We start from the raw sequence: 144,179 nt of genomic DNA, 5'->3' as shown, positions 1-144,179 counted from the left end.
CAAAGGAGAAGAAAAATCCCAAGATGTGTAAGCTGTTGACTCTGAAGAATTTTGCTTGCTTCCAACTCTGTGAGAAGGTGTGGAAACCATCTGGGAAGTGCTCTGGGCTGTGCCTCCAAGGGTTGTGGCTGAATCCTTGCTGTTCCATACCGCCTACGGGACCATGGGCAGTTGACTTTGCTTCAATGGGCCTGGGTTTTCTCACCTGCCAGGAACATTGGACCTCGTGTTCCCCAAAGTCCCTTCCGTCTCCATGCTGATGGTGGCACGCAGACAAAATGAATTCCAGTGGGTTGGCCAACCACGAGAAGTCGATAGGAGGGAGACTCAGCTGGCCTTCCTTGGCACTTCCTTTTCTCCCCATGCGATGCTTCTTCTCTTGCTTTCCAGTTCAGCCCTAACGTGTGAGACACAGAATCCCAAGGCTGGAGTTGTGGGAGAAAGACTGTGAGGAAATCTCAAGGGGAAACCAGATGGGGAGCCTGGACCAGGCTTTCTTCCCGGGGGCCCGTGACATCACTCACAATTCTGTGGAGTTTGGGGAACAGAGTGCCCTATCCACTTTATCTGAAGACAGAAGGGCAAAGTGGGAGGCCACAGGATCCCCATGGATAAAGGACACAGGCTGGCCCCCCACTCTCAGCACTGGGAATGGGGGATGAAGGGCCAGGACATGGGTGTGAGGTAGAAATGGATGTGGGGGAACTACACACTTCTTCAAGTTCACACTCTAGATCTTTCAGCCAGTGCTCCACGTGGCTGAATGGGAAAGCTGAACACCTGACTATCGCCGGAGGAGGCGGAGCTAGTATACAGGTCTGGGCAAAAGCAAAATTGGGACAGAGAATGGACTTCTGTTCAGGCAGGACTTTCAAAGGGTTTGGTGCCCACACTGATGGTTTCTGTTGGCAAAGACAGCGTCTGTTCAGTTGAAACTGAACTTCTCCATAAACCCTGTTTCCTCCTACCCGCTTTCCCCATCTCTTTCCTCACCCTTTCCTGAACAATATTAAGAAATAGTATGTTTTTTAATACAATTTCCAGTGAAAATACATTATGCCCTTGACAGTGGTGTCCTTAAGCCAGCTTATGAGCCGATTGTTAAATTTTCAGAAATTGTGCGAGCTGATTGTTCAACATAGCCATTATTTAAAAATTAAACTATAAAACTTAATTAAATAAGTTATGATGAAAACAACAGTAATAAATGCTCGAAGTCATCACTTCCTAATTATTGGACTGTCTCTTACCATTTTCTGTGCTCTTGAGTTTACTTACATCCATCACATCTGTATGATGAAAAATACTGTATAATGGGGGTCACATATCTTTGTAATTCCATGTTCAGCAAAATTATCTTGGTAACTCTAAAGTAGTCATGGTTGGGAGCATTTATACCACGGAAATCAGCAAACGTCACAAATCAAGCCTCGATTTATTAATTTGTTGATTGCCTAGACATAAAAGAGTGGTGGATAAAATGTTAATAATGCAAGTCAAACTTAAAAAATGTGCCATGTCTATAGCTGTTACATTGTGAATAACCCACAAAAACACAGAGGAATGTTATTTTCATTTTCAAAAACTGATCTGAGTCAGCAAAGAAGCTGCTCACGTCATTGATAAACAAGCAAGATGTCAACACACATCTCCATCCTTTCACTTCCATCTTACTTGTTAACTAAAATGAAAATATCAGGGCACCTGGGTGGCTCAGATGGTCGAGCATCTGGCTCTGTTTTGACTCAGGTCATGTTCCCAGGGTTGTGGGATCAAACTCCTTGTCGAGCTCCAAACTCAGTGCGGATTTTCTCTCCTCTGCCCCTCCCCTGTGTGCTCTCTCTCTCTCTCTCTTTCTCTCTCTAAAATAAAAAAAATGAAAATATCAACTAACATTCATATCTAAACTGTTGTTCATCAATAGCTATCATAGGTTGGTAACGGATACAGTAATTTGGCAAACGTCAATGAAAGCATTCTGTGAGAACGACTTGGCTGTGTGAAATGTACAATAAGGAACATTATATATTTTCTTATTATTTGTAAATTGTGTACTATAATATTTTACATTGGCAAAATTTATAATCAACTTACGTACGAATGCATATATTCATATATAGGCAACTTGTGTGTGTATGTGTGTGTATATATACACACACATATATTTTATATACATATATTTTTTCCCTAGAGAACTTATTGGCAGATATTTATCAGCATACCACTGATTCTTGGAGTCATCACCTGACTGATTGGAAAATGGACACTCATACACAATGTCACAACGTTTGTAACATTGGGCCCAGATAGCACTGAGCCCAGAGTAGATACTCTAGTTACGTGTCTTGGAGACTATATCAAGATTCCATAATGTTACTAGATTATATGAAAGTGCTCTATTCTTTTCATTTCCAATGCTTTCTGTTGACTTCCTAACATAGCCTTGCATTCCTTATCTCCAAATAAAACTTTATGACAGTAGTCTTGGACACGGAGGACTTCTAGCAGGGTAGAACATGGCATGCAGGAGGACCCAGGGAGTACAGCCCGGGAAGGAGGGAGCAGGCTGGGAGCTTTCTCCTTTGAAAACTTGGGTGCCCAGGGAGGGAGAGTCCATGCCAGAACAAGCAGGCAGATGGTTTAAAAGATTAGATGCCTGGAAGTTCAGTCACACCCACCCGTTTACCTCTAGCTGAGTACACACTAAGCACTCCATAAATGCAGAGTTCGCAAGAAGTCAACGCAAAGTCAATCAACCCAAAGTAGCTACTATTTATGAAGAGTGTGCACTGTTTATTCAGTGCTTGATGTTTCGTATCCGTTATCTTTCACTTTCGCTAGCCCCCTGCGGCCATTGGTATCATCTGATTCCATTTTATAGATAAGTAACCTGAGGAGCAAGGATGTTAAGTAATTTATTTTTAATTTTTTTTTTCAACGTTTATTTATTTTTGGGACAGAGAGAGACAGAGCATGAACGGGGGAGGGGCAGAGAGAGAGGGCGACACAGAATCGGAAACAGGCTCCAGGCTCTGAGCCATCAGCCCAGAGCCTGACGCGGGGCTCGAACTCACGGACCGCGAGATCGTGACCTGGCTGAAGTCGGACGCTTAACCGACTGCGCCACCCAGGCGCTCCTGTTAAATAATTTTTAACAACCAACTTTTGGCAGATCTGATTGCCTTCCTTTGCGGGGCTCTCCAATCCCAATACCTATCTTCTTGCCCTGTACCAGGGTGAGGGAGGTAGGGAGGTAGTACGTGAGAGCTGGTGCGTGGCAAGGAAAGAGGAGCACACACACCCCGTGGTCTGTACTTGAGTATAAAAATGAAGTACAGAGTCCACACTACCGGAGGCTCTTCTCAATGCGTCAGAATGACGTAAAGATCTTCCGGAAGGACTGTTTTCCGGGAAGCTTCCCTGGCAGCACAGAAACAAGAGCTATCGGAGAAGCGTATGGGGCCACGAGGTGCCTGAGGTTGCCGGGCTGTAAAACGGGGAAGCGTCCAGAAGCCTCCTAAGTAATCCACTGCAGTGTTGGCTGGAAAGTCTAGGCGGGCTTCCCGGTTTGTATCTTTAATGAATTCTCTGAAGGACAAGAATGAGAATAAGAGTAAAAACGGCAAACATTTATGTAGTATTGATCAGGTGCCTGGCACTCAGGATTCACAAATATTAAACTAACTTCATCCTCAAGACACCCTACAACGAAGGTCATACATAGCGACAAGATTGCTGGATGGTTCTGTGACCCGTTCCCTTCTTCCTGGCGCACAGCTGGGACCGTATCTCTAGTTTTCCCTGGATTAGGTGTCTCACACCGCTCGGCACTGGCCAATGGAAAGCGAATGGCCGGGACGTGTGCCTGTTCCAGATCAGGCCACGGGGCTCCCGTGTTCCTCTTCCTCATGGGGTCTTCGGAAACCAAATGTTGCAAACAGCAGAACAACTGTCAGACTGAGGCTTCTGAATGACTGGGACAGAATTCCCTGCGCATCTGAAACTACCCTATTTTGTGAATGAGAAACTTTTCTGTTGAGCTAATGCGTGTTTGAGTTTGTTACCATTGCCTGGTCTACTCTAACGAGGTTGTATACTGTCCTCCTCCTCATCAGTATCCCCATTTTACAGATGAGGAAATTGAGGCACAGGTAGCTTGCCCAAGATCGCACATCTAGACGGTGGTACAGCTGGAATGTAAACCCAGGCAGTCAGCTCCAGAGTTCACGCCCTTGGTCATCACATTAGTACGCCTCCTTCTGGACTGAAAGAAAGTGGTCTCTGAGAAATAGACTGAGTTGGGGGGCGGGGGGAGGCACTGGTCACCAGGTGGGCTCATGCCCCTTCTTTCAGCTTGCCTGGATGGGTAAATTGAATTCTTAGGAGAAGAGGCTTCCCCAAGACCCCCCACAAGGTAGTCAAATAGGTAGGATTAAGGTTCACGTCTCCAGATCCCCCAATCTGTCGGCCGCATCACTCAGCCTGCCTACGACACGTAGTCTAACAATATGCATCCCTGCAAAGCTGCCCAGACTCCAGCAACATAGCTTAGCAAAACCTCCACATTTATAGATGGGGAATGGAGTCTTGGGAAGATGAACTGACCAGGTATTAATGGGGTAGGGCTGGGGTTCAAACTCAGTGAGACTTGGGGCTGTTTATTTAAGGAGTACCCCATGGGCCTAGTGGCACCAGGTGGCAGGGAGTGAGAGGCTGGGAATCGCCACCCTATCACTGAAAGTGAGATAATGGGAGTCGTGAATGGGGCTTTGAAAGCAAGTGTACTCACCCTCATTTATCGGTAATAACAATGTTCACAGCCTCCCCACGGTTTTCTGGCATGTCCACAAGCTTTACCCGACCTGCAGTCAGTCCCTCCTCTCACCGTCCTCTCTCAGGACACGTGTCTTTGGAGGTCTGTGGGTTTGGCATATCCAGGGCAGGCCGGTGTCACAGGCAGCAGGGAGCTGCCCGCCGGCAGGAGCAGGAGCACGGGAAAGGTCTGCTGAACGTGGAAGTGAGCACGACGGGGTAGACGCCTGCACACCCATTTTGCAGGTGGGCAGCATGAAGGTCACAGGGGTGACCTGCCAAAGCCCCTGGGCTGGCATGGCTTCTTAGCAGTTACCGGTCGTGTCCCTTGCAGCCCAGAATCTGGGGCAATGATCTGCGAATGAGTGACAGCGGAACCTGACCTGGCAAGTGGAACCACCGACGGGGCCTTGCCTGAAGGAGGTCCCCAGAGACGCCCTGGAGCTCTCAGCCCACCTGCTTCCCTGCAGGGGTGGGTGGTAGCGCAGGTGGGCCGGCGCGGCTCAGACTCCCGCACCCCCAGGCTCAACCGCTCCCGCTGAACGCGAGCGCGCAGGGCAGCGGCTCCCCCTTCGGGGAAGCGAGAAGTCCCCCTTGTAGGGGTCCCCGCGAGCGGCCCGCTCGACGCGCCGCCGCCCCCGCCGGTCCTTCCTTTGTCCCGGCCCGCCGTCTGCGGCAGCCGCGAGCTGGCTGCAGGCGGGGCGCGCCAAGGCGCTGCCTGGTGCACCAGCACCATCTAGGGGTGGTCCGGGTCGCTGGGGTGGCACCCAGAAAGGGGGAAGAGCGCTCTCTGAGCATCCCGGGGTCGGGGGGTGGGGGGGGGGTCACCTCCAGGGCTTGGGCAAGTCGCCTCTCCGGCCCTGTCCTTGGTTTACCGCATTCCCGTAGAGGGGACACTCCTACCGACCCCGTCAGCTGTCACGTACTCTCATGCCATTGTACTCCCAGATCCTGTTGGATCATTTCAACAGCCACTGGCACGTAAGGAGAGACGCCGAGGCTCTGAGAGGTTAAGTAACATGTCCCAAAGGGCACGGCAGGGTGAGGGAGCACCTAGAATCCAAGCCAGGTGCTTTTGTGCCCCACACCCGTGCTGTCGTACCGCCGGGCTGCGGGCAGTTTCTGTAGATATAAAAGTCCACGGGAAAGCTTATCTTGTGCCTTGTCCTCCACGGGCTACCTCCTGTGTGATCTTGGCCAAGCCACCTAACCCCTCTGAGACTCAACTGTGTTGTTGACCCTCAGGGACCATCCGCAGCCCTTCCTTTGCCCCTGCTCACAGGGGCGCATCTTCCTGCCACGGGAAGGTTCCTAAGTCAAAATGCACTCCGAACGGGAAAATCAGATGTTGTGAGTCATGTGAGGATCAAGAAGGAAGTCTCGCTGGAAAAAAAAAAAAAGCTAGCTCCATAAATACATGAATTACATTCCCACACACACAGGGCTCCAGAGCCGTCCAGCCGGAGGCAAACCTTTAGACCCTGGCTTGGAGGTCTGCAGCCTGTGTCATTATCTCCATTTTACAGCTGAGAAAATCGAGGCGCAAAGACCTACAGACGTTTTCTCAGAGCTGCTGTCAGAGGTGAGCCAAGACTGAGGTCATTGCCTGCTGCCCGCTCAGGTCCCGTCTCCCGGGAGGGGGGGGGCGCCCCTCCGAGGATTCTCAGAAGGGCTGAAAGCACAGGCTCCCCTGAGGGCCCCGCTGGAGGGTGGAACCCAGAGGACACTCTGCGTCAGGAAGGAGGACGTGGGAGGGTCTGGTCTGGAAGAGAGAAGACCAAGAGGAACACGAAGGCTGGCTCTAAATAGCGGGAGGATTGACACATGGATGAGTAAGCAGAGGAGCGAGGCCGAGAAGGGATACACGGGGCGGGGGAGGGCGGGGGATGGGTGAAGGTTGTAGCAAAAGGAGGCGCCGAAGCAGAGACCAGCCACCGAGCGATTTGTGCGGTAACCTTCTTCCCAGAGCTGTCTGGAGCCCAGGCCATCTCCCTGAGGCCACAGCCCGGCTGTTCCTGAGCTCCTGGGGCATTCTCACCTTATTCTCAAAGGTAACCTGACAATAAGCCTGCGATTGTCAAGAGCAGGTGCACGACTTCAGAAAGCATCTTTGTCCTCTGTCCTGAGAGGGCAGGTGTGCGGTGACGTGCAACATAGCCCAAGCCACCCTGGGAACTGCTGGGCCTGTCATTTGTGTAGGTTCCCCCGACTCTCGTCGGCTCCGTGTAGGATCGCCATCACGTCAGGGAAGCAGTGAGTTTCCGTCTTATCACCCAAGGGCCTAACTGATGCAGGTACCGCCATCCGTCCTTTCATGGAGCCACGGCCTGAGAGTGACTCTTGTTCCCTGGGACCGGGATCTCCAGACTATTTCCGTCATTCTCTGCCCCACACCCCCCACTCCCACCCCAGCACGGTGCCAGTTAAGAGAGAATTTTCTGGAAGCACTGTTGAAGTGATAGCACTTGAACCCCTCCCTGGCATCTGTTGTCACTCCAGCGGCTTCCTGCCACTGACACAGCCTGAGGATTTGCCAGACCTGGGTGGTGCACTGGCAGATTCCTCCGCCACCCCCGTACAGGCGTGTTGCACTAACCCCACCACCCATGTGGCTGATAGGAACTAGCTTGCCAGCTTGGGAATGGGCACGGTCAAGTCTTTCTAATTTTCCTGGTCAATGTCCAAGCCCCATTTGCCCAGCTTAGCAGGAAGGTTTTCAACCCCTTTGAAGGCCAACCCCTACCCCATCTCCAGTTATCTACCAGCCTATGAAGGATCTTTAGGGCTTAGACTGAAGGGATAGGTCCTGCTAACACATGTGATGAAGAGAACACATGAGATGAAGAGACAGCTGGAGTAGGGTAGGTTCAGAGTTCACTGCGGTGGAAACTGGTTCTGGACACGCTGATGAGTCCCTGGCCACTGTTTCTATGGTGCCCTTATTGGCCTCTGTCCTGCTCTGGCCCCCACACTCCCAAGGTTATAGCTCATGGAGTTTCTATTCACATACTCAGCCATTGTAAAGAAATGCCATCATCTCCTGGGCCACCAAAGCTGGGTCTGCAGGGACTTCCATCCATCCTCAGCTAAGATGTCACCTTTCCATCATAAGGCACCTAGCTTTGAGCCTGGCCCACCCAGACCCTTCTGCCTTCCTGCCAGTGGGCTGCATAGGTGCTCTCTCATTCTTCCAGAGAAGATCCAATAGCAGAACATCTCAAAAGAGGAGTTAAGACCCAGCTCCTTTCCAGAAGGTTCCTTGCCCCTCCTGCTTTCCTTGTAATCAACTCTCCTAACCAAGACATGTTATCATATATCAGAAGACAGTCGCTTTGTTGCACAAGGCCAGGGAAAACCTTATTACTCCTTTCTATCTGGGGTACAGACTAATGTTGCTAATTTGTAAACAAGGGGCTGGGGTCCAGATGGTTGAGATGTCTTGCTCAGGATCACTTGCTTGACGGTGGAGCCAGAACTAGGATCTAGATCTTGTTAACAGGGAGGTGTTTATTCCAGTTGCCTCTCCTGGCCAGGAGTGAAGTGCTAAGAAGGTTGTCCACCTTACAGACGGAAGCTGCTTTTCGACTCTTTCTGTGGAGGAATCGGTGACATTTTAGTACGACTTCAAAGAAGTTGAGACCTCTGGGCACTGGCTCAGCAAGAACCCAGCTTGCCTCCCACCCAACACCCCCTTGCCTTTTGACCACAGATTACAGCAAGGGGAAGTGGACTCAGGTGTCAGAAAAACTTAAATTAAATCCTGACCGTTTATCTTACCACTCATGTGATCTTAGCCATGATTCTTCAAACCGGAGTGCCATCTCCAGTTTCCAGAAGCTAATAAATGTCTCTGCTTCTTAGCCCTTGCTCCCTGATGCTAGCTGCATCGTCCGATGCAATTTTAGTGTCTATATTTAGGCCTGGGATTTGGATCGAACACTCAAGGTGCCTTCCTCTAGGTATGAAACTCGGGTTGGCATTGTTCCTGTCTGATTTTCACTGGGAACAGAGGTCTCTTAGTCCTGGCTGCCAGTACATGGACCAGGCCTTCATTAATTTCCAGTTCCAAAGAGGCATATTAGAGTTTCCCTGTGGAATAACGCCTTTGGTCCACACTTAGGATGATTGCTCAGCCAAAAATGACCGCCCATGGCTGCAGTAGCTGCTGCTGATCTTTGGGGCCTTCTAGACTGTGATTTCCCTGGAGACTCTGCCCGGGTGGGGCTGAAGGCAGCTCCAGGATGCTTGCTCAGTGCTAGCTCATCTACCAGTCACAAAACATGTTATTGTGCACACTTGCATCAGAACAGGGATTGAGCCTATGCACAAGGGAGACAATAAAGAGATCGAAGGCAAATTAAAAGGCAGAACTGCACTTGGACTTGAAGAAGGAAAGCAGAGTGGAGGAAAGAAGTGAATGGAAACCAGTGATTATTCATAACTGAGCGACATTGTAACTTATTTTTTTAACTTTGCCCTGCAAGGTATCTGCATAAATAAGAGGCTTTTAAAAACGTTATAGTTAGCTAATCAAAAATATTCCACTTTTTAAAAGGACAGACAAGTAATCAGTTCTTTCGTTCTGATCGGAATCTCAGCTTGAAGCGTGAACCTTGACGTCTATAAGCATAGCAGCCAATCAAGGTTGGTGGACCCTTCTGGACGTTGCACTAGCAACGATAAGCCCCTAAGTTCATTGCGTAACTGTTGCTAGCTTGTTTATTAAAGATCTTCTAATATGATTTTTTAATGGGGATGGAAGGCCGACTGCACTGTATATGCAATACCCTGGGCAGGGCCCGTCCCACTCTGGGGTATGAGGAATCAAAGATTAATTAGCAAAACCACTTACTGAGCCAATGTTCATGTTCCTTTGGGGAAGGGTCATCTTTCCTTAATTCAAGTAGAACATTTGATGTCTTGATCCTAAGTGTCAGTATCAGAAAGTCTTGGCTGAGCCTTGGTCCCTCTTGAGCAAGGCAGGATGTGTGAACTTCAAATACACATGTGCCCTGTCATCTTAGTCCCTCTATTGATTGTCCAGAAATGAGTTTAATGAAGACAGAATGTCTCCTGTAAACAAATCATTATCCCTGATCAAGGAAGTGTAAACAGAACCGGGCCTGGGAAGCAGGCTCTTTGTCTCTCCCTACCACAGACATGTGAAACGCCTGGGCTCTGGGGATTTACCGGAGTCTGGAGTCAATAATGGAACTTCCTGGAGCATAGGGGGAAGACCCAAAAGACAGACACACAGAGCTCCAACAGTGTCTTCAACATCAAATCTTATTCTAAAAAATTGAAAAGATGGAATTAAAGCAAGAATAGGTGAACTTTATTTAAAAAAAATTCAAATGACCTTCAGTGTTTAAAAAGCTGATATAAAGGGGATGGAAATATATCACAAAGCATTTTTTACAAGACTACTTTGAATGATAGAACCTAGAGTGAGATCGAATATACTTAATCTCACTAAAATCAACATTTGCTTTCTCCAAGCTCCTGGATAAATCATTAGAGCCTCTTGATTCTTCATTTATAATACATACTTCATCTTCTTTGTATTTTAATATGTACTCTAGGAACTTTGTTTCGTTTGTTTTGTTTTGTGATGAAGATAAAGCTGCTTCGATAATTGTGAAGGACGGGGTAAATATGAGGGGTTATATTTACACAATGCCCAGCACACTGGTCCTTAATAAGTGGTTGCTCTTGTAATTTTTATCCTAATTATCGTGATCACCGTCCTTCTTACCATTTAATTACCTCTGTGCAAAGTGAAGGATATAAGCATGTTCAAATTAATAATGTAATAATGGATACCTCTTGTTGATTGTAAAACTATATGCCAAGTCCGTATACAAACAAATTTTGCATGCAAATTAACGTTTTAGCGATCCCCAGAACACGGAGAGAACAGCATTGTGATCATCACTTTACTGAGGCTCAGAGAAGTCAGGCATCTTTTTTTTTTTTTTTTTTTTCCAAGTTGCCCAAGTGATTCTCATTGTGTAGCCAAGGTTAGGAGCCGTCGTTCCAGAAGTCCCGTGGTCATCAAAATGGCTTGTTAAAATGGATCTAGCTCGTGTTCTTCAGAAAAGGAAGCAGGAGAAAAAAACCCACCACCTGCTTTCTACAGGGCTGCTGTGGCAAGGAATAACTCTAAGACACTGGTACCCCAATGGGTGAGGGGTTCTGCACTTGGATCTTTTCATTACATCGCACTCACACCCAACCACTCAAGTCCCCTGATTACCCCTGCTCAAGATGAGTCTGCTGGCCATGCTGGGAGGTCTAGATACTTTTGAAAAGAGGAGGCTCGGATGTGACAGGCAGGTTATATTTCTTTCACTCACTGCCCGGTCCCGTCTGTGTCACTTCCAAACTCTGGGCCTCTGTGTCTTTTGTAAAATGCAGATCCTAGCTCCTGTCTCACTAGGGTGCTGTGAGGTTCAAAGCAGACCATGTGGATGGAGCCCCTCTGTGGTCTGTAATGGATAAAGTGCCTATCCCCACGAAGGCGGTGGCTGAGTGAGGGAGGAGGGAGACTGCTTTGCAATGCATCAGAGGGAGGGAGGCAGAGGGGACAGACTGAGGAGCCCAGGAGAAGCTGAGCTAACCTGGGTGGGCTTTCCTGAGATTCGCCCCTAATCCCCCTACCTGTGAGAACCCCATGCTTTCCCAGTTCCTCCAGATGGAGTCTGACCACATCAGAGCCTCCCTCTAGTGGTTTCGGTGCTAGGCAGCCAGACTTCCCGATCCCACACTGCCATCCGAATTCCTTACAGGTATTGGCCTCGCTTATAATTCCATCCAGGGGATCAGAATCCCCACTTTATCCCCTCTGCTGATTCCCTTTCTGTGAACTGGAAAAAGCACCAACATAAGAAATCTACCAGCTCTCTATTTTCTTCTTCTCCTCCCCCCCACCCCCTCCAATCCCCTTCCTCCTCCTCCCCCCCCCCCCCCTTTTCAAAAACAGGTCTTCTTGTCCCACACCACAGCTAGGGGCATAACTCACAGTTTCTGTTCTTTCAGCTTCTATATCCCTCAAAATGGCAAGTTAAGGTCAAAGTGAGATGCCTGCGGGTATGTCTTTCAGAACCAGCATCTAGATCCCCCAGATCTGGTGCATCTGTTCATTGATTCCTTCCTTCCTTCATTCATTGAATTTGTTGAATGAACATGCAGTTCCAGGAATATGGCAGCATTTGTTGAATGGGCACTTGCCTGGAGTCAAAGGACAGACAATTGGGAAGCCGAAGGGATCCTATCATACCTCAGCCTTCCCACCATTCCCATCCTGTTCCACTTCCTAAATCCTCTTAGTGTCCTTCTTTTCTCTTGCTCGCCTCCCAGGCTGGTCTCAACAAAGAAGTCAGTGTGTCCTTTTTAAAATGCAATTTATAATAAGTCACTCCTCGTTCAAAACTCAACAATGACTCACCATTTCACTCAAAGTGGAAACCCAGATCCTTACTATGACCTATAAAACTGCCAGATCTTCCTCTGCCCGACTCACTCCTACTTAGCTTTCTGGCTTCTGTCTTCACATTCCCCTACTCTGGCCACCAGGCTTCTCACCCTCCTCCAACACAACAGGCACTCCTGTGCATGGGCTGTGAGGCTTCCCTGCTCTTCTCTCTCCTCTTTGCTCATTTCTTGCATCCTAATCCAGGGTTCTTGGCTGCCCAGCCCATTTAAGAATGCTGAATTCCCAGCAGCCCCAGCACAGGAGACAATGGAGCGGTCTGGAGGTTCAACATGTTAAGAAACACTAGTCTGTTCATTAAGGATTTCCTAGTCTGCTTCTACCTGAAGCCAAACATCTGGATGGAATATGCAAAAGCCAGACCACATAGTTGGGTGTTCTTCACATGTGAGTATTTGCCAGCAAAACGCAGACCATCTGGTGACTGCCGCTGTTTCATTCTGTATCCTTAAGTTCAGGTTCAGTGACTTTAAATTCAACAAACGTTTGTTTACACCAACCCTTTGCTGGACCCTGTGCCGGTGGCGGGGGATCTAGAGAGGAATGATTCCCACCGTGGACGAACTGGCAGGCCAGGAATGGGTGGCAAGGTCACAGTTGATTTTCTCCAAGGCAAAAAGTGCCACATGAAGGTTCCAGATCTGAATCAAGGGGCTGGTTAAGGGGGTGGGGGGTGGGGTTCATAGACAACCAGTGAATTGGAACTTTGGAAGCTGCAGCCTGTCAAGGCAATGAGAGAACCTCGCAGAGCTCAGTTGTTTAATCTGTAGAATGGGGGAGACATCCTTGGGTTGCCCAAGGCTAGAGTGGACAGTGAGGAAAAGAATATGAGGTCCGTGGTGTAGGGGCCCTGCCATCTTTACTTGCAAATGGGGAGTGTGAGCATGTAATGTAATGTAATAAAAATTCTTCCCCATGTTTGAAAGTATAGGTTAAACTGTGGACCAACCAAATATAGGAGTTTTACCTCTTTTGAAAGTAGCTCCTCCTCCTCTCTTTACTGCGTCAACATTTACTCACTTAAGACACAGACGCTTGCTCCACCCTCCTGGAGAAGTCTTCTCTGACTGCGAGTACGCGAGCCACTTTTAACTGTCCACGGCCACCCCTCGCCTGGCTAAGCTCTGCCACCGTTCCTATCCCCCCCGTGTTCTCATCGTCTGAGTCCGGGACTCCTACAGACCAGATGGAAGGGAATACACGCCCTCCTCCGTGGACACTTCAGAGCTCACTGACTTTCACACTCCAGTGTGGTGCCTCCTCCAGACACTCTACAGGGAGCAAGTCCTGAAGGGACCATGAGGAGCGGACATAAGGACCCTGGATGGCTGGGGTGGGGGATGATGGAGAAAATGGACGTTGCCCAGAGGCAAATAGTGCCCAGCCCTTTGCCTTTTTTTTTCAGCTGGGGACACAGGAGACATTTCCTGACATGCACAATTCTGCCATAAGTGGCTATGTCATGAGGCTGGTGTCAGGATGCTTGGGAGGACTCCCTCTCCCTTCTTGCTCCCCTCCTATTCATCCCACATGGCTTTATGTTTTTCCTTTCTCTTGTGTCCTTTTTCCTTATTCCTCATTTACCTTTACCCTGCCTTTCTTTTCCTTTTCCTTTCCACCTACCCATCTTAATTCCCATGACTTAGGAAGGTTGGGGATCCCGTAACTGAGGAGGGACTAGGTAGGCAGAAGGGGAAGCCCTACTGAGTTGACTGTGGGCTCAGCCTACCTCGCCCGATTTCATGCTCATCATCACTCTGTCGGCAGATTTTTCTTGTTCCTCCTTTGCAGATGAGAAATCTGGGGCTGGAGAGATCAAAGGGTGTTTCCAAAATCACACATCTAGGAAGACGTCACTAGGCCACTCTTGGAGCGCCAACTACACACTAGGTCCTGCGCAAGCCCTGGAGGGTGAAGATAAACACGGCGTTTTCTGTCAAGCTCTCCTACTCCGGCAGCGGCCGAGCGCCTGTGATTCTGCTGTGATTCTTCGTAACACGCTGCTTGGCATGATCGAATCACAGGTTGGGCAGAAACATACAAAATAAAAGTGGGTGGCAGTTACAGATGAAGCAAGAACGGGAAAATGTTGGTGCCTGTTGAAGTTGAGTGATGGGTATCTCGAGATTTATTGTACTGCTTTGTTATGCCTGGTTAATGTTTGAAAATGCCATGTTGAGTGGCTCCTAATCATGTCTTCTCAAAACAGACAACCACCCCACCCCCAGCCCCAGAGAATCCCTTCTGAGAAATTAAGACTCCTAAGGACAGACACCTTCCCAAAACAGATTTGTCCCTGTACGCCCTTGTTCTCGCATAGGGTTGTCTGGGTAAAAATGGCCCTAGTTTGGAAAGGAGGAGCCAAATCACAGGAACAACATATACCCCAGCTGTCTGTGGGCACAGGCAGGACAATCACATGGACTGAGAAGCCTCTGTCCAACTGGGACATCATGGAGTGCATTATCCTCTGTTTTATAAGCCTTCTGTGATACACGCACTATTTATCACGATCGGTTAGAAGACACTAGAAAAAATTATGATCCTCCCAGACCCATGAACCTTTGTTCTTTTGTCTTACAGGAAACCATTCTCTTCAACATCAGAGTCTCCATTTCTGAGAAGGCAATAGAATAATCAATTTCCTACAGTGTTGCTTTGCACAGGAAAGAGCTTGATTGAAAACCAAAGCCACTGATTGTATCTCCCATCTACTCTGAGCCTCGGAGGAGGCTTTTCGTCCTGGTTCTTTGAGATCTTGGCCATGATGGCTTGTTGGCAGATGGGTCCATCTCTATATTGGGCGTGGTAAAAGGCAGGGTCCTGAGTTAATGGCACATCTCTTCCCACCCCAGAAGTGACTATGTGACAATCTCAGATAGCCACTCCTCTGGTTCTTTCTGGATTTAGAAACTTGTGTGAGCTGCGGACGTGCTGCTTCTCCTGCATGTATAATCGGGATCCCGAGTGTGACCAAAACCCGGCTCTGCTGGTGGGTGAAATCTGTTAGGCTGCGGGGAACGTGGGGTGATTGTACCAATCTGTCAGTTCCGTGTTTTTCCCTGAGTACATTCTACATGCTGAGGCTTGTGCGAGGAGCCTGGGAGAAACAGAGGGGAACGTGATTGTGTCCTTTCCTGTGGGAGCCGGGGAGACAAACAACGTAATTTAAACTGAACGTATTCCAAAGCAAGATTCTCTCATTTTACCCAAAAGCTCACACCTATTTCTGTGAATGATCCCATTCACCCCACCCCCTGCCCCCATCACTCTTACCAGAGACATGGGATTCATCCTAGATTGTTTCCTCCTTCCCACCCTCCCACACCCCATATAACATCCTAAATCTTCTAGATTATTCTTCTGCTCCTCCTTTCCCATCTCATGAGCTCTACCCCATTGGCTGTCTTACATGACCTCCCTCCCGAGTTTCCCGGGCCACCCCTTCCCAGATGACAGATCATTGACAGGTTTACTTTTGAAAACCTGTCAATGGCTTTCCATCTCCTTTCAGGTCAAGCCTGTCAATCATCTGAAAACCAGGTGCTTCCCAAGATGCTCACGAGACATTTCCCATCCAGTTTCCCACCGTTTTCCTTTGGGAGTCGCCCAGCCAGTTTTGTTTTTTTTTTTCTCCTTCTGGGATTCCATTCCATTTTCCTTCTCCCTGACTTATATTCTGTCCGACACGTATCTCCCCTATTTAAATGCTACCCATGCTTCCCGCTTACTCAAATGCCACCTCCTACATGAAGCCTTGCCTGATCTCCCAGTCTGAAGTCACTTTTCATCTCCAAATCTCTCAGAGAAGCATTGTGGCTAGACCAATGCTTGAGATACAACAGGCTTGGACTTGAAATTTGATTACGCCACTAAATAACCAGGTGCTATTAGGGAGTCAAACTCTCCAAGCCCCAGTCTTTCTGCCAATGAAATGGGGACCAATCATTCCTCATATTTTTGTTGTGAGGATGAGAAACTACGGTCTTAGCACAATGCCCATAGCACGTGTTTGCTAAAGGGGGGGTATCCTTAACATCATTCATGGCCATTATTATGCTCTGTCTTTAAGTTGTGTGGGCATTGGCCAAAACTCCCACACTCTGAAGCGAAGTGGGTGAGGGTGATGGGTGAGGGCTGCATTTACCGTACAGTGGGGGTCTGCTCTGGCTGCCGAGGGCACAGAGCGGTCAGGTCACAGAATGCAGCAGGCTCGGGGCCGACACTACCAAAGCCCCTAGGCCCCGCAAGGACCGGCTTGTTTCATTAAAACAAAGGGAAGGGTTTCCTTGGAAATCCTATTTTTCCCCAGATTTCCCTCTTGGCTGCTTCTGTGGCCACACATGTTTCCGATGAGTCCACATTCAAATGAATTTCAGCCGACAAATAACTCGATACAGCTCTTTGGTGGGAGAGAATTCCTTCGGGATGAGGTCGTGGTTTGGCTACAGTAAAATTAAAAATAACCCAGAACCCCCCGCCGCCCAGGCTGGCATCAAACCAGGACAGTGCATTTGGGAACCATTATCGGGTTTATCGGGGTAACATATCGCAGAAAACCTGCTTCTGTTTATAGACCATTTTATTATTCCGTTTTGACATTTCCCTTTTTTCTTCAACCTTTTTCCCCCTTAAGCAAATATCTATTAGACTGAATTGAAATGTGATCCAACCAAATATACTGTTTTTCAACTTCAGGCTAAAGCAGGTCTGACTAGAAGCAGAAACGCTTAAGTGAAAAGTTATGATTTACTTTCTTTCTAAAGGGAAACAGTGTCAGAAGGAGAATTTTATGTGACAAGGGAGCTTGTGGAGCACGGAGCAGGGGGCTGGCGGCTGACGGGGGGCCTGGGAAAGCCCTGGAGCTTAGAAGGCCAGGAACGACCCTGCCCGAGCACCCCCGGGGGGAACACTGGGAAGGGTGCACAGGCAGAACCTGCTTTTTCCAAATCGGCAAAATCCCCAGATTGGATTGTACGTATGTGAATGGTCAGATCAGGAAGAAAACCTAGAGATAGTTGACCTCCGTCTACCCATGTTATCTTACTATTGGGTAAACTGAGGCCCACAAGACTGCAATGACTCGCCCAAGATAACTATACTGAGCTCTGGAGCTCAGCACATGTGAGTTTGAGGACCAGCTCTACCACAAGACCCTGGGCAAGAGACTCAACTTTCTTGTGTCTCAAGTCCATTGTCTATGAAATGGGGTGATGACTGTGCCCTGCCTATGTCAGACAGTGATGGAAAGATCCAATGGAGAAACAGCCAATAGAGCAATTACTTCCTGAATGCTTTTTCTGTCCGGTGCGCTGTCCCAACCCTTCACACACCCACCGGCTACTCACAGCAATTGTACCAGTTAGATTCCAGGATGGTCCCAATCCTGAAGATAAGAGAGCTGCGTGAGGCTCAGATAAGTTCAGTGACACGACCACAGTCAGGTCGTTGGCGGACAGTAGATGCTTGATTTGAACCTGGAGCATCGGATACGAGAGTCTGTGCTCTTGACCTTGACGTGAGCGGGTCTCTGTGACCACTTAAAGCAGAACCCCGATTCAAGGGTGAAATGTGAAGTCCATGCTCAGCCGGGACAGAAGCCCAGGTCTTCTGAGTCTTGACCCTTTCTCCTGTGTCCTTTGCCAGGGCCCGAACTGTCCAGCTTCCATCTCCAACTGGGGAGAGGGCCAGGCTGCTTTCCTGCCCTTGTTGTCAGGCCTGGAGCAACAGATGCAATGATGGAATGGAAAGGTGATTTGGACTCTCCGCGAACGCAGCAAAGTACAGACCCGGAAGGAATGTGTGCTGGCGAGTGCTGGGGGCTCCAGAGGTGGGCCTGCCCTGAAGGCTGACACGCGTAACAGCATTTCCTGGGTAAGGCTGTGAGGTTGTGAGGTCCCCGTGGTTGCTGAATCGCGCTCTGCCTTTGCGTCTGCTCTCCTCCCTCTTCCTCCTTCCCTTTGACTTCCGATTGTTCCCAGGCACGACTGCCTCCTGGCTCCCCTCTGCATAAGTGCCTGAAGGTCTGATGCCCTAACTTCCTCTATCATGTCCATGTTCCTGTCCTGTTTGCTGTCTGTGTTCCAGCTCCACTGCTGTGTGTGTGTGCTTGTGTGTGTGTGTGTGTGTGTGTGTGTGTGTGTATTTTGTTCTGACTTCTTGGATGCACCAGGCTCTCCCTTTCCCCAGGGGCTGTTGCCTTGGCCCAGAATGCTCTGCCCTCCACTCTGCCCAGCTAACAACTCACCCTTCAGGCCGAGGTCCCAGTGTCCTTCCTCAGATACAACCTCCCTGATCCTCTGTCTTAATCTCTCCCTACATCTCCTTGTTTTTCTCTCTCATAGAACCATTCCTTTTCCTTTGTGCCTTTCTGACGCTGCACTCATTTAGTTTTTTACCTATCTCTTTATCGAGACCGGAGCTCAACAAACTATCTATCACTGTAATAAACTATTTATTGCAGCCTGTACAGCCTGAGTAGAAATGATTTTTACATTGTAAATGGCTATAGAAGCACCAATATAATATCCTTGATTTTGCTTCTTTGCCCTGCAAAGCCTAAAATATTATTACTTGTATTTATCTTTTAAGATAAAGTTAGCTTACCCCGCTCTAGACTGTAAGCTCCATGAGGGCATAGACCATGTCTCTTTAATCTACTCCGTGTACCGATTACCTGATTCAGTGCCTGGCATATAGTGGATGTTCAGTTAAAATTGGTTTACTGAAATGGTCAATGAATTCTCCCCTCCTTCCAGCTCCCCCAGTGGAAGGCCGTGGGTTTGGTAGGAAGAATTCATGTGGCATCTAAAAATCTCATTTGAACTCCAGCTCTACTGTTTGTTAGCTGTGGGGGCTCTGGATCGGTCAACATCTTTGAACCCAATTTCTTCATCCTTTGAATGAAGTTAATAATGGGAGGGGTGAAATAAGGTTATAAACATAAAGGTGACTTGACAAAATGTAAAGACCATATAAAATGTTAACTATTGTCATACTAATTGATGCTATTGTGCCAAATATCAATTTATTGCCTGTTAGCTCCAAATTCACCTTTTACTGCTTGCTCTGTGATGATGAAGGACCCTGGAAATATTTTCCCTTTGTCAGCTCATGCAATGTTTAGCTTTTCCAGTAGAGGGCGCAGAAGGGACAGGTCAAGAAGAAGGGACTTCACTCTGGTGGGCAGCTTCCTCCTCCTACCATTCTGCTGCCACAGTCACATTTAGGGACGTCTAATGGGGCTCCCCCTATCAAGTTGTGGTGGCCACCCTACGGACAATTTCCCTTTGACTTTCAGTGCCACCTCTAAGGGCTCACAGGCTCTCCAGCGGCCAGCTCCCAGATTTGCCTGCATCACGGTAGGTTTCCAGCTTGTCAGTCATGCCTGTGGTTTCTTGCCTCCCATCTTTGGCCCGCAAGCACCACGGAGGAGCCTTTCTTTCTTACCAATTCCAGCTGTGGGCCCCTGCCCATCTGTCTCAGCCTCCTTATACCTGGGAGGGGTATTTCAGCTGTAGTTCCCTGTCCACCACCCTCGTCCTGGTGTCTGGGCATCAGCTTTGACCTGGGACAAGCCACTGAGCTTCTCTGCTGTCCACAGAGTACAACCTACACCTTCTCCAATGAGGGGAGTCCCATCCTTGGAGAAAGCCTTCTGCCTTCCCAGTTTGTTTCTCCCACAGATGCCCTCCATCAACCTTAGGGAATTCTTAGGTGACTCATCACTCCTTTATAGATGAACTGTGGCTATTGTTCTAGTTAGTCATTATTTATGTTACATTTTCTCTGTTCAAATAACTGTATGCATTCTGTCTCCTGATTGTGCCCTGGCTGATGGAGAATTGTTGTGGCAAGTAGTCTCAGGAGATAGACCCACAAAGATGAGATTTAAGGATTGGTTTGGTTGTGTCTTTAAACTTGAATGTAGTGCTGGGTTTTTTGTTTTTGTTTACTAATGGGAAATGAGAAGCTAGTTGTCCATGGCATGCGGTGGCCTGCTGGTTAGTCAAGCTGTCACCTGTGGTTGAATGTGGTGAGGTGCCAACTGAAGACATGCCTTGGGAGCCCAAGTGGCTCCTGCACATGACCATTTGGTAGTAATGATGACCACGCGAGCTGTGGTGTGGGAGGACTCTTCTGAGTACAAGCGAGCAATTACAGAACAAAAAATGACAAACTCTAGTCCTTTAACTATCAACTCAAGTCCTATGTTAAGGATCAGAAAGACCCTAAAATATGCTGTTTTTTTCTTATAACCACAGGGCTACTGTTAGGAAAATCAACAAAAAAATGTATTGGGCAGGTTGCTGAATTAAAATGGCAGTTGCATTCAAAGTCTTGTCAAGTTTATCACGTGAAAGTCAGGACATTTATTGGGAATTACGAAGATATGAAAATCTGGCACGAGAACAACTGGTTGGATGCAGATGATACGGACAATCTTGAGCCTCCAAGTTGCTCCGAGTCCATTTGCCACTGAAATTGACTTCTTGGAGACTAGCCTTCCTTTACCTGAAAACCTTCTCATAACTTGACCTGGGGTCGGTTATTCCTGTCCCATGCCTTAATAGAGGCTGATTATTTTCTTGAAAATCTACCACAACCACGTCTGTTGCCCCTGGATCCATAGCCAAGGTCACATCTGTACTGGCTCCAGCAATAAAAATACCTACCAAAGCCCAGGTGGAAATAGTTTAAACCAAAAAGGATTTAAATTTCTGCTAATATATAAGTAGAAAGCAGGGCACATGAGTGGAAGCTGATTTGATAGATGTTAGACCAAAGAAGGTAGAATATAACAATATAGTGGGCCAAATTCATTTGATATTACTAAATATTCCAGATCGTGTGCTAACTCCTACATCTAGTGGTGGCTCTCCTAGCTTACTTGGGAACTATGAACCCGCTGGAGAGGTGCAGTTTGTAGAGTGAGGAAATGCAGAGGATTTCAAGCCTCCTCTCTACCCTCCAAAAGACCAACTTTGCTGGGGAGAAAACCATATAGATCCATGTGAAAAGTGAGTCAGAAACAATCTCTTAGGAAGGCAGCCACCTGGGAACAGTGGGAAAACAAGCAGCATAAATAGCCACAACTGTGGTGTTCGGAAGGGTGGGCTGGAGGAGTCAGAAACCATTCGTTGGAAGGGAAGGGCTTTTGTTGGAGGTGGAGGGATGCCTAGGTGTGGGGCGGTCATGACAATGGAGTGGGGTAGCTGAAAGAGAGAGGCAGGCTTTTAGATCAAGAGTGAAATCATGGCCACAGAGCAGGGTCTTCAGATCTGTGGAGTCTGACAAATGTCCCACAGATGCTTAGGGAAACTCAAGGTCCCAACAACAGACTGACTCCCATGTGTAAGTATGACCTATGACCTCAGCATCTTTGGCCTGTGTCTGGGGCTGCAGTGCTTCCTTTCTAGATCCAAATGGCTCATAACCACAGTAATAGCACTTTGATAAGATGCAATAGTATTGCGACTGGGATTTTGGTAAAAAAAAAAAAATATGGCTCAGTCCTTGGGCAAGTGGCTTCCATTTGGTGAATTTGCCTTCCTGCCTAAACGATGAGAAACTTGCACTAGGCCATCCCTCAAGCTTTGAGAATTTAGGATTCTTGTCTTTATGTTTTTTAAAGTTAAGTCCATACAAAGTGTCCTATTTGAAGGTCTAGAAACCAGTAAGATAGGAACAGAGGTACCAGTTTCTCTGAGAAGAGACTATCCACATCAGCGTGGAAAGAAAAATCAATGGGCTCTACTTGTTCTGTCTTCCAGACTCTGATGTTCATAACGTTGCTTCACTTTAGGCTTCTGAGCATTTGTAGTAGTTGGTTAACCAAAAGGGCCATTAAAGGAACTACAATCCTATACTTTAGCTGAATATAAAGAATATATTAAAAATCAATGTTAAATGGTTAATTGACCAGTGTTTCTTTAGAGGTATAAGCTCCCCAGCCCTGGGGTGTGCAGATATCAGCAGAACGACTCTCTTCTAGGAGTGTCACAAAAGGGCGTTTCTGAATGACATAGAACCCAGAGAACACGTGCCAAGCTGTCACTGTCTGGATTTATGCTGATTAAGCTATGAGATAAATATGTGTGCTGGCCACTTGGAGTTGGCTTACTCCACCTATCACAGCGGAGAAAGAAACACTTCCTTTGTTCATGGGTCTATTTCTGAATTGCATGGATATTACAACCCTGATATATCAGTACCTTATGCTTTTTTCTTAACTAAGGAAGAGACTTGTGAAAAGAAATAAGAGAAGACGCAGAAAGCTGGGTGACTGCCACAAGGCGAAATTGGATATGTCATGAATAATAAAATAAAGATGAAATATGCCTTATTATTTGCAAATTTAACTAAATCTATGAGAAATATTTAATTATAGCTATAAAAGTTGTCATCAAAATGACCTACCCTAATATGAACATAAAAAGAGTAGACAATGAAATCTTCATTAGTTAATTAAAATTTCTTAATTTAATGAAGTGTCATTCAGATAGATGAAGTTAAACAAATATGGTATGCCCTGTGGTTTACAAATGAAACCCTGAAAATAAAAATGGTTAGAAAAGTAAAATTCTGTCTTTGTTTTGTGAACTTGTTCATTCAGTGCCCTCACTATAGTCTAATATAACATGCATGTTATCAAACATCAGAGCTGGAAGGATCCAGGACAAAATGGATGGGACTCAGTAAACATTTCTGCATGCGTGGATAATCATCTGCTCCAGCACGCACAGGGCATTTAGAGGAAGAAACACCTGGTGCCAGAAGCACTCACATTGGACTAAGGATAAACTACCTCTTCCAGAAGGATATAGCAGCAATGGTGGCTTTATAGACACTATCTGACATCTTCGGATCAATTGCTCAGTGTAGATGCCAGTGACGGTGTTAGGTTGAGCTAGGGGTGAAAGAATGAGGACGATCGGATGTCTGTCTCTCCCACTACTGCGTGGCAATCCTCCTTTGTAGATCGCGAAGTGAGTTTAAAAACTTCATTAACCGATCAAAGTTCCAGACCAGGACTTGTTGAGAGGAATGTATCAACGTTGGCTTCTGCAGGAAAAGCAGGCCAAGCTCGGGAACCCAACAGGAGACAATATTCTGGCACTGGGATGTGTGCTATGTTAACCAGCCAGTGTCTCCAGACCCGCTTGATAAAGGATTCCCTTGTCCCTTCTATGCAAATCTGTACTTTGAGGTGATAGTTGCACATACCTCCTAAGCTATCCTAGATCTAGTCTTTGAAAGATCAGAGATTGATTGAAGTCTCCATTCCCCGATGCTTCATTCATGTATTGTTACCTCTTCCTGAAGGTATCATTTCCTTTACTCCGTGACATATCAGTGCCTAGGCTGTGGAGTCCCCAAGTCCCGAGATTAAGCTTTGAAGTTTCTTAGGGCCAAAACAGTTGCCCCAAACCAGCATGTTGTGGAGAACCCCGGGAGAGGTGTGATGGGAGCCATGTAGCACTGGTGGCTTGGAGAGCAGTGGTATGACCCAAACCATCCCTTCCCATTGACAACAGGTGATTTGTCACTGATCTTGGCTTACTGGGGAACACTGTGACCTTTAAACCTTTGTACATATTAGCTGTGCAAACACCCGTATTCAAAATATTACCTATGTTTCCAGCCTCAGTTTATGCACCACAGCCCCTAGAGAGATAACACTCATAATTAGATGTTCACATCATCTACCTTCTCGTTCTTCCTCCTGGTAAGTGCTATTTATAAGCATTTATACTTACTTGTATCCTCACTACTAATTGCCGGTTCCCTCTCCAGTTCCCTCCCTTCAGTCCATGTTTTCCAAATCATCTTCCCATAGAGCCATCAAAATAATCTCTGGAAGGCATAAATTCAGCCATGTCGCTTCTCAGTTTAAAATCTTTCCCTCTCTTCCTATCACCCTCATATATTTTTTCCTTCTTGTCCAGCCTCACCTTCTACTGGTCTCCCATCTTTTATACCCCCAGGGAAAAAACCCATGTGCACCAGTTATATGAAGCCCTTGATGGTGCCATGCTCTCCTGCCACATGCTGTCACTTCTGTCTGATGTAGTCACCCTCTTCTTCCTGCCCCTATGTCTGTCTCCCTCTGGTCCTCAGAGCTCAGCTCAGCCACCATCACCAAGATGACTTTCATAATTATGTTCTTAGCAAGTAGCGCATGGTCTTACACTCAGTATAAGTCATTGGATAACTGAAAAATGGAATGAAAAAGGAGTTCAGAGAAGAGATGAAAAATGTTTTCATTTAGAATTTCCTCCCTTTACCCCTGGGCCAATGCTCTTCCCTTATCACCTTAGGAATTCAGAGATGCTAACTTGAAAACTCTCTGAAAAAATCGTGCATGGGCAACTACAGTTCTATAGGTCCAGTCTAGCTCTCTTGAGGGCACAAAATGAGTTAATGACAGGTAGTTCAAGTCAACATGCCGTGCATGGCTGCTTCTCAAACAACCCAACTCACTCTAAGTCTAGAATGGGACATTTATTAAAAACACTGGCAAAATCTGTCAGAGTGAGACCTTTCATATCCGTAATTCTTACCATCTGTAACATCTTACGTTACATAAGATCCCCAATTACCAGTAGCCGTGTTAATCCATCATCTGTCCTAAATATTTTTAGCTGCTCTTTCTGTTTTTGTAAGTGTATGTTTTTTAGTCGCCACAATTAATTTTATGCTGACTTTATCAGATTATGGGACCATCCAAAATCTTTTGGGAATGATTTTTCAGAAGGATTATAAAGTGCAATAACATCTTATATTGAAACCAAAGAAAAAAGGACAAGTCTCCTAATTAAGGAGAGGCAATCAAGATTTCCTCTCCTTTCATAGAATATTAAAAAATATAATTTCTTACAGAGCTGTTATTTTTATCTAATAAGAAGGCACTCCATAAGGTCTGTGTTACTATTTTGTGAGAGTAATAAAAATGCATCTTCAGGTAATTATTCATGCTAATGAATCTAGAATGCATCTTTTATCTATTCTTCACGAGTACTAGAGTTATTTACTCTTCAAGTTCCAGTTGGACATAAAGAAAATCTTCCTCAAATAAATATGAGCAATGGTTTACCATTGGTTGATTAAGAGGACGATGTAGAGCTGTATCTCTATTTCTTTTGGAACGGTAGTACTCTTGTATGTCCCTAAATAGTATTGTCTGCTTTGTGAAGTATTGGGCTTCTTCTTTATACAAATATAGAAGCCAAGACTGGAAATCACACCTCAAAGAGGCTTAAAAATGTAACCTTATCGTTGGTGCACTTTGCAAATAGAGATCATTTTATGAGCACTAGACAATATGGGTCCCCACACCTGACCCCACGGGCCTACCCGTGATGTCAGAGGCAGCTCTGGGCGAACAGTTCTGCTGCTCATTGTCAATGGTCTGCTCAGGGGCTGAACTCTCCCTCTCCCCATGTTTTTGTTTCCTGCTTTCTCTGATGTCAAGGAAGCTTGCTCAACCCGTGCACAGGTGCAGCCCAGGGATAAAGCTCAACTAATTGAGGGGTAGGGGGGAACTGTGGGTGAATGCTCTAGCATCCAGCCCTTCAGTGAGAGGCAACTGAGGAGTTTCCCCCACAGTTCTGTAGAGGGTTTTGAGAGGACTGTGCCTCAGTTGCTCACATAAAGTAACCTGTTGAACAAGGGATCAATTGTCAGGTGCTCCTCTTTCCCTGTTTCCTTCTCCCTCTTTGCTTGCTCCTCCTGTCTGGTTTCATCTCCTCAGTAAACTAGCTGTGCCTAAGTGATGGGATCGAGCTCTGTTTTGGGGGGGAATTCAAACTAAGATTAGGCTATAAAGAAAAACTTGATGAATTCCAAAATGGTAGTGGTAGTATAATTTTTTAAATTAAAAAAAAATTTTATGTTTATTTTTGAGAGAGAGAAAGTGGGGGGGGGCAGAGAGAGACGGAGACACAGAATCTGAAGCAAGCTCCAGGCTCTGAGTTGTCAGCACAGAGCCCGATGCGAGGCTTGAACTCATAGACCACGAGATCATGACTTGAGCCAAAGTCAGAAGCTTGACTGACTGAGTCACCCAGGGGCCCCAGTAGTGGTAGTATAGATCATACATTCTGGTCATGATACAATAATACCAATATCAATGACAAAATTAGAGCATGAAACCCAACAAAATCCTCAATTGCTTGGATATTTAAGATCGTTCTTAAATAACACTTAAATGTATTAAAAATTATACCCAGAGTATAAAACAGCATAGTAAAAATGGTAATGAGATGCAGCTAAAGGTGTTGCCACAGGAAAATGCATTTCCTGAGGTTTTCCATACACTAAGAAAAAAGCACTAAATATTCCACACGACGTTATTTAAAAAATCAATTAAAAAGTTAATAAATGAAAATAAGAAAGTTTAACCAAGAGAGTACGAAATAATGAAGTAGTTGTAACTAAAAATTAATGATCGGTTGCCATATACAAAGCCTTTTGTTATTTTTAGTAATTAACGTCATTTCACAGATGGCAAAACTGAGACACCAAATTGCCCAAGATCACGCATTTACTAGGTCATGAGAGCTGACTGAAAACCCAGGCTGGTGTCCGAATTTAGAGCTCTTCCTCCCTCTCTTAGGCCACGTGCTGCTACTCGGCAGCTAGGTCATACAGCACACACACATACATGTATGCGGACACACGTACAAACAGATAAAGCATGCATTTGTCTAATCGAGGAAAAGAAGGAAGAAACACAAACTCAAAAATATTCCACGGAAGTGTCTGTAACTACAGATAAAGAGAAAACAGTGAAACAATGTATAATTAACAAAAATTTTTGCAAAATGTTTTCAAATACAGACAAAACATATCACTTTCTACAAAAACGTAAACTAAAAATCAAAAGAAATGTACATAGTACGTGAACAAGGCTCACACATATGGAAGAAATCAGTAATACTGAGTGTGAATGCCTCCCTAAAAATGTCGGTTGAAATAGTTTCTTAAGTAATTTGTTTCAGGTCGTCAAACAACACGTAAGTCTTTCCTTTTTTTTTTTTTTCAGTTCTAGAATTCATAGCAAAAAATAAACAAATCTCTCTGATCTTTTTAAAGATCCTAGAAGAAACTCTATGTAAGGATTGTGTACCTGCCTATTTGTACACATACCCACGCATAACAGACCAGTATCACTATTAACATTGAGAAAAATGCTAAATAAAACTAAACCGAAGAGAAGACAGCTATAGACGATACTACACTCTAAAAAAGGATACAGTTTGACTATGTAGAGTTTAGCCCAGGATGTAAGGATGGTACAATATTAAGAAATTTGTCAATATTATTCCTGACACCATTTTATCTCACAGGAAAAAAATACAATCTTCTTACTAGATCCTTAATAGGGCATGTGTTTCAAAAATTAATGTACTTAACAAGGAAGTTGTTCAAGTCCACCATGAGCTACACAGTATTATTAGGCGAATGTGATAGAATTGTGAGCAAGCTGGAGAAAAACTCTGACTGCATGAAGCTTACATCTGGCCAAAAATTAATGGTAATAAACCAAGTATAAACATAATACATGCTATGGAAGAGTAAATATAGTGGATTATGCTACATATACCTAGGAAAGATGCAAAAATCTAAGGATTTAGATAGGGCTCTGAAAAGAAAGTGATCCTTAAGCTAATATAAGAAGACTGGGAAGGAATTAAGTAGGTCAAAGAGTTTAAGGAGGGGTGAATTCTGTCCAAATTCTTCCAAAAATTGCAGAGGATGGAAGACTTCCTGACACATTGTATGACGCCAGAATTATTCTGATATTAAAGTCAGGCAAAATCATTACAAGAAAAGTAAACTAAAAGCCAATATCCCTTATGACCATAGACGCACAAATTTTGAACAAGTTTTTTTTTCAAATTTTGTTAATGTTTCATTTATTTTTGGGAGAGAGAGAGAGAGAGAGAGAGAGCAAGCAGGTGAGGGGCAGAGAGAGAGGGAGACCCAGAATCCAAAGGAGGCTCCAGGCTCTGAGCTGTCAGCACAGAGCCTGACGCAGGGCTCCAACTCACAAACTGTGAGATCATGACCTGAGCCGAAGTCGAACACTTAACCCAGTAAGCCAACCAGGCACCCCTCAACAAGTTTTTAAAAAATCAAAAATAAAGATGTCTAAAAGGACAAAAAATCATGAATAAATGGAGTTTACCTCAGCAATGCAAAGTTGTTTACCATTCAAAAACCAATCAATATAATTCACCATATTAATAGACTAAAAAGAAAAGCAAAGATGTGATTTTCTCAATAGATTCAGAGAAAGCATTTTCCAAAATCCAATAGTACTCTTTTTTTTAACCCCTTAAACATATTATTAGTAGCTTTTAAAAAGTTTTTGTGTGCTAATTTTACCATCTTTCCATTTATGGATATGTTTCTATTGTACTGACAAATTTTCCTTGATTCTCTGCACATCAACTAAATTTACTAAATGTTGTACATTGTATATGCTATATTTTTGAGAAACTAGTGTGGTGAATTTGTGTGTGTGTGTGTGTGTGTGTGTGTTTTATTTCATTTTATTTATACATTATCTATTTATCTATCTTTTTAAATTTCAGTATAGTTAACGTATAGTGTTATATAAGTTTCAGGTGTACAATATAGTGATTGAACAGTTGCACACATCACCCAGTGCTCATCATGACAAGTGCATTCGTTTATCCTTATCTTCTATTTCACCCATCCCGCCCCCCACCCCCACCCCTCTGGTAACCATCAATTTGTTCATTCTAGTTAAGAGTGTGTTTCCTGGTTTGTCTCTCTTTCTCCTTTGCTTGCTTGCCTTATTTCTTAAATTCCACATATGAGAGAAACCATATGATATTTGTCTTTCTCGACTTATTTTGCTTAGCATAACACTCTCTAGTTCCATTCCATCCATGTCATTGCAAATGGTAAGATTTAATTCTTTTTTATGACTGAATATTATTTCATTGTATATATATACACATATATATATACATATATATACATATACATATATATATATATATATATATATATATATATATATATATATACACACACACACCACACCTTTATTCATTCATCAATAAGTAGATACCTGGGCTGTTTCCATAATTTGGATATTGTAAATGATGCTGCTATAAACATAGGGGTGCATGTATCCCTTTGAATTAGTGTCTTTGTCCAATATGTATTCTTAATAAAGTTTTTCAGCAATTAAAAGAGATTCTCAATCTGACTAAGGGCATGTACATATAACCTACAACTAACAGCACTCTTAATGTTGAAAGATTAGATGTTTCCTCTTAGGATCAGGAACTAGAGAGGAATATCCATTCTCACAGCTTTTATTCAACATTGTGCTAGAGGTTAATTAGTGTTATAGGGCAAGGAGAATATACAAAAAGGATTCATGTTGAGAAAGAAAAAGTAAAGCTATCTTTATTCACAGTTTATGTTAAACATCTTATGAAATCAAAGAAGACCTTATGGGGAAATTTACTATATTCACAGATCAGAAGACTCCCTATTTTAATATGTCCATTCTTCCAAATTGATGTGTAGATTCAAAGAAATCTCCATGAAATCCCAAAAAGTTATTTTGTGTGTGTAGAAATCAACAAGCTGATTCCTATGCAGAATATGCTGTACCCTCCTGTGGAGATTTACAATGAATAAAAAAATCTGGTAGTAAAAAATAGGTAAGTAAAATACGTTTAACCTTGTTTCATAAGTACTTGCAAATTGAAAACTTTTTTTGATGCAACATCAATTAACATCTCTGAGAACATATTTTAGAACACGTGCTAAAGGTAATAGTATTATATAAACATGGTCAGATGTATGTCACGGAAAGAGGAACGTTGGCTGTTTAGAGAATGGTTTAGAGGGAAAGTAAAGGCTGGATGATCTTCTAGGGAAAAGATGATGAACGTTGGAGGAAATAAAGAAAAATGAACTGGGGAGAAATTGATTTTGAGAGCTCTTTAGAAAGGATAATTGTTAGGACTTAATGATGAGCTGAAGGAATTAGGGTAAGGAATAAGGAAGGTCATTCCTATGAGTTTGGCTTGAATCTAAAAACACTATAAATATGAAAACTCAAGATGATACCTGGCCATTTCCAAAACTATTTTCTGCCCATCTTATGTGATACTCAGAAGTCCAAGGACAAATAAAAATGCTTTTCCAGCTACTTAGCAACGTAATTTTTTTAATGAACATATTATCTTTTATAACCAGAGTTCTAGACACAAAGATGAACCAAGTAATAGGACTTACAGGTTCCAGGATAAATGGCTATGGACTGACTGTTGGACATTCCTAGATTGCTATCCAAGGTGCTGAACTGATTTGTCTAGTTATTGGAAACTACTGCTGTTGCCCTTTTGCCTTTGCCTCAAGCTTAGTTCTCTGATGGAGTAACAGCCTTGTCTCAGACCAAGCTAGACTTCATCTGATAGCATGCCTGCCCTGAGCAGGACTAACTGACTCTGACTTTTGATTGAGACAACAGCTTGATTTCTCAGTTGGACTCCTGGCATATCAGCTGCAAGCTGCAAGCTATATGTCCACAGACATTAAAAATATCCTGGCAGGTAGGTAAATATTTTCTTCAGGAATAAAATTGACCAGCCAATGGAGCAAGCAATTTGTTAGTGTGGATGGCTGTGAGCTATAGAAATTCTCAGGGTTTCATTTCAGCACATTCAGGTGTCAGAATCCTGAAGTTTTCCCTTTACAGGCAGCTTCTGTTGGCTGCCTGCCTATCTTGAACTTGACCCTATAAGGGACACATTCTCCTCCTTTAGGCACTTAACATCTAGTATAAAAAACAAATATATAAAGTACTGTTCAGTGGCCTATATTTAGCATCAAATAAATCAAATGCATTAGAGATCAAGGCAGAGAGAATTAGCATGGATTGCAGTAGTTGGGGAAAGCTTCTGGAAGAGGAGGAGTAAAACACAGGCCTTGATGTACAGGTAAATTTTAGATAGGCAGTGAAGAAAAGGGGGTACAATATCACAGGTGTGGAAATGCCCATGGCACATGAAGGTAGTGAATACTCAACTGGTTCAACCTAGAGCTCCCTCTACTTTTATCCTCTCAACCCACATTCACGTATAACACTATCACCTTTCTTTGTATCTCTCCCCACAGTGATGGCATTATTTCTCTTACACAAAAGGAAGAAAAACCATATATACTGACATTTGGAAGAAAATAATTCTATAATTTCCTTCAAGTACTTTTGATATTTCCTAGTGGCATGCTTCTTCAATGTGTAAGGAACCTTTTAAAACTCCTGGTCCTCAAGTCACAAGATTGAAGACTCTAGCTCTTAGGAAGAGTAGGAATGGCTAATAAAATGTAGCCCCTGGTTTGAAACAAAGCTGTCATGGTGCCAACAAGGACAATTTAAAAATGAACTGTAAGTGCAGGCAGAGAAAAGGAAGAATCTAGGAATATGCAACTTGTAGGGAAAACTGGAAGAATTCATAGGGAAAAGACATTCTTAAGTGAGTTTACAAGATCTTCCAGCCTACATGAGTCTAAACAAAATTCTGAGTCTTACATAGAATCCTTCTTACCACGATTTCAAAAAGTACTTTGATAGAACTTGGAACCTGATGTGACCAGGACAGAAAAACTCCCTTCTTTGGAGTTTGACTTTGAGCTAAAGAGATAGAAGACTCAAGACCTCTATTTATAAGAGGAGTGTGTGGTTGTAATCAGCAAGTTTTTGTTTGTTTGTTTTACCACTACACCAAGATTTTGGCATTGGATGGAACAATGTACTTAATGAACATGAATACTTTAAGTAAATTGATCAATATTATTTAGCATTACTTAATCACTTAAATTGTGATAACTGCATATAGTATAGACATTTCCAACAGCAATGTCTGCCTGTAAAATCTATCTACTCAATGTTACCCCAAAGCAAGAAGTTAGTGTGAATACAGATTGCACTGTACTCACACGTCACCAGGTTTCATGAATGTGGCCAGCTAAACTCTTCATCTCCATTCTTCCAAGAGAACCCCAATTAACAACCAACTTCTTGACTATCATGAAGGGTATTCCTCACTAGCTATATTCCTCTGGACAATCACACACACTCATTTTTTCATTTCTCTTGACTCTCAACACTCATTTAATTAGGGTCTCTCTCTCTCTCACCTTTGGTCCCTTTCCTTCTTTCTCCTTCTGGCTTTTGTCCATTTATAATCTGTCAATGTTTCCATTTACAGAAAATTTCCCATTTCTACTCATTTCCCTTTGAGCTCCAAATCATCCTAATTATTGTGCCTTTGTCTTTTGTATAGGGCACCATGGAAGGTCTTTTTCTGACCTATTGATAGCACACACAATTAGGTCTCAGGTGAAAAGCTTCAAAGGTGCAGGGATGTCCTAAAAATTTCCATATTCAATTTTTAAAAGAATTGCATTAGGGCTTGAGTTGCCTGAAAATTGTACTTATATAGAATAAGTTAATGGCTGACTTTGCTGAATCCATAAAGTGTTACTGCACTAAAAAAATAGAATACATGGGTATTTATTAGGAATTCTTAGCATCCTTGAACAAATAGGTCTCATGCATCTCTAGATATCAATCATGTCTGTTTATTCTATGTCTTTTTTATAATGAATGATCTTTGCTAAAATGAATAAATATAGCTGGTACCAAGAGCAGAAAATTGTAAGTATTTTATGTTGTATACGGTGAAGGCGAAAGGCAGATGGTGTGATTTGCTGGTACCCAAAGCAGGTATTTAGCAAGTATAGATGTTCAGCAAATATCTATGATCATGTGCTTATTACCCACTCAAACTTGAACATCATAAAAATAGAGGTATATTTTTAAATATATGTACCAAACTTTAATTTTCATTTCACACTCAAAACTTCTGTACAAAAAGAGGCAAAGCAGGCAAAAAAAAAATCACAATGACTTTAGCAAACAACATATGACAATTTTAAAACAGCTTTGTGTATGCAACAGCCTTGATAGATGTAATGGGGAAATGGGGTTCCAAAATTTTTGTCTCTTTAGGATAAAATTCCACTCTTTATTGTTAATATTTTTTAAAAAAGTTTGTTGCTGTTTGGGTACAAGATTGAATAAGAATTCTCTGAATTCTGCTGCACAGTTGGATTCCAAGATTGGGTAGGCTTCTTTTTTCTTTTGAGGAAGCATGATTTTTTTTTAACCTAAATGTGATGATGTACAAAAACCTCAGTTTACCATTAATGTCTTGATATAATGATGATGAGTAGAAGCAAATGATGAAGCATGATATTAACTAACAGTTAAAAGATAGTATCCAAGACTTTCTTTCTGGTTGTTAATCAATACTGCAGCCCTAATGGGCTACCACAATTCAAAACACTCACTGCCACTTGCTTTCTATTAGTTGTTGTTAGTGATGGATGAAAAATTTCTGCGAACATAGTTATGATGCCAAAGCAGTAGTGCATCTGAGAAATGTAATTTTCACCTGTTGCCTGCCCAAAAATAAATATCTGAGTAATGGCAAACACTGTTTACTTGAAAACTATGAAACAGCAAATATGAAATAGAATTAACATTGACATGGATACTGTGGCTAGCACTTTCCCCTAAACCACCCCATGGATCTTGAACACATGTGCATGCAGCACACACAAAAAAATCATGATTGTTTAAGGACTCCTAATGCCTGGAGGACAGTCTGTTAAAAGAATTTGTCTCCCACAGTAGCTCTGGAGTGGACCAGAGATCCATCACCTCGTAGTGATCACAGACATTCAATTAACTTGTCCTCCTGATAATCACAGGCAATAGTTCAGGCCCTGGACTTTTGAGAATCCATGTACGGGTGAATCTTAGCTTTGAAACAAGGCAGCCTGGCTAAACTGGGGCAGGCCAGCAGCCCCTCCCGTATGTTTGGTCCCACTTGATAAAAAGTCTAATTAAAAATTATAAATATGCTCAACTATTTACTCTGCAAGTCCTTTCCTCTCTCCAAGACTTAAGCTCCTCACCCGATAAAGGAAAAAAAAAATGGACTCCATGATGATAAACATTGAGCGCCTCTATAATTCTTGACAGTTGTTGCCCAAAGATAACACGTGGCTGCCAAATAGAAGATTTCTTAAGCTGAATAATCAATGAATTTGTTCATCCATTGTTACCCCATTTTCTGGCTTCCTCTAAGGTATTAAAATCCCTAGGCTTGAAAAGGTCGTGAAGGCCATCTAAGTGCATTTCTGTTCTGATGAGAGAACCCCCCCCCATCTAGGCAGCTGTACTTGTTCAGCTTGAAAAACTCCAAGGAAAAAGGTCTTTTCTCTCTCTGTTGACTGACATGTAGATATAAACCAGAGAATCTTTTCTGCCACTTGACTGGGTTTGTTGTTATTGTTAAAAATAAAATAAAATTTAAAAAAAGTATGTTTCCCTTTTTTTTTTTTTTTTTTTGGAAGACTCAAGAGAATGCCATCTGGACACTAAAGTCTGGAAATCAATTGTGTCTACAAGTTATTCCTTGGAACATGGTGAATGAAACACTGATGTACCCAGGCCCAATTTCTGGGATTATCAATCACTGGGCAACTCTTTCCTTCTATCAGAAATAGGCAAATAATAATATAAACCAGACTTAAGGCTGATTTAAAAGTGTCCAGTCTCATCTTATAGTATGTATGCATAGGCCACATGGTGAACAGGGGAAGATTCAGGAGTGAGGTATCCTGGGCTCTAGTCCTACATGGAGTTGATCCTCTTTGACTTCAGCCTTGTCTCATTTCTGTACCGGAGGTTGAGACGGGAGATTTCTAAGATTCCATTCCAAGCTCTGATCTGCAGAAAGGATGACTCTAGGCCTTGCCATATATTCAAATGTATTCAATCATCAAGACAAGATGGGGTGATGCTTCCTGGCCTCTGTTTACTAAGGAAGCATGTAAGAGTCAACCATTTTATTGGCTCATTGCCTTGTAGGGCTCTTGGAGATTGTTTTAATTGCCCATTTCATAGATGAGGAAAGTGAGACACAGAGCTTAAGTGTATTTTCAAAGCTCACACCATGGATCAGTAAGGCTAGGACTCAACCCAGGTACTCAGACCAAAGGTTTAAAGATTCCAACCAGCCAGCAGTGTGGTCAGGGAGGAGCTGCCTTTTAAATATTAGGGAACTGGAAAATGCAGGGATTCCCCTCTCTGAATTCCCCAGTTTCCTGGTAATCAATGAAGTACCCTAGGCCTCTGTTGCCGTATGGATGGTCCCCAGAGGACAGGGCTCATTTTAGGAGGGACTGTGTACCCAGCACCCCACAGACAACTGGAATGTCATCAAAATACTACAGTTTCACAGCCAAAGGGTTGAAGCAGAGAGATGACTGTCCTGTTGCCTGTGTGTCCTTGCTCCCAACCCGTCCCCCACTTCCCAGACAACCTCTTTCACAGCTCAGCTATGACAGCACATCTGTCTATTCTCACTTCTCTCTCACAAACTGATTCAAGCACAGGTGATTTTCCTCTTGAAGAATCAAAAGGGAACGTTAGAGGAATATAAATCCAGAATAAATACGTGCAAACAAAAAAGCTGCACATGTGGTCTGCAGTCTGAGGAGAGAGAGGGGGCGTGCTGAATTCGAAACACTTGAATCTGTGTCTTCACATGCATTTTTCTTTTCTTGGATTCCTCTCTCCCTCTGTCAGGATAACAGTTGTGTTTCTTGTAGCCAAGCTGACACAGGAAATCAAATACTTCATGTTTCTACAAGTATACTTCCCAGAGAGATTACACATCTAGATTTAAAACACTACCACAAACTATTAGGAATTTCAGATTGTTACAGGTGTAGTTAAAGGACTCCAGGAGTAAAGATCGAAATCTCCAAATTTTGACTTTGGAGAAGGGGGTTTTGTTTTAGACATCAAAGGTAAGGCTCTCAAGTCAATTTATGCTCTGCTGGGTCGAGTCAGTCAGGATACAAATTAAGGTCCGTGTATTTCAGTGACAAGGAGGAAACGGTTATGTAAATACACAAGTATTAACATCAATCTGTATTAAATTATGTAAACATATACATCTTCTGAGGTCAGTACATAGATCCTCTTCTTTGAGCAGAGCTCTACTGAAGCATTGCTCGAATCTGTTTGGAAGTCGATTCATCATTCAAGTGCTTTGTAGTGAACCTGGATGGAGAGAAAACACTGGGGGTCAGTGTGTAAACAGCACCTGCCAGAGTGCCAGGGAAGACTCTCAGCCCATCTTGACCTTGAGAGACACAACTGATATTTATAAATCAACCCGGGGCTTGTGCCTTAGCCAACTAACCACACTTCAATGCCCAGAGTATTCTCAGACAGACTTAATATTTGATTCTTCTTGCCAAAGGAACTTTGTATTGTGGTTTATTCAACAAGGAGACTTTTGTCTAATCAAAGAATTACACGGGGGAGATATAAGCTATTCCATTTTCCGGGGAGGTAGACATCACGTGAATGAGTGCAGGATCTCAACCATCTAGGCTAACCCTGCTGAGTTACAAATTTCAGCATATGGATCGGCTAGCAACATTACCCAAAACTTCAACGTCTATGGTTTTCTACTTTCCTGGGGACTCCTATGCTCACTGCCACCACAAGAGGGCACAAACGCAGGTCAACAAACAAAACCAGGCAGCACATCTGCACCCTCACATTAAGCTGGTATAGGAATGGTTTATGAAAAGGGAAGAAAAGGGAATTAAATTGTAATCGAACCTTGACCACGTCCTAGACATTTCATGTCAGTTTTCATTTCACTCACTAACTTTGCAGGAGAGGTTACTGCCTCGACTTTACAGACGAGAAAACTGAGATTCAGAGAGGTTTAAATGATCCATTTCAGACCCCAGATCTGACAACATGTGATTTGTGAACCATGCGTGGTTTCTGATTTGGACCCAAATGAGTCTGCCCCAAAAGCCTGTGCTCCTTTCCTTCACTGCACTATCTACAGAAGCCACAAATGCCAACACTCAGGGGCGACTGCCCTGCTTTTCACAAAACCTTGCTTGATTCAATGAAGCTGGAAAGCTAAAAAAAAAAAAATAAGAAAACATCAGAGGCGCCTGGGTGGCTCAGACGGTCGAGTGTCTGACTTCGGCTCGGGTCATGATCTCGCGGTTCGTGGGTTTGAGCTCCACGTCGGGCTCTGTGCTGACGGCTCAGAGCCTGGAGCCTGCTTCTCATTCTGTGTCTCCCTCTCTCTCCGCCCCTCCCCCACTCATGCTCTGTCTCTCTGTGTCTCAAAAATAAATATAAACATCAAAAAAATTTTTTTAAAAATCAGACGTGAGAGTCTCACTGTGTATGGGAAGCCCTCCTGCTGTGAAGTGGGCACCAGTGGAGAAACGCTTGGTTCACGCACAGAATCTGGAAGGCTCCCATGTTAATGTTGCATCTGCTCTGAAGAATGATGACCTTGCAACTCCACAAAATAGCATCAACCTCAGTTTCATTCATTTCACGTGTGGCTGTTTCTTCATTTATTAAATGGGGATAATAGATCACCTTCCCTCTGAGTTGTGATGATGAACGTGCTCGGGAGCGGAGAATAAGATGTAAGTGTTGTATGTAGGTAGAAGATTATTGATCCATTCCACTTATACTTATTGAACATTTACTGCATGCACAACACTGAGTGGAACTCGGGAAAATCAAAGATGAATAAGGCAGCAAGGACCATAAACCTTCCAGATTGCAATCCGGCACAGGAATGATTTACACAGTAGTGTGATTCCACAGATTCCTGTAGATGTGTCATAGCTAAAAAAATAAGCATCCCTTCTCTAGAGTGTATTAAGCACACGTATCCTTGGGAGAGAGACTGCTTGGGCATTAGTGGATGGCAGGGAGAAGCTGAAAGGGGCCACCGCTGCCAAAAACTGGGTATTAAGATAGGGTAGAGCAGGGTTTTCATTCACAGCTGTGTATGCAAGACTCCTAGGGAGCTTTTAGAACAAACACAGAGTGGATGCCCGAGTCCCCACCCCGAAGACTCGAATTCATTCGGTCTGGGTTGGAAACTCTGCCTCAGTGTTTGCAAAAGTCCACCACAGTTCTCATGTGCAGTCAGGTGAAGGGGAGAGTGAGACTCGGGAAACTTCTTCCGGTGAGTCCCCACTTACCATAAAGCAGCGCGGCGGCCCACAGTTAGGCCCATGACCCGTGGGGTCACACAGACCCAGGGTTAGGTTCTAGCTTGGTGCTCGGCCGGGTGACTTTTGGCAAGTTATCTGATTTCCCTACATCTCAGTTTCTTCCCTCTGTAGAAAGGCTATGATAAAAACGATGCTGACTTCAGCTCGTTGTTGGAAAGATTAAACGTGTGAAGACATGCACGAGGTTCTGCCTGGTGCTCCAGTGCCGGGTCCCTAACAGCATCTAGATTCGCAGTCTCTCGGAAGGGGCGCAGGGTTGAGGCTCACCTGAGGGCATTCAGCAGCCCCTCCACACTGTCCGGGGCCTGTTCCTTCAAAACCTTTATGCAGCCTTTCATCTAGGAGGAGAAAGCACCGCATTTTGTTAATACTACAGCAATTGCGTCCATCATAGTATCTGTTCAAACAACCATGTGTGCATGATCAGATCACATTACTTCTGCCTGGAGAAATCACACACAGAAACGACCAGCAGACCTTCCTAATCCCTCACGTTAGCGAGAGGTCGCCTCTGGGCACTTCTAGAAGTTGTGTATCACTTCTCACACTCTACTGCCATTGAATGTTTCACGTGTGTGGCATTGAGGCTGTGACCCTGGCATTGAGGCTGTGATCTTGGTATTGAGGCCGTGATCCTGGCATCGAGGCCATGATCTTGGCATCGAGGCCGCGATCCTGGCTCGCACTCCAGAGCCACATGCAGGGCATTCCTCTCAGTGGTTGCTCGGTGCAGACTGACTGCCTGAAGGACAAACCTGATGATTTTTCTGCCATCCCACTTTCCAGGGTGCTTTTCCTCCTTTAGCTGATGGACTGGCAAACACTTAATTTTTTTTCTTTGCTTTCTTTTTCTCTTTTTTTGAAAGGACACAGCTAAAGACCAACACCAGGAGGCCTCATCTCACCTCACGACCTTCACCAGGTAGAAGTAACCACCACCTCTTTGTGTTCCTAACAGTAGGCTGGCATTTATCAGGGAGCCTTGGAGACTGAAGCACCCAGATCAATCTGTCTCCCTCACTAGATCAGGGGAGGACTGGTGAAGGCCACAGGTTAAGAATGTGCGTGCTTGGAGGCAGGCTCCTTGGGGTTCCTCCATTCTTGCGTTATTTAGTACCTGCGTGGACCTACACAAGTTTTTGGTCTTTTTGTGTGCCCTTGGAATATAATTTATTCATAATTTGGGAAGTATAAGAAAGATACATATATAGAGATCACATTCCATTATGCATAGCCTAAAATTTTTTTTGACAAAGGAAGTATCTCCCTGCAAAAAATACAATCACTCATCTTCAACTCAGATGTTCACAGTCTGTATTAAATTTGGGGAGACTAAGGAGCTCTTTTATAATGGTTTCTTATAAATATTTTCTGTGGGTATGCTTCTGGTATGTAGGAAGCTTTATCTTACAGCCTAATGGACCCTGATAGCTTGATGGACGTAGCCAGAAGCACAGGGTTGAGAATCATTTGGGAGTCACATAAAGGCTCATCAGGAAAGAAATGCCATGGTCAATCAGAGATGTCTGTCACGGGTGCAGGGTGGGGGTAGGCTACAAACATGCCAGGTATGTGTCACTTGCAAGGATGGAATCAAGCTCAGGGATGCACAGATTTGGTTCCTCTCCCAGTGGACTTCATGGTCTAGTGGAAGAAGGGAGAGAAATAGCTCATCAGCAGTGTGAAAAGTGTTCTTGTAAAACATGCCTGAAGAGCAATGATGACTTGAAAAGGGGAGAGGAGCAGTAGCTGCTCTTTGGGAATTTCTAGTTCTGTCTCAGCCTGATTATAAAGCCTTGGGTGTGAATACGACCCAACCAGGGATGTAGTCGGGCCCAGATCCAGTGAGAGTTTAATAGCATGTTAAGGGGTTGGCAGGCCTTTGCCTGTAGAAAACACCCCTGGCAGGTGTTAAACAATCTAGCAATGTCATCAATATAGGAAGGGATCAGAAGGATGCAAGTCTAAGGATGGAAGGGTCAGTGAGGGCCCCTGAGGCTGTCGAACGTGAGAGCAGCAGTGACATGGAGAATCATGGGGAGGCAGGAGTATGGATCCGAGGTCCGTCCAGTCCACGGGACCCGGTGACTGATAAGCTATGGGGGCAAAGGAGAGGAAGGAAAATAATTCCAGGCTCCAAGGGACAATTCCTGGTTTCCAGCTTAGATGTCGGGTCAGAAGATGATGAAACACCTGAGGCAGGAACCCAGGAGAAAAGCAGGTTTGTAAGGGAAAGGATTGTCTTTGGTTTGGTGCCGGCCATGCTTCACGTGTGCAGAGGAGGTTGGGTCTGGAATTCTTGTTGAGCTTTGGGCTGGAGACTGGGGTTAAGGAGTGATTCCTTACCAGATTATTACAGAAGTCTAAGGAAGTCAGCAGAAAACACCACCTCCCTTCAGCCTGGCTTCCTGGAACCCAAGGATAGCATCTGTTCTCTCAATGACCCAACCCCTCTGGGCCTCGGTGACTTTTCTCTGACGATTCATTCCTCCAGAAGTACTCTTCCTTCCCTCTTGCTACTTGGGAAAATTCTACCCCTTTCCCAAGACCCACCTCAAACATCACCCTCTGTCTCTCCTCTAAGCAGAATCAGCTTCTCCCTCGTCTGGGTTCCCAGGGCATTTTCTTCGTAAGTGTATATAACAATATGCGTCTCAGGGTTTCACAAATAAAGGCTTGTCTTTTCACAGTTGATGATATCCTAAGGATTTACACACCCAGTGCATGCAACTGCTGGCTTAGCAGCAGACTGGCATCTGAAGGAGCTCCTTTATGTCATCAAAGAAAATGGCCCATGTTGAACACATGTTGCGTTAGGTAAATCTGAAACTTTCTCGGAGAAACATGCAGACTTCAGCAGGAACAAAGCTTTCTTAGTGAGATCGAAGAACAAATACATTTCATGAAGACTGTGTGTGGTTAGATTTAACATTATATCATATTCACGACCTCACCAGACTCAGTAAATGACAAGCAAGGACAAGCTATTTAAAGGTTAGGGTTACAAGACATAATTGTACCTAGTATATTTTTATTTTTTGACTCTGTGACAAGTTACCAAATGGCACTGGTAAATGAGAATGTCCCGTGAGTTACCACGTAATAAACTCCATCCACATTCAAATGATATTCATGGAGTTATTAAGAGTTATTTATACTCAGTCCATAGTATAAAAAATGTTAAAGCCTCACAAAGAATACAGTAAAAATATTTATTGGTAGGAACAAAAAAATCCATGCTATACTGTTATGCAAATAAATGTTTTAAAAGAGCATTTATAGGGGCGCCTGGGTGGCGCAGTCGGTTAAGCGTCCGACTTCAGCCAGGTCACGATCTCGCGGTCCGTGAGTTCGAGCCCCGCGTCAGGCTCTGGGCGGATGGCTCAGAGCCTGGAGCCTGCTTCCGATTCTGTGTCTCCCTCTCTCTCTGCCCCTCCCCCGTTCATGCTCTGTCTCTCTCTGTCTCAAAAATAAATAAAAAACATTAAAAAAAAATTTAAAAGAGCATTTATAGCAGGGTGCTAATTTGTTAGGTACACACATGCATCTACACAAACATCCATATAAAAAGAAGGGACGAAGATATGTTGCCATATCGACAATGGTCATCTGGCTGTGGTAAGGTTACTACAGATACATTTAACATTCTGTATTTTGATTTCCTAGATTTTCCTAATTTTTTATACTAAACACTTTTTTTCTTGGCAAACACAAATCACTGCCCTAAAAATAATACTCTATGAAGACCCATGACTAGCTGTGCTAGGAGGCAAGAACCACAAAATGAGTAACCCAAGTTGCATTTCTAACTGATAAATTTCCTTACATCCTTCTGACTCGTGGTCCCTCTGGGCATGAAGACTTTCTGTTGGCACAGCACTAAAGCATCAGAGATGCCGCTCTGTGCAGTTGAGTAAAAACAGAGTGTGCTGCCCAAACTTAGCATTATCAGAATAAGTTAATACCAAGAGGTCCCATTCTGCCCTTAAAAGGCTTTATATGTATTTTTTTGGTTTATTTATTTGGTGGGGGGAGGGAAGTAAAGAGAGAGAGAGAGAGAGAGAGAGAGAGAGAGAGGGAGAGAGAATCCCAAGCAGACTCTGTGCTGTCAGCACAGAGCTCGATGTGGAGCTCAAACTCACGAACATGTGATCGTGACCTGAGCTGAAATCAAGAGTTGGATGCTTAACCGACGGAGCCTCCCAGGTGCCCCCGAAAGGCTTTACATTAACACATGAGATACACTATTGGGTTGATGCTGCAGACAGAAAATCCAGAATGCTAAGTGCTCTGGGGCCAGAGGAGAAGGGAGGTTCTGAGCATGCAGGGCACAAGAGATGTGCTCCTGGATGAGGTGACATTCGTGGAGTGTCTTAAAAGAATCCCCACATCAGAAAGGAGGGACGGCACTCTGGGCAGGGCAAAGGGCTCAAATATATCCCGATGACAAGAAAAGGCATGGCATTTGGGTGAAGCCACCAGTTGGGGGCGGCAGGACAGGAAGTTGGAATACTGTTTGAAATGTGACCATATCTTGCCATGTCTTGCAATCCAGTATCTCCCAATGCCGCAAACTTTAAGATGCCTATAACATATAAAAATATATTCATATGGCACGTCGGATACGTTGAAGGGGAAGTTTGCAGCTAAGTGACTATTCATCTGCTCAGCTCCTCTACCGGCTGAGGGGATTAGTGTCTCTGTGCTTCTGCTGTGCTTTTTGATCGGATGTCTGGCTGTAAGCACATGCAAAAGATTGGGCTTCTTGCTATGAGGATGGCTGCCACGAGGGGGCTTGCCCCTTGGGAGAGATCCCTCTCAACGGGGAACGGAGAGAGAGAGAGAAGCAAGGTCTGTTGTGCGACACTCACGAGCTCTTATTTAGAAAGCAGAGTTCATAACTATTCTTACATCGATCTTGGATGTCTTGCAGAAAGCTCCCACGGGATGGACGTGGTCATAGAGGATGATTACTCCCACCATCACCCTCATGCAGAACATCAGCGTTTCTTCGCTTGTAAACCTACTCCTGTACTCCCTGGAAGAGAGAAGAAATGGCAGCTGTGTTTCTTCTTGCCAGAGCACGTTCATTTCTGGCTACTTTAGACTCCTCCAATCATCTCTTGAGAGCAATCCCATACCTGCAACAACCAGGTTAATACGCTCTTAAAGAAACCCATGATGATCATTCTCCTTGAATCTATCCAATCAGCAATTCAGTGTGAAAATAAGGCAAATTAGAGGGCAGTAAATTCTCTTCTCTTCTGCCCTTCAGCGGGCCAGCTCATCACGTACATCACTCCCCCCCACCCATCAATCTTGAATATTTTATAGCAGGTCCCTCTGGCTGTCCAAGATTATAGAGAATAATGGCTTCATTATGGAGAGAAAGAATCAGGCTCATTGCTACAGAGCAGCGATCATGTCTCCAGTCAGAGTAACTTCCTTTGTTAAGACACAGGCTGCAGATTGAATTGGATTGGCAAAGATGCGTAAAAGAAATTATGTACCATTCACTGGGCCGGGAGTACTTGTGGAGTGTGAATTTTGTTCACTTACCTTGACAGGGTCCCTGACGATTCAGATAATTCAAGATAATTTTAGAGGCTTTCTTAACATCTCTCTCATTATGGATTAGGCCCACAATGAAGATGATTACTATTTCTGTCTTGGAACCAGTCTTAACTTTGGTATAAGTGAAATGTTTGAAATTAACACCATCTTACATCTGAACAGAGCATCACATTTTATAAGGTGCTTTTGATGTCTCTGGCCCTCCCAAGCCCTCTACAGCACAGATGACATTATGGGAACTTCATCAGAGAAGGAAACCGAGGCCCACACAGGCCATTTCGCTTGTCTGCCGGCACACAGAAGTAGCTAAAGAGAGAGCTGGAGCCCTGACTTGTGGGCGTGAATCTCCTCATTACTGTGCTGCCTCACCATTAACGACCTCAGCCATTGCTAAAATCTAGCAACTAGTTTAAGCACAAAGAAACTAAGAGAGACAGACAGACAGAGACAGAGAGGGAAGGGAAGGGACAGAATGAGGAGGACAGATGGAGAGAAGTCTCCATTATCACCCTTGCCACAGTCCTACTACCTCTACCCTTTGTTCTAAATCTTCTGTCAAATCTTTTCTCCCACATACTCATAATAACACCCAGTCATTTAGGCCAACCCTCCACGTGGCCCTTCCACATCTTCCACGGCATCTTTGATTTGAGTCACAGTCCTGCCATCTAACAAGCTATGCAGCCTTTGGGAAGTCAGTGAACCAATTTGGACCTCGGCTTCTTCAACTGCAAATTGGGGCGGCTTACACTTAGCATCCAGCGTTCTTTGTGAAATGGATTCAGATCATATACATGTCCATGTTAACGTGTTGACCCAAATGTTACCATTGTCGTCACCATCATAATCGTCAACACATTAACAGGCTCTCTCTAGGTGAACCCTGACCATGAATCCACCACCGATGGAACTTACGGTGTTTCCAGCATGACTTTACAAACACTTGTCATCGTACTGAGGCAGTCTGTGGTGTTCTCTATTGGCAGGGTTTTGTTCTAAGAGGGAGACACAGAAGGAGGTTAGTCCTGCTAGCAGCTTTTATGTGTAATTCAGAAAAAAGGACCTCGGTGCGTAGTTTCACTCACTTCGGAGACAAAGTGCATGGTGGCATTGCTGAGGGTTTTCAGCATTGGCGTGGCTTCTGCATAGAAGAGGGACATTCGATTGGCCATCTCATTATTGACTTCATTCTCAATGTCTAGCTGATGAAAGTAAGAAGAGAATATGCAATTGATAAACAGATGGTCAAAAATCCCGACACGATGTCTGCTGGAAAGGGAATCACAGAAGAGGGCTGGCTTCTCCCTGTGCCCTGCCTGAAGCAGAAATCAGAGGAAGACATGGGGAATGGGCACACACAGACCAGGGGACCCAGGGGCTCACATGCATGTTGTTGATGCGGTTGCGACTTATCGTCCTTCTGTAGTAGCTGAAGTCATTCTGAATGGCCGGGTTCCTCATCTGAAATTCAGAAGAGAGGAAAGAAGGTCGTCTCTCCACATCAGATGGGGGATGCGCATTAGGAGCCCAGACACCAGACTATATAAACATAATAGGACGTCTCTTGGTTGTAACAGTCAAAGCAGCTTCTGGTTAAAAATAAATACTCAGAGGGGTGCCTGGGTGGCTCAGTCAGTTGGGCGACCAACTTCAGCTCAGGTCACGATCTCCCAGCTCGTGGGTTTGAGCCCCGCATCAGGCTCTGTGCTGACAGCTCGGAGCCTGGAGCCTGCTTCGGATTCTGTGTCTCCCTCTCTGTCCCTCCCCTGCTCACACACTGTCTCTCACAAAAAACTATACATTTAAGACAATTTTTAAAAATCCTCAGAGCCTTATTATTTTATCGTATGGCTACAAGCTAGATTTCAGGGAAAGAATCCTTGTTCTCCATCAAGATGGAGTCCTTCTCCACTTGAAAAGGATTCCTCTTATTGAATTTGGCAGATTTTGAATTTCTGTTTACAAACCACCGACCTACATCACTTTTACTGTAAAGAAGGCAAATTCTCAGCTTACATGTCTCTGTAGGGAAGGAGACACCTCTTACTCACTGATTCCCCACCCCACGGCATTAGCAGAGTGCCTGTACACGGTAGGTACTCAGGACAAGTTTGTTAAATTGTCTGAGCGTGTGCGGTCTAACCTTGAGCTCATCAAATCGAAGGGTAAAATGAAGAATTTCCGCAAACTCCTTCGCCAGGGCCTGCTCCCTCTCCAGGTGTTGGGTCGGTGTGTAGGGCGGACAGGTCAGAGATTCTAATAAACTCTGAAGAGCTTTTTCTGAAAGTCAAAGTGAGTAATACACATTTGAGGTGGCCCACGGAGATTCTTCAAAAAGCATAGTTCTTAGGTCCTGCAGACATTCTCAGAGATAACCTTTCTTCTCCATGCCTTTTGCCATAACTGTGTGCAGGGTGATGTGTGTGGATAAGAAGAGGGAGCCCATCATGCCTGAGCAGACTGCCTCCCCTGCGACCCCCAGGGCCGCACAGATTCATCCGAGTCTCTCAAAGCTCGGCTGAACTCTCCAGTGTGCACAGTGCTAACTCCTGCCACTGTTCAGAAACCACAGGTACGTGTTTTTGGATCATGTGTAGGAGAGAGCCTTTCATGACAGGGGAGGAGATGAGGTGGCCCAGAAAACATGGCTAGATAACCTGCACTGCAGGGAAAGACTTTGGGTCCCTTTCCAGCTCGTCTCTGCCCCTATACTCCAACCTGATCCAGGGGAGCCTTCCTGCAAACCCATTGTGATACCGACCTCCATTATTGTCCCCAAAACAGTCTCATTAAATCCTCGTGTCCATTTCCAAACATTCCCTCCAGTTTTTCCTTCAACGTATATCTAACAATGCCAAGTCGTTTAACCAATCCTTGACAGCAAGGGTTGGAACCAAACTATGGCACACAGGCCAAATCTGGCCCACTGTCAACTTTTGCAAATAAAGTTTTATTAAAACACAGTCACACTTTGTTTCTGTTCCTTAATGTGTGGACCATGGCTACTAATGTCCTACAATGGCAGAGTTGAGCAGGTGCAACAAAGATAGGCGGGCCCAGGAGCCTAAAAGATTTACCATCCGCTCTTTACAGTAAAGTTGGCGGGCACCTGATCTACGGTTTTTAATGGTCTTTTACAGCATCTTTACAAGGACATCTCGTGCCATTTCCGTTTACGGAATGCCTGGCCTTCTGAGTCAGCCAGTTCTACCTTGGTGGTATCTTTTTCCTTCTGTTAAAAATCTGGCTCATTAAGATTTCAGTTCATGGGGTCCAGATACACACTTTGAAGAAACAGAAAAAGGAAACAGAAGAAGCTATCTGAGAGTCTTCAGAGGCTCTCTGTTCTTACAAAACTGTTTTAGCTCATTCAACCACTTCCTTTGGGTCTTAGCTTCAAGTTCTCTCGACACCATGGCTATTATTCTCCCCCAATTTTTTTATTTCTCTGTTTAACTCTTAAAATATGGCATTCACTTACAGAAAACGTAAAGTAGAACATGACTACCCCTTTCTTCTTTCTAGATATATTACATTAACTGATGGAACCTCAGAGAGCTGTATCCTGGGGGGAGTGGTTATATCACATAGGTGGACACATCAAGCTTCCTGTCAACCAGACTTGACTTTACTCTTGCTTCTGCAAAGCCATTCTGAACCTGTACAGGTTGCTTTTAAGGCTAAAGAGCGGAATGTTGTTTGTTTTTCCTGTGTTTTACTATATTGAATTTATCACATGACTCTAACCAATCAAGTTCTTTTTTGGATTAGCCGGTGATCTGTTTGTTTCAACTCCCCTGTCATTTAGAAATGTGGTCAGACCACAACAAAACTGTTACGAGTGAGACTTAGCTGAGAACAAGACTAGAGGGACACCCAGGAGCAGAGACACCCCCAATGTGCCGAGAACCTCAGAGGAAGGAACTCTGAGATGAATTTAAGGGAATGAAAACCACACGTGTTGTTGTCCATGAGTGGCCTCTCCTAAGACACTGCAGATGGATGTGGGACATCTCTCAGGTCACTGAGCTAGCTCTTCCTGCTTCTTTCTCAAACTCTGTAACGTAACATAACTCCATCACACACAGGATAAAACTACACGTACATACTCACCTAGCCTTATGGAAAATTCATAAAATCTCTTTAGCCTCACAACCAGAGGACACACTGCATTCCAAGCTTTTTCTTGAAGCTGGATGTCGTTGGGATTTTGAATCGCCTACAAAAACGCGACAGAATTGTCTGTTTAAAAAAGAAGCAATAGCCTCCACATCAAAATGCCTCAAGACTGAGAAAGTATGGTAGTTGAAGAAAAACACAAGTCCTGATCTATTTTGCTAGTGTGCTCTTAAATTGACATCGGTTCACGGGACTGTCCTCCAAGATGCTCAGTTAGAATGAGATTTTAGCACCTGACCATAATGCAAATGACCCTACAATCAGATCCTGTATCATCTTACTTTCTCTTACTTTAAATGCAAAAAAAAAAAAAAAAAAACAACAACAAACATGCAAATCTGATTGGAAGCAATTCAGCCTTCCTCCATCACGTTTTGATTCTACTAAAGTCAAGCCAGTGCTTATTAGGAAGTGCAGGTCCTGAAGATGTCTTTCTTTCTCTACGATACCTATTACGTTCCTTCCGTTCTGTGATGTTACCTAAATTACCTAAATTAATGGGGACCACGATGTAGAATAACCACCTTTGAGAAGCTGTCACTTTCTTAGAAATGCTGTTTTGTCTGGGTTGCAGCAGCTTAAGGACTAGAGCGTTAGTGGTGTTTTTTCCAGAAGGATGGCAGCAGTGGCCGTAAAGTGTGTGTGTTAAGTGAGCATGTGTGCACATTTGTGTATGTGTTGATGCTGCCACAAAGCTAATTATTTCACATAAAAGGAGTATCAAGTTTCTTGCCTTTAAGGCATTATGCAGCCTTAAAAGCCATGTTGGCAATTTTGTTTTGGTTGTTGTTTTTCAGGTATTTATTTATTTTTTTTAATCTCAAGTCATTGCAAGATGATAGACCTACAGGCTACTTAAAGCAAGGCAGCTCATGGCGGTTGTTTCTGATACTGTGGAACCTGCCAAAACTCTTACAAAATGCTGGAAGTCTGTGCAAACCCAGACCTCATGACTTATGCTTCAACTGTTGTCCATAGGCTTTGTATGGACGTTTCCCTTAAATGAAGTAATATACCGATCTATCGTTGTTTAAACGTCAGTCCTGTGATAACAAATGTATGACGGAGAAAAGAATGGCTAATATTTTACACGGTCTACCGCACCGTGTGTTCAGATTAATGTACTAGAATAAAAGGGGCCATTCATACTTTTTTAAAAAACACATTACCCTCCTTGTTCTTCCTAGTACACTAGGAAATACTAGGGCTATTACTTAATCTTGCTGGGTGTGTGTGCGTGTGTGGGTTTCCCTTCTCCTCCGAGGGTGCTGTCAGCTCAGTGTTATCATTGGCATACATCTCGGATCTCTGGCCCCGCGCCCTTGTAAGCTTGCAGGTCTGCGAGGATGCTCTCAGAATCCTGGAGGACGGCGCTGATCTGGTTCCATATTTCCCTCTCTCCTTCTGTGGGCTGGGCATCTGAGCAGAAGGGAAACCAAAAGACACAGAGGGCTTGTGTTTACAGACAGCTTGGGAAGATTAGCATTCAGTCTACCTGATAGACAGTCCCATTTGATTCCTACAGGTTTGGTCTTTACTTGTTGACATAATAAGCTGCTAGGAAAGGAAACTAACACGATTTCTGTATGTTACTTAGTTCGAAACAGTCATCGGTCTCTCTGCGCACGTCAAACCAAGCATGTTGGAATCACTGTGGGTACTGTATTTGTTTGTGTAGAACATGCTTTTTGCACACCGATTATCATGTGCCAAGCAGTTAACTGGGTGACAGAAGAAATAAATCTTGTTTTTTGGGGTCCACATTTAATAGGAGAAGCTACTGAATATTTCTGTTCTGACTAAAAGCCTGTGAATCTGAGTACAGACGGGAAAAGCAGTCCCCCTTACATTTCCACATAAAAAAATAAGCTTAAAATATTAGATAATCCTTCAGAGCCATGACGGAGATGTATCTTTCTGGAACACAATGACATGGAGAAAGCATTGAGACTTCCCGTTGAACATGAACTCAAGAAGTACAGGAGCTTTTTTTTAAAGAGACCTGTACTGTTCATCTTTGGTCTTGACTGTAAATGCTACTCACAAGAATAAGTGACACATTCAGGCTTACATAAATGAAGAGCATATTCTGATAACCACAGAAGCATTTCCCTTAGCTCTAAATTCCCACTTGATTACATTCCTGTAGGTAATACATGTTCTTGTCCCTTTGAGTATTTTGCGGGGGTTGGTGGGTGGATTTTGGTGGTAAATCTCACAATACCTATAAAATAGTTGCTTGCCTGGGCTAGTGAGGAAAGTAGCCTCCATCCCAAACAAAGGCATTGCTAATCGAAGGGGGATAGATGTCACCTCTTAAAAATTTGTTTTCAAAAATCCCAGTCCTAAGGTAGTGAATTCTCTCAGGAGACCCCACTCATGAAAGGGTAAGTTAGAGTTATGTTTGTTATAACATTCCCCAGATCAAATCCCAGTTTTGACAAGTCTCGGTGGGAGCACCAAGGGCTGATCCTGAGAAAGGTAATAATTCACAGGTGTTACTCTGGGAGTATAAGAGACAGAATTCCTGAGCTAGGTGACATTGAAGTAAGGTGCTGACCATGCCGACGGGGCTTACAGGAGGGCTGAGTATCAGAGTAAGGGTTGGGCCAGATGCGGCTGCTTCTGCTTCAGCCGCCACCTGCTGGACCTACACTAATCTGAGGCCAGAGCTTTGAGAAAAGATGCCCATTTTTAGATCATTTTCCTTACCATGTCTTGCTAAGACCTAAGAGATTGGTAGAGTTACCTGGGAAATGAAGGGTGAAACTCATCAGAGTGTGAGAGTTCTCTTTGGAAAGAAAAATCCCAGGTCCCTATAGACTATTCGGATATTTTGCAAACTCTGCCTTTTAGGAAGGAGATGGATTTCAATGAGAGAAGGGGTAAGGACTGAAGTGCACGTGCACCAGGATTCAGAGAAGGAAAAGACAAGTGTGGTGTGGGAGGAGAGACAATCACTCAATATAAAGGATGGGCTTGAGCTGGCTGGCTGGAAGGCCAAGGGGAGTGCGACCTGAAAAACATGACAGAGATCTGGCAGGTTATGGTACAGATGCTAGCCTGGGAGGCAGAGGGGCAAGAGGAAATGTGCTATTCCTTTAGCCTTTTCTGCCCTTCCACTGTTTCCAGAAAATTCTTTGGTGCGATGATATGCATGTTATTAATCACTTTGTAGGCTATCCCTTCCTGCTGCCCCAAACTTTTCTCAAAGGATGTCCTAAAGAGAAACCATTAAAACCTCATGAGCTAGGAAGCCTGTCACTGAAGACAGCATTTCAGTGAACAGAATTCCAGGGCAATATCTGAGTAAGAAGAAAGTCAGGGGAGAGAGCCATGTGACAAAAATGCAGCACAGAGGTCCCAGAAAACAAGGAAAAACAAAAGCTCATTCCCTCCAACCCTCTCCTCCTTTGGATGAATACACTGAAAAATCATCAGCCAAAAAAGGCAATTTCCTAGAAAGAGAGAGAGAGATTTGAAGAGGAAGAAAAGAAAAATAGGCTGTGGCCAAGATTCTGAGGGGTGAGTCTCTTTGAAGGTAATTAGAAAGCAGTGTGTAAAGAAGGCACTTGGGAGACCAGAAAAGGAAGCCTTCTGAACTTGGCTGTCACGGTGACTCCATCTCAGCAAATCACCCCTTGCTAAGTTTTAGACAAAACCGAACTAAAGGGAAGTGGCTGGAACAAGACAGCCGGACAAACACAAAAACCCATTCTTCTGGTGATTAACACAAAAGGAGAAAATTTTCAGTCAGTTTTTGAAAACAGAAGCCTTTCTTAAGCGCTTCAAAAAGACTATTTCTAATAGCGCAGCCCCAAAGGGGTCCTGGCTGCAGACGGGCAAGCTTCACTCTCGCTCCCAAGTGAAAGGAATCTTGCTGATCCAACTCAACACTGACCCTGATGTGACCATAAAGAGCTGGACGAACAACTTGGGGCGGTGTCACCTCTCTCTCAGAGGCGGCAGATTTAGGGCTGGGAACCGGAAGCAGGTTCCATCATACAGTAACCCTCTGCCGGCACCGCAGTGACCTATGAAACAGGACCCCCGGTCACAGCCTCTCTCTCTGGGGAGATGTTTCTTTTGGCAGATGTCCTGGTGTCTTCACAAAAAACGTTTCTCATATGGCCCCATTTAGCAGGGGTGGGGTGGGATGGGAGAAATCCAATCCATCAGCCCTTCTTCATCCTGACTTAGAAATGTGTCGGCTCATTTTCTTCCATAATTTGTTAGTCTTATCGGATGCCCTCTTTTTTTTCTCCTTCCCCTGTCATGGAACCGAAGTCCCCTCTTTCAGCTAACAATGAGGCCCTTGATGCTGGCAGCATGGTCCCTACCTTCTGGGGACTCAAATCACAAGTGGGGTCAACTTCCAGGGTGGAGAGTACAGACTGGGAGAAGCTCTAATCTGTCTATTTTGCTTTTTCAAATAGAAAGAGGACGGTGTAACCCTAAGTGACATTCGGCCTCGGCTCATATACCTACGGAAGTTCATGATTCGTTCTACTTTGATCCCCCAGCCAAGTGATTAGACAGCCAGGACTAATGAACGAGAATCTGATCCATTAGGCTGCGGGACTCTGGCCTCATTTGTTTCATTAAACCTCCAGGACCGAGTGCGATGCCTGGTACATAATGTCTGCTCAAGAAAGATTTGCTGATTCAAAGAACTGAATGAATGATTTATCACTCACACTATGTCTTATGACGACTTTTCTGCTTGTCTTTGTATTTGGCGATCTTTGGAGACAGAGTCTATATTCTTATTCTCGGTGCCTCCATATGTCCTACCCATTGGAGACATCAGTGCATATGTCATGACTCAATAAATAAATGAGGACGTTGACCAGGCGGTAGAGAATGTGAGTGTTGGGAAGCAGTAAAAGAAGTGAAGATCCTGTTACTTCTGGATCCTCTCTTCTGTCTCTTCTTCCCAAATGGCTTCTATACTGTTACCTCTCTCTCACTGTTATTGTTTATCTATCAATACCTATATCATCTATATCTATCTATATCTATATCTGTATCATCTATATCTATACGCATATCATCTATACCCATATATAACATATATATCTCTATCTGTATCTATATCTATATATATATCTCTATATACCTTTATCTCTATTTCTGTCTCTATATCCATCTACCTACAATCAAATTGGCTGTTCGTACTTTCATTAACACTTGTGTTTTTAAATCAGCCATCATTTAGCTACAGCCTCAATGTCTCTTCAGTGGTTAATACACTATTAGGATATTTGTTGAGTGAAAAACCGCACTGAAGTTGACCATCCCAAGTTTAAGGCTGTTATCACTTGTTTTCCAGAATATCCCTTTAAGAGGCTTTGGGGGTCTCCATATTCAGATTCAGTTGGTACCCATGTTTTAAAAATGTATGGTGTCTTCAGATGTCAAAGAGCAACATCTTGCAAAATTGGTGATTGAAAAGGTCTGCTGATATTCAACCTACCAGCCACCTCCTAAAGCACTTGCTGAGTGAACAGGAACTCCGAATTATGGGTTTTTTCTATTTTTAACACAAAGATTGACCTTTTGTCAAAGGTACACACACGTGCATATGCCCACCAATAACACTATTGATGGAAATGAGTCCTTATGGTCAGTGGTAGCCGGTGAATCTCTCGGTGATGTTTCTTCCGAGAATCACATTCTAAAATTCTAATCATTGTCAATTATTTCATTGCCATTGAGAAGAATAGTTACATCAGGCTGGGCTGCTCTAGTCTAACAATAAAGCTGTTAAAAAAAAAACCTGTGATTTACACAGGCAATTTCAGAAACCAATACTTTGAGGGGCCCTGGAACAAGCCTATCCAGGCCATTCCCCAAGGAATGATTTAAACCCCTGTTCTGGACTTGCTATTGTGGAAGGTATGAAAATGTATCATGTGCACTGTGACCCTGAATACATTGTCAAGAAATCACTGAATTCCAAGTGCCTAGAATTTTTAATGGAAAAATACCCTCTATCAATGAAGACAGTGAAGCAGTATTCATTTTGTTTACAGGGGATCTATTTATCCTCCTCGGGCTCAATTTGCTAGTAATTATGGATATTAACAGCCAGGATTCTGGTGTCACCGGGGTCAGGTGGAGGCTTTGCCATGGAGGACTGTGATGTTTACTGAGAGCAGAATGCCTAACATTCCACCCTGTGGATGGAGAGGAAGGTGGCTGAGTGCTATGCTTGTCAGGAAGGAACATCTTTGGTGAACATACCCCAGGGCACAAACCAGGCTGTCAAATCAAAGTGTTCTTATCTTTGTAAATCAGCCAACAACACACTCTGTCTTCACAAGCATCGGGAACACACATACCTTCTCTTAACAACCTATTCAGGACTGTATGGAAAATCTGATAGAGAATCAAACAAATCAACTGAAGATAATGTGAGTAGAAGACACAATTTATTTGGAGATGTCTTTGGCTTTGAAGGAAGCTCTGGCCTTTCATCAATAGGATATATTGCTATCTCTGCACCTCGCCAGCTGTTGTATAAACAGTGAAGAAAGGTGCAGCACAAAGATTTGCCAAAACCATAGATTAAATCCACAGCTCTTCTTTTCCACCACGTCCTTACTTCTTGCCCCTCGCCCCTTCAGGATAAACGAAGATACACAGCTATTTATCTATGATTAACATTTGGGGATATAAAGCAGTAATGATTTACAGCAGAATGCTAACTGCTTACAGAAACCCCATAAAATTGCAAAGATCCATTGGAAAATGTGTGTAACTGGGCTGACATATTTATTTGTAGAGGAACATTAGTCGTCCTGCACCAGAGCCCAGAGCCCTCTCCTACGGAATTTCCGATAAGGTCCTGTATAAAGCAGGAAGGGTTGAAGCTTGAAGGCTCATCTACTTCAGCTCCATGCAGTGCGACCCCTGTGATGTCACAGGAGGAGGGAACTCAGAGGACAGAGATTTTTGAGGCTTAGTTCCTACTGTCACTTTCGCCACTCACTGCATATGAGACCTCAGGGCCAATCAGTTCATCTTTCTGGTTCTCAGGTTACTTCTTGGTAAAAGGAAGGACATTGACAAGAGCCCTGTCCCCTCTCTAACTGGTCTTGTTGGGATTATGACCTGCAGACCCGCAGAAGGATGTTGACAAAGATATAAAGCATTTAAAAAGCAAAAGTGCTAGAGATTTCATGAATTTAATGACTGGATTTCTATGTTGGCATAAATAAATTGCTTTCCAGGTCTGCTCTGTTGGTTTTTGTTTGTTTGCTTCGCTTTTCAAGTGACCAGGAACATCTCCTATCTTCCCCCCTTTCCTCTCCCCAAATTATCTAGCCTCTTCTGAACAGCCTTAGCAGAAGTGAGGGTACCAGAGATGGAGATGTGAAACAAGAGCTCAGTAGTGGCAGGGGGTAGCCTGCATCAGCAAAATCATCACAGATGAGCAGCTAATCTGACATCCCTCCTCGTTTTGAAAAGTAGGAGACCATAGTCCCAATAGAGCAAAATATTCAGAGCCTTTCTGAGAGTATAATGGTTCGGAGGCTTTAGAATTGCCTTCCCAACTACCCCCACCCCCACCCCCACCCCATGACCACTGTTATTGTTCTTGGTATGCTCTTAAAGGTGGGTTTGTCTTCTAAGAAAATCATTTCTCAGTTACCGCCTGCCAAGAAACATTTCTTCAGCTCAGCCCTAGACTTCCTGTATTTTCTCTTTTGGCTGGCCCGTCACCTGCTCTCCATTCTTCCAGGTAGGTTTCTGTATGACCTGTCCTATTACTGTCTATCCAGTGCATCTGCATCTTCTCTCCTCAGGAAAATTATAATAGTTTTTGAAGAAGCGGGCATGTTCTCCCAATGTTCCTATATTTATATGCCCTATGTCATCCCTCCACGCCTCTCTGCCTCCTAAGATCTCATCCCCACTCCTCTTGTTCCTCCTGACGCAGGAGATGCTCCACATATAATTACTGAATTAGCATCAATAAAAAAAAAAAATCAAAGTTCCTAAGCTTAGACTTCAGGCCCAGCTCTCTGCTGGACACCGGATATGCAGTGATAGAAACATAAGATACCATCCAAATCTTCTCTGCAGGGAAGTTCTTCATGCTGAAGTGAAATGAAAGCAAAGACACCTAGTTATGTAAGAAGGAATTGGAGGGCGCCGGAACAAGTAAGTATGTCAGTCAATACAAAAGATCTATTTAAATTACGCACACACACGTGCGTGCACACATATATGTGCACGTGCGCGCGTGCACACACACACACACACACACACACACACAGACTATTGAGAGTTTAAAATATAAGGAAAAACACCACCACCACACATGGCAAATGGGGAGTGCATAGCAGATGTCATAAAAGGCACAAGGGTGGAGGGTGGGTGGGTGATCGGATATGCTGTGACAAGATTATTGAATTCTTTATGAAATGAAGAAGACATTTTGAAGACAGATTGCAGTAACTTAAAGATGTATATTATAATCTCTACAATAAGCCCTAAGAGGCAGAACTAAAAAGCCAACAGAAAAGATAAATGAGAGTACCGAAATTATTCTATTTCATCAATCATGTTTGAAAAGATTCCGAGAAAAACAAAGAGCAAATACAACAAATAGAAATCAACATCAAGACAGGCTCAAGTACAAACATTAATTAAATGTAAATGGGCTGCTGACCCCAGTGAAAAGGTAGATATTATCAGCATGGATGGACAGCTAGAGCCAACTAGCTTTTGTTGTTGACAAGAAGCACACTGTGAAGGTGAAGGCACAGATCAGATGGGGAAACATACGCCATACACACCATAAGCATAAAAAAGCTGTTACGGTCAAAATATAAAATGCTTGAAGATACACTTAACAAAAGATATGCAAGAGCTCTAGTAACTATAAAATACTGCTGAGTGAAATTAAAGAATATCTAAACAAATGGAAAGATATACCATACTCCTAGGTAAGAGAATCAATATCATCTAGATGTCAATTCACCTCAAATTGATCTATGGATTTAATACCATAATAGTCAGGGGCACCTGGGTAGCTCTGTCGGTTAAGCGTCCCATGCTGACCAAGCATCCCACATGGCTCGGGTCATTATCTCTTGGTTCGTGAGTTCGAGCCCCGTGTCCAGCTCTGTGCTGACAGCTCAGAGCCTGGAGCCTGCTTTGGATTCTGTGTCTCCCTCTCTCAATCTGCCCCTCCTCTGCTCATGCTCTGTCTCTGTCTCTGTCTCTGTCTCTGTCTCTCTCGCTCTCAAAAGTAAATAAACATTAAAAAAATTAATATCATTATAATCAGTATCTCAGCAAGATTATTTTGTAAGAATTGAAAACTTAATTTAAAATTTATTTAGAAAAGTAAGGGAGCTAGAGTAGTCAAGGCAATCTTGAAAAAGAACAACAAACCTGAAGGACTTACTCTTCTTGACTTTGAGACTTATTATTTGTTATATTTGGGTATTAATTAGTGAAAAAGATCAGTAAAGCAATAAGAAAGAAGAGAAGGCCCAAACATTACAGTTAACTGATTTCTGATAAGGGCATTCAAGCAATCTACTTGTGCTAGAAAAAGCTGATAACACATGAAAAAAAATAAACCTCTCTCACAAAATACACACAAATTAGTTCAAGACTGGCGACTGACCTAGTTTAAAGCTTAAGTTTCTAGAACTTCCAGAAGAAAGCAGTAGAATATCTTTACGCCCGTCGGGTAGGCCATGATTTCTTAAAAAGGATATAGCGTGTCCTTCATACAAAAGAAAACAATCTTCAATCACACTTCATCAAAATTTAAAACTTCTGTTCACACAAAGTCAAGAAAATAAAGAAACGAGGCCCTGAATGAGTGAAAACATTTGCAAGCGATTAACTCCCAGATGATAGGTATCCAGATGTAAGGAAATCCCACAGTTTATTGATACAAAAAAAAAGAAACTCATTAAAAATGGGAAGAAGACCTAAGTGGTCAATATGGTCTAAAAACGCTAAGCAAATATTCCATAAGCACGTGAAAAAGGTTCAACATTATCAGTTACCATGGAAATGCAAATTAGAACCACAAGCGAGAAAACATCCCACAACCACTAGACTAGCTAAAAGGAAAAGGTTGAGGATACTAAGTGTTGGGGAAGGTGTGGAACGTCTGAAGACTAAGAGGCTGGCAAGAATGGAAATGAGTACATCCCATTCGGAAAAATATCTGACACTGTCTTGAAAAGTTGCATAGAACTGACCCGGCAAATCTACTCTTAGGTATGGTAATACAAGATAAATGATGCCCACGAAGATTCTACAAGAACGTTCACAGCATGTTTAGTCATAGTAGCCCAAATCTGGAAGCAGTCTAGGTGTTCATCAACAGGGAATGAACACACAGACTCTCCTACAACAAGAGTATTTAGCAAAAAGGGGGAACAAATTAGCATCACGTAATAACATGGTTGGATAGCAAAAATATTATGTTGAAGGAGAAGAAGATACAAAAACGCATAGATTGTATAATTCCATTTATATGAAGTCCAAGACCTTATAGATTAGGTAAATTAATCTTCGAGATAGAAATCAGATCCGACCGGTAGTTGTTTCTGGGTGTTTGTCAGGGGCAGGGGATTGTCAGAGAAGAGGCATACTGGAACTCTCTGGAGTGAAACATCCTGTCTTGACAGAGTGTGGTATTTGTCAAAATTGACTGAAATATACACTTAAGACTTGTGCATTTCACTGCATATAAATTATGCCTCAATAAAAATAACTGTTAAAAAGTGGAACAGTCAGGCAAAGAAGAGAAGTTATCTATTCTGAGCAGATGGAATGGCTTCAGAATTAACCAGAAGCAAGAAATCAGATTTTCCAAAAGATGCTTATTATTATTATTATTATTATTGTAACAGCTTTATCGTGATATAATTTACTCATTCCAAGTATACATTTCAGTGATGTTTAGTATATTGCCATTGTTGTACGACCACCGACATCATTAATTTTAAAACATTTTCTTTATTTCTCAAGAAACTTTGAACCCATTAGCAATTTCCCATTTCTTCCCAACACCCCCAGGTCCAGACAACCACTAATGAACTTTTTATCTCTGTAGATTTGCCTAATCTAGACATCCCACATAAATGGAATTATAAATGGAATATGTGCTCTTTCGTAACTGTTTTTTCTAACTTAGCATAATTATTTCAATATATCCATCTATCAGTACTTTACTTTTTATTGCTTAAGAATATTTAAGTGAATGGACACATCACAGTTTATTCGCCCATTCATGATTTGATGAGTGCTTGGGTTGTTTCCACTTTTTGGCTATTATAAATAATGTTACTATGAATATTTATGTACAAATTTCTGTGTGGATACATTTCTCTTGGGTATATACCTAGGAGTGGAATCATTGGGTGATAGGGTAACGTTATGTTTAGTGTTTGAGGAAATGCTAAATTGTTTTCCAAGCCATCTGTACCATTTTCCATTCACACCAGCAGTGTATGAGGGTTCCAATTTTTTCACAGCCTCACCAACACTTTTATTTATTTTGAGAGAGACAGAGAGAGTGCAAGTGGGGAAGGTGCAGAGAGAGAGGGAGAATCTCAAACAAACTTCACAGCCCAATGCTGGGCTGTAATTCATGAAATTGTGAAATCGTGACCTGAGCTGAAATCTACAGTCAGAAGCTCAACCAACTGAGCCACCCAGGCACCCCACTCATCAACACTTTCTACTCTCTCTCTGGTGAAGTGCTATCTCGTGGTTTTGATTTGCGTTTCCCTCTTGGCTAGTGAATGTTTTTTTTCCTGGGCTTATCTGTCATTTGCTTATCTTTGGAGAAACATGGACTCAATCCCCATGGAATATTTTGATAGATCAAGTTGTTTACTGAAACAGAGTGTCTTTGAAGCCAGGTGACTTCGCATAGATTTTAGTCTACTTGAACTTTGACCTGTCTTAGAGACCTTCCACTCCAAGGCAGATACTGTATGAAGGACTGAAGAAGTGTGCCATTCTAGAGTCATAGGTGTGATTAACGGCTAACTCTCTACTGCCTATGTGGCAAGGGAAAAACAGGGCAACGAGAACTAAAAGGAGTTTTCTGTGACCAGTTCTGGAGACCTCAGCTCTGGATCTTGGAAAGGTTGCTTGGTTACATCCCCTGTCCCAAACCCGAGGGTGAGTTAATGCCTCATTTGGATGCATTAGTTAAATGTGGTTCCCAAACTGGTTAATCATCAGAACCACCTGGGAGATGTGGGCAAAAGCAGATCCCTGGAACTAGGCCACTGAATCAGAATTTTGGGAGACTTTCAGACAACTATGTAAAAACCATATCTACCAGATGTTTCTAATGATCATTTCAGTCCGGGAATCACTGGAACGATTTCACTGAAAGGCTAATGTCTGCTGCCCACTTTGGGTGCCATTAACGAGTGGATTCAATTGAACAATCATCAACAGACCTTCAGGCATACGTCTTCTGTACAGTGTCTCCCAAACCATCACTCATGCAAGATTAGGTTGCATTTTACTCCCCCTCTGTCTCCCAGCCTTCAAAGAAGAAATGGAAATATGACATTAGAGACGGAAAAGGGAAAAAAAAAAGTAGTGGGTTGAAAAATAAAACAATAAAAAAGATGTTAAGTGGTTGTGTAGAAATGTGAGCAAAGGGTATAGAACTCACTGCAAAGGTCAGACAAGAATTTAAATTAAATCTACACAACTAGAAAACCTTGGGACAGATGTGTCTAATTTTGTATTATATTTTGACCCAGCTTAATTATATCTATTTGACCCAGTTCAATTATATTCCATCACTGACTTCAAAAAGGATATTCAACACTCAAAGTAGAGGTGCCAAATTCATTTAAGCTGTTGCTACATGCTGTTTGGCCTTCCTTCCTCCCTCCCCTTCTTTCTCCTTAACTCTTTGCAATCCAGCCTCTATACTCAAAGGAATAACTCTTGAATCTGTTTTTCCAGGGGCCACTAGTAGTGGGGTAGTCACTGCCCAACTTGCCATTCCCTTTCCAAGCCTTATCCATCCTGACTACTCTGCAACATGTGAATCCACTTACGTTCCCTCCTTCTTTACTGTCTGTGATCTCCTGACTGCCTCAATCTAACGTGTTCTATTCCATTCCTTCACAGGGCCAGCATCTGTTACTGAGGCTTTGTTTGGCGATCAGTGTTCCATGGGGCTAAGTGCTGGGTTGCAAACCTGAGCGGTAGGGTCCAGGCCTAGTTTAGTCTCGGCTTAGTGAGATGTTCTCCTTCCTTAATAGTGTAATCTCTTTTTCCTCTTTTCCAGGAAACGTCCTCCAACTTAATCAACCTCCCTTGAAGCATGAGTACACTTAACATTCCTGCCTGCCGTGCTCTTGTCTGCTTTCTAGTTTTCCCTCAGGGAGTTCAGCTATTCTTTTTCGGTTTTGTTTTTTAATCTTGTTTTAATGTTTATTTATTTTGAAGGAGAGAGACGGAGTATGAGCAGGGGAGGGGCAGAGACAGAGGGAGACACAGAATCTGAAGTGGGCTCCAGGCTCCGAGCCATCAGCACAGAGCCCGATGCAGGGCTCGAAATCAGGAGCTGTGAGATCATGACCTGAGATGAAGTCAGACGCTCAACCGACTGAGCAACCCAGCTCCCCTCAGCTATGTGTTTTGAGGACAAACCCAATTACAGACCCGATTACGGACTGTTAGCCCTGAGCTTCTGCAACCGCTGTGGTCTAGCCCAAGCCAGCCTTCCCTTTCTGCCCGCATTTCCTTTCAGCAAGCACGTGCTATTCTCTCTAAATTGGGCTTCTTGTTCTTCAAACATGCCCTTTCCATTCCTATCCCTATTTCCACTGTTGGAAAACTCTTCTCCCTGTATGCCTATAGAAAAATCACTCATTCTTTAAAACCCATTCCAAAGGCCACCTTTTGCTGGAAGACTTCTCTAGTTCCTTCCGTAGTCTTCCGTTTCCTGAAACCAGATGCATTTTTTTTCTCCTTCTTTACTCCCAGGGTGTGGTGTGCCCTTAAGCCCCTTATTTTATCTTGTCTTGAACTATGGGCTGATATTATCTGCAAAGTAGCCTCAGACTCCATTAGGCAATGACTGTCCTTGTTTAGCTCTGTCTCTCTGACATTGTCTGCCTTACATGGATGCTTGTACCCATATTCCACATACCACTACTGAGTTGAGCTGAAATCTACAGACTTAAAGAAAAATCATGACCACAGCTGACCTTTCCTACCCTTCTGGTCCATCATCATTCTGTTTTGAAAATCACCGTTAGGAAATAGGGTTTTCAGGATTAAGAAAAAAGTATTTTTTCCATGAGATGTCTTGGTTCGCAGAGAAATAAGATGTCCTTCCCTAGTCAGAAATGGAGGTTGCTTGTGATAAGCACCTAAGGAGGATAAAAGCCAGAAACCTGTGTTCACGTTCCCATCTTCATAGTGAAGTCATCTTCACTATTGACTTCTGTCCAGTTATTTATCTTTTTAGAGTCTCAGTGAAATAATGTTAACCTTCTCCTTGGGATTGATGAGGAAATAAATAGTTTATATATTTTCTATAAATTGATAGTTTTATATTTTCCTTAAATACTATTGCTCTAGTCCTAATGAGCCACAAGGCATGAGAACCTATTCTACATGTTCCTTGTTGAAGAAATTATTAACATATCTACAAATTGAGTTTCACTACCATAAGCCACTATCAAAATTCAGGATGTTTAAATGTTTTTGTTTTTGTTTTTGTTTTTGGTTTAGCCACCATGACCTTTTTAAAAATAAGAAAAAGCTAAGGAACTATTCAAACTACAAGACTGAACAGACCAGACTACTGGGTCATAAGAAAGAAGGAGAGCAGTCCCTCTGCTATAGCCAGGGGCTGGGGATCCCCTGAGGAATAACCTCAGAACTCTGGTACTCCAGAGAACACCCTTTGAAAACCAGTGCTTTAAATCCCTGAAGATTTTTATTTTATCACTTGGAAGGCTTTTAAAATTAGACTTGACAAGGAACTCAAAACTACTCTTTATAAAAGCACAGAAAGCCAAGAATCCAAAAACAGGTAAATAGACAAATGGGGGCCACTGAACCTGGTAGGCAATTATAAGCAGCATGTGCAGATGTGTGTAGAATTCAGAGCTTCAAAAAAAAAAGTGCAGACATTTGACTACCTTAGGTGTTCATATGCCCCCCAAGTTTTCAGTGAATGGGGTATTTTACCTCCACGTCTGTTTTGGACTTCGTACATGCTAGTTGCAACAGTGTAAAATGCGTGTGACAAGAAGTGGAAGGAATCAACTAAACATGCAAGTAGTAATATGAGGGGGTAGGATAAGAGGTGATTTATCTTGTAAAATTCTTTAAAGTGACTAATAAATTTTCATTTTAACAACAATAGTAACAACAACAAAGATATGTATATGGGAGTTGCGAAAGTGACACCAGTAAAAAAGCCCATTCCTTTCAATGTGTCAAATCACTCTATTGTTGAGTTCCCACCTACACTGCTGGCCACCTATGCCACCTAGCCAAGCACAAGCCAACCCAACTGAACCCAGCTCAACCAGTCCAACAGAACCCAGCCCAACCCAATCAAAACCAACCAAACCATCCAAGCAACGATACCAGCAAAATGAGTTAAATCAGAAGTGAGATATCCTCATGGAATATAATCTAGATTCAACACTTTTTTTAGGACCCATGAGTTTTGGGAGTACTTTTCCTTTCCAAGTAGCTATTTTAGACTCTCGAAAGATTCGGAAAAGGCATATCTAGGGAGCAGTCATCTTTTGCTTTACTGTATCTTGAAAGGGTCTTCTAACATTTACTTAGAAAATCTCTGTCAGCAAGTTTAATATATATGCCATGAAATTCTGACTTATTTTTTGATCTAAGTAGATACTTGAAAACTTAAAGTTTAAAGCAGATTAAAGTTTGCAACAAACAGTGAACACTGGGAATAGGAACATTTAATGTTCTTACTATTGTAGAATTGTAATTTAGAAAAGGGGGAATACAGGAGTGAAGGTGGAACCATAAGCTTAGTTGATAAAACATGAATGTGTCACTCATTTGAAAATATATTCAACCAATAAACAAGATAAGAATAATAACCTCCATGTTTATTCAGTCATAATGCACAAGCCACTTTACTTTAGAAAAAAAAAAATAAATTTTTCATAAAAGAAACATAACCTTCAAATTAAAGGGGGGTATCTCAAAATTTTGAAATAGTTTTGTGTAATCAAATAACATAAAAAAACAGAGATGACTCAAAAATAATCTGTAAGCCTATTTTCTAGTTCTATAAATTTTTTTGTGTCTAGTGATATTTGTGATATTAATCTACATAAGTTATATACATACTATTTTTCTTTAGAATATGACATAGCATTTCATAAAAATTATTAAGAAAAATACATGATGATGACTGATGCTAGCTGATGAAAGCTGACTGGTTGTAAAATCCAAGAAAACCCTAGATACATTACAAATTTTTCCTATTAGGTTTCTTAAAAAAATAACAGGAAAAGAAAGAAATAAAATGATCTTTGAAGACTCAGAAAGAATGAACGGTAACATTTGGATTTAAGTATCATCTAAAAGCTCTATGTTATAACTTCTCTATCAACAAGCTATTAAGAAAGTAAAAGGTTCCCGTCATTATCATTTGATTTTTGGAACTTACTTTCAAAATCCAGGAAAAAATGTGGATAGTTTTCAATTTCTCTGGTAAGGACTTTGAGCAGGTTTCCCATCCCAGCAAACCTAGGAGAGGCAATACAAAACCAAATACCATTAAAAGGATGAAAAATAGACTTTTTTTTTTTTAAGAAAAAAAATAGACTTCTTAAAGGGTTGGACATATTTTACTAATTTGTGTACATCACTCTGGACTTCCAATAGCTGCATCTGATATAAAATATCTCCACACCAGATGACTAGTAAGTTAGCAACTCCTTCCTCAATCAGGGTAGGATAAACATCTGTGAGGTCCTGGCTCTCCAGAAGTTAGGGATATCCAGTGTAAAACATATAAAGTATGACAGTGAGAAGAACGTCACAAGCTGTCTCTGAAGAATACACTTGTATCTTGGGTCTCATTCATAATGACAATTAACCAAAGAACACTCTATTCTAAGAATCAGGTACTTTAGTTATAGGAGGCAGGGCTTAGGTGTATTTATGGGTTTACCTTTGCCCTTCACCAAGTCCTTGAATCTTTACAGTTAATACTTCAGCATTGCTTTGTTTCCTTTCCACTGATGTGAGAACATACCATGTTAATGGACAAGCACAACAAGAGCATTATTAAAATATCTTTCCAGAAAGGTCAGTTTCTTAAAATTTCTGGAGAAAGGAGTTTAGAAAACACAGATTTACAGCTCCGGAGACCCCTCATGGCCTGTGGAGGAGGCCAGATTTCCCAGAGGTGCAACTAGCTGGAAAGTCAGAAGCTCTCATAATTTGACATTTCAGTGGTAACAAGATTGGGTACCTCATGAAGTGTAAACATGAAAAGGTATTCATATTAATCCAAAAAGTTATTTTCAATGAAATTATAGCATAATTGCATGGGTGAATCAAACCAGCAGAGAAATACAAATTTGATACATATTTGCAATCCCAACTTAAAAAAAGAAAGAATAGGGAAATAGTTATTATTGAGGTAGAACACAAAATTTCTACTTCTCTCAGCTCTAGACATTAAACTATTTTCTTCAGGAGGCCACTGGTCCATTCAATCATTCGGCACCTACTCATGGAGCCACAGTTTGATGTTGGATGCTGTGCTCTTTGGAAGGCATTTCTCTAACTCACGACTCAGACACCTCAGTTTGTAAAGGATCAACTTGAAAAATCATTGGACCAGTAAAAGAAAACCACAAGGCTGCAGTTTTCTCTGCACAGGGCTTCCAACAGTGTTTATGCTGACACAGGAATTCCTAAAAATACACCACTGTAAGAAAGATGTGATGAGAGGAGAATGCTTTGTGTGAGACAGTATGCAGCCAGACGTTCCCTTGGATGCAGAAGGTGGTAGTCTAGTCCCCATAATCCTCCCATGAAAAAACACCTGCACACATCATCCACAGTATAGGTCACTAATGTGGAGCTAGAAAAGAGACTGGGGAAGCCTGATTTCCATCCTAGTTCTGTTACCCAGGGCAAGCTGCCTTACTTCTCCAAACCTCAGTTTTCTCATCCGTAAAATGAGTTTTTGAAATTTATCGATTTCAGGGCACTTAGGTGGCTCAGTTGGTTAAGCCTCCAACTCTTGATCTCGGCTCAGGTCATGATCTCAGAGTCATGAGACCCCACATAGGGCTTACCATTGAGTATGGAGCCTGCTTGGGATTCTCTCTCTCCCTCTCTCTCTGTCCCTCCTTCACTCATTCTCTCTCTCTCTCTCTCAAAATAAAATAAAATTAGTGAAATGTTATCTATTTCATTGAGTCTTGAGGATTAATGAGATAGAAATATAAAATGCTTAGCACATCACGTACAGGAAGTGCTCAAGAAATGTTATGTACTACCAGTGTTAATAATGATGATGATGATACCACCATAATCATTATGATGATTACAACAGCCTTCAAATACTTATTTAGGATTATCCTATGGAAGGTGGATCAATAGGTTGCATGCAGCTCTAGGGAAGAGAGCTGGGTCACTGAAGAAATAATTGAAGAAGATCTTCATTCAGAGTCATGAAAAACAAAACATTAGAGTTGTCTGAGCATTGAGGGCTTTGCCTTGTGAAATAGTGAAGTTCCTGTAACTGGTGGTGTTTAAGTAGAAATGTGTTCTACCAGCCTGCAAAAATATTGCAAAAATGAATTATGTGTTGGGCAGAAGGTTGGACAAGATACTTCTTAGACTTCCCATCTCGTGGTATATGAATATCTGGGCATGCACATACACGTGGGTGCACACACATACACACACGTGTATGCACACACTGGGAAGCAAACACCATGCTTTGCTCTTCCAAAAAGAATCTTCCTTATTCTTTCTGTCATTTTTCTCTTCCTCCCATGTACACTTCTTTTTAAGATACCTTTGAGCAAAAGCCCTGTATGAGGTAGATCCTGCCAAATTCAGAAGCTCAGAACTGGTATAGTCCATTCCTACTGCTGAGCAACATTCACAAGCCCTCCTGGGGTCTCTTGGAAAGAATCTGTTTCCAGCTTAATGAACAGTTCCACTTCAGACCTGGAGACACTTCTGATAGTAAGATGATTCTACAGTTTAATAGCAGTCCCAGCTTCCACATAAAATGCCTTAATGGAAGTTAAATATTCTTGATTTTCCTGGTTTTGTGCTATTAATGTGTCGCAAGAGACCTGAATGGATTTAGCTGCCTCCTAAAACTCTGTCTTGTGCATGATTCTACTGTCAGACTACCTGGGTGGGAAATATGTCAATCCTTTGAAATTAGCAACAGCCTGAAAGGAATACATGTGGAGATACAATCAAATATCACTTGGCTACAGAATTCTAGATGTTCGAAAGAATAAAAGATGTTATTTAAGCTGGTTGGCTCATGTAGTCAAACATTTTGGAACATGATTCTAACATCAACTGGGGTCAATTAAGGAACTCCCAATATTCTAGATGTTTCATACCCCAAACAGGAAATGTCTACAACAATGATCGTGGAACATTATGTAGTATTAGGGGTCAAGTGCAGTCCTATGAAAGCTGCAATTCAATACACACTCTTTGAATAAGCACAGAACGATTTGAGGATTTCTATTCCTCTTCAAGGTCAACAAGAACCCACAGAAGTGTATGCTGGCTTAAGGTCTACAAAGTGAGTTAACATCACACAGACAGTCACTGAGAAGAGACCCCAGGATCCACTTGGAAGGGATCCTCACCCATGGGGCTTGCACCACAGCCCCAGCCATGACCTTCATGGCAGTGACTGCTCTTTGCAAAGAGCTCCTCTGTGCATACAAAATCCATTGCTATGCAGCGCGTTACTAATGAGATGGTTTCATTAATATGATGATTATTTTTAATATTTCATCTTGTTCTATAAAAGAACATAAGATAAGTTATTACACACTATTAGAAAATGCAAATACTTACATAGCACAAGTGGGGAGAAGAAAGAAATAAAAGTGGAACAGGAAGATAAAGAGCAAGTAGTATGTGAATTATAGGTCATCTGGGCCATAAAGTCTTCATGTTTACTGGAGACAAGTGTTCAATTTGGACCTGAGCTTCTGCGGGCCGGCCAAAGCAAAGGAGAAAAATGTTCTCTTTCAAGATTTGGTGTCCGGAAAATAAAAACAAATGGGTTATGCTAAAGAAGTAGAGCTTCTTGTTCTACTTCTATTTTTTTTTTATTAAAAAGAAAAAAGGAAAAATTGATCATAGCTAAGAGACAGTTGAGACAAAGAGAAGTTTCCTATGGCTAAGAGTAGACAGAGGAAGTCATGTCTGGGGAGAAGCCAGGTCTCAGGGCTCCCGTGGGTACAGAAGAGGTTTTGCGGCCAAATGGGTGGCAGGCCGGGAAGCGTGGTGGGCAGTACGGGGCTGATGAGAAAGCACGAACTCTGGTTTCCATGTTGTATTTGGTTAACTCCATGGCTACAGTTCTAATGTGTCCTGCTGCTGGGTCTGTCCAAGGGATGCCAGCTACTTGTCATTCTCCCCAACAGTGTGGGGACATATGCCAGAGAGAAGAGAGAAACCCAGCAGGTGCTCTGGGTCTTGTAGGAGAGCCATAACCCGAGTCCCTTAAAACAAGGATGATGATTCTGATGATGATTCTTGGTGGTTTCTATGCTGTTTATGTAAGTTCAAGGGATAGGAAAGGTCTCCCCAGTAATATAAGAGGGGGAGGAGAACCCAGTTTGAAGGAGAGAAGTATATCAAAAAACATAGATGTTAAAGTACTAAAATAATAGAAACTGAAGTCACAAAGGAGGATGGTACGAGGGATTCCAGGCATAAAAGAGATGAAGCAATAAGGTCTAGAGCGTTTTTATTACTGAAAATAGAATGTTGTCTGTATTGTGAGGTTTAGACTTACTTTAAACACACACACACACACACACACACACACACACACACACACACACACAACTCCTTTAACATCTTCAAAGATCATCTTAAAGTAAAGTCCTCCTGGGACTTGCTATAGCCACAGTGTGCACCTGAGTGTTGTGAGATCTGAATTCATTTCTGCAAGGAGAGTCTGGCAGGGGGGCAGCAAGGGAAGAGTCCAAGGTCTTGGCTATCAGATGAAGAGAAAGGAAAAGGACATACCAGTTGGATAAGTACTTATGAAGGGGTGGGTCCTGCAAATACGCTCTCTGACTCTTTTACTTGCTTTTGGAGAATACCATCGGAAGGTGGTTCTCTTTCCATCAGTTACCACTCTGGATGGCCTTTTACTCTTAGAGACACGAGTCTTCTTCCATGGCTGGATTTTCTAGGACTGTCCCTTCCCTACCAAAGCAAAGATGTGTGGGTATCTGCTTCACTGGGTCCTTGGCATGTTGGCCTTAGCTATTGGCTGGACCTGTTTTCCCATGGCATTGCAAGCTGAGATTTACTGACAAAGAGTAAGACATAGTATTGAGCATCTGAAGCAGAGTAAGTCAAAAGAACAACATGGCCAACGGATGCTCTCAAAAGATATATAGTGTAAGGAGTAGATGAAGGAGATGACAGAAAAAGTTGAAAAAGCTGCACAAACATGAAGAACCATCCAATTCTCCCATTTTTCCGGAGCAAGTCATTTTGGCTGTGAGACCTGGGGTCCTCATCTGCACGACAGTCCTATAATAATATCTTCTGTGCAACGTTCTTGCAAGGACTAAATAAAATGGGTGTCAAAACATTGCATATAACTGTAAAATGCCATGCAAATATTAGTTACCATTATTCAGCATTACAACTCATGTTATGGCTTAAGATATGCAGAGAATCAAAGAAATGCAATGTCCCTGGACTCAAATAAGGTGCATTTTTCTTCATCCTTCATGTTTGGTCTTGGAAGATTAATCGTTTATTTCTTTCTTTCTTAAGTTTATTTATTTATTTTGAGAGAGAAAGAGAGCCTGAGTGAGAGAGGGACAGAGAGACAGGCAGAGAGAGAATCCCAGAGAGGGAGAGAAAGAATCCCAAGCAGGCTCCAGGCTGCTGTCTCTGTGAGGCTCAAACTCACAAACTGTGAGATCATGACCTGAGCTGAAATCCAGAGTCAGAGACTTAACCGACTGAGCCACCCAGGTGCCCCAATCCATGTTTCTTCATGCAAAAAGCTTTCACTATCACCAGACCAAGATGGAAAGGCATTAAAAGCTAGCACTTTAAGATACCTTTCTACATGCTGAACATTGTATTTTAGATAGATTCTTCTTATTTCATCTTCAAAATATACATAGGAGGAAGATATATTTTCTAGAAGTAGAAAATTTAGGAGTATTCAGATTACATATAGAAACTGATTAAAAATATATAAACACTTATTAAAAACCCCAAAATTCTCAGAAAACCAGTATTTATGTAAGTCGGTAATAATTTGAGGCTGGGGTCTTCCGATAACTCTATAGATCATTACCTATTTCCATCACAAAAATTCCAAGCATACACAAACGCTTTTGAAAGTAGGCATAAGTAGGTCACTCTTTTAGTAAATGCTAGAAAAATCCCTGAAAATTGCAAATGTTAGCCAAATGGTCATGTCTATGACTGTGTCCCATTTCATAAATATAGCAGGAAGTTTAAGGAAAACACGAACATCTAACGACACACCAAAGTGGCTTACGAAACACCTCCACGGACAAGAAATGGAACGCCGAAGGACAAAGGGGTGACACGCAGATTTGCCAGCAGTTTAAAGGAGAGGACGTTAGGATTACTGCCCACTCAGTCCCAGGAGGCTTGGTTCCCTCCAGTATTAGCCTTCCTCAACACTGATTCTATGATAGTGACTTTTGGAAAAAGAAGGAAAAGGCGAACTCCTATTCCAAGACAAGGGACTCTGACAGCAGTTCGGTGGGAAGTTTCTTTTTCCCCCTTTGTTTTTTAAAATAAAAAAAAGCCACCTTTAATAATGACCTGAGGGAAACGGTCAATGACTTGTTAAACGCCCTCAATACACAGGACACGTGGGGGTGAGGTACGCAATAATGGAAGGCCTGGCCTCAGTACTCAGGGGATGCCCATTCTATTGGGCAGGGAGACCGTAATCGACTTAAGAATGTGATCTACCCAGGAAGCATATAACAAATTTCTGATAAGTGGTAGGTGCTCAGAAATGTTAACTGAATGTGAAAGTAACACTATGTACTTGGTACATCTTAAGAACCAATCAGAGACACTATAGCTTTTTATTACATTATTATACCTAGGAGGGACAAGAACATCCACAGTTTAAAAAAAAATTTTTTTTAATGTTTGTTTTTGAAAGAGAGAGAGAGCACGTGTGACAGAGTGCGAGGAAGGGAGGGGGCAGAGGAAGAGGAAGTCACAGAATCTGAAGAGGCTCCAGGCTCTGAGCTGTCAGCACAGAGCCTGACTTGGGGCTCCAACTCACAAACTTCAAGATCATGACCGGAGCTGAAGTTGGACGCTTAACAGACTGAGCCACCTAGACGCCCCCAAGAAATCCACGTTTCGTTGAGTGCCCACTGTGTGCCTGGCACTATGTTTGAGCTCTGGCACACTTTAGTTCACTCAAACCTCCCAGCAACCCTTCGGCTGGCTGTGATTATCTGTACGTTTATTGGAAGAAAAAGAGGCTCGGGCGGTTAAAGCATCTTCCTGAGGACTACAGGAGAATCAAAGAGAGAGTCTGGGACCCTGAAGTGTATGCTCTTTTCCCCATAGCAGAAGACCTGGAACTTCAGACCCCCAGGAGGTCTCCGTCTGGGGACCCTGGGAGGCCACGATCTGTGGAAAGTGCACGCAGGATGGGCTGTTATTGTACACATGCACTTTCTTTTTTTGGAAGAGGGTCTACTGCTTCTGTTCCCTTCCATTCCAAAGTGGCCTGTTCCACACTAGCACCGCTCACTGGTGTAGACAGGGAGGGAACTGAACACCGCAGGGGGTGGAGTCTCCCTGAGAAGCTGGCACAAAAGAAGTGAGCTGCCCCAAGGGCAACCCTTCGGATCTGAACTGGCCCAGAGAAGCTCTCCAGCTGGGGGTGTGTGGGGGAGGGTGGGGGGAAGGGGGTTTAGAGAGGAGAGGAGAACAAAAGTCACAAGCTGGATGGTGACTCAGCAAGTCTTCCCAGTACAGAAGTCTGATTCCTCAAGGTTCTGTTACTGGTGTATAATTTTGAAGTGGGTGCTTTCATACTTTTTCCCCAAATAGTCTCGAAGGAGGAGGGTGTTTCTCCAGTCACTCTAGGTGTGTTAACAGTGCCTGTAGAGATGGCCCTCACGTTCCTGCCAAGGGAGGCTCTCATCTCCCAAGGGTGACAATTTGGGATGTGCACATGGTGTTTTCTACGACTACTTTCTTGGCTCTGAGCACAAAACCACTTCCACGGGACTTAGCTCTAAGCCTGCTCAGTGGAAAACAATGACCGTCTGGAAAAACAGTTCTCTGCTAACACACACACACACACACACACACACACACACACACACGTGTATTTTTTTTTTTAATTTGGAACTCTGTTTTTATTTGGAAGAAAAAATATTGAATAATAGTATTAGCTGTATTCCCAGAGTGTAAAACCAAATAAAACCAATCTGAGCTTGCTTTTAAAAAACGTGGCCATAGTTTGTGAGGAAATTAATTTGTTTATTATAAGACATAACAAAGGACTCGAGCACAGGGTGCAAGCATTAGTGTGAATGCTGACTGTTCCCTGCATACAGCAGAACTTCAATACCAATCTTCATGAATAGGCACTTGGGAGATTTCTTTAGTAGCTATGACTATCTGAAAAGAGAATTCCTAAGCCAAGACCACCTTGATCAATAAAGAATAGAAGATGAGGAAAAAAATAGATCAAACAGTAGTCCTACACAGTTTTATTTTCTAATGTTTTTCTTCAGGGTCTAAGATGATAAATACCCAATACCTCTATCAGAAGGGATAGGTTCTGTTAGCATTTTAAGTGAGCCAATACCTTCAAGAATCTACAATACTTAGCATCCTTGGTACAAAGATATTAATAAATCAAAGACTTTGATTCTTTATAAATCAGTATTTGGGGGAATAAGAAGTTCTAGTCGATCTTAATATTTTTCTGCAACATAGCATGTAATCCACAGACCAATCATGAACACAACAATGACATATTTATATAACATCACATCTTTGTCAAAGATGCGTCTGGCCACATTCATCCTCACCATGAGCATGTGTTAAATGTAGAAAAGGTATTATTGGACCCGTTTTACAGATCAGAACTCACGGGTCAGGTATAGAAAGTATCTTTCCCAGTGTCTTCCAGTTGGATTCTGGACTTCCTGATCCATAATCCCAAATGTCTTCACAATACATTCTACATTAGAACCGGGATCATCTTTTTAAAGCTCTTACTTAACAAAAAAGCACTTTTTTGTTACACACAAAAGACACACAATACATTTGGGCCAAAGAAGGGTCCAGAATGGAGATGTCCTGCCTCTCAGTCTCACGCTCTATCTACCCAAACAAAGAGTAAATGGGACATCAAATCCATTCTTCTTTTTTTTTGTTTTAATTTTTTTAATGTTTGTTTTTGAGAGAGAGAGAGACGGAGACAGAGAGCGTGAGCCACTGAGGGGCAGAGAGAGAGAGAGAGAGAGGGAGACACAGAATCCGAAGCAGGCTCCAGGATCCAAGCTGTCAGCACAGAGCCTGATGCGGGGCTCGAACTCACAAACTGCAAGATCATGACCTGAGCTGAAGTCGGAAGCCTAACTGACTGAGCCACCCAGTCATCCCTAAATCCATTCTTTACGACATAAAAAGTACAGCTCAGTGTATTGTTGCCACTGGAGGGTTTCTGTTCCATGCTCATCAGGTCTCACCAGAACATGCTAATCAGCTACCTAACAAGGACACCACCAGATGCTTCATAAAACTGTGCACGTCTTTCTATCTCTACCTTGGTTGTCTTACTTCAGACCCTCAGCAGAGCAGAACCTACCTGCATCCAGAAACAGCTCCCAAACCGATCTTCCCGACGCCAGTCTTGTTACCCTTCCATTCATCTCCATATGACTGGCAGAGCCCTCTTTCTAAACACAAATCTGATTATGTTACTTCCTTGCTTAATATGCTTCCACTGCCCCGCAGTGCCTACAGGGAATAGCGCACCCAGGTAAAATGCCCCGGGCACAGAGACACCTGGCCCCTGGCCCCTATCTTCCTCCCCATCCCAGGACCCTTGACTCCACTGACACCCTGCCCTTCTCTAAAGGAGCCCTGCTCTCTAGTGCCTCAGGGCCCTTGCGCATGTTCCTCCTTCTGTTTACAATTACAATGGCAACCAGCATTTCTTAATGCTTTGCAGGCCATAGTGATGACAGCTTCTCATGTATCACCATATCTTAAATTTTACAGCCACACATGAGGGAGGAATTGTTATTATCTCAATTTTTAGAGATAAAGGAATAATCTTAAAGACTTAGAGACTCGCTCAAGACCACAAGGAGCAGAGCGGGGTCTGGCATCCAATTCCGTCTGACCGCTAAGCACTGGTCCTTGGCAAGGGCCTCCCTGGAATTCCCTTTCAAGTACGAGTTTGGAAACCAGAGCCTTCAGGAGTCCCGTGACTTCTCCCGACTCTTTGGCCTGACCTCAGGTAAAGGAAAGCCCACCCACTTGAGTGAGCTCTGCCTCTCTCTGCTCACCTAACATGCTGTGATGACCATATCACGGTGTCCTCCAGCCTAGACTGTGATTCACGCCTGTTCCCTTATCTCTCTTGATGCAAGGTCTTCTGGGGCAGATCCATGTTTACACCTTACTGTGCCCCAGCACTTAGCACAGGGCCTGGCCCACGGGTGGCCCTGAAAAAATAAGAAATCCTTAAAACTGCTCTGCCCAGTGGTTCCAAGGCATCAATGAGTCAAGGGCAAAATAAGAAAAACTAAAGTGTATGTCTTGGGCCACGCAGAAAGGTAAAGCTTTCTAAATTGTACTGGTTGACGAAATTCAAAAATCTAGGAGCTGCTAACCTGGTCAGTTACTTGCTCAGGCTAGGAAGCAGAGCTCCAAGGGGAACCTGCTCTCTGCCCTCAGGCCAGTGCCTCCGGCTGGATCCTGCTACCAGCCTTACCATAAGTCTTACCAGTTTTCCCAGGAGTCTAACTTCCTAACCGCAGTAGTGCCCTGAGATTTCTCTAAGCAGAACTGAGAAAAGCAGGCCAGTTCTGGCTTTGGGAATGTTTCCGGAGACTGTCCGTCTTTAGGAGGGCTATTAAGACAATGTACCTTCCAGCCTGATCAACAAGGTTCAGAGCTGCAGAAATCATGACAACAATCAGGATGGCAGTCGCTGCCAGTGACACCAGAGGCCTGCGGACTCCCCACACCGCCCTGCAAAGCAAACAACCCCTTTGGCTTGCCTTCCATGAACCACCAGCGGCATCCAGGGAGATGTCCCAGGAGGAGAGTGCAGCTCTGAGAGTCTGCTATTCATACAGCTCACACACCCTTTCTCTGGTAGCCCCAGAGCCCTCTCCCGTACGTACTGCTTTTCCACAACTTGACGGCTTTGAATTATAAGCAAAACCGGTTAACCATCAGCCTGTAATGTATCAGATACAAAAGAGGGGGCTTAAAAAAATAACTTCTCAACTAAAATCAAGGTACGCTGCCTAAACGAAATAAGCACCTGTTTTGCTGGAGGGAAAAATGCCCCGATGGAATGATGTTGGCTCAGCTTATAAATTCCGGGAGCTGAAATCTGCTAAGCCAGGTTAGCGATTTTAGATCGCTGGGCTGGGCTGCAAGGCGCTCCCCCATCTGCCGCTTCTGTAATGAAGTCATAAGGTTCTCTGTTGTGTTGCCGAATGGGTTGCCAAGAATCCAACAGATGATTTCATTCCGAGCCGAAGGAGGAAAACTGAAGTAGAGTGAGTCTATTAAAGCACTTTCATCTGACAATAAAAATGAGTTAATGGCTAAAATGTGTTTTCAAAACGTTTTAACACTACAAGTAATGGCACTCAAATGGGAAAATGCCTTGAATATTCTCATCGATCATTAATACCATGGTGTCCCTCAAAAGGGCTTGGCGTTCCCCAGGGAATTCAAACTGCTAGCATCCAGTTGTAAGGCAATCCGTGGGAATTCTCAAAAAAAAAAAAAAAAAAGCCAAGAGACCATTATGGAACCAAACGATTAAGTGCAGGTTTAAAATAGCCCTTTCGATATCTGAGTTCAGTTTTCTAAAATAGACTATTACCTCATCATAGCTAATTTCCCCGTAAACATCAATATTATAGCAGCAAAAAGCCTCCAAGAAATGAGGGCAAAATCCAATTCTTTTTTAGGGATGCCAGTCAGCATGCCCCTCAGTTTCAAATGGTAGCGAATATGGAAACAATCAAGCTGGGGCTTTGCGCTGGACCGGCCCACCACTGGGAAATCATTAGTGAATTTGTTCCCTTTCACTTGTGAAACCAAGAACACGGTTATGAGCAAACTGGTTGGTCAGCCTGTCCCTTAGCTCGAAGGAGGGCTGACAGTCTCAGCCCACCCAGGCCAGTTCTGCCTAATTTCACAAGGAAAGTGACTCCCTGCAGAGCCAGCAGCTTAGGGACTGAGCTCTAGTCTTGGCTTTCCCTGGGCAAGTTATTTATTCCCCTTCTCTGGGTTGGCCTCAGTTCAGCCTAGAAACCAAAAGGAAACACCAAAACACCAAGAAGTTACCCCAAATTTGGGCGGTTCTGACCATCAGTGTTTTAGATTAAACACTGGCAGTTCTCTTGGATTACCAATCTCCATTTTCCCAGAATTCCTTCTTAGGTAAGTGGGTCAACAGGGGCCCGGCAACCCCTTCGTCAGAGGGAGGAGCTGCAGAGAAGATCCTGGAGGGTCTCTGTTCCTCTCTCTTCTCCCTGAATATTCCTTCTCAAGTTTCCAGTTCCTCCATGTAACCTTGAAGTGTTGGCCTCCAGTTGTCTTTCTTCACACCTTTTTCCCTCCCGACTCCCAACTTTCGCCCATATGCTGAAGACTTCTCAACCTCCGGCCCCAAACTGGACCTCCCTCCTCAACTCCACGCCCGTAAATCTAAATGGATTTCCTGAAAGCATAGTGATTCGGAGGGAGAGGTTAATATCTTTCCCAAATATCCTCCCCCCTCCTTTGTTCAATAAAAGACATCATCATTCAACTAATTATATAAGCCAGAAACCTGAGTGTCATCTGAGACTTCCCCATCTACTATACTCCACAGATCCATTCTCTCACCAAACTCTATCCACTTAACTCTCCCATCTCCCCGAGATCCACCCCTCTCCATGCCTTCTCTTTGCTTCGGTATGGCCGATAGTCACTATCTCCACCTCTCTCACCCCCTCGAATGCAACCCCAGATACTCCAAGCACCTGAGATCATGTACCAGTCTCTGAGCATGTTATAGGAAATGCCGTGTGCAGAATCAATGCTGCTGAATTAAATCTCTTCCATTTCTGTTATCTTACAATATAACACTAAGAAAAAAAAAAGGTTTCCCCTTGTCTCTGCCTGGTTTTCATTCCATGGGCAGCTGTATCCCACATTTGTGCTTGAAGTTTCTTTGCCTCCATAGTTCACTGTCGGGTGGTAGGTGAAATATGACCTAGCGTGTTGAGGCACAGGGAGGTGTTATTGAAAGGAATTCTTCTGGGAAGTGAAGGCCCCTGAAGAATCCCACCCACCCCAGGGCCGTGGGTTGACTTGATTCGTAGGTCTAGATTTTCAGATGCTGAGTTTTCCTAAACTGGGGTCCACCTGTGTACCAAAGGTGACATTTGGAATTGACAGGTCAAAACATTAGGGGTTTTACATCCCAGGTCAAATTTATCTGGGGGGGGGGGGAATGTGGGATGTCAAAAATTATGTAAGTACCAAAAAGACCAACAAAAAACATTTCACGTACTAAAAACCTAAGAATTTGAAGTCCAGGGAGGTTGGCACGCTACATTTCATCTCAAGCATTGAGGACATCGCAGGGGCTGCAAAGCTCCCTTGAAATGTCGGAGGCGGGAGTGGTTCTGCTTTTGTTTCCAGTTTCTGAAGTGAGCAACCAGCTGGATTTCAACATATTCTTCATGGCAGATCAAACTAACGTTCTCAAATAAAATCCCTGGCTTGAACCCCAAGCACGTGATGAGGATCATCAACACAGGCTGGACAGGGAAGGGGCGGTCGGGTGGGTTTGCTGAGCACTGGGAGACCTGGCTCTTCCCAGGGGTTAGCTGGGTAGAAGGAAGGCGCGGTTTAGCATAAACGTTTCCAAGCTGGCTGTCAAATTAAGAGGAGGACAATTTTTTTACATGGTATTCAGGGCCATAAAATCTGACCCAAAGCTCTCTTTTCAAGTTTCAGCAACTTTGAACACTCAGTACTTTGGTCACACCAGAATCTGGACAGTACCAACAGCTCTGGCCCCCTTCTTCCTTCTGGGTTGTTTTTGTTGTTGTTGTTTTGCTTGTGCTATTCCCTTTGCCTGGAATGCCCTTCCCCTCTCCTCTGCCTCCAGATGTTCTGTCTGTCTTTCAGTACCCAAATCAAATAGCATTTTCTCCCAGAAACCTCCTATCTGGATTTCCAAGCTGAATGAACCACCTTTGCTGTGAATTCTTTTCAAGAGCTGTCTTCTTCGTTTTCAGAATGTCACCCATTTCACTTTATCCCCCCCGACTCCTCCCCACTGAGCACCAAACATGGGTCCACACACGGCCCTCTTCATTGATGTCTACCAAAATGGATCGGAAGCATTAGATGAGTAGTCACTGCATAGCAACAGTAAGATATCAGTTGTGAATAAACTGAACAGAGAAAATAGTCATGGTAACAGGAAGAGGTCAGAGAAAATAAGCATTTCCCAAAATAGAAGTATTTTGGGGTGCTTGACTCTGTTGTTTTATGGTCACAGATGACTTTGAGAATCTGATGAAAATCAGCCTTTTCAGAAAAATGCACACATCCACAGACTCACATATTTTTTTTTTTTTTTTTGCATATAATTCCAGGAGGTACTAGAAACACACCAAAGCCCAGGAATGGCAACTCCTCATCTGTTTTAAAATCACCAATTCCAGTGGATGAGCAGCCCAACGGAATGAGGAAAGGCATCTTCAAGTGTGTGGACCAACAGACCACACTGAAGAAGAAAGGGAGTCATTTAATGGGAATAGCATGAGCTCTGGACACCTTGGGCAAGTCGTTCTACTCTTCTGAATCTGACTTTTCCTCGTCTGTAAAATGCAAATCGTAATACTTCCTTTACAATGTTGTTATTGAGTAAGATATGCAGATTACGTAGCTAGTGTAGTATCTGGCATGCAATCAGCCCCTGACAACAAATACTAGTTTCTGCACCTCCTGTCTCGCATGGCAAAAACTGCAGTCACAGTGCATACAAGTCATTTCCCTTTCAGCAATAAATACTGCACTGCTGCTTTGGGGCAAGGGAAGAAAGCCTACTCAGACCACCGTCTCCGTGAAGAGGTGAAGCCGGGTGCTGAACGGCTGCTGCAAGCTCATTCGCATGGCTATTAATCATACAAGAGCCCATTTATGACAAACACAGGTCCCTCCCTTTGCATGACAAGGCGTATGGGTCCACAGAGCCCCATTATCCAAAAAAAACAGAGCATTGTGGGCGACACAGGCGAAGCTGAGCGCACACACACAAGCGGACATTGTAAGGCTGTTTGCACAACCCCGCAGTGCTCCTCGAGGATTTCCTGCCAAGGAGACATTTAGATCTCATAGTCTGCTGCAGACATTTGGTCATTCAACATGGCTTCAGGCAGCCGGCTGCAGAAACCCGGGTGCGTGGTCCCCTCTGCTGGCCATCCCCAGGACTGCATGCCGGGGATCCTGGGATGATCCGGCACCCGAGGTGCTGTCAGGATCCCAGCCTCTTCTCTCCTGTCCTTTCTGGAGCAGTACGGTGCAACAGGCATGAGCTTGGGGATCCGGAGAGCCTAGTTCACATCTCAACAGTATCCCGTACTAGCCGCAGACCTTGGACAAGTCACATCACCCCTCAGACCTTACTCTCCCAGATGGGGTCCACAGCACTCATTTGCCTGTGACGAGACCTAACGGAGATGACAGCAGGGCAGAGTGCCTGCGGACGGCCAGTGTGGCACGAACACCTGCCTCCAAGGAGGATGGGCGCTGTCCTCTGACAGCGAAACCAGGAAAGGAAATCAACAAGCACCTGCTGGTAATGTCTTTGCTTAAACTGTAGCCGGCGTTTAGAGGGGAAGTGTGACCCTGTCTTCTCATGTCTCGTCTCTAACGCTTTTTCAAATTGTCCCCCCGTTACTTTACATTGTGTGTCGTGTTGGTGTGGGCGGCACCGTGTGTCCCCTCAGGCTTTATTTCATCCGGCACCTGAAGTGCCCCATCTTCAGGACACACGTAACTTGAAGGCGGGGGGCGAACTGGCAGAAATTCTCAGCCGAAATGTGTTCTTCAAAGACGACAGAAGGACCACGCCCTTGAACTTCTTAAACTGAGCTGTGATCTGCTTCCTGATGTCCAGCATAGCAACAGCCACATGGACTTAATCAATGTATTTAACAACATTTACTTAACCTCCCTGAGTCTGAGTTTCAATATGAGTAAAACAGAGATTACTTCAACCTCTCCAAGGGTGGCTTTTAGAAATAATGAGACAACATAGGTAAGCAGTCTGATGCATAAGTAAGTGGTAGTTGCCATCATCACTATTACCCTTGTTATTTTTATTGTCTCAGTTCATGACCAAGAGCTCCTCTTTCCGACACAACTATTGATATCTGTGAAGGCTTTAAATATTATCTTAGAGATGTATGCCAATGACTTCCAAATTCACAACTGTTGCCCGACCCCCTCGTCTGAACCCCTGACTCATGTATCCAATTGACTATGTGACTTCTCATAAATAGCTGAAACTTAACTCACCCCAAATTAAAGTGTTGCTTTCTCCCCTCAAAAACTGCCCTGCTCCAGTCTTCCGCATCTCAGCCAATGACAATCCCGTGTTTCCAGCAGCTCAGTCCCCAAAAGCTGGTGTTATCCTTGACTTTTTTCTTTCTCTCATACCCCATAACCAAGCTAACAAATCCCACCAGCAATACTTTTAAGATGATCTCAATTCAATTGCTTCTCAAACCGTCCCTTACCAGCACCCTAGACCAAGCCACCAGCCATCAACTCCTGCCCAGAGTATCATACTCACCCTTTACACAGATTTCCCAGCGCTGCTCTCATCCATTCCCAACCACCCAGTCAACTGCCTTTCTGGCAGCTTTGCTGATGTTTAAAAAGTGACATATGCATTATGTCACTCCTCTACTTAAATTGTTTCAGTGGGGCCCTGTTTTACTTATAGTAGGGTACTAGATCCTTATCACGGTCAGCAAGGCATCCTATGTGATGGTACCCCAAAGTGGTTCATCCCCTGCAATCACTGTGATTCAGCTACCTCTGCCTCCTTACCTTTTCTTTTTTGAATGTATGACATATCTTTCTGTCACAGGACCTTTGCACTTCCTAGTCCTTCTGCCCAGAATGCTTTCCCTCCCCCTCCCATATACCTACATGGTTTGCCTTTGGGCCTCTGTTCAAGGTTTACTTTTCAGTGGAGCTCAACCTAACCAACTAGCCCAAAATAGTATTTCTCCCCACCTCACCTCACCCCACCCCACCTCACCCCACCCTGTGCCCAGTCACTGCCTTTATTCTTCTTTCAAATGTCTATTACCATTGACTTGTGTATCCTCAACTCCTAGACTACTGCCTCACACACAGTGGGAATGCCACACATACATACATGTGGAATGAATTAAGTCATTCATTGTAAACAAAACTCCCATGACCCCATGGAGCTTCTCTGTCAACAAAACCTAAGATTTTTCTTCCATATCCCACGGGAGGAGAGGCTCTCAGGTCATCTGGTATTTGGGTCAGACACTGTCTTTTGGATAAGAATGAGGGAGAATTAGTCATTGCAGGGGATGGGGAAATGCATGGTCAGTGAGCATGGTCCTAAGGAGGGACAGTATGAAACCATAAAATAGAAAGTGCATCTTGGAGGGGAGGGGAAGGAGAGGTCAGAAGAATCACTGAGGACTGATTATATACGAACTTTGCAACCAGAAAGTGGGAGCAGGGACATTCCTGGGCAGAAATGCAGCCTGGCAGCTTGGATGGATCAAATGGCTATTGTGTAACTCAAGGCTTGAAGTACACAGGCGATACCATTGACTGTAATGCCTCTGTAATGCCACCAAGTGAACAGAGAGTCATGGGCTCTGTGCCCTAATCTCATTTTAGCCACTTATGTGCTAGGACCTTGGGGAAGGTCATTTTCCTGCTCTGAGCCTCATCCTTATCATCTGTTGCCCACCAGGCCTGGCTCAGGGATCTGGAGCTGCTCCATGTTCCAACCTCCTAGGGTTATACAGAGAGGATATGCAACAATTTCCAAATACGTACCCAGGCAACCTAATGCCCAATCATGAGCTAAGCTAATTAGAAGGGGGATGCACCTTTCCTCCCAGCAACACCATTTCACACTAACAGCACCTTCCACATGCTGCCCTGGTCTTGTTTCTTGAAGCCGTGTGGATTGCAAGTTACATGGCAAGGAGAGTGACGACAGAACCCCAGCACTTTCCAATGTCCCCCGCTATATCAAAATTGGCCCACTGCTGCCATCAGGGAGTGCTACAGAGTTAGTCTGTGAAAAAGCAGTAATTCTGGTATCTGGTAGAATGCCTATACTACTACAGAGAAACTGTTCTCAAGCCCTTCTGTATGTTCGAGGCAGTAAATGTTGTGAAACGCAAAGGCATGCAAACTATAAATAATTTTCATACATTCAACAAAGTTTCCCCCAAGTACCTCTACTGGGCAGTGCTTGGATAGCCTAGTTTAATCCTTCATGTGTATTCAAAGGACTAATATGACATTCTCTAATGCAGACCCTTTTTCCTTGGGAATTCAAGAAGCAATTGAGGACCTGCCAGGTCCCAGCCCTAGAAGCCTCAATCAGGTCTCATTGCAATTACAATAGTAGTACAACTGTAACATTAAGGCTAGGTTGGCGATAATTTGCAAACACCAAAGGTCTACTCTTTGGCTTTCAAATTTCAAATTTGAAAAAACAAATCCCACGAGATGACAAAACAATGATGTTAATACAGATCCCAAGGCTTTGGGAGTCTAGTTATGTTGCCCAGGAAATGGCAGCATTTTGTTGGAATAATAAGCATTTTTCAAAACTTCTAGAAAGTACCACTATACCCAAAGATTTTGGTTAGTTGGCAAATTTCCACTGGCTCTGCTGGGCTCTCTACCAACTTATAGTCAATATAATTTAGCTGATCCCCCACTGGCAATTAAATCAAATACCTCGTCCTCACCCCACCCTGACACTTGCTCCCAAATTAAATGATCTCTTCCTTCCAATGACCCTAGTATATATAGACATAGATGATATAGATATAGATATAGATATAGATATAGACATATAGATATGTATATGGATATAGATATGGATAGATTTTTTTTTTTTAGTTTTTTAAAACATTTATTATTGAGAGACAGAGAGAGACAGAGCATGAGCATGGGAGGGGCAGAGAGAGAAGGAGACACAGAATCCAAAGCAGGCTCCAGGCTCTGAGCTGTCAGCACAGAGCCTGACATGGGGCTTGAACTCACAAACAGTGAGATCATGACCTGAGCCGAAGTTGGATGTCTAACTGACTGAGCCACCCAGCTGCCTCGAGATTTTCTGTATATAGACAACTCGATAGAATATCTATCTATCTACATACACACATCCTGTAAATCCTGTGTATATATTTCTTCCAAAACTAAAATACTTATACATGTCTGTTGAGCTGCTTGAGGGCAGGTCTTAATTATCGCTCCATCCTCAATACCCAGCACAGTCCTTAACAGAGTAGAGAAAGTTGGTGAATGGTTTAAGGAATAAATACATGAACATCTGCTCTTTTTAGGGACTAGTGCTCAGTAAGACTCGATCCCTGCAGTGGTCTGAGATAAGAGCACAACCCAGTGAGGGCAAGAAGCCATGTTCAAAGCCCACTGTAAAGGATGGAAGGTTCTAGTGAGGACTGCGATTGGGGTAAAGTGAAAACGTTCTGGAAAAGGGGCGCAAGAGAAGAGGTAACTCATCTGGGCTGGAATAAGCTGTTAAGGTTTCAGGCAGAAGGAGGCTGTGGACTCGGGAGGGAGAAACTTGTCAGTGAACATCCGGCAACCGGTGAGGCTCGGGAGCTGGATGGAAGGTAAGGCCAAATCACCCACTCTTGGTGGCTGGGTGGGTGGAGATGAGGGGCCTTGGGAGTGACAGCTGTCACAGGCTCACTTGGAGATCCTTTGGGAGATCCCAGTCTTCCGGTTACGATGAAGGGGCAGGACTGGTATTCCTATGCGCTTTTACACCTGCGTTAAACGTAGTTCTCTGCCAGGTAGACTGATATCCTCGGCTGGCCTGGGGCTTGCCTGGATGCCTGTCCCAGTCCTGGGGTGGGAGCGGTGTCCCCTGCTGTCCAGCTCTCACCAGAGCCCCAGGAGTCCTCACATGCCACCCTTCCACGTTCCAGTCACTCCTGCTTACCTGTCTGCCTCTCTTCCTAGAAGGTGAGCACCTCCAGGACAGGAGCTAGGACTTTATGCTTGAATCCACAGCAGGCCACTCAGGGAATACGTGTTTGCTAATAAAAGGGGGGGGGAAATGAGTGCAAAGTGACAGCGTGAATACCAAAATCTGTATCCAAGGATCTCGTGTCTGAGTCCCAGCCACTTGCTTAGAGAAAGAGGGAAGGAAGAATGGGCAGGCAGAAGAGGGGAAAAAATGTGACAGACAGGGAGGAAGGGAGGAAGGAAGGAAGGAAGGAAGGAAGGAAGGAAGGAAGGAAGGAAGGAAGGAAATGTTTTTCCCCTTTCCACCAAGTTTAATGAAGCTATAACTGGTTTCCGGCATATGAAGAAGCAGACAGGGATCTCATGTTATAGTTGAAAATTAAAAGGAAGGAAACTCGAGCCATCTGAAAGCAATCTACACCCTCAGCGAGGCACAAATGGGCTGAAGACAGACAGCAAGGGGCTTTGAGAAGAGTCTGCTTCACCCGCTTGGAGGAGACGGTCAGCGACTCATTCGCACAAAGAGAAGCCTGTGACTGTCCCTGCCTTTGGCCCTGCCAATCAGATTTGGAGGCTGAGCTGGGAGAAGCTCAAGGTCAGGGACAGGCATGACAAAATGACATGTCTCCGGGCTGTGGATTCGCATTTGCAGATGTCTCTTTGAATCGAAATTCCCGTGCTGAAACCTGGGTGCACTTGCAGAAGTGGGCTTCGTTGCCTCCAGGTTGGTGGGCCAGCTGTGAGACAGTCCTGTCCCAGGTGAGAACATGCTGACATATCACCGCTGACACGGAGGACCTTGACCTAAAATCCTGGGGACTCGAAGATGACTTCACTCATCCCCTGCTTACCCACATTCTCCTTGTCAGATAACCACGGTCACAGCCACTGTCAGTCCTGTGCTCAGTGCTATTTTAAGTGCTGCCCACTCATGATCTCATGTGATTCTCCCGATGACCCTCAAAAAATAGGTACCCTGTTCAGTTTTAAGAATTATGAAAGTGAGGTCGTTCGCTAAAACAGTTTTTCTTTGGGCAAATGCAAAAGCTTGCAGTTATGTGTCTTCTCCACTAAGGGGCATTATCGTCTCACATTAAAAATGCCAGACCAGGTCAGGTCTGGGTAGGGCCTTAGCACAAAAGCAGAAGTTTGTAAAAAGGACAAAGCAGAGGGATTGATTTCAATGACCTGGATATTTTCTAAACGTTATTCCTCTTAGTAGTAGAATGTTCAAATTCACAGCTGTAGTACCCAATGCGTACTTAACTCAGTAAACCCCTTAATTCCCGTTCAAGGTCATTTCAAAGGCACTGACTGGTCTTAAAGAGTCAGCCAGCAATGGGCCAAGGCAACTGGGGTGGGGAGAAAAGATTAATAGATTCAACCATTTGGCTAAGTAGTCATCCTCCCCAGCTGCTTTCGCTAATTTCTGACGTCACGTTTTCCACCAAGGGAAACACGGCTTGCGGCTGAATCACCTTGACTCCAGTTGGGAGTGTAAAGTGAAAGAAAAAAATAGGAAAAAAAAAGAAAGAAAGAAAAAAAAGGCTGACATTCTATCCCAAGCTTATCAAAATGAGTTTCTCTGGCTCACTTTGGCACAACTGGAAAACACTATGGAAGTGTACATTAAGATAGGAGGGGATCCTCCATTCATGGCCGTACCCCCACCCCTGTGCTTATAGACAGATAGGCTGTTTCTACACAGATGGGCTTCCGGACATGTGATGCTGCTCTCAGACATGCTCCTGCAGGAAACTCACAATACACAGAGAAGGCAGCAAAGTCACCGTGGGGCTTCCCTGTTTGGATGGATGCACCAAGACCACAATTAAAGCAAACAAACAAAGTCACCGAGTTTATCTCCAAGTTTATTTTAAAGCCCAGCCCAGCTCTTGATGACTCAACCATACGCTATCCCGATTTAAACTTTACCCTGCAGCTGGGGTTCCCAGGCTGGTGTCCGTGGCCACCAATGACTAAATTTGAAAGCACTGCTCTCCATCTGCTGCGGAGCTCGCAGCCTCACAGACGGATCAAGTACTGTTTAGGCTGCGTCTTAATCCCACTTGAAGATTGCAAATTTTTACTCAAACACGAGGTCCGAGGCTACTCTGCTGTTCGCACCAGCAGGAAAGCCCGCTATATGAAACAACCTCAAGTCACCTGGGCCCAGCGGCGTGTGGGAAACAACACCGGAGAGACTGTGGAGACAGCGACTCACCTTCACGGCGGCCGAGCCTGTGCCCTTGGCCATACATTTGAGAAGCACTGCGCTAGACTAAGGATTTGAAGTCCCCTTTTCATTCTGCATCTCCAAAGGAAGCAGTTGTTTTAGGACGAAGGAGATCAGGAGGCTCCCCTGTACTGATTCAACATGCATTTTGTTTTATGAGTGTTTCATTTATTGACCCCACTTGGCACGCATCAAAGTTCAGAAAATAATCAGGGATAGCATTTACGGAGCCCCACGGTGGACCCAGGTCTCGCGCTAAGTGCTTTACACCGGTATCGCGCTCCCGGAGCCCCGGACTAGATGGCTACAAAGCCTTTACGCTTCTCCCTGTTCAAATTGCCTCCTACTCCCCACTCAGCCAGCCTCAGTTTACTCACCTGAGAAAACGATCAGCCAGAAGCTAGACCAGATGATCACACAGATCCCTCTGATCAGTAAGCTTTTATGAAACGTGGAAGGCAAAACTATAGACACATCTTTGTTAAAATAGAAAACCCAGGTGTTTAAATGCAACACTTGCTTCCTTAAGGGGAAAAAAACCCCAGAAAACAATCAACCCATTGTGTGTAGCAATACTTAATTTGACCCTCTACTATTTCGTGTATTACTGACCAAGTCAGCCAGCCTCTCTTAGAACTGACACCAGCAGCTCCTCCTGGGCCCGGACCAGGCACTCAGCAACTCAACACGGTCCCGGGCGTGACCGGGAAGGGACACAGGCGCACGTGGCGGGGGCGCCATCTTCCTGCCCCGGCTGGGGAGCAGGTTGGCATGGCAACGCCGGAGCCAGTCTTCACTTGCTCCCTCCCTTCCCTTTCACGCTATTATCACTGTGTGAGATCTTGCCCCAGAAGAACAGAGAAGTCCTGAGGGCGAGGTCTGATGTCAGGGGAGAACAAGCGAGGCTTTGTGGGGCCCTTCAAGGAGAGGAGGCCCGGCCAGGGCTCTTCGCGCACACAGAGGGGCCTGTGCTCTCTCAGCGTCGGGGGCAGAGAGGTCTGCTCCCGTCCTGCCTGCAGGGCGGGGCCCCCACCAGCACATGGGGGGCCCTGTCCCTCCCCCGACAGGGAGCTGGACAAGGTGGACGGATCTCCACCCGGTGCCCACAGGCTCGCCCACGCCAACCCCCGTGACCACTGTCAAGCAATCTCTCTCTCCTTAGCCATTCTCCCACCTCCCGTTCAGAACGGCACCCCCACCCCTCCACCACCCTTGCAGATCTCTGCCTCCTTCTCACAACCCGTCATCTGCTCCCAGTCTCCTGTCTCCAACCCTCCTGGGCACCACCCCTACTCTGAGCCACCTCTGCCTCTGAGAAGCCTCCCGGGTCAGTCAGCTGCCCTGCTGCCTCTGGTCTCCTAAAATGCTTCAGTTGTTCTAATGGTACAGGAGGTGTCACACATCTGATGTTGGTCTGTTTATCACCATTGCTGACTTCGGCTTGGAAATCCCATCTCCTAGGACCAGTTCTGCACACCGAAGATGCTTACTAAATAGCTTTAAAATGCTCGAACCCACAGAGCATCCCGAAAACGTACTTTTTGCAATATAGTTTTTAAATTTATTTGAGGTGGGGGAGAGGAGCCGAGAGAGAGGGAGACAAAGAGAATCCCAAGCAGGCTCTGCACTGTCACGGCAGAGCCCGACACGGGGCTCAAACTCACAAACCATGAAATCATGACCTGAGCCGAAACCAAGGGTCGGACGCTTAACCGACTTGAGCCACCCGGGTGCCCCCCAAAAACTTACTTTCAAGTAAAATATTCAACTGAGGCTTTAGATCAAAATAAGGAGAGCTAATGCTAATTGAGTCCTTACTATGTGCCCAGCACCACCGGGAGCAGGTGCACATGCTGGCTCATTTAATGAGCAAAGCAGCCTTACTTATGAGGAAGGTGCGATCGACTCTCACTTTACAGATGAGGGAACTGTTGGAGGAGGGATGTGCTAACTGTCTGAACCCACCAGCTGGCGAGCGGGAGAGGAGGACTGTGACCCAGGCGGTCTGGGTCCAGTCTGTCCTCCTACCCATCATGTGACACAGTGTTTCATGATGACCACCACTGAACCAACCCCACCTAAAGTCCCCTCTGATGCACACTGTCACGTGTCATTCCCTGAAAGTAGGGACACACGCCTTTGCAAATGTCATCACATTGCCAGGCCCCTTTTGTCCCATGTAATGGCAACTGAATAATTCTGTCAGATGGCCATGTTCCCCTTCTTCCTGGGCCGACAGCACGGTCAGGAGAGCAAGGTGGCCTGTTGGGAAGTGAGGTCTTTGGAGGAGACACGTTCGGAGCCCGATTTCCTCAGCAACAATTCTCTCCGCAGAACGCATCTGCGCATTTGCAGCCTGGGCCTAACTCTGCTGTGCAGGTCAGATGAAGTCCCCTCATCCTGGGACCACTGGGCTGGCAGCTTCCAAGCCCCAGAGAAAGGCGGGCTCGCCATCAGGGCTAAGCCAAGCACCCTAAGCTGATTCTCCTATCTTCCAGCACAGAGAAGAAGCACAGACAGAGCTTCAAGAAGCTGGAAAACTGGAAGAAAGGGGCAGAGCAAGGGCACCAGGGCTCACAGCATCAGGATGGGGGCAGGGTGCAGGCTGAGCCCTTTTAGTCTGAGAACCAGATCAGCCGTTCTGTGCTCCAGGGCTGATGGAGGCCCTTCCTGCCATGAAAGGGGGGGGGGTCCAGTTTCTCACCTTCCAGAGGTGCTTCCTGGTTCTGGTGGTGCAAAAGCGAACCCCACATCAGGGTCCTGCTGGACAACATGCGGGTTCAGCAGTCATGACTCTCTCTGGGGTCATGTTCGGAAAGGGAAAGCCCTGGACAGTCAGGCCCGACTCCCACGTAGTGACGATAGAGACGGGAAGGGGGTGTCCAAGGTCAAATGGTGAGTCCGTGCCACAGCTCGGGCCAGAACCCAAGTTAATCCCAACACCACAGCCATCCTGTCCTTCCTTCCTTTTCTTTCTCATCTCTGCTCCTTCTTTTCAAACTTCACCTTATGTCAGTTAAAGGCATCCAAGAGAAATGCTTACTCGCCCTGGTACAGCCAGGCTTCTGGAGCAAAGAGGGTGAGAAGAAGCTCACGGTGAGGTTTTTCCTGAGAGGGAGAAGAGAAGAAACCCAGGTGCCATGTCGTCTCCTCTGCCTAGCCCGTCAGGAAGAACAAACAGACCCCCCAAGAGAAGAGTCAAGGAAGCCCTGACTGATTCTCCTGGTTCTCCAAGAGGGGAAATGGAGAGGAGGGTACGTCATGGGGCTGTATCTACCGGAGACTCCAATCAGAGCAAAGCACTCATCCCTCAAGCTGCTTGCTATTGAGATGTTTAAGCCTACTAGAAATGAGGGTGAGCCTGGCTGGCTCAGTCAGTGGAACCCGCTGCTCTTGATCTCAGGGTCATGAGTTTGCGCCCCACATTGGGTGCAGAGATTCCTTAAAGACAACAACAACAGCAACTGGAAGTAAGCCTACCAGAATGGGACAAGGTTAAGTTCAGAGACAGCTCTTCAAGGAGGGAAGGATCCCCAAGTGCCCACAAGCAGAACCAACTGTCGTTATCAAGTAGTGAGCTCCCCGTCCCTGGAAGCATGTAAACAGACACCCGTGGGGCAAGCTGTGGAGAGTCTGCTGGCATCGGAAGATCCGGAGAGGACTCCAAGACAGGATGTCACTGCTCTGTCCAGTGCTGCATTTCGGAGCCGTAGGTGAGGGCCACGTTCAGGGATGATCCTTAACTGCTCCTCACTGGTTTGTCAGAAGGATAGCACGGCATGCAGAGCGGAAGGGGAGACAGTCACAAGTGAGTCTGAGTCCTGACCACCTAGGAGCGGGGGGCCTTGGGCAAGTGGCTTCATGTCTCTGAGCTGCAGTTTCCTCTTCTGTAACGGGCATCCTGGTGTGCTTGTGGACCTCTGGGGCCGGGAGCACAGACCTCAACACACCCAACACGCCCAAGGAAGTGGTGCAGGTCAGCGAGGCCAATTCTAACCCATCCGTTCGTCTTTCAGCCGGCACGAGTGGCTGCAGGGCGTCGGCACCAGGGTGCGTTAGGCTAGAATAGATTCTACATACCGCATACGTGTGCGTGTCTGTGCACGTATGTATGTATATACACACACATACACGTATCTGGGTATATACAGACACACAAACATATACGTATAACTTTTTTCTTTTCATTTTTTTTAAGTTCATTAATTTTTGACAGAGGCAGAGTGCGAGCACGAGCTGGGGAGGGGCAGGGAGAGAGGGAGACACAGAATCCGAAGCAGGCGCCAGGCTCTGAGCCGTCCGCACAGAGCCCAACGTGGGGCTCGAACCCACAAGCTGTGAGATCATGACCTGGGCTGAAGCCGGACGCTTAACCGACTGAGCCTCCCAGGCGCCCCACATAACTTTTTTCTAAGAGGAAGGGAGAGGAGCACAGTTCTAAACACCCCTTGCTGTTTTCACCGGGAATGAGCAGACCTGGCTGTCTGTAAAGTTGAGTTTTGCTACCAGAGAGCCCTGGTGCAAGCTATACTGTTCCGTCAGTGTTTCTGGATGATGGCGATGGAGTCCCTCCTCCTCTTTCCACTTCTTTTCTTGGTCCCTCTCATCCGATTCCACTCACTAACACCTCCATGGGGTCAGAGAAGAGATCGACTCAAATTAGTCAATCTGATTATTTTTAGTCACTGTTGGGAACAAGGTGGGAGGCTAAGGAGGAGGCTACTAATGGATTCTAAAATGCAGAGTTGAGGCATTATCTGTGCACGATGATCACTCTGGCTACTTCCTCTCCACCGCCACCACAGATGTTTGAACACTGGCCCTTATTTATAGAGTGCCATTCTGCACTAGGGGTGTCTCTCGCCCAGCTCCCAACTCCTACTCACCCTTCAATACCCAGCTCATTTGGCCCCTCTTGGAAACCTTTCCTGACTTCCCAGGGCAGAGGATATGCTCCCTTTCTGTACTTTGTGCATGCAAGGGCCTCCTGCCCACTATCTGAGTCTGTGGCTCCTTTGTCATCGTCACAAACATGATCTCCTTGGACGGATGAGCAGGCTTAATGTGTCTTGATGGTTTCCTGTCCTCATACATTCTCAGGTATTGGGACTCAGGTATTGTCTGGCCAGTGAATGTGTACTTTCTAAAGAGAACATTCTTACTGTCCTATTCAACTAGCAGAGGATTAAGAGATAGATATTACCCGTTTGTTTTCTGACTAGAAAAAAAAGGTATCAAGACCTAAATTCCATCATTTCTACTAGACAAACTTGGGCTTTTGCCAGCTACTCCCTCCAGTCAGAAACAAGGCTCATGTTCTCACCGCTTTCCAGCAATTTGAGTGCCAAGACCCCACACGAAACCACCAATGTTCAACATTCACTAGGGCACCGGGCGGCAGGAAGGGCCATGAATTCATCAGCTCCAGAAGACCATCTCATTCAGCCCATCTGCATGAACCTATTTCACATCTGAGGAAGCTACGATCTTATAATGTTACCAGGAGTAGGTATAAAATAAGCACTTTAAAAATGAAGCATTTTTTGATCAATCAGAACAAATTCAGGGTCAATAAAATTAGACCCTTAGTTTCATCTAACTCCAATCTCCTCAGGCCATCAATCTGGGCTTAAAAAACTCTTCCCGCTCTAGGCTGTCCTCAAGTGCACTCAACACCCTTGGCTGGGCATTCAAGGCTCCTGGTTAGCCTTCCATCCCCCCCCCTCTGAAGGGGCCTCTCAGACTTGCCTCACCTCACACTCCAGTGACTGTCGGGCATGGTGACAGGCACCGGGCATCCCCTGCTTATGTCCTTCCTCTGCCTGGAAACTCCCAACACCCCTCCCTGATGTTCCCCACCCTCCTTGCCATTCACTGCTCCTCACCTCTAGGACTGAGTGGAGACGACATGCCCAAGGAGCTGCCCCGTCCTGCCCCTCTGTCTGCATCAGGAGCGTCCCCTTGGGCTCCCTCACAGCCACAGATCAGTTGTGTTGGTTGGCCACTAGCAGGTGTCCCACTAAAACCATAAACCCCTCGAGAGCAGGGTGTAAACCTAGTCGTCATCTGTACCCAGTGTCTACACTAGCACTGACACAGAATAGGCACTCAGATGTTTGCTGAGTGAATTCATCCTGTCTCTACCCTGAAGGCAAGACTTGGTAATACACTATGTGAATGCATTTCAAGAGAACCGGTGGAAGTGACCTGTGCGAGGTGCCCGTGGAAAATGGCCACTCTAGCAAACTGGCTCCACAATGACCAAATCGGAACAACGACTCATTTCGACCTCATTTACCAATGCCACTTTCTCAAGCAGCTTGAACTAGCACTGGACCATGGGCACTAGAACAGGTCTGCGTCTCATTCATCTCCAGAGTCTTGTTACCAATACAGGTTTTTGAACGGATGGCTCTTACTCTACTGGGCAAGAGCATCCGTCCCTTCCTCTACTCAGGGAGGCTTCGGAGATGGGGCCTTTAGAGATGTTCTAGGGAAGAGGGAGGCAAAGTAGGAGAATCTCGGGAAAGGCCAGCCAGAACACAAAAGCCCACGTCCTTACAGTGGCTTATGAGGCCCTACATGATCTGACTGCTTCTCTCCGCCCTCACCCCCTTCCACTGTCCCCTGCTCCTTCTGCTCCAATCCTACTGGCTGCTTGCAGCTCCTTAAGCATATTCCCGCCTCAGGGCCTCTGCTCCTTCTAGCCTCCCTCCCTCCCTCTGTCTACATCCTACTCCAGTAACACCTAGCCAGGGAGGCTTCCCCTGGACCCTGTATAGAACAGCAGTCCTGCTCTCCCCACATCCCATCTCTCTGGCTTGCTTTATTTATTTAGGTTTTCCTATTTTACTTTTTTCCATAACACTGAACACTGCCTGATACAATGTACAAATGTTTATTTGTTGATGATCCCACAATTGGTGCCGTAGGCCTAACACCAAGATGGCACCTTCTTCGGAGCTAACGCACACACAAGGCACGAGGTTACAAAAGAACCCGATGGGGGATCAAAGCTACACTTAAGTAGCTCTAGATAAGACTGGGGACGAAAAGGAGCTAACATTTGTTGAGGAAGAAACTATGTTAATGCATTTCAACTATATCCTTTGATCTTGACCACAAGTGGACAAGTGGACAACATAGGGCATATTGTCCCCATCTTACCGATGGGGAAACAGAACCTCAGGAATTTGAAATGATCTCAGCAAAATCACTCAACTAAAGAAGCAGAACCAAGATTTGAAATGGGGTCTGTCTAATTCTAAAAGCTCTCCTCCTTCCTCTAAATTATGCTGTAGCCTGGCGGCCACTCTAGGGAAAGAAACCATAAGAGGAAGAAAAAGGAAGGGAGCGCAAGACAATCCTATTCCCTCAAAGAATGAGAATTCGGTGTAAGCCACAAGTCTAGGATGAAACCGGAAAACACCTTAGAGATCAGCTGGTCTTGCTTTCTGTGCTACACTCAGCTGTATGAAATGTTTCTGCTTTTGGTTTTAAGGGAACTCAAGACATCTAGATGAAGAAGAAGAGCTTTTGGACAGAGGGCAGCAGAAGGTAACACCAGCAAGTGGAGAAAGATTAACAGGTGCATGGCCTTCTCAGTGTATTGGCATCTCCTTCGTGACTCCTGGTCTTGTCCTGGTGGGCGTCCTGGGCCAGCTTATGGAGATGTGTTAGAATACCAGAACCCAGGCTGCTGAGCCCTCAGTAGAACCTTAGTCATCTGGGAGGCGAGTCGGTTCATGTCACGTCCGAGTTCAACGAAGAAGTTCAGGCAGATGTGGCGCAGTCCTTGCAGATCCATAATGGATCAGGAGGAGGTGACAGAGGAGGAAAGCAGTAACAACAAAGAACCCATGTGCCTGGCCACCTGCAGCTGGTGCGTGGCAATGCTCCTGGATGAGAACTTCGCAAACTAAAAATGTCTCAAAAAATGTTACAGCCAGTGCGAGGCACACCAGACCTCTGGCACGAGACCCGAATTCCATCCTGAGTTTGCTACTTAAGGACTTTCCTGCTCACCTGAGTCTGCACGGCAAGAATGGGCAAGACAGGAACCCAGATTGTGCTTCAGAGGAAATGAATTCTGCAAGGACAAGTCACCTGGTGGTACGGTTCTAACCTGCTCTCTCCTGTATGCAGTTCTAAGCTACTCTACCTCATGCCTAAACACTCACAGCTCAGGACAGCTACAGCTCCCACTCAGAATGTACTGGTAGAACCCAGGGACCTTTAACCACTTTATGTACGTATGTATGTATGTATGTATGTATGTATGCATGTATGTTTATTTCTTTCTTTTGAGAGACAGAGAGAGAGCACACAAGCAGGGGAGAAGCAAAGAGGGAAGCAGCAAGGGAATCCCAAGCAGGATCCGCAGTGTTAGCACAGAGCCTGACGCAGGACTCGATCCCACAGACTGTGAGGTCATGACCCGAGCCGAAATCCAGAGTCGGACACTCCACTGATTGAGACTCCCAGGCACCCTCCCTTTAACCATTTCAAAACTATAACCTTGGGGTGTTTTTTTTTTTTCCTTTTATGTGTATATGGTGTCAGGAGGCATGACTTCTAATCAAAGATGACAAATCTGGTGAAATGACCACCCTTAATACTTTCCAGTATTCTATAAGCACACATGGCACGCATCCTTTCCACTAAACAGGAAAGTTACCGTTGTGCTGTCTGCCATAGCCAAAGTCACTTGTTTCTTACCCAGCACTGTGTCTTGTGATTCAGGCTCACCGATCCAGGCTGATGGGACAAACCCACGGAACAAGATGGCCGCAGCAAGTCTGGCTCCCAAGTCAGGGCCGTGCCCGCTGGAGTCCCGTGGCTTCTCTGTCCTTACGTGAGTGATAATCTGCTAAGAGGGAAGGCAAGTCATGTTATTTTGAGAGGCCATTTCCTGTTCTCCTCTAGAAATAAGACATTTTTTAAGGAGAACAGAGAGAATACCAGAATCACAGATTACCAGGGCTGGAAGAAATCAATGCAATAGCCTTCTCTAACGCTTTCATTTTGTAGCTGGGGAAACTGAGGCTCAGAGAAAACAGTGTCATTCAAGGATTCAGCAACTTGGAGAATTCAGATTAGAACATGTGTCTGACTCTCTCAGAATTTTTTTAAAGAGCAGTTTCATGGTCCAGCTGACTTCTCCATTGACCCTGAATGGGAAGGGTTTGTTTTTTTTTGTTTGTTTGTTTTGTTTTGTTTTGTTTTTATTTAATTTTTTAAACGATATTCAAAAAGGGAGGTGGGACTTTTTCCAGATCGCTGTTTTTGTAGTTTTGCCCCTGGGAGCTAAATTAGTGAAACAGTCTACCTCAGGCATGTGGTTGGGATTGTTCTGTTTCCCATTAGAAAAATATTGTTATGGAATAGAAGCATCAGGAGCACGTAGTGGGTGGGCTTTGTTTTTCAGTGATTTGTGCCCAGTCAGTAGGTCTCTCTGTCTCTCTGTCTTTCTCTCTCTCTCCATGTTTCAGGAAAACACAGTAACAGATACAGTCCCTCCTCCCATGGGTGTCATTTATTATGTGGCCTTTCTGGCTACTTTGGATTTGAACCGCCCCTCCTGTTTGCAGAAAACCAAAACCCAACAAGCGATCTCACGTTTATTAAGTAAATAATATCTACCAGGCATACCAAGTGAATCTTACAGTACATTTTCCTGATTTGTCCTCAAAAATTCCCCACAAGGTACCCTGAAGTCCATTTTCTCAAGAGGTGAGAGAACCGAGTTTCAGAGAACTACGATGATCCGTAGAGTCATAATGGGAAAAGGGCACAGAACCAGAAATAAATGCATGTCTAACTCCCACATCTATGTTTTGCCCATCTACTGTAGACTTCAGTTATTAGGCCAAAACACTAGGACTTGTCTTACTTATTTTTCCAGTGTTTTAGCTTGAATGCGGGAGAAAGTTCTTTGGAAACTATAAATTGTTGTAAGGACATGAAAGATTATTCTTGTTAGATTCTCTTTCAGCCGGGAGGCTCCAAGGCCCCGCTTCCTGCTGTGCTCCCAGCAGAGGCTCCTGTGTCCCAGAGAAGCTGCGCCTGGGCCCTGGCACTGAGAGGGCCCATCAGGAAATCATGATTATCTACGCTTGGCGCTTTGTTCCTGTTCTCAGACAACAAGGGACAAGGCTGGAGAGCCGGGCTAGGGGGGTGGAGAAAGAGGAAGAAAAAAACAGGAAGTGAAGGGGGGGGGAGGAGGAAGGAAGGAAACGATAGGGAAAACACAGCAACTTTGAAAAGTCCTTGGCCTGATGAGAAAGTGATTTCTGAACTGACATCATGTGGGGATGGCTCTGCATTTTGGGAAAGCAGGTCACGGAGGGAGAGGAGGAAGGAGGTTTGTTTCCTCTGGATTTGGGGTTGTGTTCGTCAATTCCCACCACAGAGCACAGCCTGAGGAAAAGGGTGCCCTGACACAGGGGCTGTTTTCTATGTGCTTGGGTGTAGACGATGAAGAATGTGAATTTCTGAAGAAGGATCCTGGGGTAAGACCGTGCCTCTCACCTCTTGGCTGTGGCTGAGAGGCCAGATGTGCCACAAAAGGACCTGGAAACAAGAGGGAAGGTGTTGAAGTGATTCAGTATTGGAGAAGCCATCCCTCCCCACCACCTTCTTTGTCAAACACCCTGGGAATTATAATACGTTTTCAGTGTATATGATAGAGACTTCATTCTCCCACTGGGGCCCAGCAAGAATCCCACTTCCTTCCACCAGAAAACTAAGAGGGTCAGGCCAGTAGAATGCTGAGCCTCTCGCAGACTATGACTCTCAGGTACTTCTGGAATGTTCTCCCACCCATGTTGACCTCTCTACTCATTTATAGACGCTCGCAAGAGTACCCCAACTCCCAGCGTGCATCTCTAAGGATACAGTCAGCTGGTTAAGTTGCACGAGAACACAAATAACCCTAATCATAACCCGATCATACATCAAAGCTAATACTGTTAACTCTTTCCAGTCTTTTGATGGGGACAAGGAGGGGGCAGGGAATGCGGAGCTGCCTGACAGGCAGGTCCAGTCACACCCACGCTAGCAGTTCCCAAGCTCACTGTGCGCTGGAGAAGCTAACAAAAAGTACAATTCTGGCCTGGCGTAGCGGCCAAAGCTTCTGGAGAGTTTTCATGTCACCAACCTGGCTCTGTCCATGGACCAGCATTTGGGTAACTTGTGACCCTAATCCAGCCCTCAGCATGCCCCAACTCCTTCCATCTTATTGATTTGGTCACAGAGGCCCTACCAGGGAGGAGGGGCTCACTCTGAGGATCTGCCCTTGATTCTGTAAATGATCCCCCCAGGATCTGCCCTTGATTCTGTAAGTGATTCCCCCCACCATCCAAACAAACACAGGACAACACAAAGTAAGCATATCCTTGAGAGGAGGCCAAGCTTTTTGAAGCGACGGCTGGTAGTTTCCTGACTGAGTCACCCATGGGCCACATGTCCATCAGAGAGAACAGAGGTCAAGCAGGGAAGGACACTGACAACTCCCATCTCAGGTCCCCATGAGCACAGCCTCACACAGCAGACACCAACACCGATTTGCTCCTCTTGTCAGCAGCATGGACTGTGGCCACAGCTGTTGCCACAAACCCTCTGCTCCATCCGAGACCAGTGGGAGTCCTCGCTTCTGTAGCACGTGGCAGCCAGGAGAACACTTCTCAAAATCTCATGTTTGGTCATTTTCAGAGAGGTACAGAGCAGAGGGGATAATGACCGCCATTTTGAAAAGGAGAAGCTGCAATCCAGAGACATGAAATGGCTTATCCAGGGTCATACAGCAGAAGCAGGACTACAACAGGGATCTCTTGCCCTCCAGTCCAGTGACCTGTCACATTGTCACTGTATCATGTGCCCTTGCCCCATTCAGTGGAGGGACTCAGAGCTTAGAACAGCTGCATGTCTTCCACTTTAGAATGTCTCTGGAAGTAGAAGGACAGGGCAGGGACAAACCAAAGAGAAGGCAGATGGATAGGGAGAAGACCAAGCATGGAGGACCTGTTCCCACCATCCAGTCTGAGCAGGTGAGGACTCACTCTAAAGCCCCCGGTGCGAGCATGGTCCATCAGAGTCCCAGCCTAGACTCGGAGTCAACAGACCTTGCTGCAGCCTCCTTCCTACCAAGAGCACCAGCCAACATGAAGAAATATGAACGGGCAGGTTTTTAGATAATGAAAATAGTTCCCCTTCTGCAAGTACCTACTGTACGTACATCAGGCGTTGTTAAGCACGGTACCTCTGGTAACTCCTGAAACCTCCCAGCAACCACACTAGGTAGGCATTATTCTTGCCCCTTTTTCATAGACAAGGACACTGACGTGGTCATCCAAGGGACTCAGCTTTTGAGCGGTAGGTAGAGCCAAGATTTCCATTCAGGCAATCCGGATGGAATTTCCGCTTTCAACCACTACCGTGATCCTCCCTAATAGGGCAGTCACGTCAAAAGAAAAAGGAAAAAAAAACAAAAAAGAAAAAAAAAACTAGGAAAGAAAAGGGAGGCTTACAGGAAGGCAAATTAGTGGAAAGAGACAGGGAATAAAGCAAGGACACCGGGAACAGATGACACTTACATTCAAAAGGCAGAGGAAGGGAAGAAACTCCCCAGCCAGGGAACATTGAGAGGCACCTCGCCGGCCCAGCCAGAAATCTGGACCCTTCCCACACTCGGGCGGCAGCCCCCGAGTCAGCTGGCACCAGTAAATGACATTCTGGCCTTGGTGTTTACACAGTACTGCTCATGGGAGGAGGAAGTAGGCTGGGCCGAGGAGGGCCAGCAACGGGAGAGTCCTCAGGGCGGGTAGAGGGATGATGTCTTGGGAACCTATTTTCCATGTCACCCAGAGGGACAGATCCATTGGGCAGGTGGGCAAGTGAGACTCTGCCGAAAATCCTCACCTTAAACGGTGCACACGCTCCCAGCAACCCTAGGTGTTGAGGATACTACCTGCTTTCAGCCTCACAACGACCTGGGGAGCAGGGCAGGACAGGGATCATCCTTTACCATGTCACAGATGGAAAGACTAAGGCCAAAATAATACTAGTCATAAAATCATAAAATCATCATCATCATAATAAAAATAACAGCGGCAATGCCATTTGTTGGCAGCTTATCACGTGTCAAGAAATAAGCGAGATCTGGGGCCCCTGGATGGCGCAGTCGGTTAAGCGTCCGACTTCAGCCAGGTCACGATCTCGCGGTCCGTGAGTTCGAGCCCCGCGTCAGGCTCTGGGCTGATGGCTCGGAGCCTGGAGCCTGTTTCTGATTCTGTGTCTCCCTCTCTCTCTGCCCCTCCCCCGTTCATGCTCTGTCTCTCTCTGTCCCAAAAATAAATAAACGTTGAAAAAAAAAATTAAAAAAAAAAAAAAAGAAATAAGCGAGATGCTTGACATGGGTGATTTCATAACAGCACCAACTGCTGAGGTCTGTATGATTATTCCCAATTTACAGTCGAGATAAGCTAAGTAATTTCCTCAAGGTCAAAAAACTAGTAAGCTACGAAGAAGGATCTAAGCTCCTATCTACTTGACATTTTGGCCCACGATCTCACCTCTCAGCAGCACGTGCTATGAGACGGTGATGTGACTTAGCCACAGCTGTAGAACAATGCTACCCCTACAGCCAACTTCTGAGAGGTTGAAGCACACAGGTATAGGCTTTTACCTAAACACATTATCTACTCTGCAACTATACTAAGTGCACATACAAAGTGACACACGATTAGGGTGACCATGCGATTTATCAGCCAAACCTGGATACTTCTAAGAGCGAAAGGGGGCATATTAATAACGCCCAGGGGACGACAGGCATAAAGCGGAATTGTCCCAGGCACACAAGACATATGGCCAACCCTAATATAATCCACAGCCCCATGGGGCTGGTTATTCTTACGCTTAGTTGTGTTGGACTCTCCTGGATGACCCCCTGCTTTCCAAGCCATGCAAATGCCCCTCTGCGACCATTCACTCTCCTTTGCTCAGCAGAAGGCCTTCTAAGTCTATTGGGCTCGTAGACCTTACATATAAAACAGGCTGACGTAACTTGATTAGGAAGCCGTCGTGCTATGATTCAAGAAGCAAGGAGGGACTAGTTTCAGCAGTATCTTTTAAAAGGACTGCTGGGTTCCTTGTGCCCTCACACCCAGAACCTGAACGTGAAGCTATTCGGATAACCAGCCAGTCCCCCAAACGTGAGGGCTCAGTGGCTCTTTGCGGCAGCCTACGGCAGCCGGACAGGCGACTGGCATGTGAGCAGCTGTCCAGCCCCACAGGAGAAATCAAGTGCACCGACAGCCACAAGACCCGCTTCCTCAGGGTCAGCAAGCACAGACCCGGCCTGGAGAGTGCAGAGCTGGGATCTGGGGGCGGGGTGTCTGGTCTGGTGGAGGGGGGAAGGACGCAGCACTCATAGCCTGCTTCTATTTTATTCCTTCCCCCAAGAACTGCCTGCTTAAGAACCAGGCCAAGAGGAAAAAGAATCTGCCATTGTTTTGAAACCAGGAAATCAGACTTGAATCAGACTCATACATCAACACAGGTAAAGTGAAATGTTAATGCAGGGCAATGAGCCTCAGTTGGTTCTCTGAAGAGATGTTGTGGCATTCGTTTAATCAAGGAACATCACAGCACCGGTAGGCCAGCGACTTCTGACAGCTCTAGAGAAGCTTGCTGGCCTGAAGAGGCTTAGCGACGCCCGAAGAGGCTCGGGGAGGCATTGGCCTCATCCCACTGGAACACAAAGGGCAACGCCTGCCATCTGCTTTGGTAGGAGCTTCTGCGAGTGATGAGATTTGATAAATACGTGAGACCCTTCTTTCTTTTATAAAAAAAATTTTTTAATGGTTCTTTATTTTTGAGAGAGAGAGAGAGAGAGAGAGAGAGAGAGAGAGAGAGCGCGCGCATGAGTGGGGAGGGGCAGAGAGAGAGGGAGACACAGAATCCAAAGCAGGTTCCAGGCTCTGAGCTGTCAGCACAGAGCACGGGGCTTGAACTGGCACACCGCCAGATCATGACCTGAGCCGAAGTTTGTCGCCTAACCAACTGAGCCACCCAGGCGCCCCAAGACCCTTCTTTCTAAATTAGGTCATATTTATAGGTGGTAGGGGTGAGGGCACGGACTTTTTGGGGGGCCACCAATAAACCCACTACTGCTATTGGTATTATCATTACTACTCCTAATATGATTATTCATGTGATTCAGGGGGTCCCTGAGTTCTAGAGAACGGGATAGACTTATCCAATGCCACCCTGCTGGTAGGCAGAAAAGCCATGACTAGACACAGCTCTCCCGACTGATTCTGGTTTCTTCCGTCTTGGCATGTAGCTTCTTATGCTGGGAACCCAACCCGAGAGCAGCCCAGAGGCCAGATGGTGACTGTCCAGGGTGCCAGGGTTCGGGCAACCCTAGACCGACCATCAGAGGTCAACCAGTGGGTGATGGCAGTGGGATAAACGCAAGTCACTCTTTTGCACTGTGCACTGACTATGTGCCGGGTGCTGTGCTGCACATCACGTGGCCCTCGTATCAATCTTACTGCACACGGCTGTGCCCCCCCTTAACCTCATCATGCGCATAAGGGTTGGGAGAGCAGCTCCGAGAGAGGCCGAGCGAGCAGCCAAGGTTGATGATGGGCGGGGGGTGGAGCACACCTCTGAACCCAAGTTCAATCTCTAACGTTCACAGCTGCCAGATCTGACGCTGTGCGCGAGGGCCATTGCCAGCGGCAGGCGGTAACAGAACCCGGACAAGAGCCCAGGTCTCTACTCCCGAGCTCATACCTGTTCCATTGCCCAGGGTCGTGGCTTCCCCATCTGTCCTCTTGGTCACACCCAGACAGCAAAAAGGTCACTCCGCCACGAGGATGGCAGAAGGAGACCACTTTCTCTGGCCGGAACCCGTCGGAAAACTCTGCCCAGTCTTTCCAGAAGTTCAAATCTCACTCTCTGAACACAACTGCCACCATGGATTGCTGCTCTCCGAGAAGGTATTTCACAGGGTTGGTCACGCCAACCAGAGGTCCTCCTCTGGGGTGGGGGTGGGGGGCAGGAGACACTTTTGAAACTGAATGCGACCAGCGGCGCCTGGGTGGCTCAGTCGGTTAAGCATCTGACTCTTGATCTCAGCTCAGATCATGATCTCAGGGTTCACGGGATCAAGCCTCATGTCGGGCTCTGCGCACACAGTGTGCAGCCGGCTTGGGATTCTCTCTCTCCCTCTCTCTGCCCCTCTGCCTCCCTCACAATAAATAAACTTAAAAAAAAAAAAACTGAATGTGACCAGGCCCCTCTTCCTGACACCCCTGAGTGTCCTAGACAACAGGGGCATCTTCATGTTTTCTCCTCCCTTTCCAGGCTGCACCTATAGGAATGTCACCCTTCCAGAAGAAAAGGGGCACAACTTAACAGGTTTGAGGCGTCAGCAGCTGACAGCTGACTTGTCTCCATCAGGCAGGCAGCAGTAAGACAGACACAAACAGTCCAGACTACAGAGGCTGTCCTTAACCGACACTGCTGACGCAAGGCGGGAGGATGCCTTGATGCAGCAGGAACGCTATGTAGGGGCGCAAGGAAAACCAGGTCTGCTCCCAACCTGGCCTTGGCTGGGCTGTGTGACCTTAACTTGGTCTGATCTTGAGGTAGAAAGTCTATTAAATGCAGATCTTCCAGCAACGTACACCAGCAGCCTCTCTGGGCCACTTTGAAGATCAAATGAGCTTTCTCTTCTGAAGTATGAAAGCTACTTGTGTTCACGTTTTCTTTCTGCCACGGGATGGGGAGCCCCTAAGAGGGGGGGCACGTCTTTCTTATCTTTACAGGGTAGTCACACCTACTGCAACCAGCCCAGCGTCCTGCACAAATGCCAAGGGCTGATGGTCGAATCTGTAAATTGTGGCTTCCTTGAAGGCCGTGGATGGCTCAGAGTGGCTGGGGAAGAAGGAAGGAGGTAGCAGAGACAGTAGGAAAAGAGGCTGGCATCAGGCTGTAATGGGCTTTACCTACATTGGCGCTTCCCGTGATGCCAGCAGTGAATCAGCACGTCAGATATTGTTGTGTCAGCAGGGAGATGGGGCTACGGAAAGAGCCTGGGGTCTTGAGTCCAACAGCTGTGAGCCGTAACTTCTTTGCATCTTGGCCCCCCTGTCTGTCCATCTCAGGGTTGTTAGGGCTACCCAACGTTAAATGTGACCAGTGTGGTACTCGGCCCCTACGTCAGCTTTAGCAAATACGACCGCTCCTGAATGAGGGGGCAAAGCTGACCTGGACTAGGAGAGTAAACGATTGCTATGGAAGTTCAACGCCAGGGCTGCCCAGGAGTAGGAAACTAAGAAATGGTGCCACGGCCAGACTGCACTGTGCACGATCCGAAAGCCAATCTGGCTGGAGTCATTGGCCGTCCAAATTCCTGACGACTGCGGCGGGCTCCAGCATACTGTGCAAACTCGTCCTCCCCAAGACACAAGAATGTCACACGGCCAACGCCAGCTGTGAACTCCCCACCAGCCCCTGGCCTACAACAACCAAAGGCACTTTTCAGGTGGCTTACGCTCGGTGTTTTCTAGCGAGAGCACCATTGCCGCGAGGCCGGAGGGAGGCAAAGCACTGTGGGTGGAGAAGCTGGTGTTCTGGGCTGCGGTCTCTGCTTTGACCCTGAATCTCTAAGACATCGGGCAAGCCACTCGCTGCCTTCTGTATAATGAAGAGGTGCTTGGGACTTGGGACTCCTGATGTCTAGAACAGCCCATCAAGGGAGCATTTCTGTAAAAAACCTAACCTAGGACATATACTGCCGTTTGAGAACGCAACTTTCTTACAAGGCCGACCTCTGCTAAAACGCCGTACAAACGGGACTCTAAATCCAACAGGGGTACGCTGAAGTCCAGAGGGTGTCTGCTTTCTGTCCTCACCCTACCAGCTCCCGAGGGTGCAACGCTAGGTGAGTCGTTTTCCCTTCTGAGCCTGTTAACTCACGTGAGCCTCAGAGGTGATGCTATCTAGCTCGTATCATTTCCCAGCCAAATCCATTTTCCTAACACGTCACGGGGAAACCCAGAACGCATTTAACTGGGACGCTGTGAGACTGGCCATCCTTCGCCTTGTGGACAGGGATGGACACACGTTCACGAAACTGGCATGCGAGAAAATGGGGCACTTCCTTCATTCTCAGTAAGGGGAGAGAGTCAGAGCCAACAGGGGGAGGAATGATTGAGATCGTACCTGCGGCAGCTGTGAGACGGCTCATCGCGAGGGACAACGGTCACCCTGGCCTAGGCAGACAAATACGGGGGACACGCTCCGACAATAGCACAGCTGCTCCCTTCCTGGGCCCCCTGATGTGAGGCAAGTCAGAAGCCACACATCAGCATTCAGTGCTGTATTCATCCTCAAGAGTCAGAGGCACTGTGCTTCCTCAACGGCAGGGGGCTGCAGGGGGTGAGTGTGTGCACCGGCTATTCAGGGCCCCAGGCACCCTACACCTCACCAAGGGTAAAAAGCAAGTGGCAGCTGCAGACAGGAAAAGGCCCGGGATAAGAGCTGCGCAGAAACGGACTGCATGAAAATGTGCGTTCCCTGTGAGGACCACCACCTTCGAACAGAAGCCACTTTCTTAATCCTAGGGTCCAAGTCGCTCCATCAAAGGGCCATTTACATAACCACCCTTTACAGAAATTCTCAGTTTAAGCCCAGTGTGATTTACTGCAGTGTTGCGGGTTTTTGCCCAGTTCTGCAGCCTAGACTTACACCTCCATACGCCTCCATCCTTCCAAGTCAGCAGCGGCCTCGCCTCCTCCGTGAAGTCTTCTCGGACACTCTTCTGACCTCTCCCATCTCCGAACTCTCACAGCATTTTCTGTCTGTGCCACTCAGCTAGTGCGCATGGGACGCCTCATCACTTTTTGACTGGGCTGCTGAACCACTCCCTAACTGGTTTCATCCTGCCTGGACTCTGGCCCTGTGCTCTGCAGAAAGAACGTTCTAAAGCACACACTTGATGATGTGTCTTCTCTTCAAGCGCTTTCCACCGCCTTCAGGATAAAATCCAAATGCCACATCATGCTCTCACCCCTCCCATGGGGATACGCACATTCCTGTCACCATGAAGTACTTCCCAGGGTTATGTAACTGGGCGGTACCAAAGTTGGGACAAGAACCCAGGTCTTCTGATAACCAGCTAAGGGTTCTTCCCACAGTCCCAGCTCAAGTTCAGGTCTAAGGCTGGACCAGAGAAAAGCATTTGGCACTGAACCATGGCCAAGATGAAAAAGCCAAGACCAGCTGAGTCCTTAGGCCTGAGGAGCTTGTACTAATTATGACGACCAGCCAATCCTTCAAGTAACCAAGTGGGTGAGTACACGCCTGAAGCTCAGACATAAGCTGGCTCTCCTTTCACAGGTGTGGAAACTGAGCCTTACGGACGTCAAAGTTCACACCTGGATTAAAACGCTAGCCAAGATCCTACTCCTTACTCTCCAGAATGGTATCTCCAATAGCCCTGTAGCCGTCACCACCTTGTGATCACTCACTATGTCTGATGTTGACCCACAGCACTTAGTTCCTGCTCAGGAGCAGACTGTGTCCAGAAGACCCTATTGCCGACCTCTGTAAGGTCTCTGCTCTCAGATCAGAGCGTCCTACTCCTGCAACTCCTCAGGTGGAACGACTGGGAAACAAAATGCTGATTTAACAGAAGGGGGAGAAAATTCCACTCTAACTGCCGTGTACTTATCCAAAGAGGCGATCAATGCCCTCACCAGATGAATGCCTCCCCGTGGCACCCTCCAGTATATCTGTTTATGGGGGAAGAGGAGGAGGGGTGGAAGAACAAGGTCCAGAAGAGAGCGAGGCTACCTAAACAGAAGTACACGTGGGCCCAGTGGTGTGGAGCCAGCCAGCACCTGCTGACCAGAACCAATCACACGTGTCTCTTCCCAACTTCACGTTCAATGATGTCTTTTGAGAAGGAACCAGCCACGGTGGGAGTACTTGCGCCATGAAATTGGCAACCTCTCCTAATCAGGTTTGTTCTGTTTTTGTTTTTCCCAGAGAACCAGTTACTAAACACTTGCAGGCACACCATTAAATGCATCCGTAAGAAAGACACTGGGTTGGGAAGACGGGAGATTTAAATTGTTAACTTCAGCTCTTTCCCTGACCTACTGTTGGATAGGCAAGTTTCTTCCGTTCCTGACCCTCAATTCCTTTAGTCATAAAGGGGGAGCAAAAATCCTTATGCGTAACTATATCAACTAAGACAACAGACATAAGGGTGTTTCGGTAAATGCAAAAGTCTGAGGACGTATTTGGCAATGTCGGTAGACATTTGTGGCTGTCACAGCTGGAGTGTGTGGGGTGCCACTGGCATCCAGGGTAGAGGCCAGGGATGCTCCAGAGAACCTGAGAGCCTCCCACACGAAAGACTTCCTTTGCCCAAACTGTCAGGGGCGCCCAGGTTGAAAAACCCAAACTAAAGATATGCCAACACAGTGGCCCATTCAAGTTCCATAAACACAACAGCATCCAGGAGAAAAATTAAGGGGACTTGGGTCAGTTCACAGGAACCCTAGACGGCAGATGGGTGCAGAGCATTGAGATGTAGGCGACAGGGAGAGAAGACAGGAAGAGGACACACTGCTGGACACAAAGTACGTGCCCATTAATGGCTTGTAGGAGGAAGAAATGGGTCTGAAACCATGGGGTGCTCTCTCGAGAAAGCCCACCCTCCAGTGCTCTCAGAAACACACCCCTCCCAAGGTGGACACCAGAAGGAAGAAAGTGACCAGCACAATTTCATCTCCTCTGGGAGGGAAATGGTGTCGAGTGCCAGCCCTGGAGACTCAGGTTAGACAAATCATCACCAGTCTGGCGATCAGAGCAGCAGTGGTCAGAAGAGCAACTTTATTTAAGTCACTTTCTAATAGGAGTTGAAACATCTTGAAAGGTGAGGTTTTCAACCCTCCTCTGGGGAAGCCATTGTTAAAAACACACAGCAGGCAGCCTTGCTTTCGACACATTCAGAAACCACTTTTTTAAGACAATCCTTTTATCCCTTGTACCACATGGGACTGAAAATGCATTTAGCACAAGCCGCCCGAAGCGGAAACCGTGTTGGGTAAGAAATAATCCAGGCGTCGCGGCAACCGTGGGGAGCCAAAAGCGAATCAGAGCAGGCGGGCACAGCTCAGACACTCACAGGGAAAAAAACGATGATGTGTGGTGTCAACGGTCCAAAGGCCTCTGGGGCCTGGAGTCAGCGGGGCTGTGGGGTAAGGATTAGCCACAGCCTCTCTTGGAAGTCCCCCTCGAGACTCCCAACTTGCTGTCCCTGCACTGGGAGAAACGGCGGATTTCTCAAGGAGTAGATGACAGGACAGAGGACCTCCCTCCATGTCTCCCTGAAGATCTGAATCTGACCATAAACCATCTGACTCACAAAGCCCTTTAATTAAAAGCCCAAGGGTTCAGAGATAATTCTAGATGTGGCAGGACCCAGTGGCTTCTCAGGCACGAGAGCTGCGAGCAGAATAATGAGGGTAATTTGGCCCTTCCTGGTCCGTGAATGACAACTCACTCAACCATAAATTAGACTCCCAGAATGCCAGAGCTGGAAGCCACCTGGGCAACTGTCTGCCCTCCCCCTGCACCCCCTGCACGAGGAGCTGGTGGCCCAGGGGAGGTGGCGGCCTGCCCCAGGCCTGCTGTTGAGTTTCTTACTGACTCTCAGTCAAATGCAGCTTTTTGAGCGCCCAGAAAACGCTTTTGTTCAGGTCTCTATGCTAGACTCCAAGGCTACTTGGAGCTCAGGAACAAGCTGGTTACAATCCAGGCAGAATTCATAGGATGGGAGTAGAGCAGCTTCAGGGAAAGAAATTTCAAAACCACTTACTGAGAACCAACTCTGCCCTTGGCTGAGCATGGCCTTTTCCACTCCTCGCCTCTCACTCATTTCTCACATCCACACCCTGGCAACATGGGTCTCATTATGCCCATAATGGAGATAAGGGAACCCAGGCTAAGAGAAATAAGGAAATGCACCAAAGGCCAAAGAGCTAGTGATTTTTTTTTATTCTGATGTTTGTGCCTTGAACAAATTATCTTTTTTTTTAATTTAAAGTCGTAATATCTAAAGCAAAAATATGACGACTTACTTCTTCCGTAATGGTAAAATCATTTTGATGTATGTATTTTTTTTTGAGAGAGAGAGAGAGAGCATTTGTGCAAGTGGGGAAGAGGGGGAGAGAGACAGAGACGAGAGAGAGAAAGAGAGAGGCAGAGAGAGAATCTTAAGGAGGACCCATGCTTAGCACAGAGCCCGATGCAGGACTCGATCCCACAACCCTAGGATTATGACCTGAGCTGAAACCAGAGGCAGATGCTCAAGCTCTGAGCCACCCAGGCACCCTCCATTTTGCTATATTTTTAATAATCTGATTTATTGGATTGGAAGCCGGACTTTTTTCATACTACTGATGCTCAATTTTATGAATATCCTTTAGGTACCAAATACTTTACAAAACAATCTTTGTTATTAACAGATAGCCTCAAACAACATCTCTCCCTCATTTTACTGAGACAGACACAAAGGCTCAGAGCATTTAGGTCAACTTCCTGAGATCACGCGGATCACCCGTTAGTGGCAGAAATGGGATTCTCATGCAGGTCTGCCTGAACCCTGTGTTCCTTGTATCCTAACGGCCTGCTTCTACCCTAGTGACTTTGTTGACTCAGTGCTAAGTCAGACACCAGAAATGCTGGAGACCAACCTTGTAAAGTGTGTTAGCTGGGCATAGCACCAAAGGCCTGGGTCAGTGGAGGTAATAAATGAGGCAGCAGTGGTGACCTCACCTTGGGGTCTGAAAGCAGCCACGCACCTGAATGGTACACAGGACAATCACCAAACCCTGCCTGGGAGGCTGACTCCCTGTTTAGGGTTCATCCAGAGGGACCGTAATAGGGAGGAAGGATCCCACCAAGGCCCGCCCTGCAGCCTACTGGGGCCTTCCCGTATCTCTTCCACTCTGGGGGTGAAGCTTCTGAGAACAAAAGTGTGGTGCCTCACTCACATTTGCCAGGAGCTCCCGAGCTACCAGAAAAGATAAATACATGAAAGAACAATTAAGAATATAGTGTGGCAGGGGCACCTGGGCTCAGTCGGTTAAGTGTCCGACTCTCGATTTTGGCTCAGGTCATGATCGCTCATGGTTTGTGAGTTTGAGCCTCGCATCGGGCTTTGCGCTGACAGTTCGAAGTCTGCTTGGGATTCTCTGTCTCCCTCTCTCTCTGCCCCCATTGGTGCGCTCTCTCTCTCTCCCTCACTTAAAAATAAATAAACATTAAAAAAAAGTTAAAAATACAGTATGGCAACTGCCACAATGGGGAGCATGGGCTGATATGGGAGTGCCAGTAATGGGTGCCTAACCCACACGGTGGGAATCTGGGGGATAAATTAAGGCTTCATAGAAGGGCCTGAACGGAGCCTGGATCCATGCAGGTCTTAGTCACGGAAATGAGGAGCGTGAGAAGGACAGCGAGGAGGGTGCTTGGGCACACGTTCACGATGAGGCAATACATATGGACGGAGATGATGGAGCTTGTGAAGTAAGGAACGCCATGTGGTTACGTATGGTTGGGATGTAAGAACACGACATAGTGCAGCGGGAAGGAAGCCCGGACGGAAACTTGAGGCAGGGGCTGAGCTGGAGGACAGAGGGCCCGCGAAGCCTCATAAAGGAATCTACCCTCCAAATGGGAGCCGATCATAGGGTTCACTTTTTATTATTCGGCAGAGGCAGAGTAATAACCATCGGGTTTGTATTTTATATCATATACATGTGTGTTGAGATGCATGTATATTTCATGGCTCCAGTGACACAGACTCTACTCAATTACATCTCCACTCTAGCTCTCGATTTCACCTTCCAAGATGCTGAAAACATGGTATGCCCACCATATCCCAAAATACAATAAGGACTAAGGGAGATAGTTAATAAAAGGATTATTAAAGATTAAAAAACGATGAGAAGTCTGTGTAAAGAATTGTACCTGGCTTCTCTCACTACAGGAGAGCTCAGCACAGTAAAATGTCCACCCAGAAGAATGGACTGGGAGGGAGATTATGGGCTCCAGGGCAGAGAAGACCATTTCTGCAGCCACAGGAGTTCTTATCTGGACACCTCAGCCAGTACTGTGCCTGGGGGTGCATCGTGTTCTCGGTGACTATATTCCGGGCTAACGTTCTCCTCCCTTTAAGGGCTGTAAGGAGGCTAGAGAGCAAACACCAAGCACCCGCCTTTCCTATTTACCCAGTTAATGTCTCCAATTTCAGATAGAGTTATGTTCATAAAGCCCTCCTTGAACATTAGAAGATACACAGATGGGTAAAGCATATCAGATAGGCAGACGTCGGCAAGGTCTTTGTCATAAAGGGCGGATGCAGAAATGCCCAGTTCACGTCCTCGCTCATGCAGCCCTGGCTCTGTGGGTGTCTGACTCCTGCCGAAATCAGGCAGAACAAAGCCAGAGCAAGCTGCCCGCTTAAGCACCTGGAGTGCAGGATCGGTGTTGGGGGGACAAAAGCTTCCTTCCAAGGGGAAACAAAGCAGTTTCCAATCATTGCACAATTACCTTTATTAGCATAACGTCTCCTCATGCGTTTCGTAAAATACTTTCCTTTTCCGTCTCAGGAAGAAGGCAGAGACAGAAATTGCTGCCACTGAGGGGGAAAAAAAAACGTCTGTAAAATTTAAACCATGGGGCATTTGTTCAAGACTCCTGGGTAATGATGTCTCTTGATATATAATTCATGATAGCCTTAAAGCTTGGCCTACTTCTGACACCGAGATCATATATTTTGGAGAAGTCAGGGAGGGGGAGGAAGAAAATCACTTTTAAATGGTTCTGCTATACTTTGCCTTTTGAGTAAAGCCAGACAATATTTTGGACCATTCTTTTCTACCATAAGGGCTTCCCTTTAAAGCTTTAATTTTTTTTTTCCTCTTGTAAATTGAAGAAGCAGCATATCATCTGTAACATTCTGTAACACTAGATAAAAGATGAGTCTGAATCCATCTGTTAGCACATACAGGCTGGAAACTGTGTGAAAGCTCGCTTTCTCTCTCTCTCTCTCTCTCTCTCCCTCTCCCTCTCTCTTTCTCTCTCTCCCCACCGCTTGCAGAAAGGGGGAAAAATCCACACTTTTAAAAAATTTATCATCAGCAATCCTACCCAATGCCGACCAGATAGCAGCACTTTTATCCTTTTATGGGCAGATTCAGGAGGAAGCCAGGCTTGCCACAAAGGCTCTTCCCCCTACGCTGCCACATGAATCGGGATGCTGGGGCTGGCTGCGGGCCAGCCCCTTCCCCCACAGCCTGGGGTTCCAACCTCCCCGAAATCAGCGATGTCCCCCCGGGTGCCATTACCTGCCCTGTCTGAGCCCACTCGACCTGATGCTGGGAGAATCACAGAACAGCGGGAGACTTTCTGTCCTCCGGTAGTAGGGAAAATGAGCAGGCAGGCTGCCTGGGCCCCATCTGGGTCACTTGGCATTTCCTACGACACTGCAGGTCGGGGTGACACCGTGTATTGCCCTCTCTGGGCTCTGAGAACTGCTTTGCCCGACAATGTGGGAAACGCCGTGTACCACTGATCAGACCAGACGCGGCAGAAGATCAGAGACGGAAGGCCGGAGGTGGCCTGGATGGGCGCTTGCCAGCACTCATGTCTCAGCTCCCAAATCACCTCCTCCCAATCCCTTCTTCTCCTCCCATTCCAGAGTCCTGGAATGCAGAGTTCCTTTGTTTCTTAAACGCAGAACCGCGTTAATCACAGAGTTCCAAGCTCCATGCCATTAATGAGGTAAAGCTCAAGCACTCACGGTTCAGACGAGGATGGGGGTGGAGGTGACAAGTACAAGCGACCAGGGACTGCCTAGGCCACTGCCCTTCAGAAGGCTCATGTGTATTTTCTTTCTAAGTTTATTTTTTTGAGAGAGACCTAGAGAGCAGGGGAGGGGCAGCGAGAGGGGAAGGGAGAATCCCAAGCAGGCTATGCGTTGTCTCCGTGGGACCTGAACTCACAAACCATGAGATCATGACCTGAGACGAAGTCAGGAGTCGGAGGCTTAACCGACGGAGCCACCCACGCTCCCCCAAAGGCCCATGTGGTTTTTAGGGAAGGCCTAGAGCCACAGCTACACGCCGTGCACCCCGCACTCTTCAGTGCCATGTCCTGCGGGTTCTTCCTCTGCTAAGGCTCACAGCACCCCTACCCCCACCTCCCACCGCCAGTGCCCTAATTTAGATCCTTCTTATCTTTCTTCTGGACAGTTTTGCACACGCAGCCAGATGACTCTTCCTGAAGCAGCACGGCTATTGCGTCATTCCATGGTTCAAAAGCCTTTAATGATTTCCCCACTGACAAAGAGATACAGCCCAGCCTCTAATTTCTAAGACTCTCTTCACAGGTCCTGGCCAGAATGCTAGCCCTCATCTCCCACTTCTCTCTCTCCTTCCCACACCCTGCCCTGCAGCTCCGTGCCCCCACTCCTGCTGCCTCCCTGCACACCCTTCTCCTCTAATTCCCTGTGTCCGATAGAGTTTTCCTCTTCACTTTACCTTATTTCCAAATCCCGCTCATCCTTCAAGACCACATTCAAAGGCCACTTCAGCTGTGAACTCAACCTTGACCCCCCCAGGGAAAATTTCTCTGTCCTCTCAACTTCCATAATTTTATCATACCTCAATCACTCCCTTTTGCTGTAACAGGACCCAGACACCTTGTTTTTCTCCCCAGACTGTAAGATATCTGAGGGCAGAGGAGGGCCCAGGTGACTTTAACACATCTGTTCTATCTAGATGCGTCCTGATGCATGATTGGTGTTCACCAATATCACCTAAGTGAATTAGTGAGGATGGCTCCAAGATTGCCGTCGTAAGCTACTTTGTGGGAACACGGCTTTGAACAGATCACATGGGGGCCGCGTACAGCATCATTAAAGGAGCACACGGCATGCAGAGGAGGCACGCTGGGTGGGCGGGGTCGAGTGGACCAGGCCCATGACCTCCAGGATGCTAAATCCAATGGTCAGTTCTCAGCCTTCATGTTTACTAGCCCATCATCAACTAACTGTGACACCACCGAGTCATCGTCCGTTCCAGAAAGTCTTGTTTCCTTGACCCCTAGTGACCCCTAGATCGCAGTCTCTTATTGCCCCTCCTTGCTAATGCCGCTCCTCCTTAGTCTCTTTGGCTCAGTCCTTGTCTTTCTTCGAAAACTCTTTATGATGGCATTCTTTGGGACTCAGGTCTTCAGTCTCTCTCTTCTCTATCAGGATTCACACCTTTGGTGACCTTCCCCAGCATCATGGCTTGAAATGTCAGCTGTATTTTGATAAACCTCAAATCCGTATTTCCAGCTTGACCTCTCCCTTACTTGCAATAACCACAGCCTACTCAAAATCTACACTTGGACACCAACCTTGAACTTCTCGAGGCCCCAAACTGAACTCCCTGTCTCCTCCCCTAATGCCGCCCCCTCTCCCAGTCTTTCTCATCTCAGCTAATGACAATTCCATCAGTCCAGTCTCTGAGGACAAAATATTGAGTCATTCTAGCCTCCTCTCTTATTTCATGCCCCACATGCAATCCTTCCGAAAATCCTTCTGGCTTTACCTTTAAAATCTATCTGGCATAGTTCAAATGTATTCCCTTTACTCTGCTCCTTTTTTTCCATCACTTTTTTGACCTTCTAATGTACTAGAAGGTAATAAATATCACTTGATTACCTTTCCCTGATTTATTATGATTATTACTTTATTATCTACCTTTTCTTAAAAATATTTTATTGTTATTTACTTTTGAGAGAGACAGACAGAGACAGGGACAGAGGCATGAGCAGGGGAGGGGCAGAGAGAGGGAGACACAGAATCCAAAGCAGGCTCCTGGTTCTGAGCTGTCAGCACAGAGCCCAACATGGGGCTCCAACTCACAGACCGCGAGATCACGACCTGAGCTGAAGACGGATGCCCAACCTATTGAGCCACCCAGGCGCCCCACTTAGCTACCTTTTCCCTCACGGATGTAGCATATCCTCAGAGTTTAGAACTACACCTGGCACAAAGTAGCCATTCAACAAATGTTTGTCCAGTGCTTGAATGAATGACTTTAGCCGATGGTCTCTGAACTGTAGCTTAAAAAATAAACAGCACTTAGCCACAGAGAAAGTCATCCGTAGGCAGGGGAAATGCAAGCAGCAAGGGCCGACAGATACAACTCTCTTCAATGTTTTAAGATGCAGCAGTGTCCCTAAAGCCTGCCTGAATGATACAAAACCACAGAAGGAGCAGACCCGAATAGTCCAGGCCAGCCAAGGAAAGGCTCAAGGGACTTCAATGGATAATTATGCTTTTTTGTAAAAAATATATACAGTTGGGGCACCTGGGTGGCTCAGTTGGTTAAGCGTCTGACTGTTGATTTCAGCTCAGGTCATGATCTCACAGTTTATAAGTCTGAACCCGTATTAGGCTCTGCGTTACTGGTGCAAGGCCTGCTTGGGATTCTCTCTCTTTTCCTCTCATTCTGCTCTCTCTCTCTCTCTCTCTCTCTCTCTCAAAATAAACAAATAAACTTAAATATATATATATATATATATATATATATATATATATATATATAGTCAAACTGAAATGAAACACACCAAAGTTGGTAAGTAATTGTGCATAAACATCCCTCTGCAATTTTATTTAGATTATACATTTTTCATATATTCCCCCCCCAAGATATGACAAAGATAGTGTCCTTGGCTCTTCTGTATTTGCCCACAATTCAATGTCCTATAAATATGTTTTCAGGACCAGGCCCACGTCAGTCTTGCTCCCTGTCATTCCCTCAGTGCCCACCAGGAATAGTGTTTTCAACGTATTTGTTCGATTAACAAAGACATGAATAAATGCCTTCTGAATGTCTCCTGCCTGGACCAGTTCCACAATATAAGAATATATTCTGAGAAACAACTCTCCACCGGACTTGGCCTCAAGGCAGAAAATGCATTAGCCCTCACTTGCCCCCAGCGCCTAACACCGTGGCCAGCTCCCAGTAGACATTTGACGGATGTGATGCCTAAAAGTCAAGTTCAACTGCCTGCAGGACGGGAAGTGGTGAAGAGCACGGTCATACGTCCCTCTTGCTGAGTCTGTGTGCCAGCACCTCAGCACTCTCTGCTCCGCTGCTGTGATCTGACCCAGGGTAGCGAGCGGGCACAGGGCAAAGTGGAACACTGGACTTGGCTGCCTGTGCACCTGCTCCACAGAGCGGTGATGATGGGAACCGGAAAGGCCCTGCGCTAGGACCAGCCGCTATAGTGGACGGGGTGAGTCACAGAGGTCTCAGTGTTTGCATCTAGAGAAAGGACATCTTCACAGGCTGTGGTGAGGATTTGCAAGACCCTTTGAAGGGTGATCTCACTGATTTGACCTCGGATGACCATTTCTTCTATGGGAGCTGCCTGCCACATCCCCCAGTGAGATGTAGCTTATCACGCTATTCGAGAGGCATCTGTCAAGCGGGTGCTGTGGCTTAACCACTGCTCTCTGTGAAAAGCTTCCTATAAGCATGTTTTCTTCCCCAAGCAGACGTTTGTGAAGAGACTTGCCATTTCCAAACTCAGAAGCATGATTAGGGGCTTTGGGGTCTGATTAGAGTCAGGAATGAATTGGGCTGGAGAAGCAAGTTCCTTGGAGGCCACACTTAGATAATCACACATAAGATGGATCCCACATTGCTGCACATGCTCTCTTCTACTTGTGGGGGGTCTTTACCATGGAAGGGGGCGATTAGTTCTATGGAAATAAGAAAGTAGAGCAGAAACCCAAAGCAGGACGTTCACTGCCCTGCCACCTGCACACACACATGCACACACACACACGTGCACACACACACGCGCACACACACACACACACACAAGCTGCAGCCACCAGGCCTCCCAGAGACCAGCAGCCGATTGGATTTCTCTCATAGATGCAGGACTTATCAAGGAAATGAATTAACATCAAAATGAAATGGTATAAATTCCAGTTTTCACTGTGGTAGAAATCAGGGGGGCAAGGCATTCTTGCATCCAAAAGTCACATTTCAATAGAACTTGCAGACGTTCCCCAGGGACACGGGGAAATAAGGAGAACACATCCATGAGAACAAACATTCTTTTCGTTTGTCGCCAGTACGAGGGCACCTTTATGACCAGTAGCAAAAATCACACGACTTATGTCCGGCATCTATCAGCCTCCAAGTTCATTAGCTCACTTCTTCTTGGCTTGTATATTTATTTGACAAAAAGCTAAGGTCTGAAGGATGTATCCTGGGCCGGTGCAAAGGGTGTGGGACTTGGGTCGGAGGTTTTGACCTCAACTAAAACCGTCTTGAATGGGCACCTCTGCTCTTTAAGCGTCAGTTTCCTTGTCTCATACAATGAAGCATAAAAAATTGCCGCGTCCACCCCACAGGCCTGCCGAAGTCGAAATGAGCACCTGTGATGAGACTTTGTGCAGTGTCTGATAGGTAATAGGCCCTCCTCAAAATATGCTGACTCTGAATCGAATGCCACACTGTTACATGAATCCTCTCCTCTCAAAGTGTCTGTATGATTGGAAAGGAAGATGGAATCCATTCACCTCTGACTCCAGTATAAGGTAGAGACTAGTTAGAGCTCTAAGATGTCACAGAAAGAATGCTCTGGAAGGTCAAATAAAGCAGATGTTGTTTACAGCCAAGGACATCAGAGAACGCTTCCTGGAAGAACGGACACTTGATGTAGCCGCATGCCATGGTTTATTTTAAAGGTTATGGATGATTATTCATTTATACTTTAAGACACAGAAAAGTCCAAGCCATTATGCTTGCTAATTTGGAGGGGATAGGAGAAGAAAGAGAACATGACAAAGACCTTGTCCCTAGGTCGTTTATAACCTAGTCGGGAAGAGGTCATGTGTGTATACACATGTGCACACACATACACAAGTCCTTTGTCTCTGACAATTTGTGACAAATGATTAGGAACAGTTCAGAAGTTTGGAGCCATGCAGTGCGAGCAGCAGTGTGTAGGGAGGTCTCAAGGAGTAACCAGCTAACTCTGGCTTTTCCCCTCTCTGGGCATCAGTATCCCCATCTGTAAAAATAGACGGCTTGGTCTAATTCAGACTTTTCTCCACCATGTGGCAAAGATCGGCTAATGTATGCCCATAGCCGTGGGAGACAGCTGGTGAGCTCCAGGTGGCCAGCGCCCCCCACCCCAGGCCACTCTCCTGTGGCCACAAGCAGCTTCATCCATTTCCTCTGTGTGCTCTACAAATGGTACCATGTTCCGTGTGACCATGACATGGACCATTTTAGAAAATCCTTATTCCAGATGATCTCAGAGAATCTTGACTGTCTGATCAACCTAGCAAGCGGAGCTTGAATATTTTCCTGAAAATGCAGGACCCCGGAAGTGGCTAAAAGCAGTCTTAGGAATCGAGAGAAACTGATCCGTGCAAGGGGGGCCCGGCCCCGGCAAGTGAGGCCAGGCCTCCCTGCAAGACCAAAGAAGGCACATCCACTACTGAAGCCTCCTCACTGCAGCTTTCAAGTTTCTTTATTTGTATTTATATTTATCAAAATGGCCTCTGTGATGGCTGGTACCATGTGTCAACTTGGCGGGACATGGGGTGCCCAAATACCTGGTTAAACGTTATTCTGAGTATATCTTTGAGGACATCTCTGCATGAGACGAACATGTGAATCGGTCAGCTGAGCAAAGCAAATGTGGGTGGGCCTCATCCAATCCCTTAAAGGCCTGAATAGAACACAGGGCGGGGTAAGATAGAACTTGTACTCTCCAACGGTCTTTGAGCTAGCACATGGGTCTCCTGCTTTCCAGAAGCTCCATCATCTCTCCTGCTTCTCAGGTCTTTGTACTTGGACTAGAACCACACCATCAGCTCTGCGGGGGTTCCAGTTTGCCCAGTGCAGACCTTGGACTTCTTGGGTATGCATGTGTACCTTCTGTTGGGCCTGTTTCTCTGGAAACGCACTAATCCATACCAGGTGACAGGGGAGGTGTGAATTTGCTCAAGCTATGAAACCACATCTGATATAATCTCCCTTCCAAAAGATGCATTACAGCCATTAACTCAGTTCATGCAAGTTAGAGAGGAGAAATTGAGCCTTCCTGTATCATCAGGGTTGATATGAAGCAGAAACGCTTAAATACAGTCAATGGAACAACATGGGTCTGAACTGGGCAAACCCAGGTATATGTGGATTTTGTTACAGCACCGTACTGTAAGTGTATTTTCTCAATAGCATCTTCTTTTCTCTAGCTCACCCTGTTGGAAGAATATGATATATAAAGCATAACATACAAAATATGCGTTGACTGCTTGTGTTATTGGTAGGGCTTCCAGTCAATGGTAAGCTATCTGTAGTTAAGTTTTGGGGGAGTCTAAAGTTATACAGGGACACAAACTCCTCAGGGGGTGGGGGCTTCTAACTCCCACTTTGTTTAAGGGTCAATTTTAATTAAGAGATGTCTAACTTTGAAGCGAGCCGGGGGCGCCTGGGTGGCTCAGTGGGTTGAGCTCAGACTTCAGCTCAGCTCAGGATCTCACGGTTTGTGAGTTTGAGCCTTGCATCCGGCTCGCTGCTGACAGCTCAGAGCCCGCTTCGGGTCCTCTGTCCCCCTCTCTCCCTGCCTGTCTCCTGCTCACGCTGTCTCTCCAAAATGAAGAAAACATTTAAAAAAATTTTTTTAATTTATTTTTTAAATAAATTTTGAAATCCAAAGGACTTATGAGCGACCTGACTGCAGACCAGCACCTCAGCTTTCTCAGCTGTTCCAGCTTCTCTTGCAGAGTTATTACAATAATCTTTTTAATAAAATTAGACCCGGCTCAGAGCTGAGTGCACAACGGGTGCTCAGTAAATGTTGGTTTCCGTTCTCCCGGTTACAAACCCATTCCACAAGGCCCTACAGGTCCTGCTCGACTTCCACCTCCCCCCTCGACCACTTCCCCCCCACATCCTGCCCGCCTTCTCCTCCTGTCTCCGAATCGGTAAAATATCCTCTGTCTTTTCCTTCTGCCTGGTCCAGTCCACCTCTCCCTGCAAACGCTGACAAGGCTCATCTCCCCCTCCTTTCGGGAGCCGGCTCATCAGACCGCCTTCTCCGAATCACCCATATAGAAGGCAACCTCGTTCACTCCCCCCCCCCCCCCCGCCCCGCCCCGCCCACCCAGCTCCATTTCTTCCCGTAGCGCTCACCACAGCCTACCATAGTGCACATGTGTCGGGGTGTGGGTGTGTGCGTGCGTAATAGACAAAACCTGGGGTTTCATTGTCTTCAGCGGCAGGGAGATAATAGGTGCTCGGTAAATATTTTCCGACAGAATTAGGGAATAAATGAATGAACGAACCTGGCTCGGTCAGCACGGTCCTGTTGCCAATGCACGCGGGCAGAAGTACAAAGAGAAAACATCCAGTCTCGGGGAGAGGCTGAGGACAGGGTGCTCATGGGAAGAGCTCACCCGCCAGGGAGCCCAGGCTCGATCACCCCGAGTTCTTCTCCCTCCCCCACCACCGCAGCATTGCAGAGAAGGCCCTCTGCACAAGTGACCGCCTCTCCTAATGGCCAAAACCACCCTCACATACACGCTTTAAGCCACACCGTAAAGGTTTTTATAAACACAAATCCTCGCTCACTTTGGCCCAAGCAGCTAGGGCCGAAGTGCCCGCAGAAAGCTCGAGGTGATCCTCAAGCAGCCGACGGCTACCCCCCGCGGGGCCGAGGGCACACACTCCAGATCAGATCGGCTTCCGGGATCTGGCCGGAAGTCGTGGCCCCTCCATTCATCAGCTATTGTAACCGGAGCCCAACTGCTCACCGAGCCCCTGGACTTCAGTTCCCTCTTCCATAAAACGGGCATAAATAATAAGGTATAATTTCCACAGCTGCTGTGAAGAGTAAGGGAGACAGCGTAGGGGGGAACCAACCTGAAAATCAGGGCTGTGACCCTTGCATGACACACATCGGAGCTGCACGCAGAAATATCCTACCCCACTCATGCTCACGGAAGGGAAAAATGATCGCATTGTAACTAAGGCCTCTATTTTCCTGTTACTCCTAAAACACAGCCTTCTAAACGAGCTGTTTTCTCTGGCTAATACCTGTGAATCCTGGTGACCAAAGGGTTACATTTTGAAACGGATTCCGAAATTTCTGGACCCTCAGGATGAAATCGTTTAAATTCAACATGCGACAGGTGGATCTCAATTACAGAATAAAAAGCAGGAGGACACTGCATTTTTTTCAAGTTTCGTAATACAGTTCACGCTGGCCTCTTAGAACATTGTCTACTCAAGGGGCACCTGGGTGGCTCAGTCGGTTAAGCGGCCGACTTCGGCTGGGGTCATGATCTCGAGGTTTGTGAGTTCGAGCCCCGTGTCGGGCTCTGTGCTGACAGCTCGGAGCCTGGAGCCCGCTTCGGATTCTGTGTCTCCTTCTCTCTCTGTCCCTCCCCCACTTGTGCTCTCTCTCTCTATCAAAAATAAATAAATTTCAAGAACATTGTCTACTCAAGGTCTTAGGGGGAAAGATGATGATGGTTTGCAATCTCCTGTGTGTGGGATGTGGCTCCTACTGTGTGGGGCACTGGGATAAGGAGCACCTGCCTGCCTTTATATGGAGCCCCCTCACCTGAAACGGGCTCTGAGCATTTCTCCAGCTGCATTTCACACCTAGAGGCCCCACGCCTTCCACCAACAAGCAGGCACTGCTTGACCCAGACCCGAGACAAAGATGAACAGTGTCCCTGTGGATGTTCCTTGTGCCTCAAATGAACATTGTTTCGGAAAGCTCTCGGCCCAAGTCACCTTCACAGCAATGAGGCCCACAGCCCGAACTGACCAGAAGTCCTGCCCAAACAGGAAGTCTAGAGGGTCTCCCTGACTGCCCAGGCTCAGGTACAACAGTGGTGGAGGCCCCAGACCTGAAGAATTTTCCAGTCTCTGCACCCTGTCATGAGATTGTTCAAGACAGGAGCGTGGCCACATCTGAGGCAGGACCCTCCCTTCCTCACCGCCCATCTCAGTCCCTCCGTCCACGGGGTCCCACATTCCAGCCTCAATCCAAGACCTCGTTTCTGCTTTTGCTCTCCCTTTGGGGCCGAGACTGGACAGAGCCACTCATTAAAATGGATCATGAATGTCCTGTACTCACTATTGACAAGCATGGCTCCAAAACCTTCACATATATCACCCCATTAGCTCCGCCCAGCACCCCAGGAGGAAGATTCTATTATTATCCTTACTTTGCAGATGTGAACAGTAAGACACAGAGAGGTTGAGTAACCAGCCCAAGCTCACACAGCTGGTGAATAAAGCAAGTGGTCCATGCCCTCTGCACAGCCTCTTGCCCTGCCCTCACATCTCGGGGTCTTCGTTTTCTTCTCTATATTTAGGAGACTACCAGCAAGCTAGGGTAAGGACAACAACAAAGATAGGAATAATCACATGTGCTTTGGAAAGCCCCAAAGACACCACAGTGGTCAACAGCACGATTATTACTGTCCCTGACAAGGACAGTAGGTCAACAGTGCTGGGGACCCTGAATTATGTGTGCCTGAGAGTTCTCCGATGTAATGGCATGAGTTCCAACCTAAAGGAGTAAAAGGGTTCAGAGATGTGATTATGCTTGCATTTAAGAAATACACTGATAAACCTGTTTATCTAGTGCACAGTTACAATCCGTGCTTTGCCAGATTTTCTCATCTTAAACAGACTGTGGAAACTTTAATTATATTTGGCTTTTGAGTTCCCAGAGAATTAGAGCAGCTGTGACCTCACGCAGTTATCCAGAACACCCGGTCTGTACTGGTTACCTATTATTTTCTGGGCAAGGTGTGAGGTTTTACCCCGAGCACATGGGGGTAAACGATACAAAATTTCTTCCACCCTGGAGCTGCTATCTCCTGGTGCAACTGAATGTTGGCTAAGTCGTGGTATTTCGGTTCACTAAAATATCAACAGGAAATAGAAGCTCAATCCTATTTTCCTAAGAATCTGACATTCCCGTGTTGTTTAATAGGTTTACGAGGCATGGGTTAGGCGGCATGATTTTCTCAACTGTAAAAAGATTACATTGCCTTTCTGGTTGCCGTGTGACTTGCGTGTACTAGTCCCCTCCCACGGGAGGGAGGCACAGTTGACAGAGAACTTGGCCACTCACCCTGTTTGGCAAAGGGAATGTAAGCGGAATAAAGCAGAAGCTTCAAGAAGCATGTCAAGCTTCTGCCACCTTTTGCTCACTGTCTTCCCCGTGATGACCATGACGCATCCCCAGAAGCGCCTGCCCTGTCGGTCCAGGTGGCAGACAGAGAAATGTCGAGCAATGCCACGGAACCAGCCTGCAGCCCCTGACGTGTGGCACAAGAGAGACGCTTGTTGCTACCAACCACTGAAATTTTAGGACTGTTTCTTACCGCCACAAACCTGGCTGATACACCACATTATGGCATATAAAATCATGTCACATTCACCGGTATTAGGTTGAGGACAGCAAAAGGAATTATGCCCATTTTGTGGATGAGGGCCCCCAGACCTAAGCATGGTTAAGTGATGGGGGAGAATCAAAGAGTGGAGAGAGGAAAATAATGGACACAAAGCCAGAGGCATTATTCTAGCCCAGTGTGATTAAAAACAAGGCTGACACATCATTAGGGTAAAAATCTCTTTCACAAACTACACGTTGATTAAAAGACCAACAAACCACGCAGGTTTCCCTGGTCTCCGGGCCATTTCCTGGCATCAGGGATGATCTAGCCGAAGAGCAAGAGACAGGCAGTGCGAGAAATATGGAACCCGAGGGCGGAGCTCTCATCTGCTTGAACTGAGCGGGGGCTAGCCTCAGCTCTTCTGCTCCATGGCTGAGGGGCACCACTGAAACTTTTCGGGGACAATAGCTTTTCTTCTCTGGCCATGGCAAGGCTTCGTGAGCTTCCAGAGTGGCCTCGCAGCAGCTACATGTCACGTAGCCCCAGGATGCCCATCACATGCCTGAAGCCAGCACTGGGAACAGTGTGTCATTTCACCAGGAAATCGGGCCAGAAAGACACCCTGACCTTAACACCTGGTCAGGGAGGTAGTAACTCAGGACAGAGGCTCACAGGATCTGTTTGGAGTGACTAATTCAATTTTCTTGTTCCTATTGTTTTAAACCCAAACCTATTGTTCTTTGTCTTTGCTTTATTCTCTCCTTTCCCTCTTATTTTCACTTTTTAAAAAAGCTCCTTTCAACGGGAGTGAGTGAGTCACCCTAATTATTGATTTAGACACATTTCGGGCCGGCTTTACACGCACCATCCCGGCGTACTGACATATATGGAAAGTATTCTTTAACAGCTAATCTCTTCACCAGAAAGCTCAGTTTCCAACAGCTATATTTGGGGGTCTGAGAGGGTTGGCACCCTGCATGTCGCTTTTCATTCACACTGTTGGTTTCCTACCCTTGACCCAAGCGAGGCTGACTTCTGACACGTCCCTCCCCGCTCTCTGCCCACAGATGCTATTTTCATACAGCACCCAAGGCTTTTCATATCCTGAGTGATATTCTGGCCTTTTTTTTCTTTAGTGTAACATGCACCAAAAATACAACCAGCCCCATAGCATTTAGGTGCACATATACGTGTGCCTGTTTTTAAAAAAAAAGTTTCGCGTTGAGTTGCAGAAACCAGACACTGATATAATGTCAGGAAAAGCCATTCCGGACGCCGGGAGAAAGCCCACATGGGCAGCTGGAGACGTACCAGGAGAAGCAAAGCTTTTAACGATTGAGTTGTGAGCAAACTTTAGATTTCATCCAAACCTCTCACCGGGTACCACCTTGCTAATGGAGGTCGCTTACCAGGCATGTCAGTAACACTTTGAAATTTGTAGAGAGCTTTTTAACTTCTTTTCAAAGTGTGTTATGTTCATAATAACCCCAAGAGGGAGCATTACCAGGACAGAAGGTCAACTCCACCGACGAGAGCCTGGCAAGGTTGTGACTTGTTTTCAACAGGTCATTGGTGTGTACAGAACTAACTCCCCATTCTTTCAATGTCACGTACTGTGAATTTTTATTCCCCTACTTTTATTTTTTTTAAGTTTTTAAAAAATGTTTATTTGAGAGAGAGAGAGAGAGAGAGAGAGAGAGAGAGAACAAGCAGGGGAGGGGAAGAGAGAGAGGAGGACAGATGATCCGAACGAAGTGGGCTCCACGCTGACAGAGGCAAGCCTGATGTGGGGGCTCGAACCCACGAATGGTGAGATTGTGACCTGAGCCAAATTCAAACGCTCAACCAGCTGGGCCACCCAGGGGCCCCATTCCCCACTTTTAAACATTTGCAACATGCATCTGAAGCCAGGACATTCAAGTGATCTCTTCTCAAACGCCCTGAATAAAGCTCTTCTAGAAGTCCCCGTAGAATGCAGGCTCTATGAAGGCCAGGCTGATCTATCTACACAAGCACCCAGCACAGTGTTTGTCCACAGTCCATTCTCAAAAAAACAAAAACAAAACAAAACAAAAACAAACCAAAACCAAAACCAAACCAAACAAAAAAACATTGTCGAACAATTGCAAGACAAACTAGTCTTTCTCCACCTTTTCTTGTTTTTAAGCAAACCCGCCACCTGACAGGCCGGCTATGAAGGAATTACTGTCCTTCCCGACTCTCATTAAAGAACGTTCTGCAGCTCACAGCTATGTCAATGGCATACACACGTTGGCACACACATACATGTGGTTGAAAATCCAATTTCATCACTGCCTTGTTGACATCCCCCAATGGCTACCCACGGAGTTTAGGACGTCCGGTTTCAATCCCACTGCCCCAGACCCCCTTACTCTGACCCTACTCGGCCACTTTTACCAAGTGCTATGATTGGGCCAAGTTGCTGTAAGTCTCCTTTGCCCTGAAGATGCAGGGCTGCAACCGGGAGCAGTTTCTGAAGGCAGGAGCAGACAGCCATGGGCAGCCCCTCATGCTGGCAGTCACTGGAGGCCCCGTGCTTCTGCCTGGCCCTCTTCCCTTAGCCCATATGCACCTCACACGTTCTTTCCCCACCTCAGAAGCAGCCCAAGCCTCTCAGAGACCGGTGTTCCACTCTGTGAGGGGAAACTCCCTACCGGGGAAAATGCTCTTTTCTCTCCAGAAAGGTCTCCAGAGTTGAGGCTTGCCCGGTCCCCGCCCCAGCAATCCTCTAAGAGAGCAAAGTGGTGAGTGGAAAGTCCTGGCAGGTCTACTGACACGCTCTGAGGGTTTCTTAAGGCTCCTGTTCTAGCCGGTGGTCACTTTTTGTAAACATCAGTCCCTAGCAGGGAATTGGGCCATCCTGCTAATCCCTGGGGATTTCTGGTGAGGCCCTCTTCCTCCTGACGCCAGTGAACCCCCTCCTCCCTGCAACTTTCACTTCCGGCTTTTTCCTGGCACCTTACTGTCTCCCTAGCAAGCCCATCCGTTTGATGGCTGTCCAAAAAGGAACTGCCTAACTGGAGTTTAGAAGCGGCATTCCTTCAAAATAACCTTTTTTTTTTTTAATCAAAAGGATCACAAATAATCTTTAATTAGAACACTTGGCCTTAAAAAAAGAAGAAAAGGAGCAGTGTTATAAACGCTGCCCTCTTCCTCTCCCCTAGGCCTGTGCTGAGGGCTCGGGACGTGAAAACTGTGGATAAGCGGCCTTCCCTCCAGGGTGCACAGGCCAGTGTGGGGACAGGTCAGGGGAAAAGGTGTTCATAAAAATACCGTGAAGGCTCGCGGTCAGAGGGAACGCGAGGCGTGGAGCACGGAAATCACAGGCCAGCTCCAGGCTGTCTCCCCAACCTCTCTGCCGGCCACTACCCGCCTGTCACTCTGCTATAGACCCCGGTCTCCTTGTGGTTCCTTCAACGGGCTGGGCACGACTACCCTGCTCACTCTCTTCCTGGAGCATGCTTTCTCTAGAAAGCTACGTGGTTCATTCTCTCACTTCCTACAGACCCTCCCTCATCTCACCCTTCGTGAGGACTTCCCTGACCCCCCCAAGTCCAAGCAGCAACTCTTCCCCTAAATTCCCCCACTCTCTCCTCACTCTGTATACCATTTCTACTCCATTTCTCTTCATGGAATATATGACATCTAACATAATCACTTTACTTGTTGACGTGCTTATGGCCCACCTTTCCCCAATAGAATAAAGCTTCATGGGGCAAATTTTGACTGCTTCACTGTGAATCTCCAGAAATTGACACAGAGGAGAGGTCACCAACTCCCTGTGAGTGCCCAATAAATGTTCATTGAATAAGCGGATGGATGGATGGACGGACGATGGATGGATGGATGGGTGGATGATGGATAGATGGATGGATAGATGGATGGGTGGATGGATGATGGATGGATGGATGGATGGACTTGGTGGGGAGTTGGGGGATGTATCCAGAAAAGGGTACTAAATCTTAAAGGACCTTTTGGGTTAATACAAAGCATTTAGAAAAGAGAATGCCTAGCCCATGCGTGATCTTGGGTAAATCATATTACCACTTTCTCCTCTGTAACATGAAGCTAATGCATTATATTGGCAAGTCTATGATGAGCAATGAAACTAAAACAGTTCAGACTAACTAAAATGAGCTGAGGATGGCACAGGCTAATGCAACATGGGAAGAGACAAGAGGAACCATGCCTTTCTCCACAACCACCAAATCAAGTTCTAACCACAGCAGACAGAGACTGAAGAAGCCAGGCACAATGAGGGTGAGAGCTAGGTGGGTCGGCTGAACTTGATCCTGTGGTTCAACAAAGGGTACTTTGGTCCTAGGCCAAAAGCAAAGCCCCCAGCACGCTATAGAACTATATTCTAAATTGTTAATTCAAAAAGCAAATCACTTTTCATATGCTACTTGCCTTTATGCAAATAATTGCATCTCTCTGAGCCTTCGTTCCGCCATAAAATGAAGCCCACATCTTCTCCTACTAAGCAACATGTAAAAGTTTCTAGAACAGTGTCTTCCACTTTGAAAGTGCAGTAAAAGTTCTCTGTATGGAAATACAGTATTTGCACACAGTTTACATTAAAGTAGGGAGAGCCATGGGACTCCTTTCTGGAAAAAGGTAAAGAACTCCAACCGAGTGTATTTTCTGGGGCTTAAGTAGAGTCATGGCAGGGGAAAAAATTGTATTTTCTTAAAAAAATAAGATTGTGGCCTGGAAGCAGTGTGAACTATGTGGTGTGGGAAAGTGTAGGACTTTGAGAGCCAGGCAGATTTGAGCCAAAATCCTGGTGCCCCATTTTCAATCCTGTGTCTTAAAGCGAGTTTTTAAAACTCTTTTGTTGGGGCGCCTGGGTGGCTCAGTTGGTTAAGAGTCCAGCTTCAGCTCAGGTCATGACCTCACGGTTTATGGTTTATGGGTTTGAGCCCCGCTTCAGGCTCTGTGCTGAGAGTCTGGAGCCTGCTTCAGATCCCGTGTCTCCCTCTCTCTCTGCCCCCTCACACTTGTGCTCTGTCTCTCTGTCTCTCAAAAATGAATAAACGTTAAAGGAAAAAAAAACCCTCTCTTGACTTGATTGTCTTTATTGTCAAAAGAGAAATAGGGGCACCTCCGTGGCTCAGTTGGTTAAGAGTCTGACCCTTGATTTTGGCTCAGGTCACGATCTCTGAAGTTTATGAGTTCAAGCCCCATGGAAACAGCACAGAGCCTGCTTTGCCTAGGATTCTCTCTCTCTCTCTCTCTCTCTCTCTCTCTCTCTCTCTCTCTGCCCCCCTCCCCAAATAAACACATAAACTTAAAAAGAGAGAGAGAGAGAAATAAATATATCTATCTTGCAAGGTTGTCTATAAGGTGAAAAATGTATATAAACAGATGAACAAAATAGAATTAATAGGTGCAAAATGCATGCTGAAAAGCATAATTAATTTCTACTAATATAAATGAAAATTTGAGTGTACTTTGAACAATGGGGGGCCATGTCGGTCCTGGGTAACCTGTAAATCACTAGGCAGAAAAAATAATTCATGTTGCATATACCATGAAATATCAAACATACCATAGCTATTTTTGTTTATATGAGCTACTCAAAGTATTTCCTGAGGTTGAGGCTGAACAGATAAATTTATACAAGCCACAACCTTACTAGCAGGTTACCCAGTGAACAGTGTAAAAGGGAACCAGGGGGTGGAGTCTTGACACAGTGTTTCAAAGGAGGAAAAAATAAGAGATGTGCACATAGCACTCCATTCATCGGGCACGCGCTTACACAACCCTCTCCCTCTCCCAGAGGCAGCCTTGAGCCCCGGAATCCAGAGCCAGGCTTCCCTCATCGACCCAGACCCAAGATTCGCTTTACACTTCATCCAGTGAAACCCACTCTTTAAAGAGGGACTGGAATCCGGGGGGAAACTCAGTTCCCCAGAGACTCCCCAGGCAGTGCTTCCTCCACATCCCGCTAGGTCTCCCTGCTCCTTGGAAGCGTAGGAAGCAAAACTGAGCAAGGATTCCTAGCTCCCTTCCTAGGATGCCCTCACCTCCAGGCTTCCGACACTGCTTTCCTTCAACGAGGGGACCAGAAAACCATGTTTCCTGGGCAGAGGCAGCTGCCACAGTGTCTCTTCGGGGTTTCTCTTTCTCCTTCTCTTCTCTTTCTCTTTCATAACCTTTTCCTACATCCCCCAACCAGTTAGTAAATAAAACTGAATATTTTCCTACTCCTTTATTTTTTTCAAACCTATATTAGGCTTTTCTTCCATTTATTTTTATTTTTTAAGTAGTATGCTCAAATGATTTGAGTGTTTTCAAATATGTCCAGAGTAAGATTTGACAGGGTCCTGTGTTTCCAAAGCAAAAGAGTTAGACATTTCTCCCTAAAAAAATGTGATCTGGTTGCTTCCTGCCAGGGAACCTCGGAATTGCCTATCTCAGTGGTGGTCCCGGTCCTTGAAACACAAAAGGCCCCCTAGCCCCGTGGGAGCCCCTCAGCGGTCAGTTCCTTAGTGAGCTACACAAAAACCAGGGTTCAAGTTGAGGGGGAGCCTTGCTCAGAGAGCACCTGGCAAGGCTCTGGCCTTGGTAACACCTCCCTGAAGTTGAAGGGACTCCCCATCTTGTACATGCGCGCACACACACACACACACACACAGGAGTCCAGGCCTCTCGAATTTACGAGGACCAGCCAACCCCAGGAAGCACGCTGGGGAACTTCAGGACCAGGGTGCCCCGGTGTTGACCATGTTCACTACTCCCCAGTGGCTCCAACAGTCTGCAAACTGAAGGGCCTCAGGATCCTAAAACTCAAGGTCACTTCTCCGTTGTGGAAACCCCCCATCCACAGTCAGGCCCCTGGTTCCTATCATGAAATACTGCCAAGTGAGAATCCCCTGGATGATCAGGGTGGGTGCTCAGATTTCTTATACGTCGTGAGATCCAGGAGGACATGCGAAACTTTCAACCTGGCAAAAGCCAGAGGTATGATACATCAACTGTAAACTTAAAGGGCAAAGAAATAGAGAAGGAGAGAGAGAATAAGGTTGGTCCCCAAAGCCCTGTACCTCCATGTTCTATAATCCATATTTAGCCCACAGAGGTGCACAGTATTTCAGTTCCTTGGGTAGACCTCCCCTGGTTCCATGCTCTACAACAGGGAATTTTCACTCTCCTTCCCGACACCGCTTCAAGAATGCCTAGCCATGACCTTCACTACAACCCCAGTCACGAGAGCAGCTGCTGGGATGGCCACCTCCAGCAGGGCATCAGTCACCTGCCATGCATGCTCAAGCATTGAGTGAGCCCTCGCTGGGCATCAGTGCAGGTGGATCCCACACAAACCAGCCCCCCACCCCCAAACCGGAGGATCAGAGTTGTGAGAAGTAAAGGAACAGCCGGAAGAAACCGACGCACGGGGCAGGGAAGCCTCTTGCCTCCCCCCGGCCTGCACGGAGGCCCTATGGAGGACTGAAGCTGCAAGAACACAGCCAGCAAGCCGCTCAGCGCTTTTCACTCTGATGGGGGCCCCCACCTCCACCCTAGCCACTCACAGCGGGGGAAGAAAGACTTAATTTACTTAGAAACAGAGTTCCTGGTGCCCAGAGAAGGGAAGCAACATGCCCAAGCTGACTCAACAAGTCAAAAGCAGACCCAAGATAAGAAGCGAGACCTTCTCACGCTCTGGTTACCGCTTTCACTTCCCCATGCTCCCTGGCCAGGCCCCGGTTCCCTCTCATATGGCTAAAATGATGAGTAAGATTTAAAAACTCCCTTCTACCTTCCTCCAACGGCCAATGATGAAACTTGCCTAGAAGCCACACTAGTCCAAAAATTCCCAGTTTATTTTTAGTCCTATGGAATTTTTTTAAAAACTTACTTCGTCCCATTGAAACACTGGAACCTATTCTTCAAAATTTTTGTTGTTATTGCTGCTGCTGTTATTTTGTGTTTGTGCCAAGAATGGTCATTTATTTCCTATTACAGTCGACCCTTGAAAAACATGGTCCACTGACCCACAGATTTTTTCAATAAATGCAGGACAGTAGCGTAAATCTATTTTCTCTTCCTTATGATTTTTCTTAACATTTGCCTTTCTGTATTCCTTCCTGTATTATATAGGAATACAGTATATAATACATGTCACATACAAAATACGCATTAAGGCTTTTGATGAGCACCAGATGAGCCGTGTCACCGAAGCATCTAGTATCAAAGGCAGGACACTTGAGGGGCGCCTGGGTGGCTCAGTCAGTTAAGTGTCCAACTTGATTTCGGCTCGGGTCATGATCTCACGGTTCACGAGATGGAGCCCCACATCGGGCTCTGCAGGGACAGTGAAGAGCCTGCTTGGGATTCTCTCTCATCCTCTGTCCTCTGTCCCTCCCCGTCCCTCGCTCGTTCTCTCTCTCTCTCTCTCTTCAGGGAAGCTACGTGTTCTTTTGGGTTTATGAATAAGAGGTCCACAAACCCTTCTTTGATATTCTTTCCTTAGATGTACTTCTAAATTCAGAACCTTTCAGATTTTAGAACAATAATACAGTGCATGTACTATGTTATGTATACCCTGGCAGGCTCCCGGACACTCATCCTTCTTATGAAAAACTTATTCACCTAGAGTGGTATAAATGAAACCCATGAAGAGTCTCATGTACAATCAGGCCACCTTTTGACTTCAAATGAGTTATGAAAAACAACACTTTAACTTTTCAGAGCATTTTGGATTTTGGACTTGCAAATAAGGGAATGTCAACCTTGCAACCTTATTCATTACATCTGAAGGTACCCAAGGGCCCAGATTTGAAACCTCAACACTTCAGAAAGAAAACACACCTATGCACACTTACAAGATAAGGAAAAGACTAAGGGTGGGGAGACAGATTATAGATTAAGTGCAACACTTGTAATGCTCCAGCAAACAATACAGCCAGGTTCGATTCAAGTATAATATGAAGACTCACAGCTAGAAATATAAGCTCAGAGGAGTGGATCTGGGGGCTTTGTCGAGGGGCAATTCAGGAATGTGTCCATCAGAGAAAAGACAAGCCCCGTGTCACTTTCTACCTCACACAACAAATAAAGAGGAGCCTAAAAGCAGGAGCGAAAAATTTTTCAAATTTTCTTCAAAGACCAGGCAAAAAAAGGAGGCTGACACAGGGCTAATTAATTTCTTCTTTCCAATATTCCTGAGACACAAATATCATTAACTTCAGTTCGTAAATTACAAAATTTAGCAAGTCTAAGGAATCTGCCTAGAGGAAGAGCCAGGATTTCAACCCAGGTTTGTTTGTTTCCAGGTGCACACTTGCCCTGTAGCCCCAGGGATACTCACACAGAACTTCTATGTGTACATTTCACCCCTAGACATCTCAGAGAGTTATAGTCTGCTTGTAGCTTTCACAAGGCTGAATTCTGGTCCCAGCCTTGGAAAAGTCTTTGATATGGGTTCCCTATCTATCTATCTATGTATCTATCTATCTATCTATTTATCTATGCCTTTCTCTTGACCTCAGTGTTTGTAAAATAGAGGAAGTAGACCAAAGGTGTCATTCTTGTTTTGACGACATGTGAATCTGTCATTCTGCAAGCTCAGTCCACGGTTTTCTTGTGCTCCCATGACCTCCAGCTGTCTCAGGGAGAAGTCTGAAAAATAAGCTATACACAACCTGCCTCAATTGGGTGGGCTCCACAGCTCAGCAAGGCCATATGCTGCACACACCAGAGGCTCAGCTCATTACTGCTGGATGGCATTCTCTGATGAAGTGGGCTAAGCAAAGGACACCCTCCAAGGACGTCAGTCCAATGCAGAGATGCTGGTCACAGGGAAGCACTGAAAACACAGCTATATTTTCTTTCCTTTCTTCTTTTTTTTTTTTTTTTTTTTTGCCAATTTCAAGGTGTGGAGGGAGGCCCATCTAGCTCTTTGAGATGAGGATTTTCCCCAAGACACATCTTTTTAATTCCACACTCCTCACATATGCACGGTTCTCATTTCTCCTATGGGTGGTGGAGAGAGCCCAGGCTTTGCAGGCACACAGATGTGGCTTTAGGCGCCAGCCCGCAACCTTCCTGAATAAAATGGCATTCTGCAAGTTCCTTAGCACCTCTCCATTTCAATTTCTCCACCCAGAATGGGGCTGTTTCCAAAGCTCATCAAAAGATGACTAAAAGTGACAATAAGTGCTCATGATTCCTGCTGACAATATTTACATGGTTCAGAAGCTGCCACGGCCGACGTGTTACTGAAGGGACCACAAGACTCAGAAGATGAGAATTCAGGCTGCTAGGGAGTGGGCAGCGTGGGTGGAAGACCCCGGGTCTTCTCTGACTCCCTGTTAGTTCGCCCCCTGGCCCCAGCATGCTGCCACCCTATTCTAGGCTACTGGGACCCAGCCCCATGGTTGCCCCTGGAAGGGCCTATGTTTGGTCAGTGGGAAGGACTGAACTTGATGGAGCGTTGACGAAGTTGTGTGTTTCCCTCTGTTCCTCACCATCCTAAAATGATTGTGTATTTTCATTTATTCTAAGGCCTGGGAATCATCGAACCAAATTATTTTTTGAAAAACGTTAACTTAAGACAATTGCAGTAACCAAGGCATCTGTGAAGCCAAGCCCTCCATACCCATGTCAGCAGAGACCCTGGAATGTGGGAGGAAGCTGGTGACTCTGCTCCCCACCTCTGCTGAGTATTTGCAACCCTTTTGTCTCTCCCTGTCATCACTGGCTTTGACTTATTTCCCTGATGCTCGATCAGAACGTGGTTCCCTTTCTGTGAGGGAGAGCAAGGTTTCTTTGCTCCTTGAGAGGATTATTTGAAAACACACCAGCTCTGCCTCGGCAGCCTTGCTGACTAAGGCTGCCAGCCTTGCTTCCTTCCCCATCACTCAGGAAAAGGAGCCCAGGGGCTTATTATGATCATTAAGCTAGATGTGGAAGGGTCCTTTTAAGTCATCAAATCCAACCTTCCCATGTCACCAAGAGAGAAACCGACCCGGGCAGCGAGGAGCAGAGCTGAGAGCCACGCCCGGGTCATCAGCTGTCTACGCCACGTGCTTCCCTATCCCAAGCCTCTCAACCTGCAACATGTCAGGTGTATTTCAGATGCTCCGCAAACAATACCATGTGGACAGAAATGGACTGCCTTGCAGCAAGAGTCAAAACAATTATATTTCCCTCTTTCTCCGGCACACGAATGCCAAGCTGCGTTTAGCAATGTGTCTCCTGCTCTGCTTCCCCACGGAGTGAGAGCCAGCTGCGGGCAGGGATGATGCCACACTGATCACTACGTGCCATCTCTGGCAGCAGAGGGCAAGGGCCTGCCCTGTACGTATCTGTTAAATAAGTGAATGAGTGATCTCATCTTTACGCTTGATCCATCATAAAACTGCAATTAAATGCTTTGGGGGCACACCATTTCCCCGGTTTCATTTTAGAGATCTAATTATCTACACCATACAGAATTTTTACTGGAGAGTGAAGTCATTAAATAAGCAGACACCAGACTCTGGCCCTGAGATAATTGCCAATAGGAGCACATCTGTCCGCAGCGCTAAGCTGGACCAGGTAAACACATTGCTGGGGAACACGGCACCATTTTCACACCTGATTCGCTGGGACAACGGGTTCTCAGGCCAGGGAAATCAGGCTTCTGAATTCCTGAGAAAGGCTAGCGGTGAGTAATTCCACAATTGCTTCTCAATACTTTCCTACTCCTAGAGGTAGGTTCTAATGACAGTTATAAAATCAGTCCCATTTATTTCAGTGACAAACCGGTAATCCGTTCATGTGCAGAGGACGCTCCTTTCAGCATCATCGAACACTTCCTCTTAACTTGGACATGTCAGATTCCTCTTCCATTCATCACCTCCCAGAATGAAGCCTCGGCCAGCTGCAGAGAGCTCCATTAATGCTACGCTGAGAGCAAAACTCTAATAAAGTCTCTAAATATTTACTATGAGTCTAAGTTACCGACCAGGTCCTCCCTGTTAAAATCTGCCCTTGTTCTCCAAACACAATTACTTTAGGTCACTGACACACCAGCCAACGAAATGACAAGACTGTATACCAACGCACAAACAGCGAGCAAGTAGGACCCAGTTTTAAATTCCGGCTGATGGGCTCTGTGTTGTTACCTTGCCCCTCCCGGTTTCCTTAACTGTGAAAAGGGGCCGATAATACTAATGTCACAGAATTCTGGGGAGGATTTGAGAAAATGTATATGTGGTAACTTTAAAAAAAAAAAAAAAAAAAAAAAGGAAGCTACACATGCCCAGAATAAAAAGCATGAAGCATTCATTTGCAAGTATCCTTTGACAAAGGAGCCAAGAAACACAAGAGGGAAAAATGGTCTCTTCAATAAAAGGTGCTGGGAAAACTGGACCCCTTTCTTACACCATACACACATATAAGCGCAAAATGGATTAAAACCTTGAAAGTAAAACCTGAATCCATAAAACTCCTAGAAAATACAGGCCATAAGCTCTCTGACACTGGTCGTGGCAATGAATTTTTGGATTTGACACCAAAATCAAAGGCAACAAAGAAAAAATCAACACGTGGGACTTTATCAAATCAAAGTACTCTCACAGATAGTAGCTTATCCTTGAAACTCAGAGTGTTCTTTGCCATTTCAAATAGGTTCCCCCTTGACAAAACAAAAGTGTTGGGGATTTGCATAGAGTCCCCGTGTGGTAAAGGATCATTTCTCTGGTGAGAGATAACTCAACGCTTAACCAGCAGTTGAGGGTCCCGAGCATGGGCAATTTGCAACCTTCCCAGATAATGAGTGGATCTCCAAAGGCCAGAATTAGTCCAAAGAGCTCCCCACCTCTGCTAAGAGGACCCAGAGGCCTAGTACCGGAGAACTCTTTCCTAATCAATCAGACTAAATACTGGCAAGTGCACTACGAGGTGGGCACCATGCCAGACCCCATAAAGACATTAAGATCGTTTACATCTCAGAAGGCAAGTAGCGTTATTGCCATTTTACAGATACAAGAACTGAGGCTCGGTGTGGTTATCTAGTCCAGGATCCTACAGCTACAGAGTTTGGAGTCATAGCTGACTCCAAAATCCACTTCTTTCCAATCACCACGCTGCCCTGTGAGGGAATTCACGCAGCCTCTGAGAAAGGATTTTAACCAGGATGAAATAGGAGCCAAGCACATGATGCCCGATTCAGCCTTAACCGTGACCTAGTCAAATTGTCATCTCCGGGCCCTGCATCACCGTGACTTTGTCACACCACCTCTCTGACTGTATCCTAAGGATCTCTTTCCATGTCTGACTACATTCTTTGAAAAAAGGAATAATGCGCATGTTTTTTGAAATCCCCAGTTCCCACAATATTTGGTGCCGAGTAGATGCTCAATGAATGTCAAGTAGGTGAACTAAGTGAATGCAACATCAAGGGCAGACAAGATGGCTTTAAGGAATGCCTCTAACCCTGACATTTCACGGCTTAATTCTTTCTAGATCAGTTCTAATCTCTGGGCAGTAGTTCGGGGTCTCCAACACTGAGATTTCCCAACGGGATGAGGACATTCAGGTGCTTCAGGCTATCGACTGTTCAAAGCACCCCCTATAGGCTACTCCACGCCATCCTTCAAGAGCAAGCTAACATAGATAGACACGTAAACCCCATTTTAAAGACTTGAAACTGAGGCCCATAGGAGTGACGGACGCCCCCAGGGCCAACATTCGACAATGAGGCTGCTGATTCCCTAGTCTTCTCATGTTACCATTTGCTTCTTCAGAGTATTATTAATAAGGCTGGAGCATAGGCAAAGTGAAGGGAGAAAGGGGAAGGGGTGAGAAAGGAAGGGAAAATAAAAGGGAAGAGAGGAAGAGACAGGGCAGCTTCTCTGGAGAGTGTCACTGACAGCTGGCAGTCGGTGACCCTATGGCCCTGGAGAACTCTGAACTCCTCACCCAGGGCTGGCTGGGGTGGGGAGCGTGGGTTTACTTGGCTCTCCGTGCCCCTGACTTACCCAGTTGCAACTAGGCTCTGAGAGCAAAAGCAAACCAAATGCTTCTTGGTCTGAGTCAAAAACAGGAAGTCACAAGTGGCTTCTCTCCCCTCTCAACTTGGGTCTCCAACAGTTGGGGTCAAGGGTGCACCAAAGGACCTGACAGGGAGCTCCCTGGCAGCTCGCCTCTGTGGGAGTCCGCAGCACCTCTAGAACATGGGGGTTGGCTTGCTCTGCTGCCCCGGGGAGTTGGGGGTTGGGGGGCAGGACCAGGAAGCCCACAGGGTGGGAAGGCAGGGAGATGGGCTTCACAATGCCAGCTCCATCCCTGAGTGCTAAAACCAGTGTGACCTGAGGGCAACAGCTCACTGGAGTTCAGTTTCGTCATCTGCAAAGTGGGGACAGCCCCTACGGCACGGGGCTGTCGTGAACAGCAGCAGTGAGCCCCTGACCATACACGGAGTCCAGTATTAGAACCGAGGCAGTCTGCCACCCCCTGTGTGCTGCCCGCTTCCCAGAGACACAGACGGGAGGGGGTGTGGACGGGTGGGTCCTCACCTCTCTCCCCTCACAGGAGCCCAGGGCCAGAAGGAGGTGAAGTTCTGCCAGCCCCCAGCCTGGGCCCAGTGCCCATGTTTATGACTGTTTATTTCAGACCAAGTAGAAAGGAGAAATTAGAGCCATAAAAGACAGGACAACAGACCAATAAAAACCAGCTCCCAGAAGAGTCAGAAGGAGGAAGAGAGGCAAAACTGTCACCATAGCAACACAAGACAGTCAGAAGCACGCAGGGAAAACAGCCCCTGTTCTGCCTCCTCTCTTCACAGCAAAGCCAGCCTGGGACCCCATTCGGAGCTCAAGGGAAAGCCAAGGACCCACCGTAAAGCCTGAGCCCCCAGGCCCAGATGCCCGGCCTGACCTGGCTGGCTGCCACCCTCCTCCTGCTGGCCCTCATGCAGCACGGGGTCCCAGCCCTTCACAGTCCCAGCCCAGCTTGCTGTGCCCTGGGGACTCAATGATATGCAGATGGCACAGGCCCTATCCAGAGGGATGGTGATGGGGAAAGACCGGAGGAAAAGTTTCCAACAGAGTAAGGCAGGAGGCCCACAGAGCTGTGGGGGCTACTAAGGCCCCAAACACTCGCCCCGTTACTCTGCCCCAAGTCCTTGGGGAGCAAGCAGGGAAGCCAGCACATGGGTGAAGAGATCAAGCCCGGAACAGTGGCCTGTCAGCGGCTGGGGGAATTTGGAGGATCTGGGGGTGGGGTCAGCAAATACCTCTAGAGGTCTTAAATGACAAAGGTCTTGGTTCTGGTCTCTGGGGACACTGGCCAGCAAGTCAGAACAGCTTGGAGAAGGACCTAGGAACCCACTGGCCCATTTTGACAGAGGCTTCTTGGTCCTTCAGCTGGCAGGCAAGACAGGTGTCTCCACCGAACAGCATGGCTGGCCTGGGACCAGCCTTTTGGGAAGTGGGTCAAATTGTTCTCAAAGCTCAGGATCTGTAAAGTCCCTCTTGCCAGCCTGGGATTCTGAGGAGAAGGAAGTGATCTAGAGAGGAGGCCTGGGTCCTAGGCACAGCAGTGTGCTGGCTGGCTAAGAACATCTGGGGCAGGTGGCAGCAGAAAGGTCCAGGTATGCAGGCACTGGGGAAGCGGTCATCCTTGCCTCTCAGGCTGTAGAGAAAGATGGGGAGCCCGGGCCTCTGGTGGTGGGAAGAGGGAAGCAGAAGGATGGGGTCTCCTGGAAGAATGGCTCTGGAGCTGATGATACCTGGCTGGGGGCCGGGGATTGAGCGGTTGAGGGGTGAGGGGGGTGATCTAGAACACAAGCAGGAGGCAGTTCCGGAGAGCAGGGCAACGGGCGCACAGACGGACATTTGGACGGCGATCGCAGGAGAAGGGCTGAAGGACTGGGTTCTCGGCTCTCCCTCCCTCCCTCCCCTGAAGGCTGCAGGGGCATCGGGGGCCGGGGAAGGATGGCAGGGTTCTCCCGGCGCCTCCCGAACCCCCTTCCCCGCCGACCCCCACCCGTGCTCCCCGCCGCGTCCCCGCCGCGCTCACCCGGGCTCGCCGCCGCCCTGCTTGGCCGCGCGTCCGCCGCTGCCCCAGCCGCCGCCGCTGTGGACGCCTCTCCCGCGGCCGCCGCAGCCTGCGAGACGGCCCCGGAGCCCCGCCCCGGCCCGCCCCCAGCCCGGCCCGCCGCGGCCGCCCCGCCCCGCCCCGGCCCCCGGGGCTCCCCACCCCCGCCGGCACCCGCCTCGCCCCACACTAGCGCGGCCACCCCTTCCACGTCCTGGGGCCGGTGCCGGCCATCTCCACACAAGGTAGCCCCTGCCCTTCTTTCGGCCTTGGCCGTTTGGCTTTGCCCCCCAGGAGGAAGCCCGGACCAGCCCTTATTGCTTCTACACACTGAATTCCTCCATACCCATTATTCCTTCCAAGAAAACCAAAAAAAAAAAAAAAAAAAGGCCCTGCAATCAATCCCTAGATAGATGGGCACGCCCACCCTCAATTTAGTGCCCACGCCCCCCACCAGACCACCCTAACCTCTACCCACACTCTCAAATTACTTTGGGTTCTGAACCAGCCTTCCTCCCTGTCCCTCCTTGCTCATACTGTGAACAGATTCCCAGCCCTGGGGGCTGCGGTTATCTGATGGGACCACCAAAAAAGTCTTGCAAATTCTCAGTCCAAATAACATAACTACCCTAAAGAGTAAGCCTGCAAAAACACTCTGAAAATTTCTATGATGCAAAGGGAATGTAAGGGATTACAGTGTCATTGTCATGATCATTGTTTTAAAACATCTGCCACGGAGGCTTTATGCATTAGAGAGAGAGGTTCAGGAAACCAGAGAGGTGCACAGTGCCAAACAGGTTGTGAGTCAGAGCTCCTCTTGGGGGTGGGAGGGCAGGCTTCTCCTGCTTCCTTTCCCAGTCAGTCAGCCAGAGCATCGTGAAACATCTATTAACCCCCTACAATGGGCCTAGCCATGTGCTTGCAGCCATGTCGGTTTCCCCGGGGAGGGGGGGTGCTGGGGGGGCAGTCTGGGAGCACAAGGAGCCCAGATCCCAGAGCGCGGGGAGCTTCCGGAGACTTTGGTCAACCCGTCTTCTGTCTGAGTTCCAGTGTCTCCACAAGGAACGTGATGCCATCCCCCTCTTTCAGACTCCAGAAAGCTTCCTTGAGCTGCCTAGCATGCCACCCATTCTGAGTTTTGGTAAGAATTCAGACAAGGCCCAGGAGAGCACAATCTAGTTAGAATAAAATAGTATCCCACTTGGAAGTGTCCTTAGAATGAACACGTTCCCCTTCTTTTGGTGGCCAAGCCCCCGCCCCCCCATGCCTGGCCCAACCCCTGCTGTCAATCCCTGCAAAAATAATCCATTTTCTCTCTGGGTAGCTCTATTAGAAGAGTCTTCTTACTCCACCCCCATACATACACACACCGAAACTTCTGGCTTATTCTCTCCATCTTGGACCTGGCCAGGCTCTGGGAAGGACAAGGACGACCCACCCACAGATGCCATTCACCCCATAAAATGCTACCATTTCAGGGCATGGGGATACTCCTTACTTTACACCTGTCTGTCTCTAATAATATAGCTTAGGTTGGTGAGAAGAGACTATTTGATGTATGAGATTTCACTTCCACACACTTAAAAGACAGCTTCTGTTTCAGTAATTGAGGGATACCTGTATGGTATTGCCTAGCCCATTATGAAATAATAGGGTTTCTAATTATCAGTGTGGAATTTAATAATTAAATGTTTCCTAAGACACAATAATCAGATGAAATGGTCTTTCAACTTCATTAGTAATACTAATAACAGGTTTAGAAGTTACTATAATAAAGATTATAGTGAAATTAAACTGTCATTGAAGGGGCAGCTAGGTTAAGATTAAATTTCAGATGGTTTTCATTCACAATATAAGTTTGCTAAAATGAACCTTAATGTCTTAATTAAATTAACTTTAAACCGAACTGTTCTAGTTTCAGGGGTATCCTCTTCGTGTATTTATTTCTTAAAAGAGATTTCTCAAGCTTTGACAAAGGGCTAGGTACTGTGCTAATGATGGCATAAAGGTGCATGTCCCCGGCCCTAAAGAGTACTCAGCCTGGTTTATGACAAGGCAGAATAGAAAGCAGACTAGAATAGAGGTATTTGCTGTATGGGCCCAAGACAAGAAGGAATTCAATGAGATTGGGGGAAATTGGAAGCAGATTCTTTTTTTTTTTTTTTTTAATGTTTATTTCAGAGAGAGAGAGCATGAGCATGAGCAGGGGAGGGGCAGAGACAGAGGGAGACACAGAATCTGAAGCAGGCTCCAGGCTCTGAGCTGTCAGCACAGAGCCTGATGAGGGGCTCGAACTGACAAACCGTGAGATCATGACCTGAGCCGAAGTCAGACATTTAACCAACTGAGCCACCCAGGCACTCCAGAAGCAGATTCTTTTGAGCTGAACCCTGAGGGATGAGTTAGTCTTCAGTAGACAGGAAATGGGGTCAAGGACTCTCCAGGGATAGGAACCAAAGGGACGCCCTGGTGGGAAGGGGTTCAGTGTGGCTGCAGTACCTGAGGGACAGCACAAAGTGGGCTGAGAGTGAAGAATCAGAACATGAGCCTAAGAAGGCTGCCTTTGACCCTGGGAGCTCCAGGGAACTGGGTGGCCTTGACTGGAGTGTCAAATAAAGAGGCTGAGGACAGGTGAAGTTGCTTGGGGATTGGGGCAGAGAAAGAAGAGGCTGCAGTGAGAATGGTCAGGTGAGATCTTCCATCATCACTGGGAGCCTGTGGGCTGACCCCCACGGACCAGGTTCTGCTCTCTCACATTTGAAAACACATTCTCTAAAAAATCCTCACTGCTGAGAACAATGCTTGGCACAAACTCAGTGCCTGCTCATATTTACTGAATGAATGGCAGGGTCATGGAAGATAGACATCCTCTCTGGAGGCAAAGTCTCAAGGGCTGATCCCACTTGGAGCTCCTCACCATCCACCGAGATCCATCCATTCTAGGGCTGGTAGAACATTCCCTCTAATCCCTGGACAAATTCTGTCTTGCTTTCTCCCCTCATTCACCCAAAAGACTTCTGCTTCCAAACCTTTGCTTCTCTGTATACCTCGGGTGACTTCCTCTCCATCGCCGGTTACCAAAGACTGCATGTTCTGATGCTCATGATGTCTGGAGGGCGGTGGTGGCACTGTTGTGTCCATGCTTCTTTATTCTGAATTCCTCTGAAACTAACAACCTGAGCCACTTCTGATTCATCACATACACAAGTGTCTTGAGGACAAGGACCTTTTCCGAGACACGGATAAAACCTCCACTTGACTTGAAATCAAAGTGAGCATGAATCCCAATCCTGCCACTCACTGGCTGTATGAACTTAAGTTACTGAAGCCTTTGGAGTTTTGGTTTTCTCTTCTATAAAATCGAAGTAATAAAACCTACCTCAGGAGGTTGATGTAAAGGCTAATGTAAACTGCTTTGTAGCAGTGAAGGAAAGAACAACTGTGTGTGTGTGTGTGTGTGTGTGTGTGTGCACGTGCGTGTGTGTGAGTGTATGTTGCCTCCTTGTCCCTTGAATAATGCTGGGCATACAGTAAATGTTCACTGCAGATGAGCTGGTTATTGGGTTGATTCATAGATGAGGATGGGAAGCAGAGGCTGAATGATCCCGTGTTCTGAAGCGCTACAGTGCTCTCTGCTTGCGGGAAGACTCTTTCTCTTCGGGAAAGGACTCTTTCTCTTTGCCCTCCTCGTTTACTTTTCTCCACCAGGAATTATACGGCACTTGCTTTCCCTCTGGCATTACTATAATGGCTTCCAAAGGTGGTGGATGTTCTTGCCAATTACAGACCGGGGTTCCTTTATGTAACTAGGGGTTTCTACGGAAACATGGCCCAGGCTTCAGAGGGAGCATAATAGATCTGATTATGAATATTGAGCCAATTTTCACAGCTGACATACCGCACACTTCCTTGTTGCAAAAAAATCACAGTCCAAACTATGTAGAGAAACTTGGTAAAGGCTGAAAATTCTGCATGTGGATGAATTGGAGCTTGTGACTTAAAATATCTGACTTTAATCACTTTTTAAATCACTGAGCCTGTCAGGCTCTTTCGGATCTCCCTTCCTTTGCACGTGGTTCCGATCTGCCTTGAACGACCTTCCATCCTGGTCCATTCATTCCTTTTTTTAGTTGTTTTGTTTGTGTGTTTGTTTTTTGTTTTTAATCCCAGCTCATAAGCAACCCCTCTATAATGCCTCCTGCGGCTCTCCTGGGTGGAGTCCATTGTTCCTTCTTGTGTGTGCCCACAGTGTGGCATTCACACCTTTACCGTAGCATTCACCAGGCTGT

General features: G+C 45.9%; 1 protein-coding gene across 7 annotated transcripts; it reads right to left on the bottom strand.

Annotated features, from left to right (window-relative positions):
- Window positions 1–33,178: 33,178 nt before the first annotated feature.
- CYRIA (CYFIP related Rac1 interactor A) lies at window positions 33,179–139,988 on the bottom strand. 7 transcript variants are annotated; one of them, XM_027077941.2, is made up of 14 exons: window positions 139,873–139,988; window positions 97,836–97,877; window positions 96,024–96,174; window positions 85,044–85,140; window positions 64,959–65,038; window positions 49,566–49,687; window positions 48,203–48,308; window positions 46,233–46,369; window positions 45,473–45,550; window positions 45,175–45,291; window positions 45,005–45,084; window positions 43,427–43,553; window positions 38,783–38,853; window positions 33,179–36,503 (listed from the first exon to the last, which is right to left on the bottom strand). In XM_027077941.2, the coding sequence occupies exons 5-14, from the start codon at window positions 65,026–65,028 to the stop codon at window positions 36,440–36,442; spliced, it is 972 nt and encodes a 323-aa protein (XP_026933742.1). In that variant the 5' UTR covers window positions 65,029–65,038; window positions 85,044–85,140; window positions 96,024–96,174; window positions 97,836–97,877; window positions 139,873–139,988; the 3' UTR covers window positions 33,179–36,439. The 7 variants fall into 7 exon arrangements, with proteins under 7 accessions (XP_026933742.1, XP_053057186.1, XP_053057185.1 ...); XM_053201211.1 differs by lacking the exon at window positions 139,873–139,988 and adding an exon at window positions 106,065–109,477; XM_053201210.1 differs by lacking the exon at window positions 85,044–85,140 and having other exon boundaries at window positions 96,024–96,171; window positions 139,873–139,987.
- Window positions 139,989–144,179: the final 4,191 nt, after the last annotated feature.

This window comes from Acinonyx jubatus, chromosome A3, assembly GCF_027475565.1.
Source record: "Acinonyx jubatus isolate Ajub_Pintada_27869175 chromosome A3, VMU_Ajub_asm_v1.0, whole genome shotgun sequence".
Classification (NCBI taxonomy): domain Eukaryota; kingdom Metazoa; phylum Chordata; class Mammalia; order Carnivora; family Felidae; genus Acinonyx; species Acinonyx jubatus.
This window is presented reverse-complemented; position numbering and strand designations above follow the sequence as displayed.

What these genes read in the sequence shown, in the direction of transcription:
- CYRIA (XM_027077941.2), bottom strand. Translation starts at nt 65,028, where the DNA reads ATGGGAAACCTGCTCAAAGTCCTTACCAGAGAAATTGAAAACTATCCA. An exon ending in TGAATTTTCCATAAGGCTAG is followed by an intron (nt 46,370 to 48,202) that starts GTGAGTATGTAC and finishes TTTGACTTTCAG; the next exon opens with AAAAAGCTCTTCAGAGTTTA. An exon ending in TTCGATTTGATGAGCTCAAG is followed by an intron (nt 45,551 to 46,232) that starts GTTAGACCGCAC and finishes TCTGAATTTCAG; the next exon opens with ATGAGGAACCCGGCCATTCA.